Below are 144,179 nucleotides of genomic sequence, written 5' to 3'. Positions count from 1 at the left end.
TATTTTCTGTAATATTGTTTATCTCCAACTTGTGAACTGTGATGGGCTTAATGCACTTATATCTTCTGTATGAGGACCTGTTTGGCCACTTGTCATTCAACCAGTACCAACGATTAGAAGACTGTATTGACAACGAAGTACAGATTGTGACATTGGCGGTATTACACCTCTTGCGGACAATATGTCTCTTGATACGTGGGCACATAGAGGGTATTTCATGTTTTGAGTGAAATATCATGTTTCTCTCATCGCGTCTCGATTGACGAGTTAAATAAGAAATGTACAGTTTATTGCGAAACATTTTCAAGAGAATACCAAAAGGCAAGAAGCGATATTAAATCCAAATATGACCATCTGTCATGGGTTTGCCTTGTCAATGTGGAACGTACAGAGAAAGTCAACATCATGGGTACGGGCCAGACACTTACGATAAAGGGAGACAATTTGCTGGGAGGTAGCTCTTTATACCAATAGTTCCGTCAAGTGTTATGTTCACTGTAGGGAAATATCAAGTGTTATGTTCAGTGTAGGGAAATATCAAGTGTTACGTTCACTGTAGGGAAATATCAAGTGTTATGTTCACTGTAGGGAAATATCAAGTGTTATGTTCACTGTGAGGAAATATCAAGTGTTATGTTCACTGTAGGGAAATATCAAGTGTTATGTTCACTGTAGGGAAATGTCAAGTATTATGTTCACTGTGGGGAAATATCAAGTGTTATGTTCACTGTGGGGAAATATCAAGTGTCATGTTCAATGATATGGCAATATTACTTTTCTCAACTTAAGTATATAATAAAACTGTTTAACATCGTTGCAAAGAAAATTAGCTCATGCAGCAGCAATCTATCCTGTATCTATAACACCGGTTATAAGTACCATAAGTACCTCATGTGTACACTGGATGTTATTCTTTCTTTGCACTCTCCGACGCTAATGGAGGAAATTCAGACTATTGATCCATGCATCCATTCCTTCACGAGATACAGAAAGTCAACCATAACTATCAACACGTCACACGACTTTCCACCTTGAACATTTTTCAATATCATCAGTATAGCTGCACTAGAGATAAATTCATAACTTTCAAACTCAAACTAAGCTACGAACGCATACATTTCATCCCGCAAGATGCCAAGTACTAACCCTCACAAAGGTACATGCATGGAATACATGTATGTTAACAAGGCGACCATGCTTGTGGTAAGAGGCGACTTACAGGGTCAGGTTGTCTGGGTCGTTGACTTGATTGATGAGTTTTTCGCCTTTTAAAGCATTCTGAACAATTACGATGGAGGACATGATCTTAGTAAGCCTGGAGTTTCTTTTATCAAGAGCATGGATGAGAACCTTTTACTTGAATAGCCCAGTAACACCAGAAAAAATAGTGCATTGCTTAAAACATATAGAAAGCAAAAACTCATCTCGAAATGCTGACATCATAAAACGAAAATATTGTGCATTCCTTAAAAAAACCGGATGTATGTATAAACGTTAAATTATTCAATGTTGTTTTTAATCGTGGCATTTTCCCCGAATCCTGGCTTGTCGATGCCATAGAACCTATATATGATAAGGCGACCCACCAAACCAGAAACCTATCTTCCTATCACTTTACTTAGCTATTTGGGAAAATATTCCCCTCAGTAATCAATAACAGACTTACTAATTTCATCGAAACAAATCAGCTTCTTAGTGAAACACAAACAGGATTCAGAAAGAATTACTCAACCACAGACAATATATGTTTTCGATGGTATTTATAATATGTATAGAAATATCAAATCACGCGTCCTTAGTAAAGGTAACTACTCTCAGCTCTTCCGATGCTCAATTGGGGTACGACAAGGTGAAAACCTGTCACCTTTACTATTCTCACTTTTTGTAAATGAACAGTACCTTAAAGATCATATTTGTAATGATATGTGAATTAATTCGCACCCAAATGATATATGTGACACTATGCTTTAAAATGTTAATTTATTGTTCTGTTGTATGCAGACGATACTGTTATGTTGTGAGCCATTAGTACGAAAGTACTGCAAAACACGCTGGATGAGACAAAAGTTGTTTTTGGAGGCTCCAAAAAAGTTTGTAAATGTGTCTTCTTTGTAAATAATTAAGTTGTTGAAAATACTAACGAATATAAGATTCTAGGAATAATACTATCCAAATTGAACAAACTTGTCACAAGTGAGAAACAACTTGCTGATCAAGCTACAAAAGCAATGTGTTTTTGTACTGAAACAAAGTCGTTTACTTAATTTATCATTTCAATGCCAAATTAGATTATGAATTTTTGAATGTATGGTTAAAGCAATATTATTTTACGGATCGGAAATATAGAGCATTGGCAACAGTGCAATACTCAAAAATGTTAATAAAAGTTAAAAATTCAAAAGAAAGTTGTCACATATAGAGTATAAATTATTACTAAATTATGTGAATTCTGGTATCTGTAAACATAAATGTGTTACTAACTAGTGTAAACTCAATACTAGAAATTCTGGGATTTGGTGATGTTTGGCTGTCACAATGCGGATTCGACATAAATAACCAGAGATCGTGTATATCCCACTGACTTAAGGACCAATATGTTCAGGTATGGAACAATAAAATTACAAACTCGTAAAAAAAACCTCTTATAACATTATAAAAGAGAGTACATCGTTTGAGCAATACCTTAATATTTTTTATGCATAATATAGAATGCCACTATTGTACTTTAGATTATCAGATCATCGGCTCCAAGTAGAAACTGGCAGATGGATAAATGTACCATTGTATGAAAGTAGCTGTCCATTCTGTAATCAAAGGGATATTGGAGATGAATTCCAGTACATATTTGTCTATACTTTTTTTCAGGAACGAACGGATTAGATATCTGCCAGCAATAAAATGCCAAAACGTTAGTACCGTTAAAAATGCAAGTACAATTTGCTATTGTTTTTTAAAACAATTTAAGTCTTCCCTGAATTTTCAATATTTCTGTATTTCTGTAACTATTGTACCCAATGTCTACCCCGTCCGCAATCTTGTGTTTTTCATATTATATACATGTACTGTATCACTCGTATGCCATGGTTCACGGCCAGAGTGAAAATGAAGTTCTGTCCTGTTCTGATGCATGTCATCGTATCCCAATTGCGTTGATCGATGCTCATGATATCAATCAGTGGATAGTCTGGTCCAGACTTGATTATTTTACATGACCGCCGCCACACAGCTGACATATTGTACCCGTCAGGACAATGAAAAGTTTCTTGATTCCGAATGTGACGCCACAAAAGACCTCATAATAGTGACGTGCTGTGTAGAACTAAACCTTGCAAGGCTAGCTTCATTTACTGTAGGGTGCCCGTTTCATGTTAGTTTACGGCCTAGCTGTCAATGCCTTTATATGTAAGTAATGTTTAAATGTCTCAACATATATAGAACCAAATAGTTTGTTTAATGGCTACGTATCAAGACAATAATTCCTATGTTGAGAAAAGTCCAATCACATGCCATAATACTCACCTACAATACCGAGGATACCCGTCGGGATTGAGCCAATCCAAGCTGTGTCTCCGCGTTTTGTGTCGAAGTAGTCCAGAAGAACGACGTATATCACACCAAATGATAGATTTATACCAAAGAACATGACATGGTTAACGAAGGACGCGAAAACGATAATCCACCCCAGTCCCGAATCAGCGTCTTCAGAGATGTGTCCCTTCTTTGACAGTAAATCTTGTACATGAGCTTCTTTCTCATCTTCTGGTGTGTCTTGTGTCGTTTTAATATTTTCAACCACCCCATTGTCTGACATTACTGAAAACAGAATAAAACAACCAATTGCAAATACAACGACAAGACAATGATTTTAATCATATTCTACATGAATATGTCACACGTATGTACTTATAACACTATGTATAGACGCAAAACAGGATGGAAACAAAACTAACCTCCCATACCAGATGAATAAAACAAGTGTTTAAACAGTAAGAAAACGTACAACTTAATGAAGAACAACTTCTGGTCTACTGCATATAGCGAAATCTCGATGTAGATTCTTACACCGTTATCAAGCTAGAGTGACAACAGCCAAGTGGTGAGGGGATTATACATACGATGGTATGCTGCGAAAGCAGGAGCTTAACATTGACAACAAAAGGTAATAGATAACAAGTGGTATACAGCTAATACAAATGGACTAAGTGTACAGTAAGAATAACCAATGGCACACAGGTAATGAAGCAGATAAGGATTTCAATGGATTAAACGATGGTGACAAGCTGATTGGATACTAATTATAATAGTCTATTGCTTGATAATATCTTCAAAGGCAGACGTGATGTAATCACCTTGATTTCTTTTGATCAAAGGTGTGCGACAGTTGATTTCTCTAGCTTCTGCGAGTTTTCGTTTGGTGAAGTCCTGATGTTTGGTTGAGGATTTGGTCTTAGTCAAACTGATTGTGATGGCTACGGAATTTTTGCTGGTGGCCTGAGTGTGCTGAATTGCTGTGTGTTTTGTTTAAATAGTGTATTCGGCGGAAGTTAGTGCCTGATTGGAAACACTCTCTTAGTTCGACGTGTTGCCGTCCACCCTCTGCTGAGTGTCATGTCAAGTTGCAGACTTTTCCAAAGATCAGCGCCTTTACAGACAATTTGACGGATCAGTGAAGAATGGCGGCAGACGGCTAGCTCACGTGGAATCACTTTAACCCTAAATGACTCCGAACTACCAACCAATTGCGAAGGCTGGTATTTGTAGGTTTAATAAGAAGGATCCAAGCCACCAATTAAAACCTGTTCACCTTTATCATAAAAAATGAACAAACGCCCCTAGTCATGCAGCAGAATGTCGGAGGTTGCCTGTCCATTAGAAGTAAAACAATTGGGCGCTCTTTAACGCCTTGCAGACCACCCAAAGCCAATTCCCGAGTGGCCAGACTATAATGACACTGTGTCAAATGATGTTGGCATGTAAATGTAAACGTCCCCATTTAAAACAATTTAAAATAATGTTAGTGGTTTTGATTTAATTAAGTGATACGGTTGAATACACAATAGCGTTCCATATATTTATAACACATGGAATGTTTCCAAAAAGGGCCCACGTGACCAGCCCCTAATGCATTATGTTTTGAAATTACGTTTGAACCTGGTTTGGACCTGGTTTGGACCTGCAGAGGATATACTATTTCAGAAAATATATTGGTTTTTTTTCGCGAGTGCTATTATGTAAACTGTGCATCTTAATTGGTGAATATTGAACGCAAGAAAATGTAAATATGTAAATAATACATGAAAAAGAAAATGTCCTGATTTAATTCTCATTTGAAATATAGCTTCAGGACCATCGCTAATATATCTATTAAAGTGCAAACCACTTCATTCATTCAAAATAACTAATTGTTTCAATATGTTTTCAAAGTGCACCGAAATGCTGTCTCCTTTGTCTGTTTAATGTACACGTTCGGCGTATCACCTCTTTTCGTGAGCCTCCCCAAGGCAGGAACCTTCATCAACAGTGCTATCTACAAATGTCAATTAACATCTCCTTACGTCGGCGGATCCCGCGTACCGTCCAAACTATTCCAATAAGTCAAGGATGCATATTAGGACATTGTTTGCTACACTACATTTCAGGGAGTTTACCGCACCAGCCTATATGAATAATCACGCGCACACACACATACTCACACACTACTTGACGTTGTTTTGATTTCAATAGCGTTGCAGACATACATCTTTAAACCAAAGAACAACGACAAATAAATGCATTACTGTGTGATACAACAAATATGTGTTTGAAAACAACCTCGTTACATACATTGATTGTGTTAAAAAAAATAACAGCTGTACTGTATCATTACATTACGATGGAGGAGAAATAGATAGAATAATATCTGATCTAACTTCTGAAACCTCGAACTAACGTTCATGTTACATGAAAAGTGTAATAAATTCAACCCTCAAGGACATTCCGTTCACCTGTTGATGCTCTGGGTGACCACCATGACAACAAAACATGCTGAGTTGGTAAGTGTGACACAAGTGTCCTATACATTGATCCCGACCTTCTTTATTTATCCGAATCTTTACTCAAACTCGTAAACAAGGAGATGATAGAGATGATCTACATCAGTTCATTGTAAGACACATGTCTGACTTCAGCGAACATGTCCACTGCAGAAAATGCATCAGGTCTTATCTATATATTCTAACCTAATACAACTCAATATATACCTTGTAATGATCTGAAGATGTGTTCATGTGCATATACAACGGCGTTTGAACAATGTTAATGTTTGCAACATACCTGTATGAATGTCTCAACGGTCCAGCTGCCCCTCTGAACTGCTGCGTCTAATGTCACAGAAATATCCCACCGCCTCACAATGGTGACCTCTCCTCGCGCAGCTTAAGTTTAGGAGGTTAAAAGTTCACGAACTGCTCCGCGAAGACTTTTTATTGTCATTATGTCATCTCGTCAATTGATTCAACACCATGGCTAAATATATAACCCTAAACGAATCGCTTTATCAGACACAGTATCGCTTTATCAGTTCAATACATGTTTGCAGATTGTATATTTATAGCTGGTAGTTTATTTATAGCATTCAATCGCTACACAAAACATAATAGCATTTGTACCTGGTTTAAGTTTACACACACAATGCCACTTTATAGCTGTTGAGGGCTAGTCTAATCTTTTCGTGTTTGTTATTATCTTCAGATAATAAGTAAAACTAATGTTTAGGTATAGCATGAAGGCAAAATGTGTGGTACTACGTGTCCAACTTCTATTAATCTTTCTATTCCAAGACCCTAGAGAATGTTGTTTTATATAACTCACAGTCTAGAATCATCTGACAAGTCTAGATTCTCTCAGCTCTAAGCAACAATGGGCATTTTTTGTGCCCCATTAGGATTTTACTTTATATTTTGTACATTTAAAAAATATTCTGAGACTTATAGTTAGTTTACTTCGGTGATTACTACTACTACTACTACTACTACTACTACTACTACTACTACTACTACTACTGCTACTACTACTACTATTGGTACTACTGCTACTACTTCTTCTACCCGACACGGCATTATATAACTGGAATAATGTTCAAAGAGACGTGAACTCCAACTCACTCACTCAGATATATCATGACTTACTGTGGGAGTCATCATAGTAGTGGTAGTAGTAGTAATCAAAGTAGTAACTAACATTTAGTCTCAGAAACAAAATCAACCTACACCAGCATAATAATGGTACAAATAGCAGAATAGCAGTTTCGGTTATGGCATACAAATGTGTTTGAACTCATGGCTTTGTACGCTATCCCGAGGCACATGGCACATGACAAATGTACAAATTACATTCAGTGTTGGCCCTTTAATAACCTTTGTAATAACTCGCAACACGATCCTTACCATTATTTGGAAGTGGAAATTCCAAAAGATGTGACGGGAGAAATTTGTAACAGAATATATTGAAAACAACCAACAACCTCATTGAGACCCTTTACAGGGTACACCTTCGTCTGATCGTGATGTGATGGCATAGTTTTCCTCCTGCATACTTACAGGAACTGATACTACCATTCAAGCCTGCACATTCTCCCCGATAAAAAGAACATGCACAGAAACATATGATGATAGGTCATTTAAGCATGCTGGCTCATTGCTATGGAACAATCTGCCACAAGAAATCCGAGAAACAGAAAACCTGAAAACTTGAAGAAGACACTCAAAACCTGTCTCTTCATGAGAGCATATGCCTAGATCAATCATGGTCTAAGCGCATTTGACCACTTGATATTTTGAAATGCGCGATACAAGTTCTTTATTCAATTAATAAATTAAAGTCCGCTGAAGTGAGTCTTGTGAAGCTAGGAACTCCTGAAATATGGGAACGTTGTCGTTCCCGCCTTACTGACTATGTGATGCGGGGTTGTCGGCCCTGTAAAGAAGGCTGATTGTTCCGATTCATTCTTGATACTGCGAGATTTCAAATGAAATAGACTTATCACACCTAGCCCAGTTAAGTTTAATCTTAACTGACATACACTTATGACACTTAAGACAGATGCCTACATGTACCACTCAGTTGTTCTCAGTTCCTGGTATAGCCGTGTGGAATGTGGTTTAAACATATTTATTTTCACAAAAGTGTGAAAATGGATTGGTAAACAAGCGAAGCGCTTGTGTTAATATCGCTCCATTACACATAGGACATATTACAATGAATACATAAATGAAGGTTACATATAACAAATGAATTGTACATGCAAAGCTAGATGTGTATATATAATAAATCTATTTGCAGTTTATTTAAACAATCATTTAACTGAAAATCTGCCGTATAGCAATATTAGCATTTGTTCGTCCTTACTCAAATCCGAATTTCAGCATAGCACTGTTTGTAAAGAATAACCATGTTGGTAAAAATACATTTCATTTCGAAGAGCATAGTAATTTCTACACACAAAAAAGAAGTTGTAGAGTATCTTCGGTATGGTATCCACAGGAACAAGTGTGGAATGTAATTGTTTTACACACAATCTGTTTTCATAATATTATTTCCAGCATCTAAAGCGTTATATTATCTGACACTAATTATACCACACAATACTGTTTTCAAAATTTGGACATTTTCACAGTTTGGGGCAATACCGCTGGACCTTTTACATTTCTTCACATGAAGACGTGTGACAATCTTCAACTTATTCACGGACACGTACATGTATGTTACATCACGAATTCAATTTCAAGAGCGCGTGTACTGGTGTACTGTATACTATAAATGTCTGTGACCTATAATATATTTTGACCTACATCTTAATAATTAGTGGGGACCGTGAACCAATGTTAAATCAATGTAAGCGTTGATCGGAACAGAACAGAGCAGAGTGTATTCTAAAAAACACACAATAGTGGTATAGAGAACATACATTACGAAGTGTAATACAATTATACAACGAATGTAGCACAATACAAGCAATTTGGAGTTAAAATATAATATGCATTATATATACATACATTATACAATATATACATACATATTTGCATATATTATACATAATATTTGCATACATATCTGCGTAAATAATTATATATTAAGGAACTGTCTTGATATGTAGTGGCATCTAGATCACTCATTGTAGCAGTGCGAGTCCATTCTTTATATATTTACATAACTTTGTAAGAAGAGGTTTGAAATCACAATTCATTAAGTAGTTGTATTTATTCACAGTAGGATACTTACGTCTGGTAATAGGGTTGTTCTAAGGTTGAGTAATTCGTTACAGCCTAATAAAAAATGAAATTCGTCGCCAACAGCGGCATTACATAGAGTACAATATCTGTGTATACGTGGTATTCCGTGCCATCTTCCTATTTCTATCGGCAATTTGTGATTTGTTGTTCTAAAACGCGTTAGCCAAATGCGTAGATTTTTTGGGATAATTAAAAGATATGGTTCTAAAGTGGATTCGCTTTTGAATAGTTGATAATTATCTGCCTTAGAGGAATTTTGAATATAAGCTTGCCAAGATTGTTTATACTGATCTGTTAATACTATTTTCAACTTGTTGTTTGACCCACTGGACATCTAGTACAGCTTGTGATATCCACAAGTAATGCAGTCCAGTTTCTTGCAGGATTTGTTTTATCATATTGAATAGAGGAAATTGTACCTTTTCAGAGGTAGATGACAGGGATAACATTATTGAGTACATGATTTGTGGTAGCGGTTTTTTGGAAAGTAGGATCTTACACCAGAACGAAATTATTCTTACTTTGATGTCAATTATTATAGGGTATCTGCCGAGCTCACCATATACCATGTAATCAGGGGTTGACTGCGTAATATTTAATATATATTTACAGTATTTCAGATGAACCTTTTCCAATATATTAAGCTTTTCAAACCCCCAGATTTCGCATCCATATAATACTATAGGGAGAACTAATTGATCAAACAATTTTAGTTGACAGTCTAATTGGACATCTAGTTGCCTTATAAATTTGAAAACAGAGAACATTGCCCTACTGGCCTGATCACTAATTGAGTGAGTGAGTGAGTATGGTTTTACGCCGCTTTTAGCAATATTCCAGCAATATCACGGCGGGGACACCAGAAATGGGCTTCACACATTGTACCCATGTCGGGAATAGAACCCGGGTCTTTGGCATGACGAGCGAACGCTTTAACAAGTAGGCTGCCCGACCGCACCGATCACTAAGTGACTTAATTATAAGTGCTTTACAAAATCTCCCATTCCCTGAAAATAGAACCCCTAGGTAGACATATTCTTTCATTATTTCTATCTGAAATCTGAAACACCTTCCAGTAACATTACTTTCAATCATTTTAAACCAAAGTTCATTTCTCCAAACAGTATCAAAAGCTTTACTGAAATCAATAAATGCACAAAACGTCCTTTTGCCGGATGCTTGGTAGATATCAATTAGCGGTTTAGTACATAGATATGATCTAATGTGCAGTGGTTCTTTCCGAAGCCTGCTTGCGATTCACGAATTAAACCAATGGTGTCTGAAAAAGCTTGTAGTCTATTGTTTATTACAGAGGTGAATAGCTTACAAGCTTTATTTCGCTGTTTTCTGCTTGGATCAGATGCAAAGTCGAACGTATTGCCCGCTGATAAAATATTTCATTACGTAATAACTGTGTCACATGATTAATACCTTCTTTCAGGTTGGCATGTGTTATCTCGTCAATGTTATTACATAATGTTTGAATAAAGTCGTTATTCAACTGAGAACAAAGTTCATTTCGCAACCTGGGATCCCATTGTCCCGGGCGTTTGTTGGCCAAACATTGGTTACGATAAGGTACGTGTAAACATCATGCGTGAGCTTAGGCGCAAAACGTAAACAGATTTCTAAACGGCAATGTACATCTGAAAAGACAGGGTCGAAATCTTTTATAGTGAAATTCATTATAAAAGGGAAAACATCAGCCGTAGCCAAGCAGTAGTCGACTACACTCAAATCTTTACAAGTAAATGACCCAATTCCTTTATCTAAACCTGCCCTTCCGTTAACAATAAACAAATTATCCTTTCTACAGATATCAAGTAGCTTATATCCATATGAATTCATGCAGTTGTCCATAGAGTTTCTATCAACGTGAAAACCATTATCGCAGAATAAATGAAGCTTTGCACTGACCATATCGCTGTCTATGTCATACATATTGATTAAAGTGTCATTAAGTTTAACATAATCCGATCGGTTTTTAGTTCTAGCATTAAAGTCTCCCATAACTAGTACATATTGGGTAATATTATTCATATCAATCAAACCGCGTTCTAACTCATTAAAATGTTCTACAGACGAGTATCGGCTGGACTCGGGAGGTATATACACACATCAAACTATTACATCTTGATTAACTGTAAGACAATAAGAGAAGATGCGACACCACAGAGCTATGCCATTTGATTTATCTAGGGATTTAGTGTTATTGGATTGATAATTTTTACAAGCTACCATTGTTACCGCTGTTATTAGTGTATACAGTAAATCCTGGTATATCAATGATATCTAAGTCTCAAACTTTAGTCTCTGTTAAATAGATTAGATCAAATGTATCGATATACTTACAAAAGTCCGGGATTGACAGCTGTGAATTAAGAGCAGGACTAGTTAGCAACGACTCATTATTAGTGGGGACCTTGAACCAATGTTCAATCAATGTAAGCGTTGATCACAGAAGGACTAGTTAGCAACGACTCATTATTAGTGGGGACCTTGAACCAATGTTCAATCAATGTAAGCGTTGATCAGAGCAGGACTAGTTTGCAACGCTTCATTATAAGTGGGGACCTTGAACCAATGTTCAATCAATGTAAGCTTTGATCACAGAAGGACTAGTTTGCAACGCCTCATTATTAGTGGGGACCTTGAACCAAGGTTCAATCAATGTAAGCTTTGATCACAACATGACTAGTTTGCAAGGCCTCGTTTTTCGTTGGGACCTTGAACCAATCAATGTAAGCGTTGTTCACAGCAGGACTAGTTTGCAACGCCTCATTATTAGTAGGGACCTTGATCCAAGGTTCATAACATCATAAACCCAGATCAAAGCGGTTTCACTCCTGGCCGCTCAACCCTAGATAACCTCACCCGACTAGAACAAGATATTAAGACAGGACAGCTAAATAAACAATATACCACAGGCATCTTCTTAGACTTCTCTAAAGCTTTCGACATGGTATGGCACGATGGGCTAATACAAAAACTTAAAAAAATAGGACTCAAAGGTCAGATAATAAACTACATCCAGGACTTCCTAAACAAACGTAAAATAACCGTGGGTATAGACCAAACTCTATCGGACCAATGTCCCCTAGAAAATGGTACTCCACAGGGCAGTATCCTCAGCCCCACCCTCTTCAATATAATGATAAACGATCTATTCGAGGGCCTATCCCCTAAAGTAAACACATCAAAATTCGCGGATGATGGAGCCATCTGGATCCGCACTAAAAGCATGAACATGGTCCAAAATTTACTCCAAAAATCTCTTAATAAAATACAACAATGGGCTGACAAATGGGGCTTCTCCCTCAACTCAGAAAAAACAACAGGAATAGTATTCAAACATAAAAACATGAAACCCGCCTCCCCAATCCTCCAGCTAAACAATCAAACAATCAAATTTCAAAAACAAACCAAATTCTTAGGACTTATTTTCGATGAACATCTCACCTGGGATGCTCACATCCAAAACCTAACAACTAAATGCAGTAAAGACCTAAACACCCTAAGATGCCTAACTGGCTCTAACTGGGGAGCATCCAAAGATACCCTCCTCTCTCTCTACATATCACTAATTAGATCAAAACTAGACTACGGCTGCGCCATATACAACACCCTAAACAACTCTCTATCTAAAAAACTTGACTCAATACAATATCAGGCTCTCAAACTAATTACACGCACCCAACATGGCACCTCCTACACCTCACTTCAGGCCTTAACAGGAGAAATGCCACTAAGTCTACGCAGGGAACAGCTAAGCTTAAATTTCTGGGCCGCGTCCCAATCAAACCCTCTCATCCAAAACTTAATAAACCAAAACATCAGCCCCAAAAACCAAGCTCTAGCTCGTAAACACCCCTTACTTACCCCAATATCCCAAAGAATAACAAACTACCTAAATGAACACCAAATTAAAAATATTAAACAAAACTGCAAACAATCAAATATCTTCACCCCTAAACTTAAAATACCCAAAATAGACACAACACTAGCTAGCCAAATAAATAAACAAACCGACCCAAACATAGCTAAAACTACCACACTAGCATACATACACGAAAATTGGCCAAATTGGTGTCACATTTACACGGACGGATCCTCAGATCCGACCTCCAAACACACAGGTTTCGGAGTCCATACCACACAACCAACTAAAACCACACAATCCTTCCGACTCCCAAACAACCAATCAATATTCACGGCAGAACTAATGGGCATGGCCTCAGCCCTCCATAATCAAGAATCCAAAAAACACAAAAAAAATCCTAATACTTACCGACTCCCTAAGTGGACTGCAAGCCCTCCAAAACAAAAATACCAAAAACCGACCTAAATTAATAAATCAAATACTTAAAAGCTCCAACGACCTAACTAAGGCAGGCAAACAAATAACCTTCTTGTGGATACCCGCCCACGTAGGAATATACGGTAATGAAAACGCCGATAAAGCAGCTAAACTATCCCTCAAAATCCCAGAAATAAGCTTAAACTTACCCATCTCAAAATCAGAAATTAAAAGTGTAAACAAGCAAAAAATCACCAAAAAATGGCATAACCTATATCTAAACTCAAATAGCCAAATCAAAAAAGTGCTCAGCAAACCACTAACCAAACCAAAAATTCTCCATCCATCCAAAAAAATCGACAGAGTAATCACTAAACTCCAAACAGGACACACCAACCTAAATAACCACCTAAAAAAATTTAAAAAACACACTACAGGTAACTGCCCACACTGCAAACAACCAGAAACCCCAGAACACGCACTCATCCACTGCACACACTACCTAACACATCGAACCGCATTACAAACCACCCTCAATCTAAACAAGGCTCTAACTCTAGAAGCAATACTAAACCCACAAAATAAACTAGAAAACTTCAAGGCCTTAGGCGTATTCTTAATCAAAACGGAACTAATAAAACGCATCTAAAAACACAATAACTCACCAAATCAAAATCACATAAACAAACAAACATCCACCATACCCAGCTCCCTTAGTTCTCCTCCCCAATCCCATCGGCATCTATTCCAAATCTCAAAATTCCCAAATTCTATATAAGCAACCCCTAAAACCCCCCTCTTGGGTTGCACAGACCACCTTCGCCCCTTTCGGAAACACATTAAATGGCCTGGCCGGGCCCGTGTGCGAAATACGCATCAGTCGGAAAGCGCACGTTAAATCTCCAAAGTAAGTAAGTAAGTAAGTAAGTCCAAGGTTCAATCAATGTAAGCGTTGATCACAGCTGGACTAGTTTGCATTGCCTCATTATTAGTAGGTCACAACTGTGTGTTGGGGATCCTATTCAAGCTCTATTCACACATAACATCCATTGTGATAATGGAAAGTTTCATCATGCAATAAGCGTTGTGCATGCAAGTCATTGGTTCAATGCGCAGAATAACATATAATCAGGAATTAGGGAGGGCGTCGTTTTAAAGAGGTGCCCTCGCAACGTTTCATTATCTGTTGTTGAACAAATTCTGACTTGGGTCCATGGGTGGCCCAGTCGCCTAAGGCACAGCAATTCACTGTGCAGAGCTTGGCCCATTGAAAACCAATGATTGTGAGTTCGAATCCAGGTTCGCCCCGATTAGCTTTCTAGGTTTGTCAGCGCCACACACGTGCTTGTGGGTTTCACCAAGGTGGTAAACGTGTAAGATCTGCATCACTTCGGGCTTTCCTCCAACATCTAGCTGACACGCCGTGATATAATTCAATATCAATACTGTTGAAAACGGCGTTAAACCCAACACACTGACTCACACAAATCCTGACTTCAAATTTGAGGTGTCCTGTGTCGGGATTACATAGCTGGGTCAATGTTCGATGTTCAGTGTTTCATGATATATGGCAAGCCTATGACCAGGTAGAGTACCAGCTCCTGGCGTTATTGTACCGACAGTAGACCTCGTCTCATGCAGCCACCGTATTTCACGTGCATATATATAGTGTACCCTATATTGCCAAGTATGTACTTGCCGTTTTGTCTTAAAGCCCCACCCCGACTATAAATAGCCCGCAAGGTGGCGCTGTTTCAGTTTCGAACAGTCACTGACAATGTAAACACAACCGAGTGCCGGGAGAAGGTTTTTGAAACCCGTACGCAAACAAGATCACCATTGACCGTCAAACTTTGTATCAACTTGAATGACATACCCTGGATACCACAAATGGCTCCATATCTATATATATGTCAATACATCTTCTGTAGCTTTATCATAAAAATTCGTATCTCTCGATCATGTTTGGCGTCTGCATCAATCACAGTGGGCGGAACTTATTTACGGTTGCACATGGTCATGTTGGTTGGTTGGTTGTTTTACGCCGCGCTCAATAATATTCCAGCTATATGACGGCGGTCTGTAAATAATCGAGTCTTGACCAGACAATCCAGTGATTGAAATCATGCGCATCGATCCACGCAATTGGGATCGATGACATGCTTCAACCAAGTCAGCGAGCCTGACAACCCGATCCCGTTAGTCGCCTCTTACATCAAGCATAGTCGCCAGCATGGGTTGCTGACGACACATTGTGTACTTGTGACACATTCAATGCTTTTGTGGACAGAGTGTATTGTGTTGTATATTTTCACGGCAGAACAGCAGCAGAACAACAGTTGGTTAATGTAACAGTAACGATACATAAATACGAAATTGAAAACAAGATTCTCTCGGTTTAATCCGAAAATTACAGATATTTGTTTAGTTTTGGTTATTTGCATTCAACAGTTAGATTCTAGAATTATACCACACAATAACCAGATTATATTTATAAAACTTATATTATTACACAGATTTTTCAACTTGTATGTGGGAAGGGACCTAATTTGAAGCATCAGAAGTTGCGCAAATATTTCTTAGCTTGACTAAAATATGAATATGTCACGTGTATCAACATAACATTGCACACAAGCAACTGATAAATATGTAACGGAACATACTAGATATTTCGACCTACATTATGCCTATCTAGATAATATTGTACTTACGATAAACGAAAACTCCAATGAACACATATTCCAAGACAACTTTAATTATGGATTTCCTTTTCTTTCACAGAATTTTCACATACAAAACTGAGTTTGATCATTAGATCCACACTTGTCCCATGTATTTGTTGCTCGGGGGACAAGCACACGTTTTAAAATACAATCTGGGATCCCTTTCCCGTTTTGTCCACACCAATCCTTCATCTGCTGCAACGTTGAATATCCGTTTCTGCAAGTCCGAGCATCTACGATCCCTCCAAACACTTCGTTTATTTAGCTAAGTTTTCGAATCGACGAATTTCTGCAACATGGTGGCCGCACCATTCCCTTACTGCAATTGCCTTTGCTTTGTCATGCATGGTTGACAAAAGAAGTGTGAACATACATATTAGACTTCACCTGGTTCCACAATGAAATATTGCTGTGACACTGATTCACTAATCCCAAGAATCGGCACATAATTTGTCAAAGTTTCTGTTGTATTTGCTAGGGCGGGAAGACAGGCGTCATCTTGTCGATTTGAGTTGACGATCGGAATTATGTTATTTTGAATTGGAACTCTCTATACGATAAAGCCACCAATGTCATAATCGAAATGACCAAAGGCTCCATCGAACAACTCTCCGTCAAATTAAGCTTCACATAAAAAATGTTTTGTTGCTCATATTGACAAGCGAACTTGCAACGTACTTGACAGTTGTAAGTAGCATGGATGCGCTCATGGGGCGTGGTTGCCAAGAGATCGCGTGGTCAGAAAGGTAGCGGGGGGACTAAAAGTTTTAGAAAGTAATAAAAGAAATCCGCAGTGCAATTAAAAAGTACCAGGATATTTTTAAATAATAGTATTCACGAAAACTTTCTTTTCTTAAAATGCAAATTAATATATTCATTCACCCAAAGGTCGTAATCCTGATCACGGGGTTGGTATTTGGAAGGAATCTTGTGATGACGCCGTGAATGAGGCTGTGTGTATTACATTGTTGAAATCAACTGACCAGGAAGATTGTCGAGGCATTGACATTATAAGAGGTGCTCGTCATGGATGGAGAAAAAATGCTTCTGATCCCATGAGAGAAACATTGTTGCTTTGAGCTTCGAGACCAAACATATGTTCATGCTGAAGTAGTTTACAAGAAAGGATGATCTGTGTAGCCAGCGACCTGATTAAGCTTGATGAAAATAATGTTAAAATCAATGTTCACGCACATGACAGAATTAACGTGAACAAATATTTATCTGAACATCGTTGCGGAGTATGTGAGACTGTTTGTATTTTATCTCCATTCCGACGTGAACTAATATAAAATTGAATTTTGTGTCTCAATTTTTCCTGCCGCTGTGTAATATTGCGCACTGATCTAATAAAAGAAATGCCACTAGATATACCATTTCATCGTCACAAAAGAACCAGGTCAACTTTATCTTTCTTCAGTTGTTTATTAAAAATTGATTCCTGAAGCAAAGCGATACATAATAAATTGATTCATAGACTAGATTCTTGTACCAAGTGTTTTAACGTTTATTTTTAAAAAATGTCATGAAATAACTCACACAATTGAAAGGTATTTTTAATAAGTAATATATTTTATTTCGTCCGCCCGCTCCCTTGGTAGTTGAAGCTTGAGGGAAGAAACATATACAAAAAGTATGGATGGCATTATGCAAATGACACTTGGCATGCCAATCAACAGGGAATCTGGGTTTCACGGTTCGAGTGACTTCGGCACGAGGAGCTTCGGTCACAAGTGTGACTTTTCCAAAACACATTGTTACTTGGCAATGAGAACATGTGACGGAAACTTTCATCACTTGAAAATATTTATGACCATTAGCAGGGTTTTTTACGCGCTCGTTGTTTTCCAGATTCCAGATGAAAGCAAGACGAACACAACGAAAAAAAACCTGTTGAAATCACCGATTGCCGTTACATTGTGAGAAATATACAGATATACAGAACACCACAGGTATTACGACTGGTGCCGTGATACATATTATTTTGTTTTTTTGTTCAATTACACTGCTCTTATTCATCACGACAAACGTATTCGTTCTCGTCCACAGAATAGAGAAGAACTATAATTTGTGTGTTGGACTGTGTTGGATAAATCATGGACATTCCACAGTATCATTTTATGAAGATTTGGAAACGACATGGCAGGTAGGTTTTGAAACCCAGGACCTACGCGTTTGTTGAAAAGTCTTGGAATCGTTTGATGGATATTTACTACCATTAAAACTGACGTACTTGTTGTCAAAGGGCCCATGGCGGTGGGTGTTTACATGACGTCACGCGCTTACGCATTAACCAATGAAATTTGTGTTATCATGACGTCATAATGACCTGTCAGATCAGTCGTATAAGCTCCGCCCACTAGCGTGCGGTAGTCACTACCGCAGATGCCCCTTTAACACCATACATCCAAGCTTTATGTACCTGCAACAGACCTGCCTGAGTGTTCGTATGGTCAGTGGATCTTTCCAAAGTTATCATGCAGCACCTGTATCGTGTCTGCAGCAGACCTGCCATGTTCTGGTACAACCGAGGTGGTCAGACATGATCATGACCTTGCAAAGCCAAGGTGTATCTGCAGTGTATGTCCCAGTATATGCCCCATGTTTGTGCAAATTACGTTAAATGATCCCTTAAACTTTTAAGAAGTTCATGCGTTACCCTACATAATACTCATTGGAAGAAGGAACAACTAAAGACAAAAATTATGCATCACCATGACAATTCATTGCTGACCGATGCAAGAGCGATTTAATTGATCGTCTATACAATCTGAAATCGTATTTGACCCGTGAAGATCCGGGGTAGAATAGGTCTTCAGCAACCCATGCTTGTCGTAAGAGACGACTAACGGGATCGGGTGGTCAGCCTCGCTGACTTGGTTGATCCATGTCATCGTATGCCAATTGCATGGATCGATGTTCATGATGTCTGGTCCAGACTCGATTATTTACAGACCGCCGTCATATAGCTGGAATACTGCTGAGTGCGGCGTTAAACAACAAACGCACGAACGAACGAAATCATATTTCACCCTCGTAATAACACAATAAGCCACGCCTTATTACTCTTTTTCAGTCTGACGTCGGTCTACAATGAGTTGTTCCTAACTGTTGACAAGTAGTATTTCCAATGGCGTTGGCACCGTTAATGTAGAAATAGTCTGGTTCTGATCATGCTTCCTCTGTCTCCACATGATCTCAACCTTCTCCTGAAGGAACAGAATCACACTGCTAGCAAGGAACATACTCCCCACAGTGAAGAAGGAAGCAGAGTATTCGCTCGTTGCGTCATATATCCAGCCTGAAACATTGCAGTGTACAATCAATGCAGCGTTATTCAGCTACATCTAGAACAGTGTCATAGCGAGGCCCAGAATGCGTATTTCAAAGGTAATGTGTTTCGGATTCTATCCTTGAAGGAGACAAACCATTGGTCAAATTACGTCCACAGGATGTGACAGGTCTTCGAGGACACAATTGAATTTCTGTGTTTCCTGACATTCATGAAGCTGTGTTAAGTAGTGTTTGATATACTGGGTTCGTTTTCCCGCATAGGTATATCGCGCAATGCCCATTTCCAGCGGCACCTGACGTGATATGACATGAATATTGTCGAATGTGACCCCAAACCACGCTCACTCATTTGTATTGTGCTCGCACCAAGCTACCCTAACGCCAAAGATGATCTCATATTAACATACCTGTCATAGGTGTTCCTATCAGAGTAGACACCCCTTGAGACAGCAAAAGGATACCATATGACTTGCTGAAGTTTTCTACTCCAACAACGTCCACAAGAACAACATTTCTGGTACCGAAGAACACCCCTGTACAGAGGAAAGGGTAGCACTGGAAATATGTTCTAATCTACACATGCATATATTGAATAGAAACTGATTCTAGGTATACGCAAAATGAAACATGAAGTGAATATTGTTTTAGGCCACCATCAGAAATATTCACGTTATGTCTCCGTTGTCTGAAAATGTTCATATCTTTGTGAGGCAAACTAGTGATCGATAGCATGCTGTTTGCCTCTCACACCCGATACAAGTCCCTTGTACTTGGCTGTGTCATACCAAAAATCGTTAAAATAGGGTACTTGTTGCTCTGCCTAGCGCTCGACTTGAAGGGAATAAATTAACAAGAATTGGTTGGCTCCTTTTCTGCACATTGTGTCTATGTGGGGTATCCATGTCAAACTGTGGCAAGGTATCACAGTGGCCTGTCACTAAAACCGTCATTACCAATACAAGGAAAAGGACTCACACATGCACGTTTCTGTATAAGTGCAATCATATTGAACGTAATGTTACACCTACCTTTGTAAATAGCTTGTGTACAGCTTGAAAGCCTCGGCTGATCATGGCACTGATGCGCGAATAAAATCCTATTTTCCAATTAATAATTTGTTTCTAAATTGTCATGAGGGCCCCTTCATAACACTTACCAATAAAAACTCCAAACACCACAGCGAATCCCACCAACATCGGGAATGTTGTTAGGAACGGCGTGGCAATGGCACATATGCCGCACATCATCACGGCACTTGCAAGCAGATGGCGGTTGTTCACCAATTTGAAATCTCCCAACCAGCCAAAGAATAATTTTCCAACAACACTTGCAATACCAATGATAGGCAACAGCCAACTTATCTCAGTCTCTTTGATCTTCAGATCTGTAGCCCTCTTCGGTAGATGAGTGTAGGGGGTATATACCGCAATCATTGCTAAGCAGTTAGACATCAAGAAAAAGCAAAACTGAATATTCCCGACAAGTTTCGTAAAGTCATTCTGACAACAGCTCCTCCGAAGGCCAGATTTAGGTCTGACAGCTATATCTGAATATAGAAGTGCACTTTCTGGTTATTGGCATAATGATTGCAGAATTTTGCAACTGCTTTGTACAATATTTAAGTTATAGTACAGTGTGTCGTCTTAATGTGGGCGGAAAGGAAGTTCAACACAAGACGATGGGCGTTAATGTATTTGGTTTCGGGATCTCCACATGCACAGGTATGAGGCTTACAGGTCTGAAACCATGGTCAGGATGCATCATTAATTCCAACCCCAAATAAGTAGATCCTGGCATCACTAGTGTACGGGGCAGCTGATTGTTGCACCGAGACAACTGGTCTTATCCGTGTCTATGAACAAAAGGAAGTTTGAAAGAAGCCTATGGACCTGACACAACACCACCACCGCTTTACACACCACATTACAACACCCCACACACCATATTACAGCGCTCTCCAAGACACATTACTGCGTTCCACATATCACATTACAGCACTCTACACACCACATTACAACACTCCACATACCACATCACAACTCTCCACACACCACATGACAACGCTCTACGCACCACATTACAACTATCTACACATCACATTACAGCATTCAACACACCTCATCACAACTCTCCACACACAACATTACAGCACTCTACACACCACATCACAACTCTCCACACACGACATCACAACTCTCCACACACAACATTACAGCACTCTACACACCACATCACAACTCTCCACACACCACATCACAACTCTCCACACACAACATTACAGCACTCTACACACCACATTACAGCACTCTACACACCTCATCACACATCTCCACACACCACATCACAACTCTCCACACACAACATAAGAGCACTCTACACACCACATTACAGCACTCTACACACCTCGAGTTCATCACAACTCTCCACACACCACATCACAACTCTCTACACACCACATCACAACTCTCCACACACCAGATTACAAGACTCTACTCTACAGCACTCCACACGCTACTCTACAACACTCCACACACCGCATTTAAGCACTCAACACATCACACAACACCACTCTACAGACTGAACAATAAAAAGCAGCTCACCAACACAATGCCAAAGGCTATCAGTTATGAATCTACCTTGTGCGGCTTTCCTGTGCTTCTTGGGGAAGAAAAGACCACCAAAGACAACCCCGTTAAGCAGGATGCTGGCCGTGATTAGGATCATGCCTCTCCACCCGTATGTGTTACTAAGGTGATGTAGGCCGGCAGACAGAGCAGCACCACCAATTCCAGATCCAGAGGATGAAACACAGTTGGCCAGGCTTCTTCGCTGTTTCATATGTTGGTTGACAATTACTTTAGAAGGTACTGACACAAGTGCAAAGGCAATTCCTAAAAATAGAAGATCGGGATGTGCCATTTTACCGACTAAACTGGATACTATATTCGCGGAACTGTTTGTAAAGGTCAAGAGATCAAGGTGGAATATGTGCATCAGTTTACATTACTTACAAGCTCAAATCCCAAGTTCAAAAGGAAATTTTCTAACGATCTGGTTTTATACCTTTAAACACAAGAATGATGGCATTCAATATGACATATTTTCTGTAGTGCAAAGTGAATTAATTACGTGTTAGTGAAAGCCTTTCCGAATAATATAAAACACTTTTAAGGCGATTTTGGTAACTGCGAAACATTGTTTACTTGTTTATATATGCCATACTAACATCATAAGATTGTTAATACCAATGAATGTTCATGTACTCTTGGCTCACCGAAAACAACACCGTATGTAAAATACAGAACTGATATGCTTGAAGCAAACGAGCTGGTGATCAAACCAAACGCTGCAATTGCTGCGCCACATATGGTAACAGTACGACAGCCGTATTTGTCTGTAAGAATGCCAGCAGCTGGACCTGAAATAAATTACATATGCGTTTTATAGAATTGTTTTATAGCTACTCTCCAAGGACAGAAATGCATCGGTGAATTTTCACATAGGTTCAAAATAGGATAACCAAATCAGTACGCTGCTCGTGCCATCACAAATGCACAAAAAGAGCGCCTGACTGTCAATCATCATACACAAGCCAATAAGAGCTTATGGAGCCCACTCGCCCTGCAATGAAGTGCATTTGAGATGGCGGTTGAATTTGACCTACTTATCTGTGGGGGGCCACCGAACAAATTGAATGTTCTGTGCTGTTCGTCCAATGGAGAACTGTAATGTTCTCGTTTTTAGATTGTCAACAGTGGCATGAACATGAAGAGGCATTTTGTTTGTACAATGTTACAATATAACACCTTTTCTGAAAAAGAATACTTGAAATTGTCTCTCCCATTCCACCGGTGCATTTCTATTTTGGTAGAGTATAGCATGGAAAAGGGAAAATACACACACACACACACACACACACACACACACACACACACACACACACACACACACACACACACACACACACACACACACACACATATATATATATATATATCCCCACACTAAGAAACTGTGTGTGAATGGCTTAGGACATGATGGATTTCGTGACAAGTGAAAATTCTGTCGAAATCCAAATAGAAGTGGGAAACCTACACCGTATCAATTGAGTTGGCATTGTTGCACTCTCATTGTACCTGAACTTTGCCTTTATGTTGCTGACAAACTCAGCGAGTTGACCAATTCTAGGGAACGGTCATAGAACGTCTGGAATCATGCCTTTCGTTAAAAAACACCGTTTGCAATGCAATACAATCGTTGGTTTGTTGTTTAACGCCACACTCAGCAATATTCCAGCTATATGACGGCGGTCGGTTAATACTCGAGTCTGGGCCCGACAATTCAGTGATTAACATTATGGGCATCGATCTACACAAACGGGAAACGATGACATGCATTAACCAAGTCAGCTAGCCTGACCACCCGATCCCTTTAGTCGCCTCTTACGACAAGTATAGTCGCCTCTTACGGCAAGCATGGGTTGCTGAAGACCTATTCTCTACTCGGATCTTCACGGGTCGACGGTTTTGATTACCGACATGGGTACAGTATGTGAAGCCCATTTCGGATGTCCCCCGCCGTGGCATTGCTGGAATATTCGCGTAAAACCATACTCACTCACGGGTCGAAAATACAAATTTGTCACTGAGATGAGAAAACTGCAGAAAAGCAAAGCGTTAATAAGGGTATGAAGGTACCACATCATCTGACAAATTGTTCATAATGGACTTAACCAAGCTAACCACAATCACACACATCCTCCTCAACTATGTATGAAGACAAACCTGACACACTCTGGACTCCAAACACTATTGATCCAACCCATGCTGTCTCCCCTCGTCCTGTGTTGAAGTAGTCGACGAGTTCCGCGAAGATAACACCAAATGACAAGGCGAGGCCATGGAAAATAGCATGAATACCAAAAGAAGAAAACACTACAACCCAACCATCTACACCATCGTGTCCGGCATCATTGTCTACATTGACTTGTTCAACTTCATCAGCTCCATCTTGCTTATGTTGTGATAGGCTTGAGTCTTCTGTGATTCCTGCATCTTCTTGTGGCATGGTAACCTATAATTGGATGTTTACGTTCCACAATATACACGAACAAATGTGCACAGCTGGGATTTGAAATTGTCACAATGGTTTTACCCCATGCTCAAACTATTGTTCTGTACACGTGTCACGTACGTATTGTACAGTGATTCTGTATTCATGAGTCACACTAAACACGTGATATCTATCAGTGATAAATATTTTATAACTGGAAATGTGTAGAATAAAGGTTTTATTAATATCGGTTTTCAATATCCAATATATGTGTTCCAATACACATTTCAATGAAATATGTAGGATCATATATATACATAGATGGCGAGTATTAATATTAGATATTAAAGGGGCACTGATCTAAAGCAATTCCACGGGACTGGTTGTTGCCTATGATATTGTTTTTTCCCAGTGAGTACCCAGATGATACAGCAGAAATCTAATCTAGTTCGCGACCTGTCCTGCGCCATTCGTAAGCGCATTTGTCGCCTTTATTGATAGTGTAAGGACGTATAGTCACATTGATCAACAAACTGAAATACTGTTTATAATTAGTCTTGAAAATAATAACCACATGTAGGTATCTTTACATAGATAATAGTGACGATGTTTTGACAAGTCACCAGCTTGACATGGTATTGTGCGATTTTCATTTACACTATTTGGACTTGTAACACAAAGAAAATATTTTACCTGAGCATTGCTTTTTTTATCGTGTGTATATTTTATAGTCAAAATGTGTAACATTTTCACTTAGGCAACTAATCAAACGCCTAAATATTCAGTTATTTTACAAATTGACCAAACAAATCTGTCCATTTCTGCTTTTATGATAACGAATTCCAAACATTTTTATGCTTTACTTTCATCACCCAGTGACTGAAAATGATAGTTAGTCTCTTGTGATGTTTTAAGCCCCTTTGAACCTCTTAATAGTTGTTAAACAATCTGTTAAATAAATGGACAGATGTTTCAGTCAATTTGTAAAATACTGAAATATTGAGACATTTTATGAAATCACATTTCCACATTGACTGTAACATATACAAGCCTACAAACGAAGAGGCTTGTGAAAACAACGTCTGTCTCCCATGGAAGAACTTCCCAACGAAAACGTAGAGGAACATGAATGGTTCTATTCAATGCAACAGCAAATGAATGAAAACCAAATGCAAATAGCATAACTACAACCTACCAAAGCTATATGTATAAATTTAGGCAGCTACCTTGTTCGAGGATTGTATCCTTGAATTTCCACATAAAGGAACAATATCCCATATGTCTGCAGCTACATATACATGTATATGGCTTTACGGGATATTATAACCCGTGTTCGTTTCTCAACTGATCTATTAGTTTGTTTGAGGTGTTTCACATAGGTGTCAAGTCTCAAAGGTCAGATGAGACAGCCCACGTGACAACTATTTTCCACGGTTCTTAAAAAACACATAGAGTTAGATAACAATGAACAATCATTCAACGTTTTATCGGCTAATCCTTTGAACAAAGTATGGTGTTTTAACATCGGCACTTCACGCCCAGATATGGGGTTATTCCGTCTGCTTTAGTAAACCTAGACATGTGAACACTTATTGTTGACACATCCACTGTGCAAAATAATAGTGATTATTCAATCAACGTATTTTCTGCTGATCCTTTGATGGGGAGGTTGATTTACTGAAAAAAATAAATCAGCTCCTCTTGCTGGGCTGCCAAGTGCATATTACATAATATACATTTCACCTCACTTCAAACCGGGATTCAGATTAAATAATTACCCCAGACACTGCCAAATGGGAACCTCTGTCTGGTAATCTGAGTGGTGCTACCACTTATTGTACCTTTAATAAATTCATTAGCTGAGGTTCAAGTGAATGACAACAAATACTCAGGTGTAGGGTTACACCAGGAAACACGCATGAGACAACAAGGGAGTAGCAATCGTATTATCCACGCAATCCGAAATCTGAAAATGTTTTCACATCAGGGATACGTTTTATTATTATTAAACTATAACCATTAGGGGTATTTCCAAATAAGAATATTCGATGAGCTGCCACCGTTCGTTTTGTCTGTTTGTTTCGGCTCAAGAAACGAATTAACATGCGCCCTTTGTCGAAATCTTCATACATCACGGGTAACCAATCAGTGTTCAAAATGCGTACAAAAGATATTGCCTCGAAGATTATTTACGCTGTCCTTACAGACGGTAGCCCAGTCTCTTGTCACGCTCAGTTGCGTCAGCGAGCAAATCGACCCAGGGCAGCTAGTGAGCCCTAGCGGGCAGTGTCAGCCGAGAAGAAGCCAGAGATTAGTGCCCCTAGAAAGGTTAAAACAACGCATTGGTTTCTTCGCCGAGTTTGTTGAATGTATACCATTATCCACCATCTAACTTCTGACGTCAGTTTTCTAGACGCTAATACACAGGGGTGTTCTAAGTTCATTTTGGGACATCTCAAGTAAAAGGCTTATGAAGCTGAAACTTTCAACAGCTAATTCTTAATAATTGCTCACAGAATTGCGATCAAATTTTACACATGGATGGCAGAGTAGCCATGTTGATATTGACATGTTGGCATTATTTTGTCTGTATCTGTTTTATGGTGGTCATAAGCATCCCAGCGATGGTTTAACCAACCACCTTGTCCTTTTCCTTTTTGACCAAGTACGGACTTTACCATATTTAACTCGTTTCACTGCATCTTCGACATCACCTCTGATACCCCCAGGTAAATGATTCCAGTCATGGTTCTCTGTAAGGTCATCGCAATCGGGTCATATTGAAAATGTCACTTTCGCACATTCCTCAGCCATTGCTATGTGTATTATCATAGACTGTGCTACATAGTAAATGTTATATGTGGTATTCCCAGTAAAACATTTTGTATTTTGCTGTGCATTATGAAGGTGCTATATCTGCAAATCACCAGCTGGTGGAGGCGAATTTCATTCTCTTATTAAATGTTATAATAATATTATTATGTTGCATATTATCATCTATGACCTAACTTCTGCAAATATATACAACTTTTATGTTCACAGAAATTAAGGGTCTACATATATACACTTGCTATTTAATGCTGTAAACACAAGATAGTTCCCAAGCAGTTACCATACATGATTGGCTACGCCGATTCGACTTATTAGGAAGGATTGCACCGACCCTTCATTCAAGGGATTGCACCGATCAGAATGTAACCATTGCGCTGAACGATGCCACTGATTTCGTATATATACATAGTTTTTGTGTTGATGACTGAATAATCAGACTGTGAGGTTATTATTTTTACTTTTGTTAGCTGCGCAGTGTTGCGCATCGCTTGTTACGTTTATACCTCGATAAACACAAAACATTGAAATCAATTCCTAAATCGCTTAATTGGTATTAAACGTTCGACAGCCTCCGTGGTCTAGTGGTAGAGCGTCTGCCCGGAGAGCGGGAGGTTGTTGGTCCGGGTAATACCAAAAGGTATTAAAAGGTGGTACTTGTTGTTACCCTGCGTGGCGCTCGGCATTAAGGGGATAAAACAATGACTGGTCGGCTCGGAGTCACTATACTGTGTTTGAGTGGTATTCATGTTAAACTGCTATTGATTTGTAAATTGACATTTTGGCATGTTCATAGTTTTTTTTATGAAATCACGCATTTCCTGAGGTCAGTATGGCAAATAAAACCATTTGAATACTTACAGGAGTCTTTTATCTAATGCAAACCGAAATTGTTGGCATTAAGTCTTATTCAATGTCACTTTTGTTGTTCAGTATATATAAAAACGCTCTATGCAGGTGTACATACTTTCGTATTCATAACATCGGACAAATCAGAAAGAACATCTACATCGAATGTGATGCTGCAAAATTGCTTTGGTTGTCTTAAGATCGGAAAATCCCTCCCGCCAAAGAAACATCTGGATAGATTATATCGTGTCCAGAATACAGTTGCCCATATTCTAACAAGATCAACTAAGAGAAAATACATCGCAGTATATTGAGTAGTCGACACCTATCCAATTAAGAGAGCAGTTTATAATCCTGGCTCTAGTGAGTGAGTGAGTGAGTGAGTATGGTTTTACGCTGCTTTTAGCAATATTCCAGCAATATCAAGGCGGGGGACACCAGAAATGGGCTTTACACATTGTACCCATGTCGGGAATCGAACCCGGGTCTTCGGCGTGACGAGCGAACGCTTTAACCACTAGGCTACCCGACCGCCCCTCCTGGCTCTAAATTACATGCATGGTCTGTCATTCTTCCAGGAAGTCGTAACATACTACAAGCCCACACGCTCATTTTGATCCGAAGATCAACAATAACAATATTTATTTTGTTAATCTGCCGATGGTTCAAAAGTCAGGTGCAAACACAAATGGTGACTGGTCATTCTTACATGGACCAACCTCCCATCATAATTCAGACTATCACAACTTTTCAGAAGCATTAGAAACCTTTCTGTTCAAGCAACCTTTGACTAGAGCCACGTGGTGGCACGTGGTCCTGTGCACAGCGCACAGATCACAAATCAGGTGAAGTTAAGCAACGTCAGTCTCGGATAGTTGTTGGATGGGTGACCACGTGAAGCATCTTGACTCCTGAGAGTTTCTAGGGCTTCGGTTCTGCCCCACACTGAAGCACATGTACCACATGTGGTGTCTCCTTCAGCAAATTACTTTGTTCGAAATGTGCCTCTGTTCACCCAGCAGTGAGTGGGTACCCGGTAGGATGAGATGGTAATGTGGCTGTTAACCTTCTAGAGACTCACAGGTAGCTTGTATACTCCTCAGGGTGATGAGAATGAAAATCGAGTGCTCACTGATCCATTGACCGGGGTAATAATAGGGTAGCGCTATGAGCATCCACTTGGTGAATGGAATCTGGTGCATTATAAATGCACTAGATACAATTGTTATTATTATTATCATTATTATTTTTATTTTTATTTTTATTAGTAGTATTAGTATTATCATTATTATGTCAGCAGTTGTGAAATTATCAATATCAATTTAGTTTTATTTAACAAAGGAAACACAAACCAAGACGATGCAGTACCACCACATACACTCTTCAGCCAGCTTAAGCTGCCCTCAATGGGAGACATTTGTCGCAAAATTACTATAGCAATGATTAAAATGAACAAAACAACATCATCCTATGTGGGTGTATCCTACTGCCTTTGGCCATTGAAAATGCTAGTGAGAGTTATGTTACATCACAGTTGCCATGCCCTATCACAGTAGCATGCAAATAGTCACGTCACTACCATACAGCGATTGGCAATGATTCCCGCTATTGCAGGTACGTTGTATCCAACACAATAACTAGACACAATGTACCCTGGAACATTCCATGACAAAGAGACTCTCTGGATACATCGAGTCATTTAAATAAATAGCTGCATTCCATCCAAGATATTGATTATCTTTCTTTCAGTCGTAACGGAGACCATGTTTACACACTGACATTCGCCCTAGAAGATAACTTATCTTTTATTGAGTAAGCTGTGAAATGCTACCGCCAGTTTGATACAATATATTGAGAAAAAGAAATACCTAAAGAACTAGAGAATGCTGGAGGCGCATTTTGGCTCTGTCCTCACAGTCGCCAGCTCTACAAAGAGTAAGACTACAGTCCATTTCCAGCGAAAATGACACCGATGCATTATAAATGTCAACAGAAGGTAGAAGAAATGTTTGAAAAGTGACACCGTTATAGAAAATATCAAAGAAATATCTGCCAAACGTAGGTGTGCATAGAGGAGAATACATCAATGGAGAAAACAGCCAGGATGCACGGACAGGAATGTATAATTCACATCAACTATCTAGCATAAATATCACAACAATCCCTCTTCTCCTGTTCATGACCTAGGTCGATTTCTTGGTCGGACCATGTGGGTCAAGATGTGGTTTTGACCTGACGCCGCCTGTATAGTGAGTGAGTGAGTGTGTATGCTTTTACGCCGCTCTTAGCAATATTCCAGCAATTTTACGGCGGAGGATACCAAAAAAGGGCTTCTCACATTGTACCTATGTGGGGAATCGAGCCAGGATCTTCGGCGTGACGAGAGAACGCTTTAACCACAAGGCTACCCATTGCCCCCGTTTGTATAGTATGAAAATGTATGATGTTGTCCTGATGTCGCCTGTGTAGTATGAAAGAAAGGTGGTATTTCCATAATGTCGTCTGTGTAGTATTAATCTGTATGTTGCGCTAATTTCGTCTGTATAGTATGAAAATATATGGTGTTGCCCTAATATCGTCAGTATAGTAAGAAAATGTATGGTGTTGACTTAACGCCGTCTGTAGAGTATGAAAGATATATGTTGTTGCCCAAATGCCGTCTAAATAGTACTAAAATTACATTGGTCTAATGTCGTCTATACAGTATGACAATATATGACATAGACCTAACGCCTTCTTTATATTGTTGCTCTAATGTCGTCTGTAGAGTATGACAATATATGACATAGACCTAACGCCTTCTATATATTGTTGCTCTAATGTCGTCTGTAGAGTATGACAATATATGACATAGACCTAACGCCTTCTATATATTGTTGCTCTAATGTCGTCTGTAGAGTATGACAATATATGACATAGACCTACCGCCTTCTATATATTGTTGCTCTAATGTCGTCTGTAGAGTATGACAATATATGACATAGACCTAACGCCTTCTATATATTGTTGCTCTAATGTCGTCTGTAGAGTATGACAATTTATGACATAGACCTAACGCCTTCTATATATCGTTGCTCTTATGTCGTCTGTAGAGTATGACAATATATGACAAAGACCTAACGCCTTCTATATATTGTTGCTCTAATGTCGTCTGTAGAGTATGACAATTTATGACATAGACCTAACGCCTTCTATATATCGTTGCTCTAATGTCGTCTGTAGAGTATGACAATATATGACATAGACCTACCGCCTTCTATATATTGTTGCTCTAATGTCGTCTGTACAGTATGACAATATATGACATAGACCTAACGCCTTCTATATATTGTTGCTCTAATGTCGTCTGTAGAGTATGACAATTTATGATGTTGTCCTAATGTAAAGTAGACATTTTTTGGCTAAAAGGGCAACGCAAATCTTTGACGTTAGGGCAACCATATATATAATCAGTGTAAGTATGTATGAATAATGACAACGTTAGTATGTTAAATATATTGAAGCGAAATTGTAATATCATTTCTGGTAGTAGAAAACGGGTACCATGTCTGGTATATATACTCAAAAGCCAACAACTGCAATCAGGTACTTTGTTAAAGATATTAAAGAAACACGTAAACAAAAAGCTTCTATTTTCAGACTGATGTCAGGTATGAGAACCTGTGATTGTCCTAAACTTACGTTTGCGGAACACGTTCTAGATTAAAAAGCAGGCCGATATATACATACACCATACAATACACAACACAATGAATAATCTCCAAAGGACTAAAAACCGACATTTGTCATTCGTGAAGTAATCAACGTACTAGTTTTTTAAAAACCAAAAGCATTTTTAAATGTTTGAACTCAATATTTAAACCTGTTTCACAACGAAAATATATTCATATTTCAAGTGTACATTGCAACATACGAGGCGTTCAATAAGTTTTGCAACTTCAATATAAGACCAAGTCGTAGAATATCTTTCGTACTTTTATTTTTCAAAATAATCTTCATTTATCTTAGTACGCTTATTCCATTTGTCCTTCAAGCTTTTAATACCACTTTATAGAAATCCGCAGATTGGCCATCTAACCACGCCTCTGTGGCAGCCTTTATGTCCTCGTCATCCTGGAAGCGTCTTCCACGTTGGGCAGATGTCATTTCCCGGTACAGGAAATAGTCACTGGGGGCTAAGTCTGGGCTGTAGGGTGGGTGATTTAACTGTACAGCCCAGACTTAGCCCCCAGTGACTATTTCCTGGCGTGGTTAGAGCGCCAATCTGTGGATTTCTATAAAAGTGGACTTGGTCTTATAATGAAGTTGCAAAACTTATTGAACGCCCCTCGTATGTACCATACGAAATGAAAGCTCAGATGACAAGTATAGACTAGAACGATATTGTGTATGAAACCAGTACCGTAACGACTGTGATTGTGCAAATGTCATTGAACATGTATATGATATATAACAATCATCAATAATAAACAACACACGTATCTCTTTTATCTTAGATAAAATTCAAGTATCAAGTTTAACTTATGGTAATGGAGGTTGAAGGTTCAAGCAAAGGAGACCATTTAATGCGTATATAGAATTATTTGTAAATGTGTTACGAATCATTATGTATCTTACACATGACCTAATTCAATTACGTGGTTTGTAAAATGTCCAAATATTCGTATGTTCCGTGAAGCTCAACTTGTCTCTTTCCGTCAAACTCGAATGAAATTATTTTTCCCTTTTCCTTACACGTTGAACATACTTAACTAAATTAAGTGAATTAGCATTTTCCGATTGAACTACATCCATAAATAAACATCACCGGGTAATGTGTTTCTATTAGTTTATCAAAGAAAATATGTTGTTATGGGGAATCTTTTCTCGTTAAAGCGTAATATTGAGTCAATTACTCATGCCAATTGTCAACATGCTAAATCGAAAGTCTGTATTGATATTTCGAAAACGAGTGATACGTTAAATTATAATGGCGCCGTATTATCACCCATCAACATTATTTAATTATTTCACTTATCTCAAATCTCAAAAATGATGCGCATTTCTGAAAACATAAATGGCGAACACAGCCAGGGACGACATTTACCATATGCTATATGTCATTAGCCAGACAACGTGTTGCGTTCAGTTAACACAGTCGGCAACAGCTAAAATTAAGAACTACTTCTAAAACGCCAGTGTTATGAAAAATCAATATTTATGCTTGTATAACTCAATCAAAGTCATGGAATATCCATTTCCAAATCGTCAAAAAAAATATCATTAACATATATACCTAAATGATAGATGACCTACATTTGAGCGTGGTTCGTTATAAAGGGTTCTGTGTTCACTTCGTTTACCAGCGTAGTGAGTCAGATGCTATCGTTTGTATTCAGGACTGATCAATATACATGTACGTGCAGTGGTCTCCAGCTGTGACAAATTCTAGGGGACGTTCAGAATCAGTTCGTATAATCCGAAGTTCCTTTTTTACATGTTGTGCATTATGCATAGCCCAACGAAATAACTCCATGTTCAGGTATTGCATGGGTCAAATCGTCAATGTGTGTATGATAACTATGTCCAGACACATGCCAAACTGTATCTGTTAAACATCCATATAGGAATCATTTTAGAAGCGTTATCTATAGGCAGAAAGTAACACAAAGTACCGTTTTTTTTGTAAAACACGTATATGTATGTTGCCCATGAATACCGTTGTATGGCAGGAGATGTTGTTATTGCCACATTTGTGACAACTGCCAGTGGCAGTAAATGACTGAAACGCTAGTAAAATGGCTCTGGGGACAAGATTTGAACGGAAAGTGTGATTAGTGCCACCGCGCCTGATTGCTGTTGACAAACTTATGATCGTTCGTGAAGTTTCAATATTGGACATTTCCTGCTGCTGTATACAACACAATGCCCTCAAATCGATAACTATCATGACATATATTAATGGGTACCTAGTGCTATACCACGTGTGCAGTCCGGGCTAATAATAAATGTTAGGGATGTCATTGTTTGTGTGTGTTTGTATTATATATATGAGGCAAATGTTCACTCTGTGTACATGTAATATATAATAAAATAATAAAGTCCACGTTAGTCCAACATCTTCTTTATATCAGTTTCTGACAAAATAATAAAAAAACATTTTATTATATATATATATATATATATAAAATAAAATAATAAACTCAACGTTAATCCAACATCTTCTTCAAATCAGTTTCAGACAGAGTCCTTTTACTGTCTCATATATATATATATATATATATAGAGAGAGAGAGAGAGAGAGAGAGAGAGAGAGAGAGAGAGAGAGAGAGAGATATATATAGATATAGATATAGATATATAGATATTGTTTGATAGGCATTACTTATAAGTTGACGGATAGCAAGATAGACACATTTTTTTATGGATAACAACTTCTTTAATACAGTATTAAAGAAGTTGTTATCCATAAAAATTGTGTCTATCTTATATATATATATATATATGCAAACTTGGTACAGCACTAGGGAACCATTTCTATACGTAATATATAATTTATCTAGTTTGGTACAACCTCAATTTGCACTTGCAAACGTGAATCCAACAAGAAATGATGTGTACAGGCCGAGAATCATAACAGCCACCAGTGTCTCCTTTCATGGAAGAGTATGGGTAGCTCTTGAATTTCCTCGCAATCACCCGCACCCCCGATCTTGTTTCAGTGTTCATACTTTCAGCCTCTCGTTTGTCAAGTTCATTATCGATTACTAACAGACTTCCTTGATATATTTGTGATATTGGTGACTGCGGCGTTTTGTAAAATTCACTCAGACATACAGCGCTTATTATGCTGATACCAATCCACTGAGATGAAATGTTTATTGAATATTGAATAACGAATTAAATCAAATCACATTTCAATTAGATGACCAAGCTTGTGGTTTTCTGTTCACGGAATGATGTAGAAGAAATGATCCAGAAATGAGAGTAGTGACGAATGGCATGCTGGCACTACACTTGTCTATGCTGATGGTACATCCGAGTCGCTATCACATATCGCCCTGAGATGAAACGTCTCCTCTTCGTTTCCTGGACGGACACAGGCATCATGGCTTGCATCAGACGTTTGTTTGGTGCTGCAATGAGAGTTATGCGTTTTCATTTACTTATTTCCGTAAGGATCCTGGTTAGAATGAATCCCATGCAATCCAAGCTTGGATCAAGAGGCGACCATTTGAATCGAGTCAGGCTCGATATATATATTTATAGCCATTATGTATCTTACACATGACCTAATTCAATTACGTAGTTTGTAAAATGTCCATTAAAAATATTCGTATGTTCCGTGAAGCTCAACGTGTCTCTTTCCGTCAAACTCGAATGAAATTATTTTCCCCTTTTTCTTACTCTTTGAAGATACCTACGTATTCCTTATTCCGTATGAAACATAATTTCTAAACCAACTCTCAACACTGATATCATCGCCCGAAATGGTATAGAAGAAGCTAACTTGCCTCTGTCCCACGTGTCTCATTGTATCACCATGCATAGATCAATGACAGCCTAACACAAAGGTAATGGCCTATTGGTTATGTTCAACAACGTCATAAATTGTCTTCCTATTGAGATGACGTAGCCCAACGAAATAACTCCATTTTCAGTGTCGGTATTGCATGGGTCAAATCGCCAATGTGTGTATTATAACACATTTATACATACAAGACGCCAACAGATTACAGTTTACAATCAAATGTGTTCAACAGATCACGTAGAATGTTTGAGGATATTTCAAAAGCAATTGCATTTGGTGGTTAAATAATTTCTGACGATATCCATAAACTCGAGCTATCGTTTGAAATGTATCGTACGGCAGAGTACATCGTAAGTTTATTTCTTATGATTGTAATTAGAGTGTCCTCACTTAATTGTTTACATTCCAAGCTTCGCCCCAGTTGTCGATGAACTTCTTTGAGAGAAATACGTGAGGCTTCGCGAGGTAACCTTTCACTGTATGTTTCCCATAGGATCTGAAACGTGGGGTAACTCAACACGGCATATGTAAATGTAATTTGGTCGTTCCTATGACCTCAAGTTGTAAAGATTCTACTCTATGTCTTCATCATTATGACATGCTAAGCACCCGTGAAGAGGGCTCATGTTTTTTCATCAGCATGCCCTTAACTTATGGCGGGGACACGGGTAGCCCAGTCGTCTAAGGCGCCGCGATTCGCTGTGCAGAGTTGCGCCCCTTGGGCTCGCCAGAAACCTATGATTGTGGGTTCGAATCCCGGCTCGAATCCCGGTTCGCCCCGATTATCTTTCTAGGTTTGTCAGCGCCATACCCGTCCTCGTGGGTTTCACCGAAGTGGTAAACGTCCGAGACCTGCATCACTTCGGGCTTTCCTCCCACCCCACATTAAGCTGACACGCCGTGATATAACTGGAATACTGTTAAAAGCGGCGTTCAACCCAACTCACTTACATTACTCACTCACTTTAACTTATGGCAGTTACCTCCTCATCTTTTCAGCATCTTCGATGGACTCTGGAAGTTCTCTGTTGAGCGTCTCTGGTAGGAGGAGGGCCAGAAGACCAGCCCCAACCATCGAAACCCCGAAAATGATCAATGGAACAGCTCGTCCAAAGTCACCTGGAATTACCATCGCCTGAAAAGGTAAATACATAAGCACTGTAACAGCGTCAGTCAGATTACGCTTATCCGTTAATTCGTAAACATCATGTTAGGTAAAGCGGATTAATTAACTTACCAGGTTGGCGATATATGGTGATATGACTCCACCTAGTCTGCCACATATATTGGCCACACCCATTACGGAGTTCCTGATGACGGTTGGGAACAGCTCAGATGAGTACAGCCAGATGACTGCAAAGCTTGCAGATACGAAAGCCCGACCCACTAGTGCCAGAGTTATCGTAAGCCAGGTCAAACCTGAAGAAAATTGAATTTATGGAACATAACATATCTTCATAACGCCGCAGGAAGCAATATTCTAACTATGCTACGGTGGCCTGTAAATTAACCGAAGCTTGGCCAAACACACCAGTGGTTGAATTAATATTACAACGAGGGGAAACTGATACAAACGAAAACGTTAATAAAACAGAAGCTGTTTTTTAGAACTCTACATCTCGACATTCATAAGCTATGGGTCAAGAGTCTTCTGAGAACGTTTTACCTCCAGATCCATACAGGACAGGCAGGATTGTGGCGGTGCAGCAGATGCCACCAAGAATCATGGACGCACAATGTAGGGACTTCCTGCCGATGCGGTCCAGAAGGAGAATGCAGACGATGTAGGAGACGAATTCCGTTCCTCCCGCGACCAGGCCGTTGATGTAGACGCTGCCACCGAGATTTGCCACATTGAGGCCTAGACCGTAATATCCGAGACTACACACAAGCCTGAACATGAACAAACAGCATAAATTCGAGGATAATTTTTTATGAATCAATAAAGCAGATGATATAATTGTTAATAAGCGCGACATATAATAGGGGCATGAGTACCCCGGTCACTGGATCAGTGCGCACTTAAGAATCATTCTCAGCTCCGTGGGGAGTATACAATCCAAGCTGTCTGTGAGGCGCTGAAAGGTTAACAACCACATTGCCATCTCATCCTACCTACATACAAGTTTCATATCACAACGGAGGACAATAGAAATGGACTACACAATTTGAAACGACGTGTGAAATCGAAAACTGCTTTTTAAGGTGATAAAAGCATTAAACAATCGGCTACCTGACTGCTCCTGATTATTCCCAAACTGTATGCTGATATGGTATGATGCATCAAAGTCCTTTAAGCGTACATTATCGATTCTGGATACTAGTGTGAAAATAACTAGCCAACAAACAAAGACAATAAACAGGATAGGATGAGGCAAATCGACAAGCAAAACAGAGTGTGTAATGTGTATCGAGATCACAGGAGATAATTATCGAATTGACCAACATGAAGGGTCATTTTAGCTCGGTAATATCAAGAACGGCATGCATCTTTTCCAAACGAAATGCCAGTCTTAAATACATTCGAAAATGATTCCTTTGTGTTTGTATTCGGGGTTAATGTCTGACTTCTCACAGGTCAATTTATACTCCAAAATGCAATGTGATAAATTACCAATATTGTGGAGTGAGTGAGATTGGTTTTACGCCACCTTAAGCCATATTCGAGCAATATCATGTCGGGGGAGACCAGAAATAGGCTTCACACGTTGTACCCATTTGGGAATCGAACCCGGGTCTTCGGCGTGACGAGCGAATGCATTGACCACCAGGCTACTCCGCCGCACCAACTATTTTGGAACCCACCAGCAGTGGTAAAATGCAAATGATAAGGGACGCCAAGGGGCGCAGTGTATGGTTGCGCCGTTTGTCAGGGAATCAGCCTTGTTTCCACTGTGTCCAGCAGACGGCTGTGGGAGGAAAGGTGGAGAAGGCGAGGAAGGTCATAGGAAACCCAAGAACACGGGGATGCAGTGACAGAAAGATGATCGTAATAGGGAAGAAAATTGGATGCGAGCACACAACAAGCTAAGAAACGCAAATATGCACCGCGTAGCGAGTTGTGGCGCGGTGATCACAGGGGCACCTAAGTTTAAACTGTAGAAATAGTTGAAACATACCAGTTGAGGAAAACGATTACACATCGTGCTACCAGGGTAAGGCTGGTGAATATTTTCCATATAGATTCTGATTTTGTACTGTCGAGTACATTTCCACTGAACAGGTCAGAGGTCAACGTCACTTTGTTGACTTTTGCAGCATGGCGTAAAATTGTCTCCGCCATCTCATATTTCCTCTTGGTGATCAGCCAACGGGGAGATTCGGGAATAAACCTGAAGGTGATGGATAAACAGGCTAATGATTAAAATATTCTAAAGTAATTAACTATTAACAATTTACACATGTTTGTTGTTGAGTGAGTGATTTATACACATATAGGAGGAAGTATGTTAAAATAGGAAACTGCCATCATAGAAATTACTCCTCATCCCTTCATCAAAACGCAGACTGGCGTTTAAACTGTGAGTGTGAATGTTCTTTAAAGCCACAATCAGCTATATTTTTACAGCGGCCTATAAATGATCATCTTTCCGAGGCAAGAGAGTTTACTGACTATAAAAGTCTAGTTCCACCTTTGCCGAACTATGCTGGAATCCATGGGCTCGATCGTAGCGCCACCAGTGGCTATTACGAGTTATGTCCCTTCTATGCCTCTCCTACGGACCAATCAGATTCCACCTCTCGTATCACTTGCATTTGCCTCAAACAAAATGGCGGCGCCCAGTCAAGACGATATGATCGATAATTAAGAAAGATCTATATTAGGATACAACAGGTCTTACATCGCGAAGTGCATCAAATCACATGAGCACCTTCATTAAGAACATGAAAAGATTTGGAAAATATCTGTTGACAAATAGTTGGCGGTGCACATGCTTTGCAAATAATGCAATCGACCGAAATCTGCATGACAGTTTACGAACCGGACTTTAATTTCGATGCGCGATTGTGATTGGACTATGCATATACTCGTCAGTCCAGCCAAAATGTAACTCATAATACCAACCTAGTTCGGCAAGGGTGGAAACTGGACTTTTATCATCAGTGAACACACTTGCCTAGGGAAGATGATAAATGATCGATTCTGAACCAGGCAACCATGAAAGTAATAAGCCACCTTATCAGAACAGGATTACAAACGACCAGGTCACAGAGCCTGATCATACGATCCATTTCTCTGGGACCCCTCCGTAGATAAGTGGTGTAACCTAGACCGGAGAGCGGAAGGTCTTGGGTTCGATCTCCGGCCGCGTCATACCAAAAGACGTTAAAAGATGTTACATGTTGTTAGCCTTCATTGCCCTCGGCATTAATGGGCTCGGCTAGGAGCCAGTATTCTTTGTCTGTGTGGGGTATTCATGTTCAACTACAGCATGGTACCTCAATGGGCTAACACTATCAAATCGACATGGTATCTAAGCGGGATAGCACTATAAAATTAGTCCGGACTAGTACAATCGCCACACGCATAAATGTGACTAAAGTACATCTGAGACTATAGTCTATCTAAGATCTACTTTACCCCCGAAGTACCTTCCATGTCACCATTGCAAAACTACACTTACCAGTAGTAAGCTAGGAAAAGAACTGTTGGTGCCGACACAACGAGTTGTAGATGTTGCCAGTCTCGGATAAAGTAGGCGGCGGCAACGGCGATAAAGTAACCCGAGGACCAGAAGAATTCAACAATGATACCTGCCCATCGACGCTTGGAAGGGCCAACTAGCTCCACACCTGGAATAATAACCTGGGCCATAGAAACAGAATCCGGAAAGCACAGGCGCGAGTTACCTTGACTGCGGTTGAAGATCAGTACGAAATTCGGGTGCGTATTATATACTCAAAACAGTGTCAAGAACACCCACATTTGGGAAGCTGTGGGTTGCGAAATGTGTGACACCACCAATCATGGTTATTCTTTTGTGTATAAAAGGTAGGGAGAAATTATACATACAGATATGACACCATTGTTCACCCTTATGCGAAACATTACATCAAAGAATTAATCAAATCGTTTACCCACAACAAAGCCGTTCATCCAGATCGCTGTGCTCGACATGCCGTTGAAGAACATTAGGAAGGCGAAGACGGCAAAACTTGTGGCGAATGAGATGGAGATGGAGGCCACAATGTGAAAGAGGACGCCCACCATAAACATCTTCTTTCTACCAATGCTGGGGAAAGTATTCACAGAGAATGTAGTTTTAGATGATTAAAGGGACATAGGGATGTTGTTCACTCATTTACCCCTGGAAGGCGTGCTTCTTTAGAGTGGCATTACTGATGATCGACCATATACTTACAAATCCGCCGGAGGAGCGATAACAGCACATCCCACCAGGGACCCAAGCATAAACATCATCTGTACGTGGGACTTGTACATCTTCACGTCACACACCCAGTCAAACTAGAACGGAGGGATAGAGTGTCTCAAATTTAAGGCTAAATGTCAGCTCAATGTTGTATGAAATCCCATAGGAATCAGTTCGATGACGTTTATCACTCAGTGAAACCAAGGAAGCACGAGTGTTGTGCTGAAAATTTAAGATCATTATCATGGCAACTTGGGATTGAACTAAAGGTCAGTAAATCCTGGCACGACTAACATGCGCAACTGTTCACAGCCAGTTATTTGCCTCAATGCAAAGTTAAGCCTCAATGTTGTCCATAAACCTTGGTCCCTCCAATATACCTATGCTCACGGGTTTCATCAAAGAGGCAAACGACTACGACCTGATTATCTACAGGTCAGATGTGTCGACGTGTCAAGAAATGACTCTCTCTCTCTCTCTCTCTCTCTCTCTCTCTCTCTCTCTCTCTCTCTCTCTCTCTCTCTCTCTCTCTCTCTCTCTCACTCTCTCTCTCTCTCTCTCTCTCTCTCTCTCTCAACACACTGAAATAAATTGTACTCTTTTACTTCCATACATGATGGATATATATTACTCAGAAAAAAACAATACCCTTGTCACGATGTTCGAGCCAAACGTCTCTTCATCATAAACCAATCGGTTACACGTGTGGGTTGAGTTGGTGTATTCTTCGCCACCCGTCTTTGAGTTATTGATGACGTCATATACGTGGCATGACGAATAGAGTTGTGTCCCTTTGTCTGCTATTGGAATGGCGGCGTTGACTGCACGTGCATGCTGCTCCCTTTGTATCGGATAGGTGTCGTTGTCTAAACCAGGAACTGCACACCTACAACAAAATATGCTAGGACGAACACGTTTTGACGACATGCTTTTGTTAGCCACAGGAAACCCAGGCTGGATCAGTAAGGCCAATCAATTTTTGACGGATGGTCGAAATAATGCACAAAAGAAAAACTATATTTTTTAACGTATGGCCGGTAGGAAGCGATGAATTACAAATTAGAACAAATAATAGTGTTTATAGGACAACAAAGACACAATTTTGGAGGTTAGGTGTGGTGAAATAGGGATACCGATACATGTGAGTGGCTCCTTGATCTAGTAGGGACTATAGCTAGTGCTGGTTCACTGAGATATCATGCCGCAGTTTAACATGAATACACCACTTAGACACTGTATTCTGACTCCAAACGGACCAGTCCTTGTTTTAGCCTCTGAATGCCGTGCGTCAGGCAGGGTAACAACAAGTACCATCTTTTAACGTCTTTTGATATGACGCGGTCGGGAATGGAACCCCGGACAAACCCACGGAGGCGGTCCACACGCTTGAAGTACTGTGAAGGTGTTAGTGGTATTTGAGCAAAGTCGGGAAAAAAGTTATTTCTAAATACACCAGTCTCGACATTAATACCAATGCTTTAAACAGAGTTCTCTTTCACAATGGAGACAGCGTATTGAAAAATAAGTCCAATTCAGTTCTTGCAAAACTGAAGAACCACCTCTTTACTATGGCTTTAATAATAGTTTATTCCTTCAAAATCATCATCATCATCATCATCATCATCATCATCATCATGTTGGACTATTATTACTACTATTTTTATTATTGTTATTATTATCATTAAAACACGAAGCAGCTTATATATAAGGAACCTAAGCAATCCTTCTTCACCGCTCACACGTAAACAGCAGCTCTCCAGAAAATGACATAGTTGCAACCTTCTGCACGTTTTCTCTGATACCAGTATAGCGCGAACACCTTTCACTGACACGCCTGTGATCAACTGTGAACATTTTTACTTCAGTATCACGAAATGATAGTGATACAGCGCCCGCCCGGAGAGCAAAAGGTTCGATCCCCTCCCGCTTTGCCAAAAGACGTCAAGAGATGGTACCCTACCCTAGTACCCTGCCTGGCGCTCGGCATTAAGGGGCTAACACAAGTATACTGTGTCTGAGTGAAGTATTCATGTTAAAATGCGGCATGGTATCTCACCGGGTTAGCACTATAAAATAGGCATTACTCTCACTAGTACAAGCATACACACACACGTGCATGTGGTGATTGGCAGTAATAACGGTGTTGTATATGACACAAGAATAACAAGTCATTGAGCTCCTCCTCAAAACCGGAAGTTAGGTTTTGTTGTCTCCTTAGTGCGTGTTGACGGAAACATAAATTCTTTACGATACATTGAGGCCACTGTCAGTAATGTGTGGCATGTAACGGCCAGACCGTGTGAAAGATCCTTTACCTGGAAATATAAGATAGCAGCGCGATAAATCGCAAAGAACAATGAAGCACGAAGTGAGGTTTATTTCGCGATAAAACATTGTTCTATCATGACGTCATTTCTGGATATTCTGGTGAGAATATGCGGCATATACCCATCAGGGCATAAAATGGACTTGTCCAACATTACCGAGGTCGGATTTCATTGAGGGAGTCATTATTCTTAGCATAAGGGTAAATATCATCAAATGTAGTACATCAGACAAACGATCTATGGTTTCAGCAGCTTTAACAATAAGGTCTCTTTATACGCTGGTAGTACTAACGGTTAACAAGGGCATGTCAGAGACTGTGAGAGAGGCTATGGGCTGTTTCAGGCGTGACCAAGTGTGTCCAGAGCTGGTCCTAGTGTGCTGGCCTTCTGAGCGATGAGTCGACTGTTAGCTGTTTGCTGTTGGCTCATGTTAGCGAGTTACATGGATTCACCAAGTCTACGAAGAGACTGTGCAGAGTTGCGTCCCTTGGGCACGCCAGAAACCGTTGATTGTGGATTCGAATCCCGGTTCGCCCGAATTACGTTTCTAGGTTTGTCCGCACCATACCCGTGCTCGTGGATGTCACCGAAGTGGTAAATGTCTTAGACCTGCATCACTTCGGGCTTCCCTCCCACATTAAGCTGACACGCCGCAATAGAACTGAAATACTGTTAAAAGCGGCCTTAAACCCAACTCACTCACTCACTCACTCATCTTTGTCGTGCTATTTCAAGACTGCAACGGGGTATTGTGATTTGGGGAAAGTAAACTAAACAAACGAACCTATCTTAGTGTTGTAATCACTTGTAATCCTTGAGTCCAATATGGGGTCATCCTGGTTATTTTCGTTACTATTGTCGATCACGGGTAGGGGTTCACTTGTACTTCTTCTGAAATCACGAATTCCTCTTCCGTGAAGCATTCATGATCACATTCCGTGTTTACTCTAAAACTATTGTCACTGTCAGAAGCGGACATATCGGCAAGTTGTGATCAGGATAGCGCAAAAAGAAACGACGTAAGCAGGGTCGATGCTTCATCATTGTAAACACAGATCAGGGAATATTTTAAACACAGAAAAGTCTCATAACAAAATAAATGAAATTACCGAGACGCGAATAATAAACGTAAAAGAAGAAACAGTATGTTTCACACATTATTTTGTCACCGAATAGTGAACTCAATTTGTGATGTAAATGGTCTTAGTCACATTTTCGTTGTTGAAGCAAAGATGATCATATTTTAAATGCTTTTATCCCGTTCATACGAGGAAAGTAGAGCGTACAAATGATCATTGTTTATTTGTGGATACGAGAATATCTGCAAGCTGAAAAGGGGTGATGAAAACGCTTGCTTTGCCGTGAACGTGCGCAGCCGACCATGACCGTGAACGGATGCTTGCTTGTTTGAGTGCGAACAGGATGGGCGGGCTTGTGCAATCAAGCATGTCATTTTGGAGGACATTACTTCCATCATGGCCATATCTGAGCCTTCTGCCTCCGCTGTATTTTTGTTTCAGCCTTTGAAATTGATAGACAGGACTAAAGTGCAAATAAACCTTATCTAAGAACCGCTTTCGATGTTTGGATACGATATTTGCATTAGCGATATTATAATTACGGTCTATCAAATTCTGCAAGGACTATCAAGGACTGTTGGGACGTTAACCAGTTGCGGTGTTGACATAGGAACTCTTGGGAAAACCTGAGGTCGTGTACACACAGTTCGCCAGACCTACTCCAAATATATATGGTCAGTTTGACTTGGCATATCTGTGGAGGATATCATGTTCTGGTAAGCTTGCTTGGCAACGTTTTTCGGTCTACCCCGACCAGGAAATGTCCTGCTGAAAGGTGAACTTGACCCTTCCAAATAGTTTTGAATGATAGCGCTGTTCCCTGGTTCTGATCAGGCTCAGCTATACTAGAACAATCCAGTTTCGTCAACGCTCTGCAACCTTATACAGATCAGGTGTACATCATCAGCTCTTAAAAATGACAATGACACAAACGAAGGAGCTCGAGTCTGGCATTCTTCCTCCTTTCCAAAGTATGGTCTCATAAACTCGGTTTACAAGAAATTTCAAATTCTGTGTGGTCATTGCAGAACTAAACTCAGATAATTAGGCTGGACGCTCCTTCCGTAGAGGCGGGGCATGTTGGGCATGATTGCGAGGAAATTAAGATGATGGCCACAGGTCTTCAAATATATTTAAAGATACTGTCAAACTGGACAGACATGTGTCTATGTCTTTGCGCTAAGGGATATGCCTTCCCGAGCAAACTTAGCATATGATAACTGCAGTTTCTGTTTAACATCTCAAATCTGGCTTAGCCCAACCTGTACCTTTGTATATCGCTCGTATTTTACATGTCCATATATAGGAATCAAAACTGTGATCAAGTGCGCCCAATGCGAACATGGACGTCAATGTAACATTTTACCAGTGATAAAGTATATCCTGTTTGAAGACGAAGTTTACCTGTGATCCGGGACGCCGAGTGTGAAGACGGTTATCATGATCTGTATTCCCAAGGACACCATCGGAATACAGAGGAGGACATACAGCCTCTTCTGGTAGGTTCCAAACTCCCCAAGGTCTTTCAGAATGTCATCATACTTCATAATGGGTCTGGATTCATTCGAAAATTATGAAAAAAGGTAATGTGACAATAAATGTACAATTAACAGTAGGAGGTACGAAATATAATTTGTTATTTTTTAGTAGAGCAGTATGAAGGTCCGTTGTCGTGTACTCACTCTCGTGACCTCTGGTCTGTTTTGTATAATACGGTAAAGTAAATCTATTGACCAAATATGAAATAAATGCGAAAGCGACTGTTAAAGAAAAACAGTTAATAAAATGGAGTTTCTAATAATACACTTATGCTTATGACATGTATTACATGCTGAAGTCGAATGTCGATATCATGAAGATTTTCTACTTGATGAGATTGACCATTACTGACTCAGAAATCCACAAGGCTATAAATCGTTTAAAGAATGGCACATCCCCTGGTGTTGATGACGTGGTCATTGAAATGTTAAAATGTCATAACTCCTTTCCTACGAAATTTGTTCAATAAGTTGTTTGATTCTGAATTATTTCCTGACATTTGGACGAAAGCTATCATCCTTCCTCTACATAAGAAAGATAACAAAAATAATGTAGATAACTTCAGAGGGATATTTATATTGTGTACAATTAGTAAGGTTTACACACGTATCTTAAACTCTAGACTTACAAACTTGGCTTACATAAGAAGTAAACTACCCGAAACACAAGCAGGCTTTAGACAGGGATATTCTCCTGCTGATCACATATTCACGTTGAATACAATTGTTAAAAACAGTTTATCGAAAAGACAAAGGAAATTATACGTTGTTTTGTTGATTTTTTAAAAAAGCGTTTGATTCAGTAAACCACCTTAAGCTATGGGGGTGTCTGCTCGATGTAGGCTTGGGTGGAAAGATGATGAGAGCACTTAAGGGAATCTATGCCTCCGTGAGAGCGTGTGTGAGATGTAATGATAACATTTATACAGAATATTTTGATTGTCCTAAAGGAGTTAAACAAGGCTGTATATATAAGGGCTCTATTATTTTCCTTGTTCATCAATGAACTGTCAAATGGTGTTTCATCACATGGGAAACACGGCGTTCAATTATTTCCAGACTTGTTTGAAAAATTATTTTCATTGTTTACCGATGATGTTATTCTTGTCTCTGACACAGTAACTGGTTTACAGAACCAGCTTAATATTCTTGAAAAGTTTACAGATTCACAAGGATTAACGATAAATTTAGATAATTTAGATAGTAAAGTCCTACGTAGAAGATACTAAGTCCTACGTAGGAGATACTAAGTCCTACGTAGAAGATACTAAGTCCTACGTAGAAGATACTAAGTCCTACGTAGGAGACACTAAGTCCTACGTAGTGGTAGTTGTGTTGGTAGTTATAGTGTAGTAGCAGTAGAAGTAGTAGGAATATTAGTAGTAGTAGTAGTTGTAGTAGTAGTAGTAGAAGTATAGTAATAGTAATAGCAGTAGTAGTAGAAGCAGCAGTAGTAATAGCAGTAGTAGTGGTGGTAGTAGTAGTGGTAGTAGTAATAGTGGAAGAAGTAGTCGTAGTCGTAGTTGTAGCAGCGATAGCAGTAGTGGTATTACTAGTAGTAGCAGAAATAGTTGTAGCAGTATTAGTGGTAGTAGTAGTAGCAGTAGCAATAGTAGTAGTAGTAGAAGTAGAAATAGTAGTAGTAGTAGTAGTAGTAGTAGGAGTAGTAGTAGTAGTAGTAGTAGTAGTAGTAGTAGTAGAAGTAGTAGTAGCAGTAGTTGAAGTAGTAGAAGATCCCAATCAACATTTTAAATTAAAAACGTATTTCATTCTGGCACCTAAATACATGCGAAAACGACCAGTCACATACTATGAAAAAGGTATTCCTATTTGTAATTAATTGTGTTGATGCTGTGTGTAAATATTTATTTCATATTTCTGTTCATATGAATATCAATAACACACAAGCCTTACCACCTCATACTATTAAACGTAGAAATGAAATCAAACAATTTATATCGTATATTGAAAGAATGTAAAGAACAGAAATGTAACTAGCAAAAAAATTAGTTATACGATGAAAATATACTATTAATGTGTATTCATCATGATCTTTAAGCTGCTCAAATGACCAAATAAATGTGTATGTTCATTATGCTGTCTTTGATATATGTCAAGGATAGTTTCATTATCATCGTCTCCTCATGATAGCTGTACTGACACGAGTTATCCATCCTAATAAAGCACAACCAAATATCTTACATGTCATGTACATGCAGCTAAAATTCTAAATGAAGACTATTTTCAAGATGATCATGGCACCTCCCAACTCGATCTCTGATCGCTGTCTACAAAGTCGTTTCATGTAATCTTTAGCCTTTAGCTGGCACATGGATTGCAGTCTCATGGAGTACTTGAGATCAAGAGAAGGTTATTGAAGATACAGACTCTAATCTTAATGTTGTCTGCCAAACGAACTTTGTATTATATTCGTTGCATGAAACGACTCGGAGACATGACGACATTTAGTCAGCGTGTATGATTAGGAAAGCATCATAAAAATGTTTCTGAACCATGTGCAATTAGATAAGAAACTTAGATTTCATTGTTCATAACATATATTGACAATGAATCATGTATGTGCACTTTCCTTTTGCATTAATGAAATAAGAAAACACTCACCTTTCGTTGACAGAACGCAATAGCTGAGGCGTATGTGTTTGGGATATAACCGTCCTTCAGGGTCAGAATTTGTCTGGACGTGTATGAGAGAGAGAGAGAGAGAGAGAGAGAGAGAGAGAGAGAGAGAGAGAGAGAGAGAGAGAGAGAGAGAGATATATATATATATATATATTCTTTATTTCCTCCAGAAGTTAATCTGAAGATTATACATAATTAATCAAACGTATTCACACAAACTCATATTACCTGTACATATATACAATACAAGACAGTAGCACCAGTGTTATGCTATTCACACAGTACAAAAGGTTAGATCAGATGACATAATCAAGGTAAGGCTTTAGTGTAAGTACATGTAAGTACATAAACTTTTCTGCGCCACATATTTTCTTCATATTCATGAATGGTTTTATTAACCAGTTGTTTCCAGTTTCTCTTTGTAGGAAATACACCACAGCTTATATATGTACAAAGGTTGTTTCGTAGGTTATACTCTCCACATACAGATTTAGGATTAGTTGGATTTGCAATGTATGCACAAAAAAGATGTTTAACAAAACTGTTACAGGTTAAGTTACATAAGCGGCCAAGCAGCTGAAGTTGACAGTTATCGATATAGCCGATCATTGTCCAAAGCCCAAGATTAGCAATAGTGGATTCTGATGGAGATATTTTATCAAGTCCTTGTACAGTTCGCGCGAAATAGCGTTGAGTATGTTCAATGACATTAATGTTTTGACCCTTAATATCAAAGAGCAGTTCGCAGCCGTAAAAACTTGTTCTTAATATTATTCTTAACCAGATTTTTACACTGATAGCTGGATGTAGCTCAGAACTGTTGAGTCCCACAGATTTTAACGAATTAATACTTTGTCTTGCTTTTTGGCAACATTTTTCAATACTTGATTTACATGACAGGTTATGCGTTAGTAGTATGCCACCATACATGACAGAGTCAGAGGTTGTTATATTTATATCACCAAGTTTGCAGTTAATATCTAACCCCTTTTGTTTTGTCTTAGAGAAGACAACAACATTACTTTTTGAAGGGTTATACGTTAGTCGCCACTTTGAGGCATATGAATGTACTGTATCAAGTGCTTTTTGAAGCCCTCGTGGCGAGGTGCTCACAAGAGTTGTGTCGTCTGCAAGCAAAACAGTTGGAATATCTAGACCAAATACACAAATACCACTATTTGCTTTCCAAGGGCTGTTATAAAGTCATTAATGAAGACAAAGAAGAACCAAGCAGAGAGAACTCTTCCTTGTCCGACACCTTGCCTTACATGGTATATATCTGACCGTTCACCCTGATAAGTAACAAAAGCATGGCTATTTGTATAGCTATGGTGAAATAACTTCCATGTATTTCCTCTGATACCCATTTGGTGTAATTTATAAAAAAGACCGTCCTGCCATATTCTTTCGAAAGCCTTTTCATTGTCTAAGAAAGCAGCATATACTGTAGAATCTCGCTGTATGTAAAATTGAATACTTTCAATAAGGGTAAAAACGGACATTATTGCCCCATGTTCTTTCCTAAAGCCGAACTGGAGCATGTCAGGGAAATCAGGATTTGACTTTATCACTTTTAGTTCAATGCGCTTAACAATAAGTTTTTCAAACAGCTTTCCAATGCATGACGTTAAGGTTATACCTCTATAGTTTCGGGGATCCGATTTGTCATTCTTACCCTTGTATATAGGAATGACCATTCCTAGTCTATAATTAAAAGGAATGTATTGTAGTCTTAACATAGCATTAAACAGGGCACACCGATATCTTATCAAGGATTCACCCCCGTGAATTATATGCTCGTTTGTAACTTTATCAGGCCCCGGGGACTTGTTTCTACTCAGTGTTTTTACAGTTTCATTTATTTCTACGGTGGAAAATTGTCTTTCTAGTTCCTCATCATGTGCCCCTATCTCTTCGTGAATACGTTCTAGGGAAGAAGATATTTCTATTAGAAAATTTTCATCAAAAGTGTCTGAGCAATATGGCTGAGCTAGATCAGAGTAATATTTTCCCCACAATCTACAAATGTCCGAGGGTGTTGTGACACTTTCTCCCTCATACTTGAGTTGTGTTATATCTGTAGTTTGTGACATTTGCTTTCTTACAGTTTTGTTAAAGGAATGTATATCAAGTTCAGATGATTTTTCTATTTCTGTAAGGACTTCCTTCCTTTTACCTTGTTGGGATTTGCGATAAAGGCGTCTAAAACACCGTTTTTCATTTTTGTAAGATATACGTTCGTTTGAATCTTTATCTCTCGATCTACCATTTTGAATACAAGCTCTTCGAGCCACCCTCATACGATAGTGTGCGTTATCAAGACCATCTTGTCTCCAAAATGGTTTAAGAAAGGGCTTAAACACACTTTGTGGGATACATTTGTTACCTGCATGTATAAGAATTTCATTTATGATGTCACATTTTTTTTCTCAAAATTTTGTGGATCTAAGGAGTGGGGATCTGGATTGCCATCATATGCACATTTAATATATCTATCAACTTCTGCTTGAAACATAGAAATATTAGTCTTATTTGCTTTTTCCCACTTAGGGATAACTCGCTTTATATTTTGATCGTGGCTAGTTAGCCCTTCTTGTGATATAGAAATATGACAAGGAAAATGATATAGATATTTCATAAGGACAGCTTGCTATAATGTAACAGTCTGTAATGAAGTTCCGTAGCCATGACGGTACAAGAATATAGTCTATAAGGCTTCGTGATGTGTTATCTTTTGATCGGCATGTATATCCTGGTCCTCCGAATTGTACCATATGTACTGCATGTAATAGATGTCTATTTTCTATAACATTTCTAAGTAGCTTATCCCGTGCTGTTAGACTGGCCTTACACACATCAGCATTTAAATCACCCAAGATAAAAACTGTTCCTAACTCACACAGATTATCATATATATCCATCAGTTCATCAAGGGCATTACAGTATACAGAGTTTAACACATTTGTAGATGGTAGTCGACTGGCTATTACATATACATCACAGTAGCCTGTTTGTGACAATTTAACACTTATTGCATAATCCGAGCTTATAGCTATTGGATTAGCTTTCCACTTGGTGTGGGTATTAGATAAGATAGCCAACCCATCTGACCCTCGTGCATTAGTGGTAGTAGTAGTAGCAGTAGCAATAGTAGTAGTAGTAGTAGTAGTAGAAGTAGTAGTAGTAGCAGTAGTAGTAGTAGAAGAAGTAGTAGTAGTAGTAGCAGTAGCAGTAGAAATAGTAGTAGTAGTAGTAGTACTAGTAGTAGTAGTAGTAGTAGTAGTAGTAGTAGTAGTAGTAGTAGTAGTAGTTGTAGAAGTAGTAGAAGATCCCAATCAACATTTTAAATTAAAAACGTATTTCATTCTGGCACCTAAATACATGCGAAAACGACAAGTCACATACTACGAAAAAGGTATTCCTATTTGTAATTAATTGTGTTGATGCTGTGTGTAAATATTTATTTCATATTTCTGTTCATATGAATATCAATAACACACAAGCCTTACCACCTCATAATATTAAACGTAGAAATGAAAACAAACAATTTATATCGTATATTGAAAGAATGTAAAGAAGAACAGAAATGTAACTAGCAAAAAAATTAGTTATACGATGAAAATATACTATTAATGTGTATTCATCATGATCTTTAAGCTGCTCAAATGACCAAATAAATGTGTATGTTCATTATGCTGTCTTTGATATATATCAAGGATAGTTTCATTATCATCGTCTCCTCATGATAGCTGTACTGACACGAGTTATCCATCCTAATAAAGCACAACCAAATATCTTACATGGCATGTACATGCAGCTAAAATTCTAAATGAAGACTATTTTCAAGATAATCATGGCACCTCCCAACTCGATCTCTGATCGCTGTCTACAAAGTCGTTTCATGTAATCTTTAGCCTTTAGCTGGCACATGGATTGCAGTCTCACGGAGTACTTGAGATCAAGAGAAGGTTATAATTATTGAAGATACAGACTCTTATCTGAATGTTGTCTGCCAAACGAACTTTGTATTATATTCGTTGCATGAAACGACTCGGAGACATGACGATATTTAGTCAGCGTGTATGATTAGGAAAGCATCATAAAAATGTTTCTGAACCATGTGCAATTAGATAAGAAACTTAGATTTCATTGTTCATAACATATATTGACAATGAATCATGTATGTGCACTTTCCTTTTGCAATAATAAAATAAGAGAACGCTCACCTTTCGTGGACAGAACGCAATAGCTGAGGCGTATGTGTTTAGGATATAACCGTCCTTCAGGGTCAGAAGTTGTCTGGACGTGTATGTAGTTGTGACCCACTTCAGTTTCTGGGATAATGTTGGACAGATAACAAACTGTTTGCCCAAGTGATCTGATGTCACATTGGCAACATCAGAGATAACACACATCAGCTTCTTGTCATTTGGGGATATAGACGTCTTTCTTTAGCCGAACATCTAAAGTTCGTGGCGCTGAGCTTTATTGAGTGATTTTAAAATATTCTGTAATATCACACCGTATTACTTGACATAATGATGCTAATCTGCTTCAGTGCAATACATAGTATTATAATTTTCACCATTGTGAATTTAGGATCGAGGCGTTAATATGTGATAGATGATAAAATAAATGAATAAACTGTTCAAGACTAGTAGCGTTCACACAATAGGACTACAGGTTAAGCATCCGGCGCGGTTCACATGCATATGTAGAACAAAGAGATATGAAATGATAAGGAATAGTTTTATGTAATTTCTGGATTGAATGCGACTGTCATTACATCACGATACTATCGGCAACGACATTACTTGCTAGTCCCACTCCATGCTCAATGAACATGAACCAGATCCAGTTTGCGTTCTTTCCTCTTTGTTTCTCAAACTTATAAACAATGTTCGACAAGTTTTATGGTGTAAGAGCTAGTTAGCGAGTGCCCGCGTAAACACGAGACTTACATAAAAGTTCCATGTATGCGTGAACCTTGGTGACGAGTTCGGTAATACTGATGAAGACAAGATTGAGCATGTCTGGTGGTATGAGTTTAAGTTCGCTGTGCACTCGAACGACATGTTAATTGACTATTTATTTGAATGCAGGCAAAATTAAATCGGGATATGCCAAGGCCAGGGTCGTCAATAGCGGACGGGGCATCCATTGGCACCAGGCTGAATTCATGAAGTGTGGCTTGATGGTTTGGTGAGGAGTTTGTGGAACTAGTGGACGTGACGAGTCATCATCAGTGACAATCTCACCGGCCAGATTTACAGGGACGTTCTTCATTCCGTGGTGTGACCATTTCTTCATCTACCAGCAACAGGGAAACTCTTAGAGCACGACAATGCTAGGACGCAAACTGCAACAGTCGTCCACGATTTCTTAGCTTCCCACAACGTCGTCGATATAACAAAGCCAGCTCGCTCACCAGACTAAAACCCCATTGAATATCGTTGACGTCATCTGCTCGTCTGGTCAGGAGGCAACGGATTCCTAATGACGTCATCGGGCGGCTAACGACATTGATGAGACGGCTAGTCTGGGCGTGACTTGTGGCTCGTGGGTCGTGGTCGTATTCGCTATTGTCTGGTATCTGTGATCCAACTGAAACTGATCCCGTCAATGTACTGCGAAACTGCGACCCCCGGTCATATTCGCTATTGTCTGGTATCTGTGATCCAGCTGAGACTGATCCCGTCCATGTACTGCGAAACTGCGACCCCCATATCCATGAGGCGTCATGTGCACGTCACCTGTTATATAGTGTAAGGTGAAATGGAATTTAACATCGCTTTCAAAATGATTTAAGTTAAATGGCGACGTACATGCGCGCGCGTGTGTGTGTGTGTGTGTGTGTGTGTGTGTGTGTGTGCGTGCGTGCGTGTGTGTGTGTGTGCGTGTGTGCGTGTGTGCGTGTGACTGCTTGTCCTGACTAATGCCGTTTTGATAGGCATAACATGAATACTCCACTGAGACACAGCATAATGACTCCCAGCCGACAAGTCATTGTAAAAAATGTATTCCCTTAAACCCGAGCGCCAGGCAGGGTAACCCCCGACCTTCCGCTCTCCTGGCAGACGCTGTACCACTAGACCACGGAGGCGGTGCCTTTTATGATATATGATGCATTGATATGATCCTATAATAATCAGGTCAGACACATGGTTATAATGGGTGTATACTTTCTTTTACCCGGCAGTTTATGTTTTGAGGATATACGTATATTGGGAATGAGCGCTCTCTCGCTGTATGGCTGAGATGTCAGCGACTGTCAATGAAGGTTATATATAGAGGTTTCCAATAAGAAAAGGAACATCCTACGAAGCCAACGTTCGTTGCTACTGAAGATTGTTGATTGTCTCTGCCCATGCATGCATTAAATCTTTCCTTAACGTGGGCTATATCTTCTTTCGTAATTGTTAACGGGGGCGAATTGTGCAGAAGTTTTCCATAAAGGAGTATGATGTCTCCTGCAGCTTATCTCGTTATCGTAAAATACATCAAACTCGATTTTTAAAATATGTTTGTTTCTTACTTTGTTGTTTTACTACCCGAAAGGCAACACTCTAACTTATTGAGTGAGTGCGTGAGTTTGGCTTTATGCCGCTTTTAGCAACATTCCTTCAATATCACGACGGGGGACACCCGAAATGGCCTGCACACATTGTATCCATTTGGTACTCTTACTAAAAAGACCAGACAAACCAGTGATCGATATGAGCAACGCACAAGGCCGTATGATTACGATAGCACTAACCAGAACTAAACTGACCCTATCGATAACACACAACAGAACATGCAAACATCAATGTCATCCATTGTCATTTATTAATGTGTGTCGAACATGTAACGAGCTCGGCTGTACTACAACTTCAGAGATACAAAAAAAATTACGTTTAATCCACGAAAACTATCTTGAATAACGAAATAAATGATTTCATAAAATATGCGCGCTGATATAGTCTTCACATACCGTCTTGATAAACATACATGTCATCGCAACAAACTAATTGTAGACTCTATTAATGTTATCGTTCGAATCACACCTAGCTCTTTACTGTTATTATTAACTGTTATAGTACATTTCACCACAAAACGTTTGTTTTACCTGAATAAAGCTCCATGAAACGTCACTTGGACCACAGGACATGTTGAACCATTTCATGAACACCTGTTGCCTTCATTGTCATGACAATAACGCTGTGGTTGAATTAATCGCTTTTAAATAAATTTTCTTTTTCTCAAAATAATAGAAGCAAATGTTTAAATCGCTATATCAATGACATGGGAAATGAGGTGAAAGATAAAGGACTTACATATTACTATCCCGCATATATTCATTCGTGAGGTTTCAGATGTGTATATAAAAGGTCTCTAATTTACTACCTCTCTCTGACGACAAGAGCGCTTGTGAAACGGTGCTCTCTTGAAACGCGTACTTACACTTGGGCAAATAGCCCAGCTCTCTACGAACGCGTCGAAAAGAGGTTACACGAAGTGAAAAACATAACAAAAACGTTACCCAAGTTGCTAGCATAATCTCACTTAAGTATGGTTGAATAGCACCGTTTTTAGCAGAAGACGAATCGGCAGTGCGCGAAATCAGAGAGTCTGAGAGACGGGTCATATTTGTGACTGTGTGTGTGTTCTGAAATAGATTTCATTGAGTTGAGTAAGCTGTTGTTCTGATTTTAGTATACAATTCTAATGGGTTAATTCTAAATGGCACCGGTACGACAGGATACGCTCACCTTTTCGCGAACACCTGGTATCACCACTTTTAGCAGAGATTTCTATTGAATATGAAAAGAGTTTTGTCGCTTTTATTCATAGGCTCCGATTGTTATATGCATCGATGCGTAGGGTTTACAAGTGAAACTGCATGGTAATTTTGAGGTATAAATTGGAATTTGATCCCTTATTTCGACCCATCAGAATCAAGCATTATTCGTTTCTTATGATGGAATTCCTCGTGGAAAATTGATTTGAAGTCCATGATAGTGCAATAGGACATCAAATAAGTGACGCTTACACGCTTGATATAAGAGGCGTCCAACAAGAGCGTCAGCTGTAATTAATCTGCGTTACAATAGCTATTATACAGTAAAACCTCCAGAACTCGAAACCCCGGTGTTTACCAAACTACGTCGACTTATCCGAAGTTCGAGACAAGCGGAGTGACGGCGTTTGCCCATTAAGGAATAATATATTTGCATCGTCCTTGTACAGTGAGATAAAGGAGTTCGAGTTATTTCACTGTAGTAAAGTTCACATGACATGACACGTTCTCACAAAATATGATGTAATGTATGGTGTACCCGACCTTCATATTTCATTACAAACTGCACCTCTCTTCATCGAGAAGCGATTCACCACAACTGAGGTATCCAATTGCATCGTGAAATGTGACATGTGTCTCCTTTCGTTCGTTTGTATGTTGAAGATAATATATGAATGAAAGTATGGATAGTTCATAACGTTGTGAATTATGTACATACTAGGGCTGGGACGAGTCCGCATTTACTACCCGGGTACCCACCCCCTATTACAAGACCCTACCCGGGTCCCACTGTAGGTCTCAAGAGATAGTACAAAATGTCCCATTGGGCATTTTTATTACCATAGCACACAGTCTGGCAAAACGTATTTAGATACATGTTTTAAAAATCTGGTCATGCATACACTGAAGTTGACTCAAGTTATGTTTTTATTCAAAGATATGAAAAGTCAGAAGGAATGAGTGCATAGTCAGAAAGAAATGCGAATATTTGTGACTTGTAGTAGAGTTCTAGATACTTTTTGTCATTAAACAATATATCACGTGACTAACCACCGGTCGGGTAGTCCTGTGGGTACCAGGGTCCTACTCAGTACCCACCCGACCCGGGTACCCAAGTTACCCGTCCCAGCCCTAGTACATACATAATGGTCGCTACTAATACCACATATGTATATTATACATATGTGGTATTAGTAGCGTTAAACTTTCAAAACGATTGCGGCATTCGATACAACGCAAGAATGATTCTAATTTATACATGGTGAATTCACTCAAAATTATCGAGCTAACAAATCATCACAATCACAAATGTCATTTTTCAACACTTAATCTTACATTTACTAACGCCAGATGAGAAACTGATGTAGCCTTTTTCGAAATCTCATTCAGGAAACGTCTCGCCAACATTGTCTTGAGAGGGATAGTGAGGACAAGTAAGCAAACACTGTACACAGCTCTTTAGTAAGAAGTTAACACAGCAGCAAGGGGTAGCTTTCCATTGTCCGGAAACCTTGCGGATACTTTTCCACTTTGAATCCGGCCCGGATACCTTCCGGAAACCTTCTCCAAAAATGGTCAAAATTTTGGGGGTGCATTGTGTTTAGTTAATATCAATTGCACAAATATCTCAGAATTGCAAAGAAAAGTGAAGATTGTTGAAGGTATCCACAATGTTTCCGGAACATATCCGGACCGGATTCAAAATGGGAAGGTATCTGTAAGGTTTCCGGAAAACGGACGTATACCGTTTCCTTGCTGTAGAAGGAAATCCAATAGTAATGGCGCCCAAAAAAATAAATCTCTCCAGGCACGAAGAAACCCAGATATGCTAAAATGATCATATCATATTACATCAGTTAACGATCTCCAAATACACATGTCTGAGCCTTTCATTGTGACACTGGAAAACAAACCTCTTTGTTTCTTTTGAGAGGGGCGTGGTAAAAAAATGGCTCACTCGATCACTTGTAGCGGGATCACTAAATCCTCCGCTATAACTACACTATTATGCAAGGTAAACAAAAAAGTCTTATAACTACATTATTTTCCAACATGTATCATACCTACTTCGATGTTTGGTTTTGGGCCTTTTGCTTACCTTACAATAACGTTATGTAAACATCTTATCTGTACTTGCATATACTTGCGGTCTGAAACGTCTTTTCCGGTTGGGATTTAGTGAATAGTTATCGCTTGAAACGAAAGACGTGAATGTTATGTGCTCTTCCGGTCGTATGATGACACTTCCGGTTTTGAAACTAAATGTTTCTCTTGCAGTGGAATGTCAGGCCGGAAAAAGAGAATCTAGCCAATCTAGTAATCCAAATGCAGATTTGATGAGATTACTTCCCGTTGAGTATGTATATATGCCATTTAGGAAAAACCCCGGCCCCGATAATATTTTAATTAATACGTAATCTTTATTGTGACTTTGATATGAATTGGCCAAATACCAGAATTCGATGAAGGTAAATGCTATTCACCTACGTTCAACAAACACAGACGCACATACATCTTCCCGAGGCAAGGGAATTACCTGACTATCAAAGTACAGTTCCCACCCTTGCCGAACAGCTGGATTTCTAGTCTTGATCGTAGCGCCACCAGTGGCTATTACAAGTTATGTCCCTTCTATGTACTCCCTCTCATATCACTTGCATTTGCTTCAAACAAAAGGGCGGCGTCCAGTCAAGACGATCTGCTTGATAATCAAGCTCCATATTGTCATACACCGGGTTTACCCCCGCGAAGTGCATGTAATCACGTGAGCACCTCGATTAAAAGTATGAAAGAATTTGCAAAATATCTGTCGACGCCCAGTTTGCGATAACATGCTTTGCAAACCCTGCAGTCGACCGAAATGTGAACGTTGAAATCCATCTTGTTTACGCACCGGTTGTCTATTTCGTGATGCGGTTTTGATTAGACTATGCATACACTCGTTAGTACAGCCAAAATGTAACTCCATAATTCCAGCCTAGTTCGGCAAGGGTGGAAACTGGACGTTTATAGTAAGTTAACTCCCTTGCCTCGGCAAGATGACGCACATAGCGGTGATGGTCTTCCTACAAAATTTCTATAATGTGGGCTTAGTGGTAGCTGCATCTCCATTTGGCTGAAGATTCGCAAGCTCTTCAGCGTTAGATCGGATAAAGTCAGTCCGGGTATTTTCAGGTCGGCGGCTTCTTCTGAAACACGAGACAAAACTGTCTTGACTTGATGAAAAAGACAACACCCCATATGGCCATGGGGAGGCGGAGAGGTTGAATGTTGTTTAACCCTGCAATCCGAAACAATGTTCTCGCTTTTACGATGTACTGTACACGAGATAAAACAATGAGTGAGTGAGTTTGGTTTTACACAGAATCCCCGCTCTGTCTTCACCAACCCATGCGTGCCGTAATAGGCGACTATGCTGATTAGCTGATTGAGATGATGCATGTCATCGTATCCCTCAATCACTGCATCATCTGGTCCAGACTCGATCATTTACAGACCGCAGTCATGTAGCTGGAATATTGCTGAGTGCGGCGTTAAATAACAAACAAACGAACAAAAAAAACACGACCATGGATATGGTGCTGACACACCTTAACACAAATCGTAACAATAACTTTTATGAACGCCAACGGGACGCATCTCTGCAATTTGGGCGCTTAAGACGACAGGGCCACTCGTGCTCCCGTCATCCTGTGTATGTTAGCCTAGTCACTTGTGTTGCCGATGTATATAAAAAGAACATCTTAGAGCTCACTCACCTTTTCATCTGCCTGGCATCATCAATAGTATCTGGGAGTGGGTTGTTGAGAGTTTCAGGCAATGCCAAAGCTGCCAGTCCAGCCACTGCCATGGACGTACCGAATATAATGAGAGGAACAGCCCGACCAAAGTCTCCTGATATCACCAGAGCCTGTGAATAATCACATTTTGATAACTAATATTAAGCGACAGCTTGAAGATTAAGCCTTGTTAGTTCTATCATCCAATACCATCAGACCATGAATAATACTAACTGTGTGAGGAACGCTACTGCTAATACTGCAGACTTCAGGCCAAGTGTAGCAAGTGATATGTTCCTGTGCAACTACGCGCTTACTTGTTAACTTTGATAGCAAGATCTCAAATTGAAACAGGTCTGAAGAACCGTCTTGTGCTTCGCCTATAGATAATGTTGTGCTTTTGGCGTTTTTCGTTATAGTCATGAGTGAGTGAGTATTGTTTTAATCTCCTTTTAGCAATACTCTAGCATTATTACGGCGGGGAACACAATGTGGGGAGTGGAACGCTTTAACCACCAAGCTATCCCACCAACCCCTTCTAACAAGACCGTTGATGAATAATATTTTAAATAAATACCAGGTTAGCTATGTAAGGTGATGCAGTTCCTCCCACCCTTGCACATATGTTAGCAACTGCCAGAGCCGAGTTCCTGATGACAGTGGGGAAGAGTTCTGAAGAATACAACCAGATGACGTCGAAACTTGCCACTGCGAAACCCCGACCAGTCAAAGCTAAGGCAATGGTCAGCCAGTTGAGAGCTGGGGAGAAGAGTTTACATATATTAATAGTTTGTTCTTTAGATGTTCTTTGATATCTAAAAGCAGACATGAATTATAGAATAGTCAACCGCTTCCGTAATCTCGGAAGGTCTGTGGTTTCGATGAGGACATGTACCTAAATTCACTGACTTTCAGTAAAGGCTTTTCACATTAACAGGCAACCTTCTCTTCAGCATATGACCTTTAGCGTGAGCTTTCCCCTTTGCTATACCCTGGGCTATAGCTGACATATACCAGATATTATATCGATGTTCCTGATGTTTCGCCCAAACTCCCCGTAGTTTCACAAACAACAAACTTTGACGAAATCTAAAGACGTCACCCGTTTATAATTACGTGCTAAATAATCAATATAATTGTTCCTTACATCCACCTCCATAGATGACAGGTAGGATGGTCGCTGTGCAGAACACACCGCCGAGGATCATAGCGGTGCAATGGAGCGACTTCCGACCAATGCGATCGAGGAGTAGAAGACAGGCCACGTGACCGACCAGCTCGACCACTGCGGTGATGAACACGTTGGTGTAAACACTTCCACCGAGACTGGCCACGTTGAGACCGAGGCCATAAAAGCCAAGACTGACCACGAACCTGAAAGATGAAACAATTCACTGAAACATTTGGCTAAAATCAACGTGTGTACGGCGACTTGTGGTTATATCAAAGAACCAAACCTTTTGTTATCCATCGTCAACATGTTGGCAGAACCGCGTTTCTTGATAAAATCAAGGGTGTTATGTGTTCGAATCCCAGATCCTTGGGCAGTACTACGCCTGTGATAAACGCCTTCGTCCTGCATTCGTTTAATGTTTCCCCTCACATTAACCCAGTGATAGAACTTCCCTCATTCAACGAATCCCATCACTCGGGTATGCTGCCAAATTACGAAACGTTTCCCGACTCGGAAAAATTATGTATCATTAATAACCTAAAGGGAGGCGGAAACGCTAAATGGTTGAAGACACGGGCTCGATTACAAAAATGAGTTATACTGTCAATTATAAGGTGATATATCTACTTACTATTATATTCATTCTAACAACTAGGAATATTAAATAATAAAATGTTAACAATATTCATATGGAAGCCCTACCAGTTGAGAAACAACACGAGGCTTCTGATAACCAAAGAGGGACTTGTGAACATCCGCCATAGTGGTTCTTCCTTCCTCCTCTCTAACATGTGTCCGCTGAATATGTTAGAGGGCAAGGACGTCTTGTTGACCTTGGCGGCATGACGTAATATCCGGTCCGCTTCCTCATACTTCTGCTTACTAATCAACCAACGTGGAGACTCCGGCATAAACCTGGAAATATGTATTGAAGTTCGCAAGAAAAACGAATGATAGCCCGAACGGATAACTAGAAGACGTCTCACTGGTTGATTAACCATAATATATTTACACATAACACTTAAGTTTGATATACATGTACATTGCGCATTACACTAAGGACTATGCTCTGTGGGCTGGAATCTTATCCGGCTAGAAGTTGAAATGTACGACTTGTACTTATATTATACTGAGGTAAGGTGAAATGGGGTTTTACTGTGCTAATTGCTGTGAAACTGCGACCCCCATGCGACGTCATTTGCACGTCACCTGTTATAAGGTGAACTGAAATGTAGTTTAACGTCGCGGTCAATATTATTGCACTTAAATAGTGACGTGCATGCACGTGTGTTCATGTGTGCGTGTGTGTGTGTCTGTGTGCGTTGCTGTTTGTACTATTCCGAGCTAATGCCGATTTTATAGTGCTGGTCCACTAAGATACAATGCCGCAGTTTAACATGAATTACCCATTAGACACAGTAAACTGACTAGGAGCCAATCAGACAGGGTAACAACAAGTACATGTACCATGTATTAACGTCTTTTGGTATGACGCAGCCGAGGATCGAACCCCCGACCTTCCGCTCTCCGGGTAGACGTTCCACCACTAGACCACGGAGGCAGTCTTATTCAACTGAGACATATCTGAGGTTATTTATTGCTTTCTCAAATTTTATTAAAGTAACATGGGTATTGAATCAAACTGGTTCCGACAACCACTAAGCCCGAGCCTAGCGCCCTTTTTAACATTTCTGTAAACAGCAATAGCAAATTTCGATTGCAACTTACTGACTTAAATAGTGTTCAGGTAGAGTTCAAATACATTCATATTTGCCTATTGGAGCTTTGATCATTGACTTATATCATTAATTCTGGTTTGTGCGGTCAACCTGGGCGATGCACTTCAATATGTCCATTTACGAATTTAGAATGGCGTTATTAATTTTATAATTTACAATATATACTAGAAGCGTTATCAGAGCTATCAGTAGGCAAGCTTACCAGTAGTATGCCAGAAACAAAACTGTTGGCGCTGAAACTATCAGCTGCAGATGTCGCCAATCTCGTACAAGGTATGCCATCGTTGCTGCCATGAAGACTCCTACAGTCCAGTATATCTCGCATATGATGCCAGTCAATACTCTCTTTGAGGGACCGACTAGTTCCACACCTGAACGCAAATAGAAAACAATCGGTTGTTTTAATTAAGAATTCAAAGTTATGAATTCCGGGTCAGAGAAGGTACAATGCTACTGCACATTGCATGCCACAAGAGCAGATGAAAAGGATGTTCCGTTGGTCAGGCTCTGTGAGTTGATTGTCGTCACCATAGATAGCAGTTGTCGTATATCGGTACCCACACATTTCTTTTCTATATCTAACGAACTTACATTAATTATGAAAGGTAATTATTTAGGAGATAAATTATGCTGTGATTTCAATGCAGAGTTATGCTACATGTCGATTTGACGGTGTTAAATGCGATTTAGAACCGAACACGAAAACCACCAGGAGGAGAACACATCCTTGTGACACAGAATATTTGACGTCACTGTCGACGATAGAAAAGAGTAAAATTTTCAGTTCTTCTTTGTGTCTAAAATTGATGATAACTGTCGGTTTCTGTCGAGTTTTCTGCAATGTAATGTATTGCCAAACATGTTTTGAAATTGCATTTATTAATAGTATTATTTCAAAAGATAACTAGCCATAATTAAGAGAAAGTACTTCCCTTTACATATTAGTTGCTGCGACATTACGGGCGTCAAATCAGCTGTTCCACTCAGAGGGGGTTATTCAGATTTGAAACATCTAACTGACCAATCAGAATCGAATTATGTAAAGTGTTATTATAGACTAAAACAATTATAATACGAAAACATGTTTATGCGGGAATATAAATTATTTGTGTAATATTGTGTACTTATAATGATGATGTTTTCTAAAGGTTTCTAAAACAGTTGTGAATTTACCATAAATAGTCTTGTTATATTACTAATAGAAATGATTTTGCTACATTACACATCAACAAAAACTTATTTTTATACATTAATATAGTGATAATGAACATGGATATATATATTGCACGAACGTTAAGCACTTTGTATGGGTTAAACTACCGGAGGCGTCTCTTGCATTTATTTTGCTTCTAGCGTGAAAGAAACTCGCGTATGACGTTGACACTTTGTCTCAATGAAGACAAAAATATTTGAAATTGTTTGCTACAAATTATAAACTAAAACGTGCACAAAAGATAATGGTCGTCACATGCCAGAATCAAGGCGAATCTCGAATTCGAACCCACAATCATGGGACCCTTACATGACTAAGGGACACAACTCTGCACAATTTAATTACGGTGCCTACTACGAGAGGACTGAGACATCAGTGTCAATGTCAATAAGGAAGCAGAGTGAGTTCGCCAAAAGAACTTCCGGTTCCGAAATTCACTGGGAATTCCTACCTACGACGAATGCGTTGCTCCATATGGCGATGCCGGACATTCCGTTGATGAAGTACAGGATGCCGATGATGGCGAAGCTGGGGCTGAAGGCAGTCACGATGGTGGACACTGCATGCAGTAAGACTGACACCATAAACATTTTCTTCCGTCCGATACTGAAAATGAACAAAGCATATATATCATATTTCAGTCTAAGGATTCCATCAATTACCACACTAGATGTAATATTTTATCCAGTAGAAAACGCTGTGATCATTAGATTGCAAAATGAAAAACAAATGACCAGGTTATCTTAATCTTAACTTTGATTCTGAAAACAGCTTATACCAATTTACAGGTACTTACAAATCTGACGGTGACACCAACAAAACGCTGCCCACTAGCGATCCTAGCATGTACATCATCTGAGCGTGGGATTTTGTTAACTTCATGTCGCATACCCAACCAAACTGAAACACAATGATGGAGGAATAGCTTGCCAACACAAGGACATTGTTACATTTTTTTTTTATAGAGCTGGAATTTATGGGAATATATGCGATACACTCTATTTTAATTTTTTTAATTCCAAATGAATTTTCCAATCAATATCTCAATCTTATTAATTATGTAGGTATGTATATGTAGTACAATTATTATATTTTGTATGTCATGTCTTCTAAATGTGGAAATACCTTTGTCACAATAGTTGAACTGAACACATCAGTGTCGTAGACCCATTTTTCACATCTTCGAGTAGAATTTGTGTCAAATGCATGTCCATCTGTTGTATTGATGGTGCTTTTGATAAGACAGGAAGAGTAGAGTTGTGTCCCTTCAGTAGGCAGAGGAATGGCTGCGTTGACTGCACGTGCATGTTTCTCCCCCTGAATAGTGTATGTGTCGTTGTCCCAGTCAGGGAGAGCACACCTAGAGAGAATCGAGGGTTAGTGTGGTGGAGAGTTTTAAATTACTTTTGTAGACAGTCATCGATTGATCCTTGTAGTCAATTTGTGCCAATTAACCAGAACAGTATTTGTCTCACCCACAGTCAATCATCTCACAACGACATGCAACCGCAGTAAAGTGTTGCATTATGTATGCCAGCAGTCATAAAACTTTCAGCCCAACGTTTCCAGTGTAATTTAACATGTTAGCGAGTTACATGGATTCACCAAGTCTACGACATGCCGTTTCATCTTTGTCGGGGGGCACGTGTGGCCAAGTCATCTAAGGCGCCGCGATTCGCTGTGCAGAGTTGCGTCCCTTGGGCACACCAGAAACCTATGATTGTGGGTTCGAATCCCGGTTCGCCCTGATTATGTTTCTAGGTTTGTCAGCACCATACCCGTGCTCGTGGGTTTCACCGAAGTGGTAAACGTCTGAGACCTGAATCACATTCCTCCCACATTAAGCTGGCACGCCGCGATATAACTGGAATACTGTTAAAAGCGGTGTTAAACCCAACTCACTCACTCACTCAAATTACTTTTAAGGCCCTTTCAAGGCTTTCTGCCAACCCCCGCTACCATATTGTTATGTACCTGTGGTCTGGTACACCAAGTGTGAAGATAGTCAACATGGTCTGAATCCCGACTGATATCATAGGAATACATAGCAGGAAGTAAAGTCTCTTCTGGTAGGGGCCAAAGTCGCCTAGCAGCTTCACAATTGCATCATATTTCATCTTGGAAACTGCAATAAAAATATTTATAATGCATAAATGAATAAATAGAAGCCTTTCCTTTACGAGGGTGAGTGCCCAACTACCAACTTGGACATCTGCTCAGCGGCGCCACACAATATTATTACCCCCGTCAGTGGATCAGTGTTCACTCGAATTTCATTCTCAGCTCCCTTGGGAGTATATAACCAAGCTGCGTATGAGGCTCTACAAGATAAACAGTCAGATTACCATCTTTTCCTACCGAGTATCAATTCATTGCTGTATAAACCTCACTCACTCACACACTGACCTAAATCCTGATCTCAGATGAAACTGTTTTAATAAAAAAAACGCCTACGCTGCACATTACAGGTGGCGTCACAACCTGTTCAAATGAGTGAAGATACAGAACACATACAATTGTAACACAATCCTCAGATATATAAAAAACGAAATGAAAAAGCGTTATTACCCAATCAACCAATTAAATATATTGACTATATTTGTACATGCAAATTACCGTTACTACGAAAACGAATATTATTTTATATGTTCGACCATGTGCCGTTGTTATCTTCCAATAGTATCCTGGATTGCAGACGCATTTTGGAACAATGCATCCTGGAAATGTTCAACGGAATAATTCAACAATATGAGATGTCCATATCTTTAAACCATGGCCAACATTAAATTACCTTAACATCTGAAATTTGAAAAACAACATTGTCTTGTGAACAGTTTAAAAAGTTATCCCGGGCACGTAATCAATTCATGGAGGACAGGGGCCGATGTTGCAGGGCCTATAACACTTATGAGCGAACACAGTCCTGAACGTAAGAAATCTTTTTAAGAAAAGCTACACGTACGTTCAGTGTACAAAATGACAAAGTATAATAAATCACAAACCTCCCCGTTCATTAATTGATAAGATATTTGTATTGATATCAGTAAATATGTCATTGATAATTCCACTTAATTTCTTCAATATCGCCTTGGCAAAAGACCACATTCGTGTTGTAAATGACAGGGGGGAACGTGACGTTTTATCATTGCCGAGAGGTGTTTAACGTTCCAAAAATTGAGTTATTTCACGGTCAAAGACAAAGGAGTCATGGTTTGAAAGATAATACTGTTAGCTGTTGTTTAAGTTAAGCTACCTTTAAAAAGGTGGTCCCGTTGTGTTTCTTCACCTACCTCATACACATTTGGCGATCACAAAACGGTAACTGTGAAGCAGTCAAATGAAAGTGATGGTCGTAGTACCACGCTTGTCACGCTCCTACGTTAAACGAATGGAGGCAGCACACGAATGTTTTTACTGTTTTAATTGTGTAATAAATTTTCATTGCGTATGAATACACCACGGGCTTTGTTTCTGTGATCAATTATATATTTCGAACTTCGAACATTAAGTGCACCTGTTATATTTAAGGAAACAAATTATTTCAACTGCAGTTGAAACATGTACATACATGATTTTAGTTAAAAGTGATCTGGTAATTGATACACCTTATACATTGCATATACTTGATAACATGTCGAAGTTCAGATTCCTGTATATAACAGTCTCGGTTACTGATGTTATGAACTGCGGGGCAAAAGAAATTATACACTTGAAAATTGGATTTGACCACAAACTGACAAACGTTATCAAAACATTACTAGCCTGAAAACAGACACCGAAACACTGCAAATTATGAAACCTGTAATGAATGCATAACCATTGAGTAACCATTTCATTTTTTCTTTTCTTTTTAAGCCACCACCAATAATGGGGTATACTTTCCTTTGGGTGGCAGTTTAGTTTGTTTATCGCGTTTTGTTCCCCTATCTTGAAATTTACCTCACACCACACGTTCCCCATTGTTTTCTGTTGAAAAGTTACACAAGATTTCTGGTGTTACATAATATACATTTGGGTTTCGTTCTACTCAACATTGAGATGAAGAGAAGCCACATGTAATGATAATCACATGTTCTATGGTTATATAGTTTTACAAAAGACACCTGGTAATTGGATCATTGATTGAAGTCTATCCCCTGCCTGTCAATACCTTTATCCGTGCATGGACGGTGAAACGTGGGTTTTATTGACGCAAATTGCTCATCATCCTTGCAAACCAACACTTTGTATAGGTGATGCTAACTGGACTCACTGCGACATGGATCAATAATCATGAACACATGCTTTAATTAATTGTAAAAATTGGCTTGATGAACATTGCGGCACACCAGTGTTCCTCAGTGATGAAGAATAACGCGTTTGAGCGTTGACAAGTAGGCTCACTGCAATGCCAGGAGCGAGATCCCACAGGAGGTGCAGTACTTGTGGATGAAATAAAACCAGTTCTGAACATAACAATATCACAGCCTGTCAATATTAGGTTCATGGGAAGAACAAAGCACCTATCAGAACTGTCCGTCATCACTCGGATCATTGGTGCCCATGCCATGACGAGGAAGAGTAAAATAGTGTGAACACTATAATTTGACAAACATTGCTGGTTTGTGAATAGGTTCAAATTTTTCATTTACTTTCTGAGTTTTAATGCCTACCTGCAAGAATTATGTTGAGAAATGTGCCCCCATATACGACTGTTCCTTCATGGAAACCTTGCAAAAGTACCAACCCAATCTGGTGTTCGAAACAGATAACGTCACTCGCGTGCAGCGGTCACGCCTTTTATCGGGGATATTTTTCCATCGGAACATGGATGAATTCTGTTATTAAAGACTTTACCTACCGGTATGAACACGAATTTAAGTTTTTGTTCGCTCATCTCACGAACTGTCAGTCTTAGCTGTTCGAAAATAGAGTTCGCGAGGATATATTTATTCACAGGCTTCAGCAGAACTGTTATTTATATCATTCACAGAATGTAACCGAATTCAAATTAGTGTGAACGAAATGAAGCAAGCGCAAATTGTATTGATTTACTTTCAGTCATGGTTGCATCTGGTGTTTATTTCCCTGCCACATTATATCATGCTTTTGAAAACTGAAAAATTTATATTGGTGTTTACAAATCCATTTTGTTCGTCTACTACACATGTACGTAGTACTGCTTTCGATAGGAACCCTACGGTTATGTTAAGAACTCGCTGAGGATTACGGGTTCGAATTGGCCCCTCGCTACATATGCTGATGGTGGCGCACGCACGCACACACATTTAGGGCATTTCATGTCCTGAAATAGAAAAGAAACGGGGCGTTTGTCATGGCGACGCGAATAGCGCATTCATCATGTATCGCTTTTGAATTTATCAGAAACAAAAAACTATTATCCGTTCTTTCTCTGTTAACATGATGAAAGAATCAGTTGTCATTGAAGCATATGTCGTCATCAGTTGTATAATAGCTTTTCAGAAACTATTCATGATTTTCTCAAAACTGTTTTAGAACACGAGGAAAGAAAGTGCTAAAGAAACTAATTTATGTTTGTTGTACTAACAATGTTGATGATTATTATTCTTTTTTAAATTTGCGTTTGTAGTTGAGATTTTGGATGCAAGAAAATGTAAATATTTTTAACTCTTCATGTACATAAAATAGTATGTCTATAAAAACAACAAAAGAGCATTCAACGTCATATTTGGCTTTGAAGACAGCAATACCAAGTCATGTTGATCTGATATTGCGATGTTAAGGTTTGATAGTTGATCTTCTCTGATATATACCTACCATGCATGTCATATTCACCCTCAGGAGACAAGCTGGCTTCGCCAAAAACAATCACAGGAACAACAGTGTGGTACAAGAGCGCATGGTCTCCACTGTAAATCTCTGTTTCCGGCTCGAATTCAAATAGATATTGCATTCGTAATATACTGGGGTATTACTAATTCTAACACCACGATTAGACCCGCGGTAAAATCGGTGTCCAGTAACTAAGTGAATGTAGGGATCAGGCTCGGTGATGGATTGCGTGGACATGATCAGGCTAGCTAAACACAAGCACCTAAACACTCCAAAGGTAAGGTCCAAAACACAACTAAAGTACCCGTATCAAACATCACCATCGAATAACCATTTCTCCCACCTACTAGTTTTAGCTGGTAGGCTGTTTCAGCGTCCACTATGCGGTAAAGTCCTAAACAGGACTATGTTACACTTACAAACACAATGATACATTCGTATGATAACACGTGACATAGCGAAGATACTTCGCACTTGAATTGATATGTAATCAAATGCTCTCCATATATGTTTACTACCATTATAACAGAATGAAAGGACAATCATGAACAATGCAACACTCACGGATCTGTTACACCAGTTCGCGGCCTATTCCCTCGACCCCTGCTCAGACCTAACCACTGATAGCGACAGATGCGCCCTAGTTTACTGAAGATAATTTTAAACGTTGTTATTTTTCAAATGCCAGCTTAAGTTGGGATACCACAACAGCTGGCAAGTTTGACCATGTAGTCACAATCTGCCAAACATTGTATGAGTTTCATAGCATATGTTGTAATTTTTTTCAAATAATAAAACGCTCTTATTATTCTGCTGCAGAAAGAGATAATAAAGTTCGTATCAGTCTGGTGCGAAAGGACACACTGCTCCGTCCAGGGAATAATGGCGCCGAGTGTGGTAAGTGACAACACTGGCTCTAGATCTATCCAAGTTTTACGAGAAGAGAAATTAAGGTATCTCATATCAGAGGGTTGATTAGCGCTGACGTTGTTCAAATACTTTGACACAAGCAGTGATTAAACTCAATGCTTACTTTCGTTAGATATGTGCCCAACACTCCTAATTTTGTATTAAACTTTCTTGCGATATCTTGTCATAAGTTAACGTCCATATGAGTGGACAGTTAATAACTTTGTGTGATTTGAGAACCACGTGCTGCTGCCAGATGTCACAAGGACCAACTTAAGAACCATATATATGTCGTAAGGGACCGACCATTTTATATTCTAGGGGGCCTGGGATTGGATCGGAAAAAAAAGAATAATTTTGAAAATAAATAATTAAGCTTCAGACCGTTGAATATATTTTCAGGCTCCTACTTCTACTTTAAAAAATATATGTGTAAATAATATCCACCACCCCACCCCACCCCACATCACCCACTCCACCCCCATCCCCACCCACCCAACCCCACCATAATGGACAGTCCTTAATTGTTTGTACACATTATGCTCTTGGCTACCTGGAATAGATAAATGATTGTTGATAATGCATCATGGTTCAGTTCATGATTGTTTCCATCTAGCAAGTGTCCTATCCGTCAAATGTCTTGATGCAAGGTAACTGTTCTCCAAAGGTACAATCTCTTATAACGATAGCGATACACTGGATTTTTCACCCGTTTAGGTGAAGGAAAAAACACTCTAATGTCATGTAAGGCAGTACTGACCTATGGCATCACAGATTGCAACTCTTGCTTTATCTATCAATATTCCAGCAATATCACGGCGGGGGACACCAGAAGTGGGCTTCACACATTTTGGGAATCGAACCCGGGTCGTCGGTGTGACGAGCGAAAACTTTAACCACTAGGGTACCCCGCTGCCCCTCTCATTCATAAAATGCTATTGTTTAGAAACTGCATACAGAACACAATAAAGCATTATTAGAAAGTAACCTGACAAAATCATTTTAATAATCATAAGAAATTCACTGTACTATTCACACTATATCAGAATATAAAACGTCAAGGCCAGAGAATAAACAGTCTCGTGTATCTGTCGAAACTGATTCAACTAGGAGTAAGAGGCAAAAGAGTGATGAAATATATGAATGGATCACTAAAATGCAGTGATGACACAAAGTGATCGCGACAAGAGTGAGCATGTCTTGCCCAATCGGTATATTGTCCGGCTGTAGATGTACAAATGAAATTGACTTTGAACACTGGGCATAGCCATGCCTAAAATGTCACACACTGGCCCTATCACATTTCGACTAATTGGGTTTCAACGTTCGAAAAAATAAACACACTAAGCATGATCTGTGAGTATGACCTCCGAAAGAATCTGTACTGAATTATACACTCAAGGTAAGGAACATGGATTTGGAGCTATAATCACACAGCTGTATGTTTATATATTCCAATGGTTTTTTCGCAAACCTTGTGGGATCCCAGGTCAGACAATGTTACCAGTATGTGATGCTTACATTTGCTTCTCTCAGCATAGTTTAACTTAATGCATTTAACGTTCGCCTGAAACGTATATTATCCGTTCACTGCTACGGATTTAGATTCAGATTCATTTATTTACTCAAAACCACCCACAGTGCTACAAGAGTACAATATATAATTAACATTAGATAAATATACAAAGGACAATCTGTGACATACATACATTGCATGTTTTTAATTTATATCAGGATGAAATGTGTTAGTACTCATTCATAAGTATAACGGTAAATTTACATAAATTTCGCAAGCGTTAAGTGATGTTGTTCGAAAAGAGTTTTGCCAACTTATGGGCATTGGGGAACTTATAATATTCGGGAATGTGCAGAGAGCCAAGAATTCACATCTATATAAATAATTATATATATCGTCAGCTGCTACAGAGAGGTACATTGTTGACACGTCCGTTCTTCTCTGTTTCTACCGGGAATCTATGATTACAAGTTCTAAATTCAATAGAGGGATGGATATGTTTTGGTTAAGTAAGAGCTGTTTTCTAAAGGAGAGCTCGGGTTTGATATACTGATATAGACTGCCTCCCGGACTAGATATGGTAAAGCATCGCCATTCTTGAGGAAACTGGTCCTGGTATCTTTAATACGGTTTGTGAGCCATTCAGTGGTAACTGAACAAGGATGATCCTTCCATCGACATACTTTAAACGAAGTGGCATTCTTCCAAAAATCCAAATTCGCAATATTCATGACGTGTTTGAAAATGTTTCATCTTCTTGTTGACATTTTTAAAGATTTTAGTCGTAATTTCTCAATCATTTCGACATTTTGATATCGCCATGTTTCGCAGTCATATGGGAGAGTTTGTGTTACCTATACGTCGAAGGCTGAAAACAAACAGTCTACAGGAATATATTTCTTGCTTTTCTGAATAAATAACTTCGCCTCTGAGCCATGTTGTGACACACCTTTGATTGCACTTAGTAAACGCCGGCTCATATAAAGGTTAATTCCAAGGTAATTTGTAATCGCTAAAGCATTCGAGTTCATTTTGACCGCAAGCCAATTTCAAGTTTTACCTTTAGAAGCCTCAGACCCAAATATGCCAATGTTACTCTTTTTACTGCTCACCTGATACCGCGCGCTTCCCGTGGCACTTGCTACGTTGACATAGACCCAGTATCCCTGAAAGAACTGTGCCTGTGTTGGTGACATGGGACACGATGCTGTCTTGTGTGGTTGTGGTTAACATCATTCGAGTGTGGCCTGGCAGATTGTTTGACATACGGCCTAATCCGATCATTGACCCCGGCTTGGACCGCGCCTAAGTTTCTAAACAAATCGAATGTTGAGGATAGCTTACTATCACCGTATATTCAAAGGGATCTTCTCACAAGTGTACAAAATGCAGACTGACACGCAAGCTGTCCACAAGTCATTGATTGATGTGCATCTGTATAACATGATGAGTTCATAAAAAATGAAACTAAGACCATCGAGGCGTTATATGCATCTGTTGTCACCATCCCGTATTGTCAGCAGAAGTATTCGTGTCACTGGATAATACTGTAGATTATGCAACATGCAGTTACGCATGTGTTGTTATCGTTAATGATTATTATCATGTCTAGATATTTTGGCACGATATTAAAACATAATTTGCTTTTCGACTTAAGCATGTGTGCCATATGGTCGCTGCAGAGGTAAGGTGGTCGTCGGTGCGTGCCGTTTGGTCGCTGCATATGTAAGGTGGTCGTCGCTGTACTTATGAGATAGTCGTCGATTTATATATCGGATTATTTCAGATAGTCGTTGCTGCATGTGTCAGATGGTCGTCGCTACATATGACAGATGATCGTCGCTGCATATGTCAGATGGTCGTTGATGCATGTGTCAGATGATCGTCGCGGCATATGTCAGATGATCGTCGCTGCAGGTGTCAGATGGTTGTCGCCACATGTGCCAGCTGATCGTCGGTGCATGGGTCAGATGATCGTGGCGGCATTCGTCAGATGCTTGTTGATGCAGGTGTCAGATGGTTGTCGCTACATGTGTCAGATGATCGTCGCTGCAGGTGTCAGTTGATCGTCGCTTCATGTGTCAAATAATCGTCGCTGCATGTATCAGATGATCGTTGCTGCATGTGTCAGATGATCGTCGCTGCATGTGTCAGATGATCGTCGCGGTATATGTCAGATGATCGTCGCTGCAGGTGTAAGATGGTTGTCTCTACATGTGTCAGATGATCGTCGCTGCAGGTGTCAGTTGATCGTCGCTTCATGTGTCAAATAATCGTCGCTGCATGTATCAGATGATCGTTGCTGCATGTGTCAGATGATCGTCGCTGCATGTGTCAGATGATCGTCGCGGCATATGTCAGATGATCGTCGCTGCAGGTGTCAGATGGTTGTCGCTACATGTGTCAGATGATCGTTGCTGCATGTGTCAGATGATCGTCGCGGCATGTGTCAGGTTGTCGTCGCTGCATGTATCAGATGTTCCTCGCTGCATGTGTCAGATGATCGTCGCTGCATGTGTAAGATGATCGTCGCTGCAGGTGTCAGATGATCGTCGCGGCATATGTCAGATGATCGTCGCTGCAGGTGTCAGATGGTTGTCGCTACATGTGTCAGATGCTTGTTGATGCATGTGTCAGATGATCGTCGCGGCATTTGTCAGATGATCGTCGCTGCAGGTGTAAGATGGTTGTCGCTACATGTGTCAGATGATCGTCGCTGCAGGTGTCAGTTGATCGTTGCTTCATGTGTCAAATAATAGTCGCTGCATGTGTCAGATGATCGTGGCTGCATGTATCAGATGTTTCTCGCTGCAAATGTCAGATGATCGTCGCTGCATGTGTCAGATGATCGTCGCTGCATGTGTCAGATGATCGTCGCTGCATACTTCAGCTAGTCGTCACTGCAGGTGTCAGATGATCGTCGCTGCATGTGTCGGATGATCGTCGCTGCAGGTGTCAGATGGTTGTCGCTGCATGTGTCAGATGATCGTCGCTGTATGGGTCAAGAAGTCGCTGCATTTGTCAGATGATCGTCGCTACATGTGTCAGATGATCGTCGCTGCAGGTAAAAAAATAGTCGTTGCATGTGTCAAGTAGTCGCTGCATGTGTCAGATGATCGTCGCTGCGTGTGTCAGATGATCGTCGCTGCATGTATGTTGCGGCATTTGTCGAATGGTCGTTGATGCATGTGTCAAATGATCGTTGCAGCATGTGTCAGTTGGTCGTTGATGCATATGTCAGATGATCGTCACTACATGTGTCAGATGGCCGTTGCGGCATGTGTCAAATGATTGTTGCAGCATGTGTCAGATGGTCGTTGATGCATATGTCAGATGATCGTCGCTACATGTGTCAGATGGTCGTTGCGGCATCTGTCAAATGATCGTTGCAGCATGTGTCAGATGGTCGTTGATGCATATGTCCGATGATCGTCGCTACATGTGTCAGATGATCGTTGCGGCATGTGTCAAATGATCGTTGCAGCATGTGTCAGATGGCCGTTGATGCATATGTCAGATGATCGTCGCTACATGTGTCAGATGGTTGTCGCTGCATGTGTTTCATTATCGTCGTTTCATGTGTCAGATGATCGTCGCTTCATGTGTCAGATGATCGTCGCTGCAGGTGTCAGATGATCGTCGCTGTACGTGTCAAATAGTCGCTGCATTTGTCCGATGATCGTCGCTGCATGTGTCAGATGATCGTTGCTGCATGTGTCAGATGGTTGTTGCTGCAAACCTCAGATAGTCGTCGCTGCATGTGTCAGATGATCGTCGCTGCATTTGTCAGATGATCGTCGCTGCATATTTCAGATAGTCGTTGCTGCATGGGTCAGATGGTCGTCGCTGCATGTGTCAGATAGTCAATGAATGGGGGAACATAACTATTCACTCAATGTTATCAATCTCTTCGTTTTTGAGAGGATCTTTAATTTTTTTCGAAATATATTTTCTATAGATCGCGAAAGAAACAGCCTATGATAAGCATATGCTTGCAAAATAATTCAGCTTTGTTTGATAAGCGGTTCTGGAGAATATGAAAAGTTGTTATCAGTAAGTTACCCAGGCTGAAATGGACTTCACGCCGGGCGTTTGTGATGTACACTCAACAGTCAACACTAATTCCAGTGGACTTAAAAGGATAAATAACCCTCTAGATACTGACGAGGCCTGCCTGCTCCATATCAACACCGCTAATCCTTCAGCAACTTGACACTGGGTACTCAATGTGCTTCATCCGATAGCTTTGTGGTTAAGTGACAACTTATCTAAAGCCACGGAAGTGTCCACTCAGGTTTCAGATATGTGAATAGGGTAAACATTATGTTATTCAAGCATGTTGTACCTCGCAGAAGGCGGCTCCGGCTCGGGGTCATTGAAACACTCAATTTACACGTCACGTTAACCCAAAGGTTTCAAATTCAGATAACAGTATTGTGATAATAAAAATTACCTTGTAAACAATTATTTCCTTTTTGGTTGTACCATTTTTAAATATAGAGATATATTTGTGTGACAAACCTTGTCTCATGAACTATCAAGTTCTGTTTAATAGTAAAATATGTTCAGGTTAGTAGTTATCCATGGCCGGTTAGATATTCCTCAGCCTGCGGTGTGAAAACCATTTACATATAATGGGGCGATTCGGCAGGTCATACGGACAAGCCAACCAGACAAGAAGAAACATATAAATAACTGAAGACGGGATAAAGACCATCTGATTGTATTTAATCCACCCGTAAAGATCCGGGTTGTGATTGGTCTTCAGCAACCTATGCATGTGGTAAGAGGGGACTAATTATAACGCGATCGAGCGGTCAGGCTAGCGGACTTGATTATGAATGTCATCCTATTCAAAGTGCTCATGATGTAAAATTACTGCATTGTCTGGTTCAGACTCGATTATTTACATACAGCTGGATTTGTCGCTGCATGTGTCAGATGATCGTCGCTGCAGGTGTCAAATAGTCGCTGCATGTGTCAAATAGTCGCTGCATGTGTCAGATGATCGTCGCTGCATGCGTCAGATGATCGTCGCTGCATGTGTCAGATGATTGTCGCTGCATGTGTCAAATGATCGTCGCTGCAGGTGTGAGATGGTCGTCGCTGCATGTGTTAGATACCGCGCGCGGCCGACCGCGACTTAACACGAATGAGTGCGCGACCTTCATACGTTCTAACACGATTTAAGGAAAAACGTTAAATCGTGTTCATTCGTGTTCAGATTCGTGAATGTGACATAGGGTGTGAAAAGTCGTGTTCAGTCGTATGAAGGTCGTATGACAGTCGTGTTCAATCGTATGAAGATCGCGTTCAGTCGTGTTGGGGAGCGTGGGAAGAGACTCATACGACCTTCATAGGTTTTAACACGATTCAACACGACTTTCATACGCCTTTCATACGACTCCCATACGCCTGAACGCGAAATCCATACGTTTGTCATACGACCGGAAGAGCCCATCACGTGACTGAGTGAGAACGTGGGAAACCCCCTGAAAGTGAAAGCTCATTCTACAGCCATGCCAAACCTCAGGCAGCCGAAACGGAAGCTCAACAACCATGGTCGAACCCAGAATCTCTTCCTGTTCCTCACTCTGCGACGCCTACGCTGTCTCCTACTCCTCACCATCAAAGCCATAGCTACCAGAAGTACATGTACTTCCTCCTCCTCCAAATTGAAGCTGCTTCTTGCGGGTCTTGTTCGTTGTTGAACATGGTGAAGACTGACACAGAAATGCTGTTGCAATGCAGCTTATATACTACATGACCGACGTGACCAAAATAAACAAAAATATGTCGTATGAAGGTCTTGCTCAGACGTATTGAGATCGTGTTTATTTTTGTAGTCGTATGGACATCGTAATGATTCGGGTTTAATCGTATGGCGGTCGTGTTGGTTCGTGTTAAGTCGTATGGGCGTCGTATGACAGTCGTGTTTGGTCGTATGACAGTCGTATTGGGGTCGTATTAAATGAGGTTAAATCGTGTTGTATCGTATGAATATCTTATGACGGTCGTATGAGTGTCGTGTTCAGTCGTATGAAGGTCGCATGAGGGTCGTATGAGGGTCGTTTTGGGTCGTATGAGGGTCGTGTTTGGTTAAGAAGTTTGCATAAACCACAAGGTCGAGCACGAATCAACACGATTTTTCAACTTTTCTTAAATCGCGTATGTGAGATACATGTAGGGACTTAAGCCTGCATACCGCTCAGTGCCGCACTGTGATGACGTCGCGGTTTCAAAAACATATACATTGTATCAAAAGTGTTACAACGTTCTTATTTCTTCACACAGTGTAATTATAAGCAAATTGTATAACATGCAACTCGAGTTGATTGTCTTTCCATCAGTATTAGCTAAAGTCACAAAATCCAAAAGATGTATGCACTGCCTAGCCCTCGATTAAAGTGCTTGTATTTAAAGTTTCCTACTTTTCTACATTAATCGTAATATGGAAGCACCAGAATATGGCAAGTAAAGTCAAGTTAGCGCCTTTGTTTGAAATCTAAATGTCAAATAATTCATATCATTGGCAAGTACATATCCTAACGGTGATAGACATATGACATTCATGTTGAAGTACACATTCACTGAGAATTTTCCGTGAGTTATATTTAGCGAAAAAAAATCCCGATGAAATTGTCCGTGTTTTTTTACGTTAAAACTTAATTGACTGAAGTGGTCGTGATTAGTTCAACGCATACTGTCTCAAAGATTACGTCGCAATACGTATGGCAGTTTGGAGTGTATATCTTGACGAAATCCCGGTAACGTCCATATATGTTTCAGTGACCGTGCTCTTTTATTAGTGAAAGAAACAACTTCGGGGTAATTGACATCGTACGTTTTCAAAGGACAATATGTGACAGATCGCTAAACAGCCCTAACATTACTCAAATTGACATCGCTCAATATCGGACATCATTATTATTTCTTAATAATTAATAAAATTACTAACGTAATACCATCCAAGAGTAGGTATACATGTAGTTTCAATCACAATCGTTGAAACGTTTTCATGGGCAGCAAATCTATTCAACAAACCTTTTTTTCGCTCACTCGCAATTCGGGCGCCATATGTCATGGCTTCGTTGTGCAATCACACAGACCGCTCATTGATACTTAGGGTGTCATGATGTGTTGTTAATGGTTTAAATCTAACTTATAAAAAGCTTGAAACGAGATGTAATTGGACAATTTTAATACTTGAATTTGAAAGCTCAAGAAGAGCAGATATCGAGTAGGCGATATTTAATACAAGGAAACGATAACTTGCACAGTACAGGTGAAAGAAGGCAATATTATTGTTTTACGGTACAGTTATAAATAATATCTAGATTAAGTGAAAGAGAAAATGCGAAAATTTCGATTAAAGTTGGGTTCAATGTATATACAGTTCATGTGCTCAAAACAAATTTGTTTCACTATATGACCGCTAGAAAACATACATCCTCGTCTCAGCTAGTGTTTCGCACTTGGCTTTCATACTCTTAGACCATTGCTCAAAATATACTTCAATTTGTATGGCCAGTCCATGAAATACAACATTTTCTTTCAAATTGTTTTATAAATACGACTTTAGAAGAGTATTTACACCTAGGTATGTATACATGTATGTTTAAGGACATACGTGATAGTTTCTGTCCAGTAGTTTCCTATTCCATCTCATTTTTCTAAAGGAAAAGTTTGAAATACATAATGATCGTAGGTCAATGAAAGTAATGGAATTATATATTTGTCATAAAACGAAAATTTTAATATATATTCACCCACGTCACAACCACCACGTTGCGGACTAAACGTTGGTTGTCTAAAGCCAATAACTGTACAGTGGGGAAGAGTAAATCTTTCTGACAAGTCTTATAGATTTCTTTTTTTCAATATATAATAATAGTTTCGTGTATGTGACATGGGTGCATAATAAAAATATCGCCGTCATTCACATGAAGTGCAACATGGCAGAAAAAGGTCGAGAGGCGCGGTAACAACTTTACTGATCTCGCCATATTTCGCAATCTGTAGCACTGCATACAATATGAGTTACACGATATTAATGCTGAGATGATTAGGGTGATGATGGTTATAATTTTATTCAATGCACGTCATAAATGCAATGGAAATATACACTGTCGTTTTCTCATGTGTACCGACCATTACGCCATTACCGATGGTCGATAAAAATCTACAAAACGTGTAAATAAACCTGTTCGTAAAGGAGCCAACAGAATTGTATTTACGTGAATAAATAAGTATACATTTGGGATAGATATGTCTTTCTGATCACTCAGGTCATATTATATCTCATGAACAAGGATTTTTTTGTGAAAATATTTACGTGCTATGACATGGATGCTTAATAAAAATTCGCCGTCATTCGTTTGGTGTTCAGACATGGCAGAGAAATGCCGAGAAGCATGGTAGCCACTGTACTAATCTCGCCATATTTCGCAATCCGTAGCATTGTATAAAGTATGAGTTGCAAGATTTTAAAGCTAAGATGATTGGGGTGATGATGGTTATATTTTTTACTTTGCACACTTAGTGTTTGATATAAAAATTTACAGCTGAAAAAGGGCATTTTCTCGGGACCAAATGTGGTCCCTTGGCACTACGCGTGTGCGAAAAGTGAGGGACCATATATGGTCCCGTGGCACCATGAGGGTTAAATGTGTTGGATTAAATGACGACTTGAGCATTATTTTATTTTTGCCACAGTGCATCAAATCCCCCTAAACGGCAACGTAAATAGTTTCATGAAACTTAATGTCTTGGTCACCGATATACAACTTTATCTTAAACGCCATGCATGCTCTCCATCATAATTCAAAGTGAGGGAGCGAGTGAGTTGGGTTTACCGCCGCTTTGAACAGTATTCTAGTTATGCCACGGAGTGTCAGCAAAATATGGGAAGAAAGCCCGAGGTGATTCAGGTCTCAGACGTTTACCACTTTGATGAAACCTACAAGCAAGGATATGGTGCGGACAACCTAGAAACATAATCGGGGAGAACCGGGATTCGAATCGACGATCAACGTTTCTGGCGCGCCGAAAGGGACGCAACTCTGCACAGCGAATTGCGGCGCCTTTGTAAATCCGTGTCCCCTTAATTATACTTCAAAATGCACCAACATGTTTCCTGAGATGTTTCCCGTGTTGTTAAACAAATTTGAGTCGCATTGATTTTCAGTCGTATTAGTTTGGAGACGCATTAATTTCAAGATTTACAGTAACTTACTGTTTGGGTATGTTTGTGCTAATGTAATCTAGAATCATAATTAGTGTACTTGCACATGTTTCTGATCGCTTGATAAGTTTGAATGAAATGTTTGTTAGTAACATAGACTGCATTGCTATTGGAGACAGGTAATTTTTGATAGAATTTAGCAGAATTTTCTGCAGTAAAAAACTGCTCGAAACGCCATGAAAATACACATATGATCAACATATCTACATTGAAGAGATAGTTCTTGCATTGTTAAGTAAATTAGACTTTGTGAGTTATTGCCAGACTTTGTGGGTGAAACTATAACAATCAATGTGGCATTGAAATACATGTATTTTACTAAATGAGAATCACTTTAGATGTATCAGTGATTATGTTTTAAATATAGTGTTTTCATGTGCTCGGCAGAACTGATGGCAAAGTATGCAATATTGCATAATAGGGATTACAAGTCAACTTTATATGCATGTGGACCGCCTCCCAGGTCTTGTGGTAGAGCGTCTGCCCGGGGAGCGGAAGGTCGGGGCTCGATTCCCGGCCGCATCATACCAAAAGACCTTTAAAGATGGTACTTGTTAGTTACCTGCCTGGCGTTCGGCATTTAGGGGCTTAAACAAGGACTGGTCGGCCCGGAGTCAGGATATTGTGTCTGAGTGGGTATTCATGTTTGACTGCAGCATGGTATCTTAGTGGGCAAGCACTATAAAATCGGCCTTAGTCCTGATTAGTACAGCCACACACACACACACAGCCACACACACACACACCACACCACACACACACACACACACAAACACACACACACACGCTATATAAGAGCAATAAAGCTTGAACGCGACGCTAAAACCGACATCATTTAACCTTATATGCATGTGAGTGAGTTAGATTTAAGGCCGCTTTAAAAAATGTATTTCAGTGATATCATGTCTGGGCATCAGGGTGCATCAAGAAGAAGACTGCCATGCCTCATGTAAAGGGGTTTGATCCTCAAAGCAATATATATTTACCCATATTACTCGTTTACGTTAGGGGCCCGTGGTTTGAATGAGGAATAACAGGTATGGGTGTATCGTAGAATAGATTTTTGTCCGTTGCTCAATGATGGTCCAGACCCACTCAAAGTTTCGAGTAAAAACATGTACTGTTTTGTATTTGGATAGGTCTTTAATGGTCATCACAGATGCATATTTCAATTATTACAGCCTAAAATCAGAACTTCGTTGATATGACGTCTTTTTCTTTCACTTCGACGATGCTGAAAAGGAAAGATGAAGATGTAGGCATTTACATACTACTTAAGTCTTTGACAAATGTCTTCAAATACAATTTTATTGCTCACCAAGAAGAAACGTCAGAGAAAGCTGTTAGCTATTAGTTATTGGCTAGTGTGATGGAAATCTTTTCAGATGGTATATATATTTTTTCAACCTGTTTGATCTCTGATCGTGAGGGCGATGGTGCTTCAGGTTTTATCTTATAATTGGTTGTCCAGACAAAAAGCCCTCGCGTGAAACGTCTACCTCGTACCGTGTAAGCTTCGAGACATAAATATGTTCCGAAGATTTTACAGGATATAGGCATGTTAGTCCGATTTACATAAACCACAAGAACGGGGTATTTGAATCACATCATCTCACTTCACGGTTGGGACTACTCATCAGTGTTTATCCTGACGTAACAACTAATCAGAACACCATTGTCAACATTGACAGATGACAATAAAACAAGTTTAAAGCATAAGTACAGTCTAACATGTATTGATCCACTGTCTGTATTTCCATCTGATGTGGTATGTTCTTTCTTGTTTGTTACCTTTCAGCTATCGCTAATTACCCAGCAATGGATCTGACTTTCAACTTCTGTCACATATTAATTGCTTCCTGAAAAGGTCGTGTAACATTTCGTATGAAATTCGCGGAGCTATTTGGACCTCACCTCTGCCTCCCTGTAGACATTTGCCACATCAATATCAGTTCGGATACATTCAACGCCAACGGTTAATTTACTTTCGACAAGATACCTTTGTAAAGTGAAACAAAAATCAGGGACAGGGAAGAGAGCCTGAAATCTATTCTGGTTCCAAACACGCGATCTTTCTCAAAACACTAAGAATGCTTGCCTGTCAATTATTGGATAATGAGTCATATATATTAAACAAATCAAAAGAAACTTAGTACCAATTACGTTTTCGATACCATATTCCTTTTTATTATATTCCATCATTTCCATTTAATGATTTTATTGGCAGCGCTTCGAATTACAATTATGTACATGTCACTAACTTACTCCATTAGGTTACACAAGATAAGCCTCATTTTGATTTCCATTTAAGGCCTTTTCCATTCTCAGATTGTGATCATTACACAAATTCCCTCACAAATATACGAGATCAGATTCTAGATTAATAATTTTCTTCTTGATTTCTTCACAACAAAAATATATTGCCCAATGCAAGATAATAATTTTATTTTGCATGTATCTTATGATACCTTTTGTCAGTATTGATCAATTATATGCATATGTTATATCCATTATGAGTATAACTAATTCTATATTATGATGACATTATTTGTATGAGTGACTATGATTTTACGCCGCTTTTAGCAATATTCAAGCAATATGACGGCGGGGGACACCAGAAATCGCATCCGGGTCTTTGGCGTGACGAGTGAACGCTTTAACCACTAGACTACGTATACCCCACCACCCTCACCATCATTTGATCGAAAACTTAAAGACTTTAGTATTTTAAAGTAGTTTTCAGCAGTTTAAAAGTTTTCATGATTATAATGCAGTTGGCTTTGATGCAAATTATATATGATAGCTAATAATAGTCTTTTTTCAGGTTATGAATATCATGTTCAGGGTTTTTTGGCGGTGATAAGGTTCTTTTAAGTGGACATATATATGAGTAAGGTTTATATAAGTACCACTTATCAATCTATCAATACATATTCATATAAATATACCGTCCAAAGTTTTCTCCGTCTTCAATGGTTTCCGGCAAGCATCTGTTGAGAGTTTCTGGCAAAAACAGGGACAGAAGTCCTGCCGCCACAGATGCCGAACCAAATATAATGAGCGGCAACACATGGCCAATGTCCCCGTGAACTACCTTCCCCTGCAAGAAGAGATATCGACCAATTCCAGGTATGTGATCGTGTCATAGTGATTGAGTGAGTTTGGGTTGACGCCGCTTTGAACAGTATTGCAGTTATATCATGGTGTATCAGCTTGATAAAAGTGACAATAAGTGTGTTTATGAATCACTATCAAATACAGTAAAATACGTTTATAACCAACACGTTTATAACGAACTGACGGATATTACGAACTTAATTTTTGGTCCCGGCAATTTTCTGTATAGATGTTGTATATATGCTTATAACGAACTACGGTTATAACGAACTATAACTAGTGGTCCATTTGAGTTCGTTGTAACCGTAGTTTACTCTTGTGCAAAGGTGAACCTATCCTGTGTGAAAACACATGCAAAGTCAAGTCCATTGTTCACCTAAAAAGACTCGGGAACATATGGTACAAATCAAAATAGGGAATTGCATTGGATATCATTTTTGTCACCGATGCGTCAAATTTGGAAATGCCCTACACACGTCTACCAAACACTTTTTGAAAGCTTTATTGAGGCCTTGAAACAGCAGTTTGTCACCATGAATCCCTATGCATACACCTAAATAAATAACAGATATGGGGTGACATAGACGATTCCCTGTTTTGTTAATAACATCAGTCCATAAGTATCTTAACACACCATCATGACTTACCAAATCTGCTATATAAGGAGCGATCATGCCCCCGACACGTGCCCAGGAACCGCTGGCCCCCATGGCTGAATTGCGCACAACTGTTGGGAAGAGCTCCGCCGAGAAGACATAGATGATGGCAAAACCTCCAGCAGCTCCTAACTTGCCGACCATGGCAAGTAGAACCGTCGCCCACTGATGGTCTGCACATTGATTTGATATGGGTCATTATCTCAATCATCATTTACAAATTACTTCATTCCTTCCTTTTAGCTTATCCCCATTTAAGAATGCTTTTGGCACTATTCAAATAGTGAAACACCGAAAATGGGCATCTCATATTGTATCCAATTGAGGAATACAACCCGAGACGCTTTAAACCACAATGCTAAATCTATATTTTACCCAAACCCTATTTAATAACTTTCCTAAATTGGAATCAAGATTTGTTAAAAGTTTTTTGAAAACGTCCGAGTGGTGTTGTTTGAGGGATTACAAATCTAAAGGTGTCCATTATTCCAGGTGTATTAGGGTCCGTATTCTCTTCTCCCTTTCCACTAACCTTTATCTAGATAGAGGACCGTGAACGTTGTGAGGAGACAGGACACGCCCCCAAGGATCATGCTGCCACAATGGAGAGCCTTCCTCCCAACCCTGCCCAGCAGCAGGATGCAGATCGTGTAGGCAGGGAACTCAACCAGGCCAGAAATAAGGAAGTTGACATACAAGCTTCCTGCACCCAGGTTGTCGGTGTTCAGGGACAGTCCGTAGTAGACCATGCTCACTACCATCCTGAAATCGCAATTCAAAATTCTAGTTCCGCTTGCAGTACATGTGATATGTGTAAATAATATAACTGGTACTAACATCTATAACAAAGCCAAATACGCGAAGCAAAGTCAAAAATACAAAAAGTCACAAATGTGCATGTACAGGTGTTTGGTGATCATTTGTGAAATATGTTCATTAGAACAGGATTGGGCATGTTTCTATTGCTGCCAATTCCATTAAAATACTGCGTAGTGATCTACTTCAATCTGTCTGTGGTTTTGCCAATAGCGAAGGAACTATTTCGTAATTGTACTTTGTGAATTTATAGCAGCAACCCTGGTCAAATGCATAAACAAGATAGGAACAGATCCCGTTGTTTACCATACACATGATTCGTCACCACTCTTTGAGTACCTTCGGACCGGCCGGCGCCAGCCAATCAGAATGTCAGGATTGGTGCACTTTGATCAGTACTTTGACAGTAAAATATAGGCACGTAAGGTATATTATTTACAGACGTTTGTTGCATAAATCGAGGTTATTACTTTAATGACCCTACTTAATGACCATTTAGGGTGAAATAGATTCATATGCACACGTGCATTTGTTTACATTCTGGAGACGAGTCGCTTGACTGCAACTATTCGCACTTTTACTCTAAATTTCATTTTATTATCTGTTTCCGATTTTTATCAAACGTATAAACACTCTTCAAAAAAAGAATCGTACAGGTAGATTTTTAGTAAATTTATTGTACCTAATAAAGACGATATATTGAATTTAATATCATAGATACAAATATGAAATTTTGGAGCTCGATAGTCACATGTTGTCGTTGTACAAAGGCATTGAAAACTGTTCATTGTCATTGTCACATAAGGCCACAAGACTGCGCTGAACTCGGTATCTTGTGTGACTGCCCCGGGCAGCAATCACGGCTCTGCATTTCCTCGGCACTGACTGGATAAGTGTACGAATTCTGTCCTGCGGAATTCTGCGCCATTCTGTTTGTAACGCGTTGGCCAGTTGTGGGGGTGTCTGTGGCGTGTTCTGACGTTGACGTACACGTCGATCGAGTTCATCCCAGAGGTGTTCGATTGTGTTGAGATCTGGAGATCTCGACGGCCAGGACAAAGCGTTGTTGTAGGCATTATGAAGGTAGTCTACCGTGACACGAGCCGTGTGCGGTGGAGCTTTGTCCTGTTGAAACAGCTCCCTCTGGCGGTCAATGAATCGAAGAAGGTGAGGTTGAAGAATTTGATTCATGTAGCGATTTGCTGCCAAATTTCCCTGAAACACAACCAAGTCAGTTCTCGTGGTGTAGGTTATGGCCCCCAACACCATGACACTCCCGCCACCGAATTCGTCGAATTCACGTACACAATGTGGGGCAAAATGCTCATTTCGACGACGATAAACACAATGTCTTCCATCTCGCCGGTGAAGAAGAAATCGTGATTCATCGCTCAAGGTATGGCGCCAACGCAAGCGTCGCTGTCGATGAAACAGGGACGATAACTGGTCTTCTGGGTCGGATTCCAGCCTCGCGAAGATGGTTCCTGACAGTCTGGTCCGATATCTTTCTCAAACCAGGGATGCTTCCTGCAGTCTCCGTAGCTGTAGCATTGCGATGACGTAGGTGGAAGAGTCGAATGTAACGATCCTGTGCGGGGGCTGGGGCGCAACTCTTGGTCGGCCGGTTCTCGGACGGTCTCCAGTGGAATGGAACTGTGTGTCTCGGTCCCAAAGGCGGCAAATAGTGCTGTGGTGGACGTTGAAGTGGCGTGCAACAAAAGACTGCGTTTCCCCACTTTGGACACGTCATATGGCGATGTTCCTACATGAAGGCCTAAAAAGTGTGGCATCGCTGTTGTCAACTATTCAAATGGATGCTACGACTAACTGAAGTACAAGGGAACAACGGGAATTTGTAAACAGGGGAATCACAGACAGCTGCAACCAGAGTACTCCATTTGTCTTAGTATACCATCTCTCACTTTGGTATCGGTACCAAAAGCATGAAACGTCAACGACCGCTTCATACGGTAATGTTATGAGTGAGTGAGTGAGTATGGTTTTACACCGCTTTTAGCAATAATCAAGCAATATCACGGCGGGAATCGAACCCGGGTCTTCGGCGTGACGAGCGAACGCTTTAACCACTAGGCTACCCGACCGCCCCGGTAATGTTATGGTGTCAGTCATGAACTATGTAAGTTTTGAATAACAATGTCAAGCAAGGGAAAGAAAAAAATCACAACTAAATTTAGGAAATTTATGAAGGAAATAATTTTAAAGTCAGACATGCCTTTGTACGCCTTTTTATATATAATCAAATAATACCAAAAAAATAGGATATTGTCAGTTATGTTAGTGAGTTTTATTCCTTTCGTCTGCTGCTGTAATGTTAATATTACTATTGAAATCAAACATAATAATACGTTTTGTCATATAATGGGTAGGTTTCTCGACAGGATAAAGCCAACGGATAAAAACGATATCCGTTGGGGTCAAATGCGGATAGAGATGCAAATATGAAAGGTCAAGTAGAGACTACTTTAAGTGTTTATAAACAAACTTGGAGTCGCCCTTGTCATTCGGCGATCGAGTCAGAATTAACCATCGGGAATCTGAATATACTACAAGGATACTTGCTATCATTATCAAAAGAACAGTCTAATATACTTAAAATCAGTGTCTAACTGTGACGAAGCTAAGGCATTTTATAAGTTTTGGCAACAAACAAAATTCGAAACAATTTTGCGAAGGCACCAGGCCCAGCCAAGCGGGATAAGTAGCCATATTTGTGCTTGTAGACCTCTGCGGCTTGGAACCTTTTCAACAGATTAAAATAGCTGGATTTGGCCGAAATATGTTTGAATTGTTACCTTGTTTCGTTTTGTCGCTGTGTGTACATCTGTTTGCACTTCTTAACGTTATGACAGGACAAGCCGACTGTCAACAACGTCTGAACGTGGCCGTGAGGTCTCTTAGACTAGGGTTAGAGTAGCTTCCCTTTGACAAAGGGCAGTTACTCTAGCGGACAGACCGATGGATTGCCGCGAAAGGCAAGTGAAAAAAATTGTTGTTTTGCGTACATGTTGCTTCGCTACTGTATAAGATACAGATTTCATTTGGAACTATATTGGCTACTGTCACTGTCCGACTGACACATCACTTACCCTGTGACGTAATAAATATTAATGCGCGGATTCCAGGAAACTCGCAATGTTTCGGTGATGTTTGTGAGAGAGGGAAAGCGATTTTGAAGCACAGAATTAAAGAATGACATTGTATAATAAAGACGTTATCACGCGAGTGTGTTTGGGGATGGTAAATATCCATCCTATTTTAGGAATAATAAAAATAATGTTTTTTCCTAATGCATGATATTTAACATCCCCAAACACACTCGCGTGATAACCTCTATATCGCTTATTTTTGAAGTAGTCCTCTTATTCCTACACCAAAATGGAATCCTGTTAAATAGTTAACTGACTATGAAAGTGCAGTTTCCACCCTTGCCGAACAAGGCTGGAATTTCCAGTCTCCATCGTACCGCCACGAGTGGCAATTACGAGTTATGTCCCTTCTATGCCCCTTCCACTGACCAATAAGATTCTAACTCTCATATCATTTGCAACTGCTTCAAACGAAATGGCGGCTCCCAGTCAAGACGATCCGAACAATAATCAAGCTCTATATCTTAATAAACCGGGTCTTACCTCGCGAAGTGCATCAAGTCACTTGAGCACCTTGATTAGAAACATGAAAAGATTTGCTTTGGAATCCTTAAGTCGACCGAAATCTGCATGTTGAAATCCATGTTGTTTACGAAATGGATGTTGCGTTCGTTACGCGATTTTGACTGGAATAGTTCGTCAAGGGTGGAAACTCTACTTTTATAGTTATTTAAGGCCCTTGACTTGGGAAAATGTTTACACCTCGAGGTTATGACTTCCTTACAGCTGACTGCAAAACTCACCAATTTAGGAATATTATTAAGCTGCGGATGAGAAGAGCTTGCGATTTGAACATGTCAACAATACTAGCTTTTGTGGTATCTGCTTGTGTGATCTCCTTCTGCTTGTCTGGTATATGTTGGGTGGAATCGCGTTGAAACAAGTGATCAGGCAGCGTGACCTTGTTCATCTTGGCTGCCGTTGTTATGATTCGTTCAGCATGCTTGTATCGCCCTTCGCTGATGAGCCAACGAGGGGACTCGGGGATGCAACTGCAAATGATAAATACCATTTCCAAAAATGTCAGTAATATTCAACACAAACGTAATCCACAAAACGAATTATAGCTCTGTGTACGAAGATTACAAAGAGCGCCATACGACTCTTGCGCAATAGTTCAAGGCCAAAGAAAAGCTTTCAAAAGATGTTATGGTAAACATGAAGAACATTTCCTAATTTGACGTATCCGTGACAAATCCGACGAAATTCCCTTTTCTGACAAGTACCATATGTTCCCATGTTTTAGGTGAACAATTGACTTGCCTCTGCATGTGTTTGCTTCGAGAACACCTGGTATCATCACTATTTGATAGAAATTCATAAATGCTTATGCTATAGTCGTAATCGTAAAGTGCATTTAACAGCGATTTCTTATGATTATGGAAAGGTTTATGTCCCTTTTATGTATGCATTTCACTTAAACTTTGAGACAAATGCCGTTATGGTGAACTGATGCTTGCCAGTGTAACCAACATTGGAAATTAGATGACAGTGTACATTTTGAGTAAACTTCTAAATCTGGATAAATGCCTGCGCATAATAAATTATTGGGGAAATGAATAAAAATACTATGTACGTGACGCTCCAACTAGCTACATTGCATAATCAAACAAAATAATGTCAGACTATTCACAAAACTTTACTCATGGATTCGGTTGATGGAGATGTTTTTTTATAGAGGAACTCCTTGGACTGATGCTATGATTTTTGCTTCACTGATCCTAATTTTCCACAGGGGAGAATACGTCATGATTCAAGAAACCCCTGGTAGACATACCAATAAAACTGTCAAGACTTGTTCTCATATGTCTAATTTGAGTGGAGTACCTATGTAGTTGTCACGGAAACGAACTGACTTGAATTGATTGGAACTGATTGAACAACCACGAGATACGTCAACGCTGGCTCTTCCTCATGGTGTTTAAGAGACGAAATACTGAGGGACACCATCCCACAATGTCCCTCACATCATCTTTTCAAGAGCCATTTGCTCTATGCACATCATGATCAAATACGCCCTAATGAAAACATACCACCAGTACAGCAGGAAGAGAGCCGAAGGTACAGACACTGTTATCTCCAGGTACCGCCAGTCCCTGATAAGGTAAGCGAGTCCGGACAATATCACCAAACCCATGGCAAAGAAATACTCAATGGAGATTCCGATAAGGGCTCTCTTACTTCGGCCCACTATCTCTATACCTGAAAAGCAAATATATTTGAGACGCGCAATGTGTTGGGACATATCTGTGTACAATATTTCCGATTCATACAAATACATGTAGGTTAGACAAGTAATGGGAGAAAAGAAGTCATACGTTAAAAACAAGTGACATCATGTATGTATACGGTGGTGTTATGTTGTTAGTTCTTGACAAGTGGATTGGCAACAATACTAAGTGAATTTGCGAGAGAGTATGTGTTTGGAGCAACAGATGTATCGCTGCAGGTCTCATCTCGAGATGTCAACGATCCAGTTCGTCGAGGCACAATGGCAAACCATTAACCTGATCATTCATTGTCATAACAATATTCTAAATTCACCTTTACAAGACGCGGCCCCGAGGACATGTTCAAAGAGCACAGGCTGCAGGACAGATCATCCATAATTTGAGTTATGTGTTAATTTTTTTTATGTCCCATTGTCACTTTTTTGGTAAAAAATATGGAGCAAAATGTTTGCGATTACGCATCATCGGTCTTAGGATGCCCTATAACCATCATCTTTTTCAATTTAGCTATTCTCCTTTGACCGCAAGGTGCGCGGGCCAAGCTGGTTCAATCCTTAACTAATAATGCATATGGAATGCGCCACACGAGCTAAATGTATAGGTGTTACTGTAACGCTTTTGTACTTAAAGGCGGTTAACCAGAGCAGCCTAAACCTCGGTATCTTAATCTTGTCGCGTAAACAAAATTACGTCTATTGTCCTGTCCTGAAATATGTGTTTCGTGATGCAGTGCTAAATCAGGCATGACAACGACGACTCAATATTCTATCAGCTGATCGTTCTTTCCAGATCATTTTGTTAACGGTGTGCAATCGGTATATAAGACGATTAACTTGCTGTTCGATGTCAACCTTTCCTTGCGTGAAATGGATACTGATTGTCAGTGTATACGTACCCATATGCATTACGGGACAATCATTGAATTTTGGTATTTGTAATATGGTCGGACAATCGATTTTGGTATTTGTATCACGGTTGGTGTGAAAAAGGTTTTAGGAATAGTTAGCGGCAGTTATGATAATGATTTACATTTCACTGACTGAATCCAATTACCTTTGACAAAGCTCATTTTGAATTCCATTAATAAATGATCAATAATGTTATTTATCTTTTTTTTCCATTAAATAGACTTCTACATTGCACTATATTATATTATCTGTAAGCTTGATACTTGTCATACACTTTTGATCGGTCATCGTCAGTATAATCTACATTGATTGCTTTGGTGTTGAATGTGCATTTGTGTCAAAGTATAAATTATTTGAAATTGATAATGTGTTAAATCAAATGGGGAAAACCTTAAAACAGTTGTTTTGAGGTTTACATAGATTAATGATGTTGAATGTATGTCAGGGAACACGCTAGTTACATATATTTATCTATATATACATAATTATGTTTATTGTACTATAATGTAAATTATCTCAGTCTGAAATTGGCTTTAACGTTCGTTTTCTGGACGAGTATATAAATCGAAAATGTAGTGAAACCGAAAATCAGCTGATGGGTGAAACAGACAGGTAATAAACGAAAATACTTACTCATAACAAATGTAATAGGAAACACTCCTCCCATTGAAAATCCATTCACAAAACGTATGACACAGTACACTATGAAGTTGTTAGGTGTCCACGCCAGGCCAAGTCCTCCAGCAAGGCTCAGGATTACAGAAAAATACAGCGCCTTTTTTCTTCCTATTCTGAAACAGGTTACAGATCGATGCACGACTCCATTGAGCTACATGTGGGCAAGGACTACATTTGTGGAATTTGAGGGGAGTTACATTTTCGACGTGTAAAACACAATACTCCGTGGTATTAAGATTCTATACCGTGGTTTATATCGAGTTTTTCATGAGAGGAAATAAGTATTTCTTGGAAGATTTTTTTTGCATTTTCGTAGAAGAAAAACTTGTTCAACGTAACGATATTTTAAAATGTCAAAATTTCTTTACAGATTTATAAGAGTGAAATTTACTTTTAAACAACTAATTGAGTAGATGTACTTATTTCAAAATTCAAATTGTGAGGACTATTCATCAAAAGAATTGTCCTAACAATTAATTAATGATGTACATGTTCCATCAAATATAATATAATAGTATTGAGTCTATATTTTGTACCAGAAGTATATTTAAAGGACAGACTTGTTCTGCTGTGTCTACAACTACATTATACACATTCTTCATGGAAACGGGGTCAATTCTCGTTTCCTTGTCTTACTTGTCGGATATAATGCCGAGTATAAATACGCCGAACAGATAGCCTGCCGTGAAGATCATCTGGGCATGTGATGTGTCCAGGGCCGCTTCACACACCATATCCATCTACACAAAAAATAGTTCGCTCCTGTGCATTGAGTATACAGCTTGGTTTCCCAATATACCTTTTCCTATAGCCTACTCGATATTTGCGTATACTGAAAAGACAGCCATTAAGACTTGGATAGTTTAACAGGTGTGAGGTGAAATGGGATTTAACGTCGCCTTCAAAATGATTGCACTAATATAGCGACGTGTGGCTTTTATAGTGCTAGTCCACTGAGATGCAATGCCTAAGTCTAAAATGAATACCCAACTCAGACACAGTATACTGACTCCGAGCCGACCAGTCCTTGTTTTAGCCCCTTAACACCGAGCGCCAGGCAGGGTAACTACAAGTACCATCTGCTCTCCGGGCGAAAGCTCTGGACAACGGAGGCGGTCTAAAGTTTTGCGTTTATTTAGGTATAAACGTAGACAGCGTTGTGCACACTGCGTGGCTAACAAAATAATAACCTCACAAACTGCATATTTGATCATTAACACACAAACTATAAAGATATACACAGTCAGTGACATCGTTCGGCGCAATGGTTACATCCTGATCGGTGCAATCCTTCCGAATCGGTCGAACCGGTGAAGCCAATCATGCATGGTAACTAACCGCTTGGGACGGGAAACATGTAGAACTGTCTCGTGTTTACAGTTACTGTATTGAATAACAAGTGTATAAATTTAGTACAATTATCTTCCGTGAACACAAAAGTTGTTTATATCATACATTTGGCCATAATTCTCGAAGGGTCTTCAGCAACCCATTCTTGCCGTTAAAGAAGTGAAGGGGCTTACGCCATTATAAACAGTATTCCAGTTATTTATTACCCCGTGAAGATCCGGGTTGGAAGAGGTCTTCAGCAACCCATGCTTTCCGTAAGAGGCGACTATGGCTGTAAGAGGCGACTAACGGGATCGGGTCAAGCTCGCTGACTTGGTTGATGCATGTCATCGATCCCAACTGCGTGGATCGATGCTCATGATGTCAATCACTGGATTGTTTGGTCCAGACTCGATAATTTACGGATCGCCGTTATATAGCTAAGATATTGCAGAGTGCGGCGTTGAACACACAAACAAACACACAAACAAATCATTCTGGAGGGCATTACATTTAACCATAGAAGGAAATTCTCCTCCTCCAGCTGGTGAAATGCAGAGAAGGCATACCGGAGTATACCAATTTGCTTGGCGTGTAAGAATCAACTCTAGGTATGAACACGATCTTCGAATTCTGAAGATGTTGTTATCATGACATTTTTTTGTTTTTAGTTTTGTTCTCTGAGCTGAGCCGCACTCAGCAATATTCCACCTATATGACAGCGGTATGTAAATAATCGAGTCTGGACCAGACAATCCAGTTATTGATCTCATGAACATCGATCCATCCAATTGGGATACCATGACATGCATCAAACGAGTCAGCGAGCCTGACCACCCGATCCCGTTAGTCGCCTCTTACGACAAGCTTAGTCGCCTTTTACGGCAAGCATGGGTTGCTGAAGACCTTCTCTACCCCGGATCTTCGCGGGTCTATCATGACATTTAAGCTTTTCACATGTCTTCTATAAATCTGTGCAGACATCAGAAATTCCATTTTTGTCTGTACGCCCTATTGATACACAGTGGAACGCTCTGCCTTAAGACTGTTAATCTCCAGGTACTGATCGTCGAATATGCGTGAATATTACAACGCGGATCGGTCGATCACTAGTTTCTTATTCTTAACTATATATTATACCGATCGGGATGACACAAGTGCAATAAATGGAACACAAGCCCCGCCCACTCTATTATAAGCCAGTCAGGGACCAGTGGTCCTCAAATGGGCGTGGTGGTCTTTTAGCTAGGTTAATAGAAGCACAAACGCAGGAATTCCTTGTGGTTAGCCGAACAAATGCTATGGAATCAGTTTATTTATATTGCAATACCGAATCCCGTTATAATGTACAAGGGACAAAATTATATGGTAGGATGCTGAACAAACCAATTCTATTAATTGACACGCTATTAACCGTGACATCAGTATATTCATGTGTAATAAGGTATCCGTCTTGAACTTAACGTATTAATCAACTAAACGCAATGGTAACTTCTATTGCCTACAGTGCACTTTGCCTACAGTGTTACCAAAACAACATCATGGTTCAAGGCACACCACGTGTACACCAGCTAGTATCTGAACAACTCAGGATTACAACTATTGCAAGGCTCCATCTTTATTCGCCGTACACGCACCTAATTGTATTTTGGTACCTTGTGGGGAGAGATTAGGCGATCTGGGAGGACACCACTTGTGAATGTACGCTTGTCATGTATATTGCAATTTAACAAGCTTGAGTCAAGTGGACATTTTTACGCACTGCTTATATTTGCATCTATAAACGTAGATTTGTTTTTAATGATTGCATAATATACATAAATATGTATTTACACACTTGTATAATTACATAAGTGAAAATGTAGCCTAGAGGATAATTCATGGTTCGATTCACCAATGAGTGAAGCCGTAAATATGGCTGAAATAGTGCGTGAGTTGGGTTTAACGCCTCTTTGAACAGTATCCCAGTCATATCACGGCGTGTCAGCTTCATGTGGGAGGAAAGCCAAGTTATGCAGGTCTCAAAAGTGTACCACTTTGGTGAAACACACGAGCATCTCCTATGGTGCTGATCACATATAGAGACATAATCGGGGTGAACCTGGATTCCAATCCATGACCATGGGTTTCTGGCGTGTCCAAGAGACGAAACTCTGCAATTGCGGCGCCGATCATGATCAGATGACTGGACTACCCGTGCCCCTATGGCTGATGTATTGCTAAGATTGGCGTGACACCGAACTCACTCACTCACTATAAATGACGATGTACAACCAGACAGAACCTTGCGTAGGTGTATAGAAATACGTCTTCATTTGTGTTCATTAATATCATGTACGCACTACCTTAAGTGAACATTAAAAATGAATAATTAAATCAACTGCATTAGCACTGCTGAGGATGCTGATGAATTGTTATGCTTTTGCTCTTAGGAAGGATGCTGATTTTATTAAATGTATTAACCACTTAAAGGTAATGTACTTCATTCAATAAATACTCAATTCATGTGGACAGGTGTTGTTCGGAGATACCCCCGGTGTCCTCATACCTCCGTTACTGCCGAGTTCTGTATGATGTCTGTAGAGTACACCCACTTGTCACATGCGACCGTCGTCATGTTGTCAGAGACCAGGTATATATGACACTTGTCATACACCTGGTCATCATCTGAGTCATCAAGCGGTATAGTGAGGTTGATGAGACGGGCATGATAGTCTGACTGAATTTCATAGGTATCGTTGTCATACCCCGGAATAGCGCACCTGGAAAATTAAGCGTGAGTACGATGACAAATACTATGAAACAGGGACCATATAACGAGATTTGCACTGTTCATTTTGTTCTTGAGTTTAATGTTGGCATGCGCAGTGTAAACTTTCTCCGTTGTCAGCTTGTCGTAACGAGGGCGAATCTAAGATCTCAACTCTTCGCCGTTAATTGCAACGCTTCAATGGCAGGGCCACTCGAGAGAACCTCATAGAAAATAATTTGTGTAACTAGGAGTGCATAATGTATCGCGTGCATCACGGAACAAGGATTGAATCATGGAACAAGGAAGGAATCTTGGAACAAGTATGGAATCTTGGAACAAGGAAGGAATCAGGGAACAAGGAGGGAATCAGGGAACAATGAGGGAATCATGGAACAAGGAAGGAATCAGGGAACAAGGAGGGAATCATGAAACACGGAGGGAATCATGCAGCAAGGAGGGAATTACTGAACACAGAAGGAATCAGGGAATAAGGCAGGAATCTTGGAACAAGGAGGGAATCATGTAACAAGGAGGGAATAATGGAACAAGGGGGGAATCATGGATCAATGAGGGAATCATGGACCAAGGAGGGAATTACTGAAAAAACAAGGGAATCATGAAACAATGAGGGAATCATGGAACACGGATGGAATCATGGAAAAATAAGGGAGTCGTGGGCCAAGGAAGGAGGGATTCAAGGAACAAGGAAGGAGGGAATCATGGAACAAGGAGTGAATCTTGGAACAAGGAGTGAATTTGGGAAAAATGAGGAAATCTTGGACGAAGGAGGGAATCACTGAACAACAAGGGAATCATGAAACCATGAGGGAATCATGGAACACGGAGGGAATCATGGAACAATAAGGGAGTCGTTGACAAAGGAAGGAGGGAATCAAGGAACAAAGGACGGAATCATGGAACAAGGAAGGAATCTTGGACGAAGGAGGGAATCTTGGAAAAATGAGGAAATCTTGTACCAAGGAGGGAATCAATGAACAACAAGGAAATCATGAAACAATGAGGGAATCATGGAACACGGAGGGAATCAGCGAACAATAAGGGAGTCGTGGACCAAGAAAGGAGGGAATCAAGGAACAAGAAAGGAGGGAATCAAGGAACAAGGAAGGAGGGAATCATGGAACAAGGAGGGAATCTTGGAACAAGGAGTGAATTTTGGAACAAGGAGGGAATCTTGGAACAAAGGAGGGAATCACGATACAATAAAGGGAATCATGAAACTAGGAGGAAATCATGGAACAAGAAGGGAATCATGGAACAAGAAGAAAATCATGGACGAAGAAGGGAATCATAGAACAATGAGGGAATCATGGAACAAGAAGAAAATCATGCAACAAGGAGGGAATCGTGGAAGAAGGAGGTAATTTATGGAATAATGTGGGAATCATGGAACAATGAGGGATTCTTGACTAAGGAGGGAATCATGGAACAAGGATGGAATCATGGAATAAGGATGGAATCATGGAACAATTAGGAATCATGGAACAAGGAGGGATTTTATGGAACAAGGAGGGAATCATGGAACAAGGAGAAAATCATGCAAAAAGGAAGGAATCTTGGAACAAGGAAAGAATCTTGGAACAAGGGAGAGAATTTTGGAACAAGGGAGAGAATCTTGGAACAAGGAGGGAATCTTGGAACAAGGAGAGATTCATGGAACAAGGAGGGAATCTTGGAACAAGGGAGGGATTCGTGGAACAAGGAGGGAATCGTGGAACTATGACGGAATCATTGAACATTGAGGGAATCTTGGAACAAGGAGGAATCTTCGAACAAGGAGGGAAACTTCGAGAAAGGAGGGAATTTATGGAACAAGGAGGGAATCATGGAACAAGGAGAAAATCAGGGAACAAGGAAGGAATCTTGGAACAAGTAAGGAATCTTGGAACAAGGAGGGAATCTTGGAACAAGAAACGAATCATGGAACAAGGAACGGATCATTGAACAAGGAGGGAATCTTGGAACAAGGAGGGAATTATGGAACAAGGAGGGAATTATGGAACAAGGGGGGAATCTTGGAACAAAGGAGGGAATCATGGAACAAGGAGGGAATCGTTGACCGAGGAGGGAATCTTGGAACAAGGAGAGATTCATGGAACAAGGAGGGAATCTTGGAACAAGGGGGGAATTAATGGAACAAGGAGGGAATCTCGGAACTATGAGAGAATCATTGAACATTGGGGGAATCTTGGAGCAAGGAGGAATCTTCGAACAAGGAGGGAATCTTCGAGCAAGGAGGGAATCTTCGAACACGGAGGGAATCATGGGACAAGGGGGGAATCGTGGTCCAAGGAGGGACTAGGGCAACAAGGAGGGAATCATGCAAGGGGAAGGAATTAGAACAAGGGGGGAATCGCGGAAGAGGGAGGAATCATTGCACAAGGGGAAATCATGGAACAAGGGGGGAATCGTGAACAAATGTGGGATCTAGATCAAGGGGGGAATCTTTTATCAAGGAGGGAATCATGCATTAAGGAGGTAATCATTGAACAACGAGGGAAACATGTACTCGAAGAAAGGAACATCATTTTAAAATGGTCTGGTATACATGTAATTGTTACTTAATAGATTAGTAATTTCGCTAAGGAAACAAATATCCACAATTTCCATTGATGCATTCTAGGTTTGTATTTGCCTACCTGTGTGCGGGTGTTTTTTGGATAAAAACGGATAAAACCATCCGAATTCCACACGAAATTGCGCTGAGACATAGCAGAAAATACACCAACTTCTGATATCGTCCAAATTCCCCCAGGTGCGACAAAATTTCATCAAATAGTCCCACCATGTTTACTGTCGCGATTCCACTGACTACATGTGGTACTTAAATACACATTCAGGTAAAGGTCACGTGATCCTTGACATCGTCCAACCTTTGCTGATACTAACGTCCTTGCGTCATTTGACATAACATCTTTGCTCAACAAATGATGAAGATTTCATTTATCTCGGCAACTAACATTTTTGTTATACTATTAATGTGGAATGGACCACAAAAACAATTTATCTGCATCACAAGCGATAAAAAGAAGTGAAGGAAATTTCCATTCTTAGAAAAACGTGTGAACATCACATTAATCTGCACGTGCACTGAAGAATGTGTCAAGATAAGCTTGCCTAGGTCGTGCGCATGTCGTGTGTACCAGGTACACATGCTATGTGACTATAGAGTGTCAGCCATCACAGTGTGGCCTATATAACTGCTACTGATTTAAGAGACCTGCTTCCATTGTCAAACGACAACCGATGGACTGATGTTTTTCTTCGGTGTGGCCTTCTCCAAGTTCTGTAGCAATACCTGATCTTGAACAGATTGTATTACTTGTTCCAGTTCATATCACCATAAGTACAAATATACATTTTTGTGCGAGTGTAAGAGAGAATGAATTTGCCAGCTATTTTACGGAGGCATGTCAAAAATTCAAATCTGTCCAGACACAACCGTGACAAAAGCAACAGTTATGAACGTATATACGTAATGAGTGCGTCAATTTTCGTTATATGAATACCGTTATAAATGCGTTGTGGGTGCGTTATAAGTGCGTCACTTTTCGTTATATGAATGCCGTTATGAATGCGTTGTGGGTGCGTTATGAGTGCGTTATGTTTGCGATCTTAACGCGAACGGGTATATAACATGTCGGAGAAAGATTGTACACACATACAATGCGTGCACGGGATAGTGCTAAAAGTTTATCTATTATCAACCAACTGGTTTGTGAAGAACTGTTTCCGAGTTCATTTGGGTCAGAAATATTCCATAAACAGCACAATGTTTTCAGATATATACACTTTACATGATAATGGATATTTTTTTAAACTGCCGGGCACTTGAAAATAGGGTCTAATAAAAAAACCTAAGGCAAAGTGGACAGAGTTGTCTCCCTGGTGTAGGCGGATTAGGCCACTCTACCCTAAATCTGCCTGCATATTGCATTGGCGATAAACAGCGCCCTACCCTATTTATTTATATATATACACACACACACACACACACACATATATAAAATAGGGTCTAATCCTATGACAGAATCACTCCAGAGTTAAATTTAAGGGGAATGATTTAATTATGCCCCACCGGCACTTCCGGCGTGTATATTCGAAACCATACATGTTTGTTTGTTTGTTTGTTTGTTTGTTGTTTAACGCCGCACTCAGCAATATTCCAGCTACATGACCGCGGTCTATAAATAATCGAGTAAGGGCCAGACAATTCAGTGATTGACATCATGAGCATCGTTCCATGCCATTGGGATCCATAACCTGCATCAACCAAGTCAGCGAGCCTGACCACCCGATCCCGTTAGTAGCCTTTTACGGCAATCATGGGTTGCTGAAGACCTATTCTACCCTGGATACATAACAGATGATGAACACGTGACACATAATTATGGATAACAACCGCTTAATTCTTTGTATCGACGATTCAGGGTCCCTCCCTTAGATGACCAGAATTGAGTTAAAATACTCATCGCCAAAAGAAATGCGAACCATAGAAACATATAGAGAAGTATGTACGTTATGAAGATATGTTTCTAATGTGTACAAATTAAAGTAGCATTAACAATCTGTCAAGTGTTGCCACAGAGTGTCTACATTCTTATCACGATATGTTGCACGTGATTTCCAGACTTTACACGCTAATCCTGCACGAGGCAAATGGTGCATCTCGAGTCATGTATCTATGACGTCACATGAGCATCGTTTCACACAACATACCAGTATGTTCGTTTGTGGATCGAACCAATCTAATATCTCTTAAATATGAGTCTTCATATATTAACCAACATGTATGTATTCGCGTATATATACATGTACATGCTGATATGTTTACATAAGGGTAACATCATTATGACCAGCCTGACCACGATATTTCCTGACAACATACCAAATTTACCCATACCAACATCAATCACTAGATAAAAGGAAACTTTTTTTAATAACAAAGAAGGAAGCCAGCAATTCAAACAGAACAATGTAAACTAAGAATTACAAAATGTCACTTGTATGTCATTTGAAATAATTTACTCTGCAAAAAAAGAAACGCAAAAGTGATTTTAGATTTTTTGTTAGACATCATTTAAATAATCAACAGACGATAATCGATTTTTTTTCAAAAGTAGCACACATCGTCATTGACCCAGGTTTCATATGGTACACATGGAACTGATGATTTATAAGGTGGAGGTGATCTGTATTCAATATGTTGTATGGGCACCATTAGAGTCCAAATCTGACTGGCATCGTCGTCCTATGGAAGCAATAAATCCCGAAATGTGACTCGTGGAATGTTCACCAACTCTGCCTCTCTGCGGGATCGGGTGATCAGGCTCTCTGACTTGGTTGATGCATGTCATCGTATCTCAACAATCAATAAAGCTCGTTCTTTGATGTTTCAGAAGACGGAAAGGACATATCACCACAGGCAGGTAGGTGTATTCGCAAAGTACAATGAAGAACGAAGCATGGTTTCTTTCATGATAAAACATCATCTATAACGTCGTCATTTCTGGAGATTCGAACATACCCTCGTAACAGGATGACGTCGTAGAAAAAAACTGTTGAGAGGTAAGTATCTGGTGAGCTGTTCCCCATAAATGTAGCTGTAATGTAAATGTAGCTGGGTAACGAATATTCGGGAAATACCAAACTAACCCCATGTTCATAAAATGAACTCGTCCAACATTGTCGAGGTCGGATTATATTCAGGGGTCATCATTATTTGCATATAATTGTTTTAAAGCTTGTACACTTGATTAACTTCATTAAAAAGGCTGTACATAGTTTTAATATCTCAATTAAAATGCAAAATTGGTCAACAAGTTCAGTATAAATTCTCCTAAATTAAAAGCAAAATCAGTGATTGTGTGTTGATCCAGGTACGGAAGCAGTACTGTTAAAGCATAAGAGTGTGAAGCAATGCATCATTTTATCCACTGGCTGAATAAATGATGACATCATATTACATGTATGTGATTTATTACTTATGTCAGATCTACATGTATATCATGCCCTGAATGATGTCAGTAAATGCTTTGATACTGGCTTTAAGCCCCCAAAACTATGGTACACATAGTCAAGACAGGTTTCATTGGTACCGGTTAATCATCACCCCTAGATAAACAGTTCACAAATAAATAGTGGAAAGTACACGTGTCTCCAGCTTTCATTCTCAGATATTACAATTCCTGTGCACTTTTAATGTTTTGTATTACCATCATGATAATACTGGGGTTCTGTTCCTATGCTTGATCAATAATGTAACTAAACTTCTTTTATTGAGTAGTTTATTTGTAGATAATTTCGTACGCAGATTTTTCATCTAACATGATGATTGTAATCATAACTATTTTTCAATAATAATGGTTTGCACACTTCTTTATGTTGTTTTGTTCAGTGTTCCCCAGTGGCATCATATAGAATACTCGTGGATGTGTATGCCAATGTACCAAATACATTTTAACAAGCACACACATAGTTCAGAAACACAAGATTGAAATTAATCCAATATTTTTCCAAAATTATTAGGTCTATTTATGATTAATTTCATTGTATAATAAGAAAGCAAAAGCCAAATAAATGGCTTTTCGTGTGAATAAAATACAGAGGCCAAATATCAAAACCAATGACAGACCCTATCATTAAACACCATTATTAGGGGTATTGTTCAATAATTTCGCAAAACCACCATTTCACAATGGGAGATAACGGGGAATAATCGGCGGCTTATGCTTCATCAAATTTGCTAAAATACAGATGCTAACGGTATTTTATTTACGTGGTCGTTTAATTCATTTCGTGACAAAAGTGAGCTGACACGAAATATTAACGCACTTATCACTGTTGAAAATGGTCTGTGTGTCATTGTTTACATTTCACCGATGTGACGACCACTGTCGTGTCTCGAAACAGATTAAATAATGTTTTCCTTCACTAAAAGTAACAATGGAGGTTATGATCGTGACGTATACATTGCATGAGCATTCATGAAAATGCTAGAAAAACTTTCAACCACCCGTTCTATCGTTTTCTATGTTTGTTCGTCTGGTGGAGGCGGCCATTGTGCAGTCATTGCCTGGGTCAGTGTAGCGCCAGCGCAGCATACCCGGGGAACAAGGCTGGGTTTTCATCTGCATGCCATCATAATCTTATAGCAAGTGAACAGCGAACACATGCCATGACTGACGGACGCATGTTCAGATGTGCTTTAAATTGCGTCTGAAGTATATTTAAGATATGATGAAATATACGTGAATCATTACGAAACGAGTTGACAATTCTTTTAGCTTTGCCACTTTGCGCTTAGACGGAACCCGGTCGAAAATATGGCCGCGAGAGGGGCATGAGTCGCTATTCGGCTTGTCCCGAAATAACACGAGTTGGTCACGAATGCAAGCACCATTACTAGACTGTGGAATCGTTATCAGACACAGATCCTCAATCCGGTCGACCACGTATCACTGCTAGAGCACAGCACAGATTCACACGGCTACGTTACTTACGTCAAGGAACTATCACAGCCACCTCTACAACTACGGCAATACCAGGATTGCGTACAAGGATATCAGCCCAGACAGTGAGGAAACCGTTTTCGCGCAGTTCGAGATGTCATTTTGACGGACCTGCATCGCTGGCTGCGACGTCAATGGTGTCAAGGTCACAACTGAGATGTCAAGACCACAACTGAGATGGAGTCACGTTTGATTTCGTGAAGAGTCACGTTTTATGCTTATGTTCATATATGGATTTTCCTTAAAATTAGAAGAGATTTCATATGAAAATGGTAAGGGTTTGGTCGCTTCAATTAACATTTACTCCATATAACTATTTCGTTCTAATCTTCATCGGGGCGGTCGGGTGGCCTCGTGGTTAAAGCGTTCGCTCGTCACGCCGAAGACCCGGGTTCGATTCCGACGTATGTACAATGTGTGAAGCCTATTACTGGTATCCCCCGCCGTGATATTGCTGGAATATTGCTAAATGCGGCGTAAAACCAAACTAACTCACTCACTCTAATCTTCATCATATCATTTACTTGATAACCATCTTGTTGAAGTAAGCCAAGTTATTTATACATCTTTGAATAAGGCGAAGATCAATAATTATTACATTTACTTTTACATACTTCGTTGGGTACACCGTTAAAAAAGGTGACATAAAACATAACATACACGTTTCATAATATGATTAAACAGGCCTTCTGTGTTAGAGCACCCGGAGCCGTTCCCCGGACAAAGGGAGGTAACTCGTGTAAGCCTCCGGTTCATTCGGAGAGTTCGGTGATGAACGCCGCACTCAGCCATATTCAAGCTATATGAGTGAGTGAGTAAGTGAGTTGGGTTTAATGCCGATTTAAGTTGTATTCGAGTGAGTGAGTATGGTTTTACGCCGCTTTTAGGAATATTCGAGTAATATCACGGAATGGGCTTTCCACATTGTACCCACGTCGGGAATCGAACCCGTGTCTTCGGCGTGACGAGCGAACGCTTTAACCACTAGGCTACCCGACCTCCCCTGAGTAGTGTTCCAGTTATATCACAGCGTGTCGGCCAAAGCCCGATACAGGTCTCAGACGTTTACCACTTCGCTGAAACCCACGAGCACTGGCATGGTTTTTGGTTTTTAACGCCGCTTTTTACAGTATTACAGTTATTTCACGGCGTGTCAGCTTAATGTGGGAGGAAAGCCCAAAGTGATGCAGGTCCCCGACGTTTACCACTTTGGTGAAACCCACGAGCACGGTATGGTGTTGGTAGACCTTGAAACATAATCATAGGTTTCTGGCGTGTCAAAGGGAAGCAACTCTGCACTGTGAATTGCGGTGCATTAGACGACTGGGCCACCCGTGCCCCCCTCAAGCTATATGATGATAAATAACCGAGACTAGATCAGACAATTCAGTGATTAATATTATGAGCCACGACCAACGCCGTCGGGGTACGATGACACGCAATGAAACCGAACCTGGCCGTTTAGTTGCGTTCCAAGACGGGAATCGGGACGGGGGTCGCTGCTCTGAAAAACATACATGGACGAGGGAAGTTGGGTTTTTTTATGGGTGGGGGTGAGGTGGGGGTTCTATGCTGGATGCAATGGTCAATATTTTCCTGTAAAGATATGATGTTAGTTCTGGAAAATCTTTTCCTTGCAAGCATATCAACAAACATTTACCACTACCCAGAAATTACAGTTTATGTTTGTATCTCTGATAAGGTGAGGTGAGGTGAAATTGGGTTTAACGTCCATGCCGCAGTTTAACATGAATACCCCACTCAGACACAGTATACTGACACCGAGTCGACCAGTCCTTGTTTTAGCCCCTTTATGCCGAGCACCAGGCAGGGTAACAACAAGTACCATCTTTTAACGTCTTTTGGTATGACGCGGCCGGGGATCGAACCACGGACTTTCCATTCTCTGGGCGGTCGCTCTACCACCAAACCACGGAGGCGGTCGTGTCTGTGATAAAGTGTCAGTGTTTTCGTGGGTAGAGAACATTTAGAGATGTTTGTTAGAGACAGAATGTTTTTTCCTTAACTGAGTGAAGACATCCAAATATTTTGAATATAAACTAACGGGCAAAAGAAACGCAACCAGACAATTTTCTGGTCTAAAACAAAACAGACGCAAAATTTAGTAACAGTTGATGTTTTAATTTTTTTTTAAATACATCTAAAAACGGTATTTGAAAATGACAAGATCAAAAACCATTTACTTAAAGTTCTGCAGACACGCTTATCATGCGTACTCTGTCCAGTATTCGATCACACCCGCAGAATCGACGTCGATCTCTTTTAAAGTCGCGTGCTACACACATGGCTCAGTATCGGATGTGACCCCCTCCAGCAACGATGCAGACGCTAACACGACGTCGAACTGAGGTCACGAGTCTCCTGACATCCTGATTAGGGATCCTACGCCATTCTTTCTGCAGGGCAATTGCCAAGACATCCCTCGTAAATGGCGGCTGTTGACGTTTCCGAATCCTGCGTCCAAGTTGGTCCCGGAGATGCTTTTTGGGCGACAGGTCCGGTTATCTTGCTGGCCACTGTAATACGGTCACGTTGTTGGCGTTCAGAAGGTCGCTAGCGACTCGAGCTGTGTGAGGGGTGGCGTTGTCCTACTGGGTGACGTTGCAGGAAAGGCACCAAAGGCCGCAAAACCTCATCAATCTAACGACGTGCAGTGAGATTTCCGTCGATGATGACCAGATCTGTCTTCTGGTCCCCGCAGCTGTCACCGCAGACCATGACACTACCACCTCCATATGGCTCCACTTCTTGGACGCCGTGCGTTCACCACGTCGTCGGTAGATTGGTAGCCGCCCATCAGACTTGAAGAGCTGGCCCCTACTCTCGTCGCTGAATTTCTCTGCTGCCACTACTGTACACTCCTGGACCATCTCAGTCTGTGGCGTCGGTGTAGAAACGTTAACGTCATGCCCTTGAAAAGGTCGATAGGCACCGAGACCATACAGGTCTAGCAACGGTCGTTCTGCTGACGGGATGTCCAAGGCTGTTTGCGGATGATGACGTCACAGTTAGGAATCTCAACATTAGGTGAAGCACCCGTAAATACCGGTTTTCCTGTGGGGTCGTGACCTTGGATCTTCCACTCCTCGGCCTGTCTGCAGTACTGCCAGTTTGCCTGTGACGTGTGAGAGGTCTGGCAACGGTGCACTAGAAGCAGCCCATGATCCTGGCAACGTGCTCCTGCGTCGCTCCCGTTTGCAACATACCGATGGCTCTTCCCTTCTGCTCTGCGGTTAGTCGAGACATGTTTGTTGTTTTAAAGAGTTTCATGTGATGAGAGAGTGCAATCCTGCTCATGTTTTATACCGGAATTTCATACGGGTAACTTTGTGCACATTTTGCAGTTTTAAGTGATTAAATTCACTTTTCTCGCAAGTAACGTGCACATGTTCACAGAGAATAGGTAATTTGTAATCCGGGTGTGTGTTCCCAGCTGTTTTCGTTCTGTTTGGCAAACATATTGAAAACTGACGACCATCATATATTTGCTGGCGTTTCTTTTGCCCGCTAGTTTTATAGACATTATAGATATTTTTCTTGTAACGCCTGGGGCCAAATATTTTTTTCCAGGAGTACCCGGAAAGAACCATCATTTCATAAAGGACCCAACCACCCCCTCCCCAGTATATAAAATAGTTGATCATTTATATATATGACTGGGTTTGTAGTTTGTGAGGGAAGCGATAGTAAAACGTCGTACTGAGACAATTGTTCCGTGAGGCTTTGTGGAACCTTCGTTCGTGAGGAAAGAAGACCACGCGAGTTATAATTGAAGATTTTATTGACGCTTTATTTAATATCTCAAGTGACTTAAAATTAATAACAAGAACTATAATTGTTCTAAAACAATATATTAGTGTTCTTTTGAAATAGACAGGTGCTTCATACTGTTAAGTAAATCTCAAGTTCACTCAAAATGCACTATTATTGGTTGTGCTACTCCGGCCATTCCGAGTGGAAGCCAAAGAAGGGTAGCCTCCCCTTGACCAGCACACGTGTAGCTTCGTGCACGAAGTGGTGTCATAACGTGATGTGTCAGTGCGATTATTAAATTTAAATTGATTATTTAAATTTGAGTAAGCCGTGTCAGCTGAGGCTACCACAATTCTGGTAATCAGGGTTATGTTGTGTTAACCAGAGTTAGTCAAGGATAACTTAAGACAAAACCTGAAACAGAACACGCTTTACAAGATGATGAATTAATATGATAAACAAAACTATGAGTGAGTGAGTGAGTTGGGTTTAACGCGTGTCAGCTTAATGTGGGAGGAAAGCCCGAAGTGATGCAGGTCCCCGACGTTTACCACTTTGGTGAAACCCATGAGCACGGGTATGGTGTTGGTAGACCTTGAAACATAATCATAGGTTTCTGGGGCGTCCGAAGGGACGCAACTCTGCACAGCGAATCGCGGCGCCTTAGACGACTGGGCCACCCGTGCCCCCAACAAAACTATGAGATGTTAACAGTTGGTAACAAGTGTTAAAAGTCTACCATCATGTTTGTTTTTTCTCATAATGCATGCAAAACGACAGGAAAGTTAAATTTAAATATAAGGCGGATAACATCAAACTGAGACGCAGAATCAACAGAAATGTTTCAGGGTTTATTCTATAGTATTTATAACAATAATGGAACATTTCAGAAGTGCCTAGTCAGATATATTCTTTCAAAATACTTTTATTCATGATTGAATCACTCAAATCACTTCTGAGCTTTACCGATGACGTCACTCCAGGGGTTCAGTGGGTGTAGTAACGCTTGTCAACTGAAGTATGACGTCAATCAGTTAAGATGTTCTAACACTGGTCATCCGAAGTCAAATTGCGTTCACCGGGGTCTTCCTTGTTTTTGGGGCACGGGTGACCCAGTCGTCTCAGGCGCACATCAGGGCCCATGAGAAACCATTCATCGTGAATTCCGGTTTGCCCCGACTATGTTTCTAGGTTTCTCAGCACCAGTGATCGTGGGTTTCACCAGAATGGCTTTAGGCCTGCATCACTTTTGGCTTTCGCCTCACAATAAGTTGACCCGCCATGATAAAACTGAAATAGTTTTGAAAGCAACGTTAAACTCACTCATTCACTCACTCACTCTTTCATGGTTTTAAAATCGAAAGGAACGCGTAGCGAAAAATTCATTTCTGCGTGGCGCCCGCCTGAATAAGTGTGTGTGCGCGCTTTACGTATTCCTGTTTTCTGATAAATACTTTAACATGGAAGGAGATGAGCCAATCATTAAGCTATGGCGGCGTTCTATTTCTGCATGGAGAATATTGTTCATATTCCAATTAGATTTAAACATTCCTGAATGCTACTGAACTAACCGAAGCTCAGTTCTTCTCCCGACACAAATCCCTTAACAGATCCAAACAGGGTCTGATATTATAAAATACATGCGAAAGTACATGTAGCGGGAAACACTGTCCAGGCTTTAGCATCTCATTTAAATCTCCCGGATTAACAAATTTCAAGATTAACAAGTCTGTAATGTCTTTTTATTTAATTCGTATTCCCAGCGCCAGAATAGAGGGCGGCTTTTCTGAGTAAACAGGGTCCTGGCTAGCTGGCTTTCACCGTGAAATGAGTATGTCATGCGCAGAAGCCCAATATTCTTTATTACGTATTGAATAATCGAGTCTGGACCTGACAATTCAGTGTTTGACATCATGAATACCGATCCACGCAATTCGGATACGATGACACGCATCAACCAATTGCAAGTCTGACACCTGACGACCCTGACCACCCGATCCCGTTGGTCACTTCTTTCGACAAGCATGACGCCTTTTACATCAAGCATGGGTTGCACACACACACACACACACACACACACACACACACACACACACACACACACACATGCTATAGTTAGGTTTATTTCATACCTTACCCGTGATAGATAAAGATACTGACAATGTCCCTTTCAATTCAAATGCTCATGGTAGCTATGATTTGTATATTATAAAATAAACGAAATTGGGTTCATACGCACACACGCACACACACACACACACACACACACACACACACACACACACACACACACATATATATATATATATATGTAACTTTCTTGCTTCTTCGGGCCACCGAAACCCTCTCCTCCAAAGTTGAAAACTGTCATTAAGAGCACGAATATTTACTGGTTCTATAACATCTGGTGGCCAGAAGACACGGGAACGATCGCCAGACGGGTGACAACGGCGTAGTTCTCCTTGCACACCGTCAATGACAGACGTGTGCCAAAAGTCGGCATCTGGAGCAAAAACGACATTTCAGTGCTGCAAAAAAATTAAGCAGTTGGATCAAGATTCGAGATGCGCGGATCATGAACAAGAAGACATTTCGTTCAACAAGCCTAACTAATAAGTTAACTAATACAAGTTTAACATGAAAATTCCTTCAGATTACCCTAACGTGTGCCTTGATCGGTTCAGTTACTATGTATAGCATCAATGGTTCATTACTGATATCGCTATCCCCCGACATTCTGTGTTAGCCGTCTTCCTGGCCGTTCTTGTCACCGTCCTCTTCGACCCACGCAGATCCCGCCGCCCACGGACAATGTCAAGATGATGCAACAGAATCGTTGTGTGCAAAGTGTGGATACTTGCGGAGGATGCTGCAGGGATCGGAGCTCGATGGACCAGTTGTAATACTTTACCCTTCATCAAAGCTCTTGCATCATTTTCATTACAAAGTTAGTGGATATGTATCGATAGTGTTTTCTGGTTGGGTGGTGATATTGAGCCAATGTACAAAACCCCGAAACATAACAAATTATGATTTTTTTGCACAAGGTGAACTTTGGTCAACCCCTCATCCCATTGGCCAACATCTACAAACACTCGTTATTTGTTGCGACACCGAAGTTAGAATCAATATAACTTAAATGCGTATGTTTAGACCTAGTTATACGATTGCTAATTTTGTAATTTGACGTGTCTTTAGTGAAGATTCTAAATCATTGCTATTGATGACATCGAACAATGTGGCATCAGGATAGACATCTCTCTCTCTCTCTCTCTCTCTCTCTCTCTCTCTCTCTCTCTCTCTCTCTCTCTCTGACCATGAATGAACATCCATCCTACCTACTGACTTCATCCTGCAAAGACATAGGCTAGAGATTCAGAAAAACATTTTAATTAACTTAATTAACACAATTATGTTTCGCTATAAGGTCAGACACATCTTATGAAAAACTGAAAAAAAAATATATAAAGATATTGACATATATGTCAGTGCCTTCTATACACCTGTCATTGCGTGCCAACTCCTACATATATATATATATATATATATATATATATTATTTTTTAATACAATGGACTCGCATAGTGTGAAATTTTTAACTGTGCTGTACACTTCAAAAGAATAATTCGGCTTTGTCCATTACACTACGAAATGATTATATCATAGGTTAAAAGCTGCGCCATGTGTGTTCTCTATTGTATTATTTATGACTATTTTAATATTTTGATTTTTTTATGAATGTTCTATGTGACATGTTGTGTGGGTTTCTGTTGTTGTTTTATCGAAAAAACATTGCAACGAACACAGTGCCATCACAGTGAAAATACACACAGTTTAGTTATCACATATTTAAATTCTCTTTCTTCCCATAGCGGTTTGATAATATCTTCTCATCATGTTTTGAAAGCATTCCAAAACACAAAAAAGGAGCGTTGGGGTTGGGTTTAACTCCATATAAAAGTATTCAAAATATATAATGGCGTATCAGTTCATTGTGGCAGCTCGAAGTGATTCAGGTCTCAGACATTTACCACTTTGGTAAAACCCACGAGCACGGGTATTGTGCTGGTAGACCTGGAAACATAATCGAGGCGAACCGGGATTCGAACCAAAAAATATAGGTTTCTGGCGTGTCCAAGGGACGCAACTCTACGCAGGGAAATGCGATTTGACGACTGGACCAACCATGCCCCTTCCACACCACCACACCCCTCCACCCCTCCCACACCCGTACACAAGGTACAATACATGATACACATATAGCACATGTAGTGTCTCCCTAGACACGCGTGTTTGTTCAAAATTCCTAGGTTCACTCAGCACTGAATGGGTACCCGATAGGATGAGATGGTAATGTGACTGTTAACCGTCTAGCGCCTCAGGGGCAGCTTGGGTTGTTCACTCCCAAGGGAGCTGAGAATGAAAATCGAGTGCACACTGATTCATTGACCATTAATTATTGAGCATTCACTTTCGATTATCATCATCATCGTCATCATCATCATCATCATCATCATCATCATCATCATCATCCATATCATCATCATCATTATTATTATTATTATTATTATTATTATTATCGTCGTTGTTGTTAGTTAATTGCATGGATAACATGTAATAATCAGGCACTTAGCGTAATAGAGGAAAAGGAAAACATATGCGGTGATTTCTATTCATGTATCTCTGTTTGCAGACAGTGGCGGGACACGGAGATAGCACGGGAGATTCGGGTAAGCAATTCGCGGTAGACACGACAAGTGACATTGTTTTATCGGGTCAAAGTGTCGTGCACTTTCATAAAATATTTATTGTCTCACCCGCAGTCTCGCCCTCTGTGTTATAGGGTCTAATGAATAAAGATGTTAAACAATAAAAATCCCGTGACCACACGCCATACTTGTACATATAGGGAATGTACAGAAGAAAACTGAACACAATCCGTCAATAAGCAATATTGAAATAATCCATATAAATTGTTTAAAAGGCACTAGCTGTTTCCTTTACACAAACAACTGCACCATAAATACTATACAAAGGTGAATTTAGGTTTGAAATTATTTTAAATTTGAATATTTCCATTTGTATATCGTCTAATCATAGGTTTTCGGACATAACGCGCTATAACAGGGGCTGAAGCATCACACAGACATTGTAAATACTCATATGATGGCTTGTTTTTAACAGAAAGTTGCCTTTTATAAGTGCATGATATGTTTTACAGTTGCTCGTGTGATAAAGATAAAACTACGAATTTATCTTAAACGTCCGATAACCCATAACATGGGGATATGTACTGTCTTATGTTATAAAACGGGACACAAAACGGTTTGAAAATTGTTCCATGTATATTAGTATTTATCCACTGTTAATTATATATTTACTCTTTACTGTCGTGGGTGGTTTTGAGTAAATAAATGAATCTGAATCTGGTAATTTTGTGTAGGGACACAACTATTTTACATAATAAAACCAACTACAAATGTCAGGTTGACACGAAAATAGAAACCTAATTTGGAGAAAAACACACTGTGAATTCAGTGTAGAGCTAGGTTACTTGTAGATAAACCGCGCAGCATGAGGTTTCAAAAGTTAAATTTAGCGCGGTTAAATCTACAGGTAACCTAGCTGTACATTGTCTGCTTAACTCCAGTCTACCATGACTAAATTAAAGGTTAACTCATTCGTGTGTGCGAATACATTGAGTGAGGAGGCAATGGCTGAGTCCACCTGTTTGTATAGGTTGTTGATCAATTCAACGAAACACCGATAATAGCCGTTAAACAAAGTATGGGGACATTACGCTATATAGCTCGGCTACTTCATAAACCAACATGAAGTTAGCATCCCAAAAGAAAACAACAGGCAATCACTGTAAGGTTTAGTCTACATCACACGTCACGATTTCACAGTCGGCAAAAGAAAAGCGCAAATGTCAAGCGCTCAATTGTCCCTAAAACTATACACACTTCCTCAGTTGATTTCTGTCGTGTTTTCTGTCCAACATGTATTGCTACATAACATTTGAATATTGTCTTCATCGCAAATCTTCATTTTTGTAACATATAATTGTTTTGGATATGTTTAAAACTGTCTACCGACAACGAGTTATAAGTACTTTTAGCAAATGTTAGCGTCCATCGTATCAGTTGTTTCAATCAGAGGTGGTTATTGTAATTTGAAACCACTTATCAGAATCGATTAATTTCCAGATTCATAGAAGAATGAACATTTGGAAATAAAAAAGTTAATAATGACAATAGTTTGATTTGAATGATTGGAAAAGTTTTATTTCAAAACTGGAAACTACTACATAACACATCAAAAGCTAGAAATAAAGTTTACCCCTTATAACTACAATTTCCTTTCCGCTGCTGCGGATGCTGACTACGTATACGGACGTCAATTTATTCAAGAAAAAAATATGTCTTATTTCATCATTCAACATCCATATACTTTTTGCCGACCAGCACATGTTATTTTCGTTTGTATTGGCCTATTTCAAATAATGAGTAATTGATGTATGCTCCCAATTGTACCCTGGGGTTGTCTAGACAAGCCTAACCTTATCTGTCAAGGGAGGATATTCCTGATTCAAAATGAATAGGGGTTCTGGCTCCAGGATCTCAGGCAAATTCAAACATGATGATCTACCGGTCAGTAACGTAACCGTCAGAGACACCATGTCTTTAGTGTAGAATGGCCAGGCAGCTTTTGTTGTTTTATTGCCCAATAATACCAGGGACCTGAGAGTGATTTTTAAAAAGTCTTTCTTTTGCTGCATGTATATATACTTAATTTTCGTGTCTGGAATATGAAGCAAGAATTATCAAGAAACGATGTGTGCTTCACATTGGAGCAAATGACCTGAAACTTATTACTTGGGAGTATGAATGCCAACATATTTCTTTTTTACAAAGAACGGTCAGGTCGGTAAAGGCGTTGGGGATGAAGGTCCGTATGAACGCGGATGCGGCAAGAGGATGAACAGGGATGGATGGGTCTGTGTCATCATCAACAGAATATCACACCATTTAGTTATACTTTCACATTATCATTATTATGAGTGTGAAGTTAAAACATATATTTCCAGATATGTATGGTACAATTTATTGGTACTTGAGATTCGAATCCCAAATTAGATCACCAACAATATTTGAACCATCAGCTAAAGGTGTGCTGTGTAACAAAAAGACAACGCATTGCAATGATAACAAAAATCTGGGCTTGCGGTTACTATGAAACAGTTTGGTTTTACTCAGTGGAGACAATACAAATCCCGTTTAGAAATATAATCTATTTCGTCGCTTCCATTTCGTAGTTGATGATGACTTGAGCATTGCTGTTCGACGTTGAGGTGTCAAGAAAACAACCGGTGAAAGAGCCATCCCGGAGACCACGAGTGTTGGCCACATTCATCGTCTGTTTCGTAGATTCGGAAATAAATAAATAATATCATATAAATAAATGAATAATAAAAATAATAATAATATCAAATTCTTTGGAATAGGCCCTTATACAGCCTCAGACGTAACCAGGCCAACATTTGTTTTATAAATCCAATGAAATCATTTATATCATTGAATTTTCTGTCCCTTTTGACACAAATGTGATTGACAAGATTCAGGAAAAACATGACAAATATGCAGACCTCGCTTTCCGGGTTTGCTACCAGGAATACAGCCCTTCTGACAGTCTGGTTAATGAAGAGGGCAGCAGTGATGGGGAGTCTTCACATTCTCCGAAAAGTTCTGGGTGGCGGTGTAGGATCATTGTTAATTATTTCAAATTTGAATTTCTGTACATTTCTGGCATGAAATACATACATTAGTGTACGGCATTGCTATATGTGCATGCGAATGTTGCTCCGGAAACTTATATACACAACAAATGCATAAAAAAAACATGTAAAATGATGTTAAAAGATATTAGTGTAAGGTCCGTGACGTAGTGACATCCTGATCTCATTTCACTCGACTTTATCGATATATCGTGTAATGGGATCTTTTGTCCGGAACATCAACTTGTCCCGAATGCGACATCACGGGGGTGAACGAGGTAAGCGTCAACCTGTCAACCAGGAACTCGGGTATATTTCATATGCAAGAGAATGCGCAAAAATGATTAAAATCCAACTGTGATTTTGATATTGTACCCGGAAAATGGTACAAAGGGGTGACATGTTGTTGTTGTTGTTTTTGTTGTTGTTGTTATTAGTAGTAGTAGTAGTAGTAGTAGTAGTAGTAGTAGTAGTATGCGATGCTGTCAAGAACAGTAACTAACCACTGTATACAATTTATCGCGGTGAGGTAAGGTAACTGGCCAGACCATGGCCGCCATATCCATGTCGGATAGGTTTCGCCTTGCTCAAGCTTCATCCACAACATGGCTCCGCTAATCCCCTGTCTGGTGAACAATATGTCGTTTGAACGCTGTGGAGATCGCATACACCCCTAAAACCCGTAATTGGTCAACTTGCATCGGTTGCGTCGATTAATGACCCGATTATATCGCAGTCAAATTGAAAGCGCGTGTCATGCGGGATCTCGCGAGACTTGTGATAAGTAGAGCTAGCTGGCCATAGTCACGCATCCATGGCGGCGAACACCGTGCTGGGTGAGAGGGGTTTCAAACGGGTAGCTAAGATCTTCAAGCCATTGTGACTTGATTCCTTGAGCGTGTCTAAGCCAAAACACCTCTTCGCCTTCCCGCATCCTCCTGGCATCGGCTTTCCCCCTTTATCAGTTTATAAGGGTATACGTTTTATGATATATGTCCCAACGTGTCGTAACGTAGTGTTTTATGTCCTAGCCCCGACGCTTATAGCTCAATCCAAACACGTTGGGGTATTCGATTACTAACATATATACTACTGAGACGACGGTGAATTCGTTGCTGTTTTCTTGTGACTTTAAAAACACCTCTTATCCTCTTATAAACATTTGTTCTTAGGATGTATGCGTATGTAGGTGGGAGCTTATGTTTCGATACGCAGCTGATCTGTGTTGAGTCAGTTTCAAGTTGACCTGTGCAGTGTTGATATGTCCTTCTCAACTTTTGATAAGCATATTCTGAGAGTTCAGTTTGGGGCTGAACTAGACCTAATGTTTGGAAGAGTCACACAAATAGTATCTGATATTTGTGTGGGTCTGAATCATTTTTGGTTTCATTTCAAGTTTATTAAACAAAAGTACACGGTTTAATCCTATTTTGTCAATACCCCTCTATTGTTGAAGCTGAATAGGATATATATCATGGACCCAAAGGTAACCTCGCATTCATCCAAATAACATGGTCGTAACGCGTCAGGGGGGTGAAATCGTTGACCCGAAATAATGACTCCATCTAGAAGAACCATGAATGTTTGTTTGTTTATTGTTTAAGGTCGCACATAGCAGTATTCCAGCTATATGACGGCGGTCTGTAATTAACAGGCCAGACAATCTAGTGATTGACATCATGAGGATCGATCCACGCAATATTGATGCCGCGAATGTGAATATTAGCATAGAACTTTATTCTTAATAAAGATGCCTGACACACATATTGAACCGACAATTAATAAATACAGTAAAGGAATATCAACATAAATATGTAAAGAATATTGGTATAACCTTGTCAAAGGACAAATGTTTTATTTATTTTGTTTTCATTATGATTTTCGCGATCTTGCTATGAACATCACAATATCATTGAGGCAGCATAAAAGTAGTTCCGGCATAAAGTTTGTTGTTTTTTTTCACTTAAATGAGATATCAGTTTTATTTTTTCCGGTAAATACAGCACTTCATGACTGAATAGATCATAACCTACCGTACTGCCAACACAATAACAGTGACGATAGCATGTTTTGCGTAAGTGTGGATGTGTCTGGTTTAACGCTGCATGGTCATGGTGCTGACAAACCAAAGGTCGTTATAATACCAGACCTGGGATTCGAACCGGAGATGCTGGCAAAAGGCAACTCTAAGCTTTATCCAGTACACCACTGGCCGTCCTATGGGACCCGTACCAGAAGCTCGCGATGTTGGCGATGGTGCATGTGACCTTTTCGATCATGACCCTGACATCTTACATTCTGCTTGACGTGTATTGTGTCATGTCCCCCAGCGCTCCATGAAACCCTGACCAAGCGCCTTTTGGGCACGACCGCCCCCATGGTCGAGTGGATAGAGCATCTCCTCGGTAAGTTCGACCCCCGGCCCCGTCATACCAACCCCGACCCCGTTAAATGATGGTATAATGTTGTTACCCTGCCTGACGCTCGGCATTAAGACGCTAAAACTGGTCGGCTCGGAGTCAGAATACTGTGTCTGAGTGGGGTATTCATGTTCAACTGCGGCATGGTATCTCAGTGGGCTAGCACTATAAAATCGGCATTAGTCCGGACTAGTACAAGCAGCCACACACACACACACACACACACACACACACACACACACACACAAACACAAACACACACACACACAAACACACACACACACACACACACACACACACACACACACACGTGCATGCACGTCGCTATATAATGCAATACTCTTGGACGCGACGTTAAACCCCAGTTCATCTCACCACCGTTTGGGTCAGCTTAGTTTAGGCTACATGTGTATTTGATATCACAAACACATGTTGATGTATCCGAAGGCCTGAGCGGTTCTGTTCCAGGGGATAACTGTGGCTAGACGTCGAACTTCACACGTAAGGGCAGGACATTCTTCCTTCCGCCAACATCTGGTGTTATGATTAGAACTGGACTATGAGTCGTTAGCATAGGTTTTGACAAAAGTATTGCCTCAAGTTTATTAGGAGTGAGTGAGTTGGGTTTAACGCCGTTCACCGTTCCGCCAACACCTGATGTTGTTATTAGAACTGGACTATAAGTCGTTACCATGGGTTTTGATAAAAGTATTGCCTCTAGTTTTTTTGGGAGTGAGTGAGTTGGGTTTAACGCCGTTCACCGTTCCGCCAATACCTGGTGTTATAATTAGAACTGGACTATAAGTCGTTAGCATAGGTTTTTATAAAAGTATTGCCTCTAGTTTATTAGTAGTGAGTGAGTTGGGTTTGAACGCCGTTCTCCGTTCCGCCAACACCTGGTATTATAATTAGAATTGGACTATAAGTCGTTAGCATAGGTTTTGATAAAAGGATTGCCTCTAGTTTATTAGGAGTGCGTTAGTTGAGTTTAACGCCGTTTAAACAATGTTCCAGTTATATCACGGCGTATCAGCTTCATGTGGAAAGACAACCGTACGTGATGCTCGTCTTAAAAGCTTACCACTTTCGTGAAACCAACGGGCATGGTACGGGTTTTATTGGGAATAGTTGGCTAGCAATAAGATTGCGTCAAGCATGGGTACGGTTGAGGGTCGGGTTCGATTTCTCACACTGGTGCAAAGTGCGTGACCTTTCTTGTTGTCCCAAGTAAGAATCCAACTCGCTCACTCGGTCAAATGTTCAGTGCTGTTTCGCCAAGGCTCAAATGTTCTCGCAGATTTCGAATGAACTATAATTTATGATACAATGGAATGTACGTTTCAGTTTTCAAACAAATCGATCATTATTTTTCCATCCGTTCCAATTTACATATTTCCAGAGTATAATAGCTGTTGACAGCCATGGATATTCAATATTATGTCATGGTTGTGTTTTTTGCGAAACAAACCCGTCCCTTTGCAAGAGAAAACTATGTGAGCGTATCAGCATGATGGTAATGTGTATAACATAATATGCAGCCATTTGTGCCAGCGCTCGAACCAAACCGCGAAGAGCCCCTTCGGGAATTTTCGTGATTCGTGTATCAGATATTCATTTGTCATCTATACGAGCAATTCCGCGAATTATTTGCTCAAAACCATATTGTAATGAGGACCCAGGTCAAAAGTCACCCTGCATAATACAAAGATCCCCGTCATTGTCACAATATGTTCACAAATAGAATTATGATATCAGCAGAGTGAAGTCGTGGGAACAGAAAGCACTGTACTTAATAGCATTAAATGTCGTTGAGTGATCGACAGAGCGAGCCTTTTCATATTTATGACTGTGACTTTCTTGTCCTTCTCACAAAATTTGAGCGATCATTTTCGTTATCGTTGATGATAGTTCGCATTTTGCCCCTCCCTCAGGCTTGAGAGTTCCTCACCCCCGGGATCCGGGGGTAAGGGTCACGCCCATCTCTTAAGGTAGGGTGGATCAAGTTTCTTTCGCAGACCGGAGCGAATGAGGATTGGGGTGAGCGGTATTTGCTCGTCGTGCAAAAATTAGAAAAGAGACAGACTTGTCCTCTTGTTGCTAATTAAACGCAACTCTTTGACGGCACGTTTCCTCTGTAACGCTATCCCCGCGTTTGTCCGTTGCTAATTGTGCAGTCTCCCAGGAACTAGGGCCCGTGGGGTTGGGGCACGCGCCGCGTCCATGGAGCCAGGGCGATGCGAGTGCCGGGGATCTATTGCATTAATTTCGTCATTACGGTCGCCCCCGAAAAATTACTGTCATACAATCATAAAAGATCGACTATTGAACACCGACTTGGCAGTTTACAATGCATATTATGACGTTAGACCTCAATTCCGCTTCACCTAGGACTATTTGAGACCCCCGTATGGCTCCAAGAAGCTAGCTAAGTGACCGGTCAAATGACAGAAATATTATGGGTGAAAGAACTGTAACAATTCCCTTGTGATTCCCCCAGCGTTAAGGTCCCCCTCCCTACCCCCGTAGGAGATGTCGTGTCCAACCCTACTTATTTGACGACTTCAACACTTAAAGTCAACCTTATTTCCTTTGAAGGTTTTTACGACTCTCAGTTGAAGCGAGAGTTGCGTTATTGTTTGGCATTATGGAATATGAAATATGATGAAGTTATAACTGGGACGGCGTTAAAAGCGGAAGTATAACACATAAATCATTCAGTAACAGTGAAGGTGTCTTTTCCCAAATTAGGCCAAGGCCGTCCGGTGTAACATACGTTCATTAATTTCTAATCTCGTTTTATATAAAAAATTATGTTGAATAATATTTCAAAGATTTGAAAGATTATCGAGTTAAATGTATATATATTAACAGATCAGGTGATCAGGTCCACAACTAACTTCAGCATCAATACAATTTTTTAAACCGTGCATGTGTTACCATTTGACACTCGTCTTGAGTGAATATTGATGTGAAAAGGCGGGTTTGGGATAGCCGTGGAGCGTTACTCCTGAAAATAAAGAGAAAGGAAAACATAGTCATGTATCCAGTTAAACCAACTGTGTTGTGATATTTGAAGCAGTCCTACTGAAGCTTAGATACCTCTTATCATAAATTGGGACTGTTACTCTTCACTGCTCATGGGTGCCAAAAAAAGTTGTGTTAGTGGTGACAGTGCTATTTACAAATATCATGAAACCAAAGGCCAATCCCAATTTGTAACTACGAGCTACAACACCCTTTCCAAGTTTAACAGAAATATCTGCCCTTAGCTGATTCGTTTGTACGATTCCGACCAAACAATGAGCCTGTCTTCATGATCACTATAAAATAGTGATGATACCAGGTGTTCGCGAAAACGTGAGCATATCCTGGCCCACCGGTGGCACCGATAACAAACACATGCAAAGGCAAGTCAATTATTCACCTACGAAAAGCAGAGAAACATATGGTACAAGTCAAAATAGGGAATTGCATCGTACATCATTTTTGTCACTAATGCGTCAAATTTGGAAATGTCCTCCGCATCTCTACCATAAGACGTTTGCAAGTTATCCTGGGGCCTTTAATGTGGTAACCTTGATCAAACAACTTCTGGGCAAAAGCCGTTATGTTCAACATCATGATGATGATTTACTTATGAACATTAGCCTGCTGGCCCAACCATTGTAAACTTAACCATCCTGATCTGTCTTGAATACCGATGTTTTTTGACTAACCAGTTACTGAAACATCACCGATATATAATGATCCAATGTCGAAAGTATAGTTTTAAAAGCTTCTTTTTATCTGAATATATATATATGTACATGTCAGCTATCGAACGATCGATGTATTCACACTTCAGCGTTTGAGGAAACTAGTTTTGGAATGGAATTAGATACCTGATTCAATGGTATTTTGACCAATCAGAATCAAGCTTTCTTCGGTATCATGGTGGGGGCACGGGTGGCCCAGTCGTCGCGATTTGCTGTGCAGAGTCGCGTCCCTTGGGCACGCAAGAAACCTATGATTGTGGGTTCGAATCCCGGTTCGCCCCAATTATGTTTCTAGGTTTGTCAGCACCATACCCGTGCTCGTGGGTTTCACCGAAGTGGTAAACGTCTGAGACCTGCATCACTTCGGGCTTTCCTCCCACATAAAGCTGACACGCCGCGATATAACTGGAATACTGTTAAAAGCGGCGTTAAACCCAACTAACTCACTCACTCGGTGTCATGGTAGACTCACGAACAACCCCGGTATTTATTGCATCAAAATATAATAAACAAGGCGATAAACAACAAATAAACATATGTATGTACAAAGCACTAGCCGGAACACATGTAAGCGATAAGATACCTAACGATAATAGACTGACCTGCACCCGTCTAGTAACTTTAATACAGCTGTGGTGTTTCTTCTCTTTCTTGACTGTATCATTGCTCTGAATCGAAAACGATTGTAAATTGCCAGGTAAACTTGAAATTTGATTTGACCAAAAAAGTACAAACATTATCCAAAAGTTACCTGGCTGAAAACAGTCGCCGCAACACTGCAAACTTAAGTCCAAAACACAAGTATACATCACCGTCTAAAAACTATTTCTTGTTTGTTTCATTTTAGCCACCATCAAACGCGGGTATATACTTTATTTTCCCCGGCAGTTTATTTCATAAAGGAGTCCGTATCATCAAGGTTCTACTTTCTCGTCCCTCTTTGTCCAACTGATACCAACACATTTACCTCTCGGACACTCTAACCACTAATTGTTAGTTTTATTTGTCTTCATTTTATGCACTTTGGACACTGGTTTTCTGGCCAACGTCTTTTTGTCTGCATATTAGAGAGTATCTTCCATAAAACTATTATTACCGCTCCTTCTTATAGTATTTCCATCCGATTTTGAACACTATAAACTGGTTTTGTGACTATGATTAAGGGCCTTTTGAGCGCAAGCCATACAATATTTGCATAAATAGTATATTTATCGATTTGTTTGAGTATTTACCGATCTGATCTCTATAATTTAGGATGATTAATTAAACTATGAGATAAAAAGGTATATTTAATGTCAAGGCGATAGACAGTGCAATACAACTTTGGCCCATTTCTTAAGGATAAGTATAGGACGATACGGCAAATGATTAGAAGTTATTTGTCGCGATTTGGTTAATCTATTTAATCTACAATTCTGATAATGATATTTCAATATTAATTATTACGTCTGCATTTGGATGGTTTTCTTAGTGGATAACGAGTCGTATTCCCCAGAACACTGAATAAATAACACATTTAATATCCCCTGTATTGTATCTGAGCTACACGATGGTAACAATATCGTTTGCGACATTGGAAGTGATCTTGATGCCAAGTGCTGTTAAGTGGCAAGGTTAGGGTGAATATAAGAATACCATGTTGTCAATTAAGATACACTTTAACAACCACTGAAACGCGGGTTACACACAGTAATTGTGTAGATTGTATCATACCATTAGGAATTATTAGCATAAACATTAAAGCGACGCATCGTACAGTTAAATACTGAGTGAATATCCAAGCACTGTATCGCGATATGCACAATATCACAATGGTCTTAGATTAAATTGAACAGATACCATATTGTTACCTATAAACGTTACATAATGTGAAGTGAAATTGGGTTTAACTTCTTACTTGGGGCTGGGGTAGCTTTGCGGTGAAAGCGTTCTCTTGTCCCGGGTCCCGGGTTCGATTCCCCACATGGATCCAATATGTGGAACCCTTTTCTGGTTCCCTCCCCCGGATATTGCTGGGGAATTCCGGAAAGCGACGTAAAACTATATTCACTCGCTAACCTCGCATTAACAGTAGCATTAAGCATTCTAATTACAGTAAACTACGGTTATAACGATTTGTATTTATTACTAAATAACATTTGTAAACCCTAAATATTATTTGTCGTAACAGTGGCATGTAACGGCGTGTTATCCGTCTTATCTTTACAAAACCGTTAATAATACAGAACTATTATGTGCTCACGATCCCCAAAACAAAACATATGTTCCTATTTAATACAATTAGATTTCATAACACACGGCCGTTTACGTCTGGGGGAAAGTCAATATTCCATGATATCTTTGACTTTTAAATCGATTTAAGATGAACTATCAACAACAAACGGAAGGTTCAAAAGTTAGAGCTATCGGGACCGCCATGCGTCGGTTACACAGCAAGCAGATGCAGAAAGCTCGGTTTGTCGTGGTGATTCGAGGCCACGTGCCGTTTTGCTTCCAAATTGGTCAGGTTTTGTCTTGAAAACTAGGAATAACACACCAACTTCTCAAATTGCCCCTTTTTGTCAGAAGAGCAACAACCCATGACCTCAAATGTTTTAATCTGTCGATTAAGGATATTTTGCGTGTTTGGAAAGAGTACTTTGAGGGAAGCGAAACGCGGAAGATGTTTAGTTATCGTGCTGCGTGTCAGTCTATTAGGAGTAGGTCTTGGACCGCGGCGAATGCATAAATGCTCGTGCATATTCCCCGGTCACGTCCGCGCGAGACTTTGGCGTGAATCACGTGATTTTGTGGCTCGTGCCGTTCAAAACTGCGGCAAGACAAAGAAAATGATGGCTAACCGACACACGCGAATTTTGTATTTTAATCCATCGCGGAAAGGGTTTTGGTGGTTATTTTATCACTGTAGTACAATTCATTAATTTGGCAATTTTCTTTTATGCTTTGTCGATGGCAGAAAATGGGATCAGACGGGACACGTCACAGCTTCATTGCTTTCTCTCAAATGTCTCCTCTAATAGATTTGTCTCATGTGTTAACATTCACAGATACAAAACTGTGCATTGATGCTGATGTAGATGATAGAAAGAAAAGAAAGATGAGACGTCATATATTTAATTCGAAATATTAGTCCACAGCAATATTTTTAAAAATCATTATTTTTCGAATGGTGATTTAATGCTAAGATACCAAGAAACGAGTGTATCTACGGTTACCCCCCCCCCCCCCCCCCCCCCCACGGGAAAAGATCCCCTGTTAATGATATAAAAAAGATGAAATGCAAACTTATGTCTAATAATGGCTAATGGATTGATAAAGTTTTGAACAATAAGTATATGATGCATACATCAACTGAGATATATTTTGACACATTAATCTTGCTTCAGGAAATTACCATCTCCAGACTCTCCAGGTTTCTCACCACTACTCGTGGGTTTCATCAAAGTCCAAACCTGCATCACTTCCTCTTACGTCCCTCTTTAAGCTGACATGCCGTGATGTATTTAAAATACTCTTAAAAGCGGCGAAAAAACTCACTCACTCACTTCATCTTCCTTATTTCTGTTACCTAAAACATAAACGGACCAAATTTGTTTGTGCTCTAAACATATATTTCCAGCAAGAACGAATGTACGAACAATTATGTACTTGTTGTAATAATAATGCTTTATTATGTTGTCGAATCAGTTAATCGAATAATTATGTTGCAATAAGATGTCAAACATATACAAGCAGGAGTTTTAATTGAAATGAACAGATAAACATTTAAGCTGTATCTACCAAATGAAGAATTAATTTCTTTGAAATCGTTAATGGTAGCGTGATAAAATATTCATTCAGATATGAAACCTACAGTGACCATGTGGTATATAACCTTATTTACTAAAATATCAGATACGCAATGTATAACTCACACTGGTGCTTGTACATGATACCCCTTAGATCGTATAATGAAATAATTACCCGCACAGCAATTATCCTGCTCTGCAAATAATATTTATCCTCCATTGTTTGTGAACCAATTCAACTCAATCTGAATCCATCTTATCGAAAAAAAGATAATTGAAATATTGCTCTCAACAAACATATTCTCATTTACCTCTTGGCGGATTGAAATAAAGTCTCTAACGGGCTAATATTTGGATGAAGATTGTCTAATAATCATTCAATACACTTTGAAAAAATGGGAACTAAATCACAACTTTGTTCACAAGAATAATGCCAGCCATTCAAATTGTGTTTACACCTGTCCCGTGCAAAATCTTTTCGTGACAAAACCGGTGGAGAGTTCATGTCAAAAAGATGTTTTTAACAAAGTTTTCACGTCGGTCCCTTTTTGTTTAAATCTAATACCCTAGAATCCTTTGTTCTGATTGTTAAAATGAAGTGACGGACGGAACAGAGAAGAGAGACCATATTCGCAACAAGTCACGCTCCTCCCGTCAGATAAACAATTCCTATGTATAACTCGTGATGGACGGCCCGGTATGACTAAATCGCAGCATAATCATCATAATCATATCGGTCTTGAGTAAATATTTGACCGTCGCGGGAGATAAAAAAAATTGAACAAAAGGGTGTGGCAGTTTTCGTTCAAAGCGTTGCAAAATAGACCGTTGGACGTCACCCAAGCGTTGCACCTGCCGTAATCACGTCACGTTCTCGTCACACGCTGCAGTGGTAAACATGCAGTAATTAAACAAATGTTGATGCGACAGTCTGAAGGGTAATTGCTAAATTATTGTAACACTACAATTAACTCTGCATGCTTCAAGAATAGTAGTTTTTCAGGTTAATGTTATATTACTTTAAATACTTTACCCTTGATGCACGGGTTCACTCAGTCGTGATACGTACATTGAGACGTTATCATTATGTCAAATCCATCCACATTTTCATTGTCATTTTCACCCTGTTGCACGTTTTTTCAGTTTATATCTTTTTGCAACGTCTGGTATCATTTTGTTCCTTATCGGGATTAATATATACCAAGGCCAATGCTGTTGTATGATGAAATAAATCAAATTGAATTCAGTGGCCAATTGGTTACGTGTGCAAGTGAACGAAATATTCTATTGTACATTATTTTCCCATTGTCTACTATTGGCTTGTCTACTGAAAGAAAGCGCAAGTATGGATTCGGGGCAACAGAACCTGAATGTAAGGAGCGATTTGATCGGTCTGGTGGTCAGCTGAAAAATTGCGTTTCATCATACCACGACGGCGTGCATCGTTGCTTATAATATCAATCACTGTAAAATCGTGTCCGATTCCTGACTCGATTATTTACAGGCCGTCGTCCTATAGTTTGAATGTTGTTGAATGCGGCGTACTGTTTGTTTTGGATAAAACACTATTGGTGATCCACAATTTAACCAAATACTAATCTTATAGTTATGCTGTGGAACTTCGTTAATCCAAACGTTACCGTTCAGAGTCCGGATAGACGAATAATGAGTACGTAACAGTGTTCTTTGCTTGTAATATTCCAGTTGTAAATAATCGAGTCTGGAGCAGATAATCCAGTGATTGAAGTCATGAGCTTCGATCCACGCAAAAGGGTTACGATAACATGTATCAACCAAGTCAGCGAGCCTGAAAACCAGATCCCTTTTATCGCCTGTTCCGTCAAGGATGGGTTGTTAAAGACCTATTCTAACCCGGATCTTCACGGGTCTTGCGCGCACGTAGACGTTCTGGTCAATATCGCTCTGATGTGGCGTTTCCGGACTAACAGGGTGCAGATTAACCAGTTGTTTTATCTAATTTAAAAGCGTTTAAGTGAGTGAGTGAGTGAGTTGGGTTTAACGCCGCTTTTAACATTATTCCAGTTATTTCACGGCGTGTCAGCTTAATGTGGGAGGAAAGCCTGAAGTGATGCAGGTATCAGACGTTTACCACTTCGGTGAAACCCACGAGCACGGGTATGGTGCTGACAAACCTAGAAACATAATCGGGGCGAACCGGGATTCGAACCAACCGTCATAGGTTTCTTGCGTGCCCAAGGGACGCAACTCTGCACAGCGAATCGCGGCGCCTTAGACGACTGGGCCACCCCGTGCCCCCAGAAGCGTTTAAGACAACGCGCGTGGAATATATATATATATATATACAGAGAGAGAGAGAGAGAGAGAGAGAGAGAGAGAGAGAGAGTAACAAAGTAACTATCGGTGTACATTCACACGAGTATACGCAACCTCGTAAAATATATCAGCTTAGTGTCCACGAACGTGGCGTGTCCTATGTACCTGCACAGAGTGAAACCTATCACAGAAACACCGTGACTAATTACACAGAAGTCACTGAAAACTCTCCAGTACACGTGTAGGGCAGGGGATACAGCTTGTCAGATTCTTTCGTGAAGAGCGCCCAGTGTGACACGGGTGAAACCCACGAGCCGGAGTATTTGTGTGGCAGATCAATCGTGTTGATCCTTAGAAGAGAACCTGCGATGACTCGGAGGATGTTGCCAAGATGTTGCGGGTGGGAGTCGAACCCCTCTGGATCGATCGCTACTGCTTGCTGATTCGAGTACTGACTTTGAGCAGCGACAATGATCTGCAGAAATGCAACGTGACATCGTCAAACCGATAAATCGAGTTTGGGGAGTTCGAGTTACCGAGTTTTTTTCGTGTCTCGTATTCTTTGTTGAGTGGACGTCGGCTTGATTGACGAGATTTGCTGGATACTAAGTATGAATTTAAATGTATATAATTTGTTTCATTAAAATTCTGAACACGATCCTTACGTTGTAAAAAACTATGACATTCGATGAAGCCCGCTTTTCCGAAATATCTACAAACAAAAGAAGAGTTGAAACCGCCGGTCCATCCATTAATTATCCACACGGCCATATGGATGTCGTTTTATGTTGAAATTCCGACCAGAGACGGGGGGAACGTCAAACTAACACCGTGGAGAACGTGAGGATTTCGGCCGAACAAGACAAAGCTCTGCACATGTCCCTCATATTCCTGGCAATAAAGTTCCGGGCGAGTGATCAAATGTCCGCCGGCCCGTGTTTACATGGCAAGCAACAACCTGTTACACCGGTTTTGTGGCCTCGTGATTGGCAGTGAGACGCTATCTTTGTCAGGTGGTCTCAACATGTCGTCATCGGAAACTGTTGTCGTAAAATGGTTCCACAAATGTCGTAATGGTGCAAAAACATTTTGATTGTTCGCCTTCAACGTGTCGCACGTAAATTGGAGTTGAAATCGCAGCAGTGTGGATTATATCTTAGTTTATCGTGTTGGCTATATTTTAGAAAATCTTTGTTCTTTTCAAAGAAATTCGTCAGTTCAGATTGATAAAATTCGGATAATCAACTTACGTTAATGAATAGTTTCTAACATAAATCTTCAGGTGGCATTTGATTTACTGATAGAAACATGTTGCAAGTGTAAGAAATTATTTTCACGCTGATTTGCTGACAATGTGCAAAGATAAACATTAAACCGCAGACTTTATATCAGAGACACGTGCCACGTTTAATGGATGACAAAGAAACGTTCCTACTTCTTTACAGATGAAAATTCATGTCAAACAAACCTCACTCCTTATTATGTCTGGAGCTCACCCCAAAACACTTCCTCACTTCCCTTATATATTAGATTAACACCTTTTATCTGACACCCGTTGTCAAATTATAAGATGCTTTGCTCTGTTTCAAATATGCTTCAGAGGACTTCCTATATGAGTTCTTCACCAGCGCATCATTGTGAAGTCAATCAGAACTTAAAATGTTTTACTAGAAATAAAAAAGGAAGACTTTCACATTTCAAGATCAGGTCAACAACATCTGGTGGTAAACAATTATAAGGGAAAACAACGGGAGGACATTACAAAGGAAAAAAACGTAATTCGATGCATTTCTGTCTAGGTATAGTTAAACTTATGATCTCATTATCCATTGACTCGTTCTTGTCTGTATAGTGTTGTCTGATAGCATTCAGCATAGTTCTATTTTCTTAGGATTCTACTGTCACACTCTACACGATTTATGATAAAGGTTTATTATGGAAATTGGAAATTGTTTGTTTTACCTCGACTTGTTTTGGAGATAAAAGTTCAAAATAAGGTTTATTAACGATTTTACGAAAGGTTCATACACTATTGCTAAAAACAACCACTTTTGTTTTGGACGCGTACATTTCGCTCAACGATCGCGATCATGTGGACATTTGTTTGTGCACATCTCCAACTTGCACCGCGTCGATCGCGACCCTATCATGCAAACTCCGCGACATTTGCCGTTGCTGATATGAGTGTGAGTGAGTGATAAAGGGGGTGAGTGAGTGAGTACTAAATTATGGCCCAAATGAATTCACTAAACGTTGCACATGTAACGGATATTTACCACATACCAATCAAGCTGTTGTTTATTGACGCGTATTATTATTAACAATTCGCCGTAGACATAACGACGAGAACAACCAGATTTTGTTCACTAATGTATTGTTTCTTTATGTGTTGAGCGAGATGGAGAAAGAGATGGAGAAGAATCAGGAGGGGAAGAGGTAGGTGATGTGGAGAAGCATCAGAAGGGGAAGAGGTTGGAGAGATGGAGAAGCATCAGAAGGGGAAGATGTGGGAGAGAAAGGAAGAAAGACGAATCAGAAAGGGAAGATGCAGAGAGGAGGAAAAGAATCAGAAGAGGGAGAGGTAGGAGGAAAGACGAATCAGAAAGGGAAGTGGTAGAGATGAGGAGAAGAATCAGAAGAGGGAGAGGTAGGAGGAAAGACGAATCAGAGAGGGAAGTGGTAGAGATGAGGAGAAGAATCAGAAGAGGGAGAGGTAGGAGGAAAGACGAATAAGAAAGGGAAGTGGTAGAGATGAGGAGAAGAATCAGAAGAGGGAGAGGTAGGAGGAAAGACGAATAAGAAAGAGAAGTGGTAGAGATGAGGAAAAGAATCAGAAGAGGGAGAGGTAGGAGGAAAGACGAATAAGAAAGGGAAGTGGTAGAGAGGAGGAGAGGAATCAGAAGAGGGAGAGGTAGGAGGAAAGACGAATAAGAAAGAGAAGTGGTAGAGATGAGGAGAAGAATCGGAAGAGGGAGAGGTAGGAGGAAAGACGAATAAGAAAGGGAAGTGGTAGAGATGTGGAGAAGAATCAGAAGAGGGAGAGGTAGGAGGAAAGACGAATAAGAAAGGGAAGAGGTAGAGAGGAGGAGAAGAATCGGAAGAGGGAGAGGTAGGAGAGATGGATAAGAATCAGAAAGGGAAGAGGTAGAGAGGAGAAGAATCGGAAGAGGGAGAGGTAGGAGAGATGGATAAGAATCAGAAAGGGAAGAGGTAGAGAGGAGGAGGAAAATCGGAAGAGGGAGAGGTAGGAGAGATGGAGAAGTATAATTTTTTGTTTAACGCCGCACAAAACAAGATAGTACTTATTCGCGCTAAAAAGTTAAAGGGGTAAATAACACAACACCGGTTCTAGTTTAAATGGTGACATACACTTTGTTTTGTGGATACTGTATGATTGGATAACTATTGGCGATCCACAGTTTAGCCAAATACTTAGCTTGTAGGTGTATTGTAGATCCTCATTAACCCGACCGTCATCGTCCAGTCTGGATTAACGAAAACTGAATACTGAACAATGTTCGTTGCTTGATAGTTTTGTTTGTTTGTTTGCTGTTGAACGCCGCATAATATACCAACTATATGACGGTGGTCTGTAAATAATCGCATCTAGACCAGACAGTCCAGTGATTGATGTCATGAGCATCGATGTACGCAATTAGGATACGATGACATACATCCGCCAACTCGGCGAGCCTGACCACCCGATTCCGTTAGTCACCTCTTGTGGTGCTTGATTTCTGACGGGGAATAGATAAGATTCTTATGTAAAATGTATGAAATCCTGGTTGTGCAACCAAGTCAGCGAGCCTGACCACCCGATCCCGTCAGTTACCTCTTACGATAAAACATAGTCGCCTCTTATGGCAAGCATGGGTTCCTGAATACAAATTCTCTACCCTGATCAACACGGGCAGACTCCGATGAAGAAGTAGGAAGTGGTAGAGATGAGGAGAAGAATCAGAAGAGGGAGAGGTAGGAGGAAAGACGAATCAGAAAGGGAAGAGGTAGAGAGGAGGAGAAGAATCAGAAGAGGGAGAGGTAGGAGGAAAGACGAATAAGAAAGGGAAGAGGTAGAGAGGGGGAGAAGAATCAGAAGAGGAAGAGGTAGGAGAGGAGAAGAAGAATCAGACGGGGAAGAGATGTAGGAGGAGACGTATAAGAAGGGGAGTATATCAAAATATCATGTCAGATTATATCTTGCATCTAGTATGTTTTATCTTTTCCTCCATACACACGCAAAAACTAATAAACTTGAATCACCAGGTATTACCGTGTATTAACCGCCGATCCGATATCTGATTCATAAACAGTTTCAATAAGGCTTGTTGGGCGATTTGGTGTATGATACTTTGAAACTATGGGGCACTCAAGAGCATCACGTATTTCATCTGCGTGCGCATAAACACACGTGGAACATGCGCACGCATCGCTGTAAATGAAACATGCTGACAGTGACGCCTCTCTCTCCCATCATTACCAGATTTTCATGAACAGGATGACCCTTCGGCCCCCGACTAGCGGAAAGCTGCCTTTTGATGCTTGAAGCGTGACGGCACCACCTGGGCCTCGCCACACCATCAAAGACAGCGTAAAACTGCAATATACAAGTCTACGGACCATGCCAGGACGGGTCAGCCTACACGTGATCTAGTTGGCTTAGTAGACACCTCTGGCATCAGGTTTCAAAGTAGCCTTGCAACCTGCCCAACGCCGAACTGATAATGGCGGATAAGGTTTCTGGATTAAGGGATAATTCTTCCGTTATCTATGCTTAATTTGAGGTTGGAAAACGTGAGAAAATGATGTTGTTGCCGTCGTTGACGTTTTTATTAGTCTTTCGTACGTGTGAATATTTTATTGCAAAAAGGGAGGTAATTTGTTGGACGTGGTGTTTTGTTTTCATTTGACCACCCTGAGGTGTTGCCGATTTATAAGAGAGATTAGTTTTTGTGTTGTGTTGTGCACGGTAAATCTACATGGGTAGCTAAATGTTTACTGCTGTGGCGAGGACACACAACGTCTGATCATGAATGGGGAAACGTTTCACGAGCCCTCTAATAAAATAGACAGTAATCATTATAAATATTTCTCTTATCGGTTGGTGTGTGTATTAAATATGTTTTTATACTCAGAATAAAACAGCGGGTGACAGATGTTGAGATTAATTTATGCGAAATTGAGAGTGTATTGTAATTACCGCTTTTTTGGTCACATATGTTGGAAGTTGACTTTTGGAACCGATGCCAGACAATCCACGGTCGTTGGTGTGGAAAGACATGCTCTCGTTTGATTTTATCCCTTCTGTCTATTTAAAAGTTAAATTAACCATGTCTATCATGCAACTGATGCTATTCACGATAAAAGCATTCTCATATTTTAACTGCAACTATTCTTCTATCTCTAAATATAGAAATATTTCTTTGACAGTTTATAGAACACTGATATATTTAATGGATGTTAACTAAACATAACATTTGGCCCTTAACCTCTTATTACATTATCATATCCATGCCTGGATCCATTCTGATGCGTGTCACCGTACTATGGCTGCTGATACTAGCAATCACTGGTTTGCCAGGCCTTGCAATTAACTGCCAGGCAAAAGAAAGTACACCCATGTTTGATGGTGGCTAAAGATGATACAAACAGGAAATAGTTATTCGATAGCGAAGTATTTAATGCGGTTATCAGAGTCTGCAGTGTTTCTGCGACTATTGTCAGCTTGATAACGTTTGCATTTGTTTTGGTCAAATCCATTTTTCAAGTGTATAGTTTCTTTTGCACAGCAGGTTACAGCGAGGAAAGCCTAGAGTCAAATACCAGCGCTGTCTACTTGTGGCACATTGACATCCATCACACGACATTTATTTACAACGGTTGAATTATTGTAAAATACATGACTAAAATATACAAGTGTTCTTTTTGTGCCCGATTTTGGCTATGGCGTACTATTTATTACTCTTTTGTTTTTTCTGAAGTGAGTATATTTACGACAGTGTACCAAGACAACCCAGTTTTATGTCACATTATACGAGAACAGTGATACATGGAGGTATCTGATGAACTCGTTGTATGGTGCAATGCTCAACAATACCCTCTATATATTCAGTATGTTGTCGCTGACACAGAGAAAGGGCTTGGGTTCTCTGTCACTGGGAAGTAAGTTCGAGATATTAACTTCGATTCTTTGCCATTTGTGGTATACATTACTAAATCTCTCGTTTCCTAAACTTCTGTTATCAATAAGCATCACTCCGATATTTTCTCCTGTTCCGAGCTTCATTGTATATAATGCTAGAAGTGGTTAATTATTTTCCATGGGTATATCTGAAATAATTTCAGTAATATTCGAGTGTCTCTGTAGGGTGAAACATAAGCCCTGTATGTTGTCATCTTGTTTAGTTTTGTTTGCTGCAGCAGACACCAACCCAGCTGTAATAGTATATCCGTTAAACAATAAGAAGAAGAAGAAGAAGAAGTCCATTGGACTTAAATGTAAATACGTAATCGTAGCACTGACGGTAACAGTAGTAGTGATGTCGTTGTAGCCGCCATGGGTTGCTGAAGACCTTTTCTACCCCGGATCTTCACGGGTCTAGTTGTAGTAGTAGTAGTAGTAGTAGTAGCAGTAGTGGTAGGCGTAGATTTAGTGGTAGTGGTATTCTCTACACCAATAGTCGCTGCAGCAGTAATAACAGAAGTAGTGATAGATGTACGAATAGACGTAGGATAAGTAGTAATATTAGTAGAAGCGGTGGTAACTGAGTAGACAACGTAGTGGTAGTTGTAGTGGTAGTAGCAGCAGCAGTAGTATTGTGGTAGTAGTAGTAGTAGAATTAACAGCAGCGATCATTGAAGTAGTAGTAGTCGTAGTAGTAGAAGTCGTAGTAGTAGTAGTAGTAGTAGTAGTAGTAGTAGTAGTAGTAGTAGTTGTTGTTGTTGTAATAGTAGTAGTAGAGGCAACACTAGTCGAGAACATCAGTATTAACTTACGGTACAGCGAAAACAACGAACTGACCAACTTACAACTAGCAGACGAAGGTGGCAAGAGCGCCCATTACGATGTCTATGTGATATGAAAAAACGGCCATATTTTGAGCAAAGGAGACGATACATCACGGTACCCAGTGCAACTGGCTGACAGATAATACACCTCCCTCGGGTGCACGGAACGATCACACGGAAATGTGTTACCTCTGCAGGAACATTGTATATTCATTGCCCATAAATCTTGCTGCTTCTTCTCCCGATGAGCTGCCAGACGACAAACCATTTCTCAAAGATCAAACCACCATTTTATTTGTTCATTTAAGAAAGTTTCTATATCTCATGATTTACAAACGCTCCGAATTGGGAACATACTTCATACCCGAATTACGGTTTAAGCACACATCTGTTGACCAGGAATTGTGCAAATAATCATGTCTTGATTGTACATGTATATTTTCACACTGTATGTTAGTTGCAATGGTTTTCCTTTGAAGTATTGTATTCATGTCACATACAAGTGGAGATTCGACATAAATTGTTTATTCTTCCTAGTATGAATGTTTTGAGGCGATTCAGAGGATCCACAATGGCAATGGGTAGATAATGTAGAGATAGTTCATGTTCACGTTTCTTGAATACAGATGTGGCAACGCGTCAGCGCACCCTGATGGAGTGGTTCGATTTTGATACTGTGATGGTTTGTCTGATCCAAATCTGATCAGATTTTTGACAGTGAGTGAGTTGGATATAATGCCGCTGTGAACAGTATTCCATACGGCGTGTGGGAGGAAACGCCGAAGTAACGCAGGTCGTAGACACTTTGCATTATTTTTTGGTTAAACCCACGAGCTCGGATGTGGCACTGACACACCAGGGATCATAATCAGGGCGAATCGGAATTCACACCCACGATCACAGAAATTGCATGACTTAGGGACACAAATCTTCGTAACGATTTAGGTCGCTGTAGATGAACGAACCATCTCTGCCCTCCTACGGGGATCCAAACTTTGGGTGATGTCAATAAAGCAATATTTAAATCCGTCTATTAATATGTAAAATAACATTGATTCGTGTACGATACATTTTCCATCTAGTTCACCGACAATATTCCAGTCTGCACCCGCACGTCGTGGTAATGAGACCGTCCGAACTATTAGCTACGTGTTGGCAAAATTAAATACCTTGATTAACATGATTTCATGTTATAATGGGGCCTTTACACAGGATGGCGACTTTTGTGCCTCCCGTGTGCGACCATAGAATTTGCAAGGTCGTCGTTGGAGGCTCAAAGGAGGCAGAATGGTTGCCTAGGTCGTTCCAAGGTGGTACACAGGAGGTTCAGACATCGCCATGGACGCCATGGTCGCCGTGAATTTTTGAACATGTTCAAAACAGTCGCACAAAGGTCGCCGAGGAGGTTGGTTGCTCAAAGGTGTCTCAAAGGAGGCAGAAGGGAGGCACACGCATTGCCGTTGTTGCAGAATGAAGGCACAGTGGTAGCCCAATGGTCGCCAGGTAATAGATGCGTTCTGCTGAAATACTGTCCCGTAAATCTGCTTCTGCCTCCCTTGTGCCTTCTTTGGGCGACCAACAGCGTGCATTGAACGATGAGTATGGTGACCGCCGTGCCTCCATTCGGCGACCACGACAACACTTGAGACACCATGGCAATGCTTCTGCCTCTTTTCTGCCTCCTTTGAGCTACCTGTAGTGCCTCCTCAGCCTGCCTATAAATATAGGGCTTGTACCTGCAGTGTTTCATTGTGGTTGCAGACGCTGAACAACTCGAGCAGTTACTGCTGAACAACTGCTGGAGCAGTTTCAAAGAAACGTGATTTTCTGGGTTTAGGCGACCATTGAGCGTCCTGGCCAGTTTTTGATCGCTCGAAGGTGGCACAAAGGTCGCAGCCCTGTGTAATGGGGGATACATAAAGGTGATAGGTGAATTGGTGCAGGTATGGATACCGTTATAACAACCTAATCGGCGAGTATCACGGGAGTTATTCCTCGTGGTTTATACATACAGTTAACACTGTTAATCCAGACGGTATCGTGCCCTGAGATATCGACGGGTTAACCAATTGTAGCTATTATAAACCCCTTTAAACGTTCAGCAATGCAATTGTCCGGGATATAGAGTTTGCAGATTGGTGGGGTCAGGGCTAGCGAGGTTTAACTGTGTAAATGTTCCCAGGTGTAATCGCACGGACGCATGATTAAATTTCGACCGATTGTATATTTAATGAAAGCTAGAACATATTTTCTAAATTACACCTATCTCATCGTAGATCGCTTTCGTTTTCGTATTAACAATTACACGCATCAAACCTGCACTGCATATAGCAAATTGCAAAATACAAAAGTGTTATATCTTGATGAAGTTAAGAACGATCACATGTCAATTCTTGGCAATGGAACATACCTCCATGACGTAGGCAGATAAGAGGGGTAGCCAAGTGGTTAAAATGTTCGCTCGTCACGCCGAGGACCTATGTTCGATTTCCAATGTATGTACAATCTGTCAAGCCCATTGGAAAATTGCTAAAAGCAGCGTAAAACCATACCCACTCGCTAACCGTAACATAAAACATTCTAGCATAATTATATCTTTCTGTAAATGAGTGAGTGAGTTGGGTTTAACGTCGCTTTGAACAGTGTTTCAGTCATATCGCGGCGTGTCAGCTTAATGTGGGAGGAAAGCCCGAAGTGATGCAGGTCTAAGACGTTTACCACTTCGGTGAAACCCACGAGCACGGGTATGGTGCTGACAAACCTAGAAACATACTCGGGGCGAACCGGGATTCGAACCCACAATCATTGGTTTCTGGCGTGCCCAAGGGACGCAACTCTGCGCAGCGAATCGCGGCGCCCTAGACGGTTGGGCCATCCGTGCCCCCTCATTCTGTAAATCCTAAATATTATTTCACATAGTGATATCTACACGACAACAGTTTAATGTCACAACACTTATATTTCGTCTTTTCCTTACAAAACCTTCATAAACCACACTCACTCACTCTATGATGTACGCCTGAAACGTATTCTCACCACCCTGCGCCGAGACGGAACAAAAGTCTTGCCAGTGTTAGTTTAAAATACAGCGTAGGACATCAACAATACACCAAAGGGCGATTATACATATTCAATTTGGCGATACAGTACGGCCTAATTCATCATCCAATGGCTATATAGCCTGTGTTTTATATTTTCTCTAGTGTGACGGATAACCCCAAAACACCAGCGCATGACCATCGCTCTTGTCATGATCTAGCATTGAAATATGCAAGAATGTGTCAGCTTGCACACGTGATGGATTTTGTAAATGTGTATACAAAAAGTTTCCATCAAAATGTCAGAATTGAAAGGAAAAACATTATCAGTATGTATGTGCATTATTCCTTTACAAAACATCAGGAGACAATGAATGATAATGCGTCGATTATGATTATATACCCATACTCATAATTATTATCACCCATGTACTAACTCAGAGGGTGACGATTGTTATGAGCAAGAGAATATATGGCAAGGGAAATATATAAGTTCTGCCAAATTAATTCAGTCGTGATTCAGCACTCGTTGATGTTACAAACTTAAGGAACCTCGTAGCATGCATGTTGCAATTGTTCTTGCAAACCTGTGAAACATGCGATTAATTAAATTATTAATTGGAAATGGACGAAGATATGATATGCTGATGATACTGCACTATTAACGATTCACAAATCGCAAGAACCCTCAAATGAAATCGCTCTCCTCATTTTTGTAATTGACATGCAAAACACATGTAGGGCAGCCGCCCAAAGCTAGTAATGGACAACAAGATAATTGCTATTCTCAAATCCTATTGTGATTCATATAGGCAGGTGAGAGGAAAGCTACAGGTAAACGTCAAATATTTGCAGACTGAGATATCGCTAATAGCCTCACAGGTGAAATAGACAACTTGACACTTGTCATTAACACTGTTTAAGACACCGCCCACCTGCCCTGGAAGACGTGCATTTATTCATGAGCCATTCCGAGTAACTACTTCCTTTTGCTTCACCCATATTGCTGATTTATGCATCAATCGTCAATTGTTGTTTCACCATAGGGATGTGGTTTATGACACTGATAAATAAAACGGATTTGATTGGTGACTTCTCAATGTTGACATTGCTTGAGGGTGACATGGTGGCAATTGGCGCTTTTGTTGTTGATAGCTGTGAGGTTATAGGATGAATATATATATATATATATATTTTGAAGTATATTTGTTTGTATTTACATTTAATATTTTACGGTGTTTGATAAATAAATTACGTTGGGTTGAGCGGTTGAAGGTGTTACAGTGATGATTTTGATTTGAACATATTTTATTGCGGAAAATCAAATGGATTAGGCACAAGTGACACACTTACGAGGCCTACTCCTACATACATGTGTTTACATTGTAATATATGAATAATGATAGTGCAGAATATATTTACAGTGCATAGAAATTATATACAAGCAATGAGAAAATATAACAACACACACACACACACACACACACACACACACACACACACACACACACACACATATATATATATATATATATATATATATATATATATATATAATACCAAATCTGTTACAGTGATATAGATATGTCCAAAGTGTACACTAATATTTTAGATTAATTTGAGATAGTTTACTGCACATGCGATATAAAACCACATGGGGAGGATGAACATTTGTCTACATAAGTGAGAAGATACTGACAACATTTTTTATACGAGAAAGGAAAAGTTTCGTTATGTACGTAAATACTCCTCAGACTTAGCACTATAACATTTCTAAAAATAATGTTTGAAAAGTGAAAAAATCCGTGACAATCGCGGACGTTTCTATCATGGATGATACATTTTAAAATTAAATAAGCATCATAGCTAGTGAATAAACAAGTACAACCCGTAGAAATATACTATTTTGATATTGCATTACATTACAAAAAAATAATAAACTATATCACGAAGATGACAAAAGAATAGTGATATGTATTTACGAATATGATGTTTTTTTAATAAATTGCAAGAATAAGCTAATACAAATTTCCTTTTCCAAACATGGACAGTAATTATAAAATGGCTTTTGTTAAAAAGAAACAGATCTAGTTATCGTCATCACCATCATCACTCCCTTCTGTACTCCGCAGCTTACATGTAACCAAATGTTAAGTTTTTGTTGTTTCGTTATGAAACAAAATGTCTATAATGAAAGTGCTAAAGACATTTCAAACCATCACCATTTGTGAACTGAAATCCTTATTCTCTAACACAAACGCTCTAATTCATTCTATTACAACTTTTTATAATGCAACCCATACATTAAGTAGCATGCAGCTGCTCGAAAACAAGCAAAGATGTTATCAATACCTATTCCACAAAGTCACAACTCTAAACGTCCAAACGAAATTGCATTGTCACATTTCGAAGAAAATATTACACAGCAATGACGTTTCCTTAAAACACACACGCTGATAAAGACTTTTTAAATTTTCAAAATAAGAACTATTTTGTTCGTTTCCTGGATAAAAAATCAACTGTATGCACTCTTATTGACCTCTCGCTGAGCCAGCTGATATATTGTGCATATTGCTAGGAAAAATGACACTGTATCTGTGACATTCGATCTGGGCCAGATCACTAAGGTAATTATCCAATGCATAACTGTGCACATAGTGTAACAAAGGCGGTGTAAGCTAACACTAGCTCAATCTCAGGAACTTCTTTATGAAACGTCGAAAGATCACACTGGGGCGGTGGCTGAAATGAACAAGTGATCCATGAAAATTACATTGTAAACTTGAGGTATATCGTGCAATATCGCGGCGTTTTTTTCTAAATTTCGGTTCACAATGTTTGAAGCCCCATGGGGTTGTTGATGCCAGTATATGCACATTTTTTTGTACAAAGACATGGTTCTAAGATTACAATTCAAAGGCACAAACGTGTGGTAAGTGATAATTTGCTTCAACATTCTCCAACGTTACTCATCCCTTGGGTTTGTTTGTTTGTTTGGTATTTAACGCCGCATTCTAATATTCTAACTATATGACTCGGTCTGTATATAAGCGAGTCTGGACCAGACAATCCCAGTGATTGCCATCATGAGCATCGATCTACACAATTGGGATACGATGACATGCACCAACCAAGTCAGCGAGCTTGACCGTTAGTCGCCTCTTACTACAAGCACGGGTTGTGGAAGACATTTGCTAACCGGGATGGCCACGGGTCTGTTCCGTGGGTACAAGTGAGGGTATGCAGGTGCAATTTGAATCCGGCGTTTCACATCACTATTGTGAGTTGGTCAATATCGTTTACCACCGCATCAGTAGGTTCACAACTATCAATAGTAAATTTAAACTTCAGTGACATTTATCAAAACTAGTACCGCCACAATCACTTTGTCAACAAATGTTTTAATATCTGACATTAATACTGAAAGTTAGGTGTACAATTCTAACCTTTCGTACACATTACGAAGAAAATAAATGTTGTTACTATTGTCAACTTATTCCATGAAATGAATAGACGTTGTCTGTAATTTTGTTTCAACTGTCCTCAACGCCGTGGAATACTGTTAAAAGCGGCGTTAAACCCAACTCACTCACTCAACTGTCCTCAACGCTACAGGCTACAGCGTTACAGACCATTTCGAAACTGTCCGGATTGTCCAGTTAATCAAAATATGTTACATCGCAATTAACTCTTCAACAATTGAATGCGAGGTGTCTAGAACAGCGAGTGGTCAGGAAGAAAAATGTATTGTCCACTGAACAATCCCATATGACATTCACACACTTTAGTTTTACTTTCCAAATGCACTGTAATAATCGATACCCTTTGTGTCAAAAGTGTAGAACAACATCATAAACTTTTCAAGTAGATTCATTGTCAAATAGTAGACTTAGCTTGTCAAATAGCAGACATGATAAATGATAGACCAGTACACTCGCTACACTCCGAAGCACCCTCGTAGCCTCCCGTCCGACCACGGAATGTTCCTTTGCTTGACACGTTATGCTCGCGAACGACGTGGCCACGTCTTGTACACTGTGTAAGGCTTATACGTGAGGTCATAGATGTGACACTCAGAGGATGCTGGGATCCGTTTACAGCTTGGATATAGGACATCCCATTTGTTCTTTCTTGAGAACAACATGTCTTTTAATCCCGACTGAATGATAGGATATACAAACGAACAAAGAGAACTTGCTACTACAAAGCCCACCTTGATAAGATTGTAATACAACATGAAATTTGTGGCGGCGCCTTGCACTGCGATAAGAATCAACTCCACACAATGCTTTTGATGTATTTGATTTCTTTAACAGTGTCACTCAAACAGTGTAAGGAGTTGTGACATATTGTGCACATAAATGCAATATAGATTTGAGTTGTGACTCATGCAAAAAAACCATGCACCATGGAGTGCATTGCACGTATCATGCATTAATACTTTTACACTTACTAGTATAACTAATCCCTAATACTACTTTCATTAATTGACAAAACCCTTTTATTGTTCAAATATAATGTTTGAAATTTCAAAATATATATTTCCAGACAAAAGTATGTGTGTGAAACAGAACGATAGGATTTTGCAGTGTTACAGATCTTACTGCTTACAGCAAATTATTTCGTCTCATTTTGACATCGAGAACAGAATGTTTTACCAATGATGTAACGACAGTATTATAAAGGTATTACGAAATATTTTTTACCAATATTTGTGCAATGTTGTTATTTTGGGTTTACATAAAGACATTTCCTTGTTAAAACATTTGAGTAAAATATCTCTGCAATGATTTCTCTAACGACTTTTCCCAATGATTTGTGGTACGACATTATTACTAGGGATTTCTGTAACTACGGTATTCACAAGAAAGTGTGATGACAGTATCACTAGGAATTTGTGCAACGACGGTATACCAGGGAAGTGTGTAACGACAATAGTACTGGGGAATTCTGTAACGAATGTATTACCAAGGAGGAGTGAAACGACGGTATTACGAGGGATTTCTGTAACGAAGGTATTCCCAAGGAAGTGATTAACGACAGTATTCCCAAGGAAGAGTACATAGGAAGTAAGCATAGTACAATAGGGATCACTAGGGATTTCAGTAACGAATGTTTTACCAAGAAAGTGTGTAACGACAATATTACCAGTGAATTCTGTAACGACAGTTTTCCCAATGAAATGTGTAATGACAATATTATTAGGGATTTCTGTGAC

At 40.0% G+C, this 144,179-nt stretch overlaps 6 protein-coding genes across 9 annotated transcripts in view; 1 reads left to right on the top strand and 5 right to left on the bottom strand.

Moving 5' to 3' along the window:
• LOC124110317 (monocarboxylate transporter 14-like) overlaps window positions 1–6,400 on the bottom strand; it is a 12,693-nt gene extending 6,293 nt beyond the window's left edge. For both annotated transcript variants that reach the window (XM_046469586.2, XM_046469587.2), the window contains exons 1-2: window positions 6,313–6,400; window positions 3,520–3,813 (exon numbers count right to left, since the gene is read on the bottom strand). In XM_046469586.2, the coding sequence (XP_046325542.2) occupies window positions 3,520–3,811 (292 nt within the window). In that variant the 5' untranslated portion in view covers window positions 3,812–3,813; window positions 6,313–6,400. The remainder of the gene's footprint in view (window positions 1–3,519; window positions 3,814–6,312) is intronic.
• A 12,794-nt stretch (window positions 6,401–19,194) lies between these two features.
• On the bottom strand, window positions 19,195–24,713 carry LOC124112410 (monocarboxylate transporter 9-like). Its single transcript, XM_046472505.2, has 6 exons — window positions 24,368–24,713; window positions 22,858–23,001; window positions 22,145–22,474; window positions 20,740–21,129; window positions 19,991–20,116; window positions 19,195–19,590 (listed from the first exon to the last, which is right to left on the bottom strand). Exons 1-6 carry the CDS (start codon window positions 24,648–24,650, stop codon window positions 19,394–19,396), a joined length of 1,470 nt encoding a protein of 489 aa, XP_046328461.2. The 5' UTR covers window positions 24,651–24,713; the 3' UTR covers window positions 19,195–19,393.
• A 10,444-nt stretch (window positions 24,714–35,157) lies between these two features.
• LOC124112440 (organic cation transporter protein-like) lies at window positions 35,158–53,116 on the bottom strand. 2 transcript variants are annotated; one of them, XM_046472549.2, is made up of 11 exons: window positions 53,006–53,116; window positions 46,006–46,155; window positions 41,844–42,081; window positions 41,187–41,290; window positions 40,903–41,057; window positions 40,449–40,617; window positions 38,943–39,155; window positions 37,490–37,716; window positions 37,061–37,242; window positions 36,807–36,958; window positions 35,158–35,428 (listed from the first exon to the last, which is right to left on the bottom strand). In XM_046472549.2, exons 2-11 carry the CDS (start codon window positions 46,146–46,148, stop codon window positions 35,314–35,316), a joined length of 1,698 nt encoding a protein of 565 aa, XP_046328505.2. In that variant the 5' UTR covers window positions 46,149–46,155; window positions 53,006–53,116; the 3' UTR covers window positions 35,158–35,313. The 2 variants fall into 2 exon arrangements, with proteins under 2 accessions (XP_046328505.2, XP_048240357.1); XM_048384400.1 differs by lacking the exon at window positions 53,006–53,116 and adding an exon at window positions 48,762–48,865.
• A 4,827-nt stretch (window positions 53,117–57,943) lies between these two features.
• Window positions 57,944–73,933, bottom strand: LOC124112439 (organic cation transporter protein-like). 2 transcript variants are annotated; one of them, XM_046472548.2, is made up of 11 exons: window positions 73,795–73,933; window positions 66,439–66,589; window positions 65,590–65,824; window positions 65,261–65,364; window positions 64,916–65,070; window positions 63,454–63,622; window positions 62,215–62,427; window positions 61,486–61,712; window positions 60,916–61,097; window positions 60,318–60,469; window positions 57,944–59,747 (listed from the first exon to the last, which is right to left on the bottom strand). In XM_046472548.2, exons 1-11 carry the CDS (start codon window positions 73,916–73,918, stop codon window positions 59,636–59,638), a joined length of 1,824 nt encoding a protein of 607 aa, XP_046328504.2. In that variant the 5' UTR covers window positions 73,919–73,933; the 3' UTR covers window positions 57,944–59,635. The 2 variants fall into 2 exon arrangements, with proteins under 2 accessions (XP_046328504.2, XP_048240356.1); XM_048384399.1 differs by lacking the exon at window positions 73,795–73,933 and adding an exon at window positions 70,822–70,880.
• Window positions 73,934–83,049: 9,116 nt separating this feature from the next.
• Window positions 83,050–100,525, bottom strand: LOC124112437 (organic cation transporter protein-like). The gene is made up of 10 exons (XM_046472547.2): window positions 100,238–100,525; window positions 97,377–97,590; window positions 94,136–94,239; window positions 93,455–93,612; window positions 91,716–91,884; window positions 90,426–90,674; window positions 86,232–86,461; window positions 85,691–85,872; window positions 84,875–85,026; window positions 83,050–83,160 (listed from the first exon to the last, which is right to left on the bottom strand). Exons 1-10 carry the CDS (start codon window positions 100,384–100,386, stop codon window positions 83,115–83,117), a joined length of 1,653 nt encoding a protein of 550 aa, XP_046328503.2. The 5' UTR covers window positions 100,387–100,525; the 3' UTR covers window positions 83,050–83,114.
• Window positions 100,526–127,968: 27,443 nt separating this feature from the next.
• On the top strand, window positions 127,969–132,894 carry LOC124112393 (octapeptide-repeat protein T2-like). Its single transcript, XM_046472487.2, has 3 exons — window positions 127,969–127,995; window positions 131,313–131,631; window positions 132,833–132,894. Exons 1-3 carry the CDS (start codon window positions 127,969–127,971, stop codon window positions 132,892–132,894), a joined length of 408 nt encoding a protein of 135 aa, XP_046328443.2.
• The last annotated feature ends 11,285 nt before the right edge of the window (window positions 132,895–144,179 follow it).

This window comes from Haliotis rufescens, unplaced genomic scaffold (assembly GCF_023055435.1).
Source record: "Haliotis rufescens isolate VD_foot unplaced genomic scaffold, xgHalRufe1.0.p SCAF_5, whole genome shotgun sequence".
Classification (NCBI taxonomy): Eukaryota; Metazoa; Mollusca; class Gastropoda; order Lepetellida; family Haliotidae; genus Haliotis; species Haliotis rufescens.
The sequence above is the reverse complement of the archived record's forward strand: the minus strand, read 5'-3'. Positions and strand labels throughout refer to the sequence as shown.

Coding starts and splice junctions, on each gene's coding strand:
- LOC124112410 (XM_046472505.2), bottom strand. CDS start 24,650: ATGCCACAAGAAGATGCAGGAATCACAGAAGACTCAAGCCTATCACAA. Junction 21,130..22,144: donor TCAGTCTGTAGAGTGGTGTT/GTGTGATGTGTT, acceptor TTCTATATTCAG/ATATAGCTGTCAGACCTAAA. Junction 19,591..19,990: donor GATAGGAACACCTATGACAG/GTATGTTAATAT, acceptor GCAATGTTTCAG/GCTGGATATATGACGCAACG.
- LOC124112440 (XM_046472549.2), bottom strand. CDS start 46,148: ATGAAGTATGATGACATTCTGAAAGACCTTGGGGAGTTTGGAACCTAC. Junction 37,717..38,942: donor GTAATCGTTTTCCTCAACTG/GTATGTTTCAAC, acceptor GTTCATGTTCAG/GCTTGTGTGTAGTCTCGGAT. Junction 36,959..37,060: donor CACCATATATCGCCAACCTG/GTAAGTTAATTA, acceptor TTACCTTTTCAG/GCGATGGTAATTCCAGGTGA.
- LOC124112439 (XM_046472548.2), bottom strand. CDS start 73,918: ATGATGTTAACCACAACCACACAAGACAGCATCGTGTCCCATGTCACC. Junction 65,365..65,589: donor GTTCAACTATTGTGACAAAG/GTATTTCCACAT, acceptor ATTGTGTTTCAG/TTTGGTTGGGTATGCGACAT. Junction 60,470..60,915: donor CACCTTACATAGCTAACCTG/GTATTTATTTAA, acceptor GATTATTCACAG/GCTCTGGTGATATCAGGAGA.
- LOC124112437 (XM_046472547.2), bottom strand. CDS start 100,386: ATGGTGGGACTATTTGATGAAATTTTGTCGCACCTGGGGGAATTTGGA. Junction 86,462..90,425: donor TTAATAATATTCCTAAATTG/GTGAGTTTTGCA, acceptor TTGCGATTTCAG/GATGGTAGTGAGCATGGTCT. Junction 85,027..85,690: donor CTCCTTATATAGCAGATTTG/GTAAGTCATGAT, acceptor CTCTTCTTGCAG/GGGAAGGTAGTTCACGGGGA.
- LOC124112393 (XM_046472487.2), top strand. CDS start 127,969: ATGGATTCGGGGCAACAGAACCTGAAT. Junction 127,996..131,312: donor CGGGGCAACAGAACCTGAAT/GTAAGGAGCGAT, acceptor TTATGTGTTGAG/CGAGATGGAGAAAGAGATGG. Junction 131,632..132,832: donor AAGAATCAGAAGAGGGAGAG/GTAGGAGGAAAG, acceptor CAACACGGGCAG/ACTCCGATGAAGAAGTAGGA.